Source organism: Onychostoma macrolepis, chromosome 04 (genome assembly GCF_012432095.1).
Source record: "Onychostoma macrolepis isolate SWU-2019 chromosome 04, ASM1243209v1, whole genome shotgun sequence".
NCBI lineage: Eukaryota > Metazoa > Chordata > Actinopteri > Cypriniformes > Cyprinidae > Onychostoma > Onychostoma macrolepis.
In genome coordinates this window covers 4,103,914-4,225,809 of record NC_081158.1, presented here as the reverse complement: position 1 = coordinate 4,225,809, position 121,896 = coordinate 4,103,914, and the positions used below count along the sequence as shown (strand labels likewise).

The 121,896-nt window shown below is 38.5% G+C and overlaps 7 protein-coding genes across 10 annotated transcripts in view; all 7 read right to left on the bottom strand.

Annotated features, from left to right (window-relative positions):
* Window positions 1-8,573: 8,573 nt before the first annotated feature.
* Window positions 8,574-18,497, bottom strand: LOC131539240 (52 kDa repressor of the inhibitor of the protein kinase-like). The gene is made up of 3 exons (XM_058773650.1): window positions 18,267-18,497; window positions 16,089-17,774; window positions 8,574-8,759 (listed from the first exon to the last, which is right to left on the bottom strand). The coding sequence occupies exons 1-3, from the start codon at window positions 18,495-18,497 to the stop codon at window positions 8,574-8,576; spliced, it is 2,103 nt and encodes a 700-aa protein (XP_058629633.1).
* Window positions 18,498-22,731: 4,234 nt separating this feature from the next.
* On the bottom strand, window positions 22,732-38,133 carry LOC131538378 (zinc finger protein OZF-like). The gene is made up of 3 exons (XM_058772240.1): window positions 38,008-38,133; window positions 37,126-37,320; window positions 22,732-23,974 (listed from the first exon to the last, which is right to left on the bottom strand). The coding sequence occupies exons 2-3, from the start codon at window positions 37,286-37,288 to the stop codon at window positions 22,869-22,871; spliced, it is 1,269 nt and encodes a 422-aa protein (XP_058628223.1). The 5' UTR covers window positions 37,289-37,320; window positions 38,008-38,133; the 3' UTR covers window positions 22,732-22,868.
* Window positions 34,890-37,119, bottom strand: LOC131538400 (piggyBac transposable element-derived protein 3-like). Its single transcript, XM_058772267.1, has 2 exons — window positions 36,741-37,119; window positions 34,890-36,174 (listed from the first exon to the last, which is right to left on the bottom strand). The coding sequence occupies exon 2, from the start codon at window positions 35,687-35,689 to the stop codon at window positions 34,901-34,903; it is 789 nt and encodes a 262-aa protein (XP_058628250.1). The 5' UTR covers window positions 35,690-36,174; window positions 36,741-37,119; the 3' UTR covers window positions 34,890-34,900.
* A 14,836-nt stretch (window positions 38,134-52,969) lies between the features above and the next one.
* On the bottom strand, window positions 52,970-61,643 carry LOC131538376 (gastrula zinc finger protein XlCGF57.1-like). The gene is made up of 3 exons (XM_058772236.1): window positions 61,542-61,643; window positions 60,802-60,993; window positions 52,970-54,923 (listed from the first exon to the last, which is right to left on the bottom strand). The coding sequence occupies exons 2-3, from the start codon at window positions 60,959-60,961 to the stop codon at window positions 53,740-53,742; spliced, it is 1,344 nt and encodes a 447-aa protein (XP_058628219.1). The 5' UTR covers window positions 60,962-60,993; window positions 61,542-61,643; the 3' UTR covers window positions 52,970-53,739.
* Window positions 61,644-72,060: 10,417 nt separating this feature from the next.
* LOC131538380 (gastrula zinc finger protein XlCGF57.1-like) lies at window positions 72,061-97,889 on the bottom strand. 2 transcript variants are annotated; one of them, XM_058772242.1, is made up of 8 exons: window positions 94,774-97,889; window positions 92,650-92,696; window positions 92,086-92,120; window positions 85,916-86,003; window positions 85,036-85,199; window positions 84,800-84,933; window positions 82,270-82,389; window positions 72,061-74,840 (listed from the first exon to the last, which is right to left on the bottom strand). In XM_058772242.1, exons 7-8 carry the CDS (start codon window positions 82,355-82,357, stop codon window positions 73,723-73,725), a joined length of 1,206 nt encoding a protein of 401 aa, XP_058628225.1. In that variant the 5' UTR covers window positions 82,358-82,389; window positions 84,800-84,933; window positions 85,036-85,199; window positions 85,916-86,003; window positions 92,086-92,120; window positions 92,650-92,696; window positions 94,774-97,889; the 3' UTR covers window positions 72,061-73,722. The 2 variants fall into 2 exon arrangements, with proteins under 2 accessions (XP_058628225.1, XP_058628226.1); XM_058772243.1 differs by lacking the exons at window positions 84,800-84,933; window positions 85,036-85,199.
* A 154-nt stretch (window positions 97,890-98,043) lies between these two features.
* Window positions 98,044-104,906, bottom strand: LOC131538372 (gastrula zinc finger protein XlCGF26.1-like). 3 transcript variants are annotated; one of them, XM_058772225.1, is made up of 3 exons: window positions 104,625-104,906; window positions 103,896-104,090; window positions 98,044-100,288 (listed from the first exon to the last, which is right to left on the bottom strand). In XM_058772225.1, the coding sequence occupies exons 1-3, from the start codon at window positions 104,734-104,736 to the stop codon at window positions 99,093-99,095; spliced, it is 1,503 nt and encodes a 500-aa protein (XP_058628208.1). In that variant the 5' UTR covers window positions 104,737-104,906; the 3' UTR covers window positions 98,044-99,092. The 3 variants fall into 3 exon arrangements, with proteins under 3 accessions (XP_058628208.1, XP_058628210.1, XP_058628209.1); XM_058772227.1 differs by having other exon boundaries at window positions 98,045-100,288; window positions 104,517-104,635; XM_058772226.1 differs by lacking the exon at window positions 104,625-104,906 and adding an exon at window positions 104,308-104,505 and having other exon boundaries at window positions 98,045-100,288.
* Window positions 104,907-119,625: 14,719 nt separating this feature from the next.
* LOC131538406 (uncharacterized) overlaps window positions 119,626-121,896 on the bottom strand; it is a 2,535-nt gene continuing 264 nt past the window's right edge. The window contains exons 2-5 of the mRNA XM_058772277.1: window positions 121,124-121,224; window positions 120,660-121,037; window positions 120,479-120,523; window positions 119,626-120,339 (exon numbers count right to left, since the gene is read on the bottom strand). Of these exons, the coding sequence (XP_058628260.1) occupies window positions 120,206-120,339; window positions 120,479-120,523; window positions 120,660-121,037; window positions 121,124-121,172 (606 nt within the window). The 5' untranslated portion in view covers window positions 121,173-121,224 and the 3' untranslated portion in view covers window positions 119,626-120,205. The remainder of the gene's footprint in view (window positions 120,340-120,478; window positions 120,524-120,659; window positions 121,038-121,123; window positions 121,225-121,896) is intronic.

Sequence of the window (121,896 nt, the reverse complement as noted above, 5' to 3'; positions counted from 1 at the left end):
CGCAGGTTAGTCTCTGCTCTGTCTGAGAGCATTCGTGTGCAGTCTTGCCAAGGTTGCTAAAGGAAGGTTGATTGGTTGCTAAAAGTTGCTAAATGACGTGATGTCACTGCGCGATGACATCATTATGTAATCACGACGCAAAATTGTGTCTCTACATCAAATCTCAGCAAAAAATACATTTTATATAAGTTAATTTAGATTTATTTGTAAAATAATATAAATGCATAATATTAAAATGTAAATAACTGTTATTAAATACGTTACATTTTTGAAAACGTACACATTTTTTGAACAATTACAGCTTAAGTTTTTTTTTTATCAGCTAGTAAACTGTTTAAAATTAAAACTGTTCAGAATGTGTAGTTTTACTAGTGTATTAGTAGTTAGTTAGTGTGTTACACTCTAAGAGAAGTCTGTAAAATAGCGCACAGTCTACTGCGTTAATATGAAGGAATTCTCTGTATTGATTTTTCTACAGGTTTTTTTAATCTGCATTTTTAATTATGTTGCATTGTATCTCGTGTTTTCGGGTTACAGCAGATAATGTCCTTGAAAATTACTACCTATTCCATTTTTCTAGATAGGTTTCTTACAGTGTACCAACTGATCAACAATCACAAGTACAAGCTACCAACAAAGTGCATCATAATTGAATGAATATTACTAAATTATTGTTTTACTATTATTATTATTAAATTAAACAATTGAGAATAGCAGCTAACTTAATCCATGTGATGTGTGCACTACTAGGCATCTTTGGTTTTCTCTTTTTGTGTTATTTAAAAGGTAAATGTTCCTGTTTATAATTTGAGTCACTTATCAAACCTTGCTAAAAGTTGCCAAAAAAAAAAAAGTTACATTTGTTGCTAGGTGCTTTTGGAAGAAAAAGTTGCTAGGGTATCATTTCAAAATAGGTTTACAGAAAATGCATGTTTCAAGGTTACAATTTAAAAATACCATTCTCAACCATTCTCAAAATAATGTCCATATGACAGCAGCTCATAAACAAGTCATGTGTTCAGTGCTGTCAGCATCAAAGGCTTCTTCATGGCAAAAACTGAGTTACAATAATACAAGATTTACATAAACACAAAATAGAAACCAGGCAAACAATAATTAAGCAGTTGAAATGTTTTAAATTGCATGATAATAAATTCTAAAATCTTTTCTAATAAAATCTTACTAAACAAGTCTCTAGTCATGTGTTCAGTTAAACACTATTCTTCAACATTATTAAAGGGTAAGTTCAACAATTTTCAATCCATTTTGTATCGTTACAATGTTGGTAACATATGTAAAAGAACAATGTTTATTCTTTCTCTGAGGTACCCAGTTTATTTGTCAGCAAAACTGATGCAAAACAGCATTTTTTCATTTTGAAGCTGTGTTTTTCGGTCATTTTGTCAAAACCCGTCATTTCATTTTGCATCATCCTGCAGAGTGTTACTTACAAATGAAAGGGGACATATAGGTACACATAACTCAGAGAAAGAGTAAATATTGTTCACTTACCGACATTAGAGACATTGCAACAATACAAAGCGGGGTTGAAAATCGTCAAACATACCCTAATAGGCAATATAAGGATAATACTGTATGTGTTTTGTGTGTCCATGTACAGTTGCCGTCATCTGAAGTCTTCACAAGTGAGTTTGGATCCAGTCTGGAGCTGGTGTAATCTCAAAATCAAAAGAAGAAAGTTTAGCATAGCTGCTGTTCATATTATTTCAGACAAAAGATGATTTATTTCATCACATATAACTGGAGTGCAAGGTTATCAGATGTGGTGTGTGAACACTTGGCTACAATATCTATTTTAATCTAATTTAAACTAAAAGAGTGTGTCTGAGCCCCGAATATTATCAGGAAAGCTATTTCAAAGTAAAATAACAAAAATCTCTACTTCCTTTAGTGGACTTTGATAAATCCTTGGTATTAGAATGTGTGACCTCACTACAAGCCAAGCACCATAGCTGCTGCTGCTGCCCCTATCTCTGCTTATTTAGCTTTATATATCTGATTTAATCACAAGAAGGTGTAATATGCGCACATCCAAAAACGTTAGGCAGGTGCTCAATCACATGATGCACTTCACCTATCGATAAACAAAAATCAGCACACTGCCACTAATGCTCTCAAAAATCAATTTATTGATGAAGTGTTTCATGTGATCCCTTGGTAAATGTATTATTTGTGGAACAGGCGGTCTCTTTAGAATGGACTACACATGCCACAGTATACTGTAATTTAAGTGGGTGGAACATCATATTTGTAATTTACACTACTGTTAAATGTTTGGGGTCAGTAAGATTTTTATACGTCTTTGAAAGAAGTCCCTTCCGCTCACCAAGGATGCATTTGTTTGATCAAAATGAAGAATAACACAACAGTTTTCTATGTGAATATATTCACACAGCACAGCTGTTTTCAACACCGATAATAATCAGAAATGTTTCTTCAGAAGCAAATCAGAATATTAGAATGATTTCTGAAGACCACGTGAAACAAAATTCAGCTTTATCATCACAGGAATAAATGACTTCTTTAAATATATTCAAATAGAAAACAGTTATTTTAAATTGTAGTAAATTGTATTCATTTCATACATTAAACTGTGGTTTGCCATAAGAGACTTTCAAAAACATCTCTGGACATTAGTAATATTAGTATAATATAATATTAGTATAATAATAATATATTATTTATTAATTTGTTTTAATATTACATTATAATATAATATAACAGTTACATCAGCTAATTAGTGCAAATAGTGCAGTGCAATAGATTTAGTCGTCTTTTTTTTTTTTTGCTTAGTCTGTTTATTAAACTTTTATAATAATGGAAGAATGACGATACAAGAGAATAGAAACAATTTTGTTTTCCCCGCCACCCCAATACCAAATTTTACAAACCAAACAGACAAAAAAAAAAAAAAATAAAAAAAAATAAAAACTCATTACATAATTATGAAGTGTATAAATTGTGTACAAAATAAGTTTAGAAGCAAGATAAATAACAATCACCCAAGTACATTGTACACATTTGCATCAGCAAACAAAACATAAATAAAGTATGTATATATGGTGCACGTTCGTATACTCAATATGTTTTTTTTTTTAATCAAAATCAAGCCCCAATCATAAGGACATCCTAATGATTAGATTAACCAACTACAAAAGAAGGATTCACATTACCAGACATTTTTTTATAAAAGGGTCCCAGGTTTCAGAAAATATGCCAGTGTTGCCCTTTATTGTGTACCTAATTTTTTCCAAAAGAATGAAACTCATAACATCTCTCAGCCAGTCATCAAAGGATGGGGGAAGATTTTGTTTCCATAACAGAAGAATACGCCGTCTAGCCAATAATGTTAGAAAAGCAAATGCGTTTGCAGAACATCCAGGCAAACCTCTGACATTTGGAGGGAGTCCAAAAAGTGCAACCAAAGGACAAGGCTCGATCTGTTTTTTTGTTACAGAAGAAAAACATTTAAAAATTGACAGCCAAAAAGAGGTTATGGATGGACATAGCCAAAACATACAGTATGTATGAAGTCTACGGGGGTCTGACGACAACAATCACATATAGGATCCACATCAGGCCAAATTTTTGCCAACTTCACTTTTGTCCAATAAATTCGATGAATAAATTTTAATTGAATAAGACTATGTCGTGCACAAATAGAAGAGGTATGGACACGGGACAATATCTGACTCCAAATCTCATCTTCAAATGTGAGGCCAAGGTCTGACTCCCACTGTTGCTTAACAAAAGAGAGCGAGGGAGTAGAGATAGAGGAGATCAGCCTGTATAGAGCAGACAATACACCCTTTTTATTTAAGGGTACTTCGAGAATTTGATCTAGATGTGATTTAGGTGGAAGATTTGGAAAGTTGGGAAATGAGTTTTTGACAAAATTTCGAAACTGCAAGTATCTAAAAAAATGATCACTAGAAAGGGTAAATTTTTGTGTTAACTGAGAAAAGCTGGGAAAAATATTATCAATGTAGATATCATTAACTACTGAGATGCCTGTTCTCTGCCAACTATTAAATGCTTTATCATTAAGAGAGGGGGGGGGGGGTAATATAGGATTATGATTAATCGGTGAGACCAATGGCAATCATTGAATGCCGAAATGGGTTCGAAATTGGGACCAAATGCGTAATGATTGTCGGACAATGGAATTCCCGTATGGAAGACGTGTGACGGCAGTAAGAGGACCACACAATAGTGCAGCTGGTGAGGCTGGGGAGCAAGAACCCTCTTCAATGCTGACCCAAGCTGGAACCCAATACAGAGCCCAAAGTGGCTCTGAAACCAGAATAGTGTAGAGTGTATATTTGCGGCCCAGTAGTAAAATAAGACATTAGGAAGGGCGATCCCACCCTCAACCCTTGGTTTCTGAAGTATTTCCCTCCGAATTCTGGCTGGTCTTTTGTTCCAGATAAAAGATGAGATGTGTTTATTTAAAGACTTGAAGAAAGATTTAGATATAAAAATAGGAACACACTGAAATAAGTACAGAAATCTAGGCAACACGTTCATCTTCACTGAATTCACACGTCCAGCCAGAGAAATGGGGAGAGCTGACCAGCGGGCAAAATCATTCTCAACTCTTTGAAGGAGCGGAGTGCAATTAGTTGTAAAGAGATCTAAACACTTACGAGTAATTGTTATTCCTAAGTATTTAAAACTATGAGAAGCAACTTTAAACATTGAAACGCTCATTGGTAAAATAGAAACTGGAAATTTTATTGGGTATATCTTACTTTTACTTGTATTTAATTTACAACCGGAAAAGAGGCTAAAGGAATTTATAATTCTCAAGACTTCGGGTAAAGAAACAGACGGATCAGAGATATAGAGCAACACATCATCGGCTTATAGTGAGATTTTGTGAACTGTGCCAGCTCTCTCAATTCCATGTATGGACTGTTCAGTACGAATGGCAATTGCCAATGGTTCAATTACCAATGCAAAAAGCAAAGGTGACAGTGGGCAGCCCTGTCTTGTGCCGCGTTTCAAGGGGAAATTAGAGGAGGATACGTCATTGGTTCAAACTGAGCAGACTGGCAAGGAATATAAAGGTTTAATCCAAGAAATTAACGTGCTGCCAAAGCCGAATTTCTTTAAGACATAAAAAAGGTAGTTCCATTCTACGCGATCGAAGGCCTTCTCTGCATCAAGCAGAAGAAGAGCCTCCGATGGATGAGAATTAGAAGAGTAAGTTATATTCAATGCTCTTCTTATATTATGAGACAATAATCTGTTTTTAATTAAACCTGTTTGGTCATCATGTATGATTTCAGGTAGGAGAGACTCAAGACGCCTTGCAAGCATTTTAGCCAGAATCTTCACGTCAACATTCAAGAGACTGATTGGCCTGTAAGAGCCACATTCGAGTGGATCTTTGTCTTTTTTTTAAATCAAAGAAATACAAGATTCACGAAGGGTCGAGGGCAGGTAGCCATTATTAAAGGAGTCCTCTAACATGTTTAGAAGCGGTGTTTTAAGAGTTTGAGAAAACTTTTTAAAACATTCAACAGGGAACCCATCTAGTCCAAGGGTTTTGCCATTTTGCATATTCTGGATAGCCTGAACTATTATTTATCAGAAGCAGAGAATTAAATCTCCACCCTCCAGATTCAAGCTTCTTATCTTGAAACAAAATAGAAAGTGTAAGTGGAGCATGATCTGATATAACAATATTGTTATATAAACAATCCTTCACTTTAGACAACAATTTCTTGTCTAAGAAAAAGTAATCAATACGGGAGTAATTGTGGTGGACATAGGAGAAAAATGAATATTGTCGTGCTGAGGGGTTGAAAAAACGCCATACATCAGCTTGACCGCAAATATTCAGAAGTGACTGAAGTGGAATTGCAGATTTAGAGGGTTGGGTAGGTTTGTTGGATGAGCGGTCCATAAAAGGGTTCAATACACAGTTAAAATCACCTCCCATAATAAGATAATGTGTGTTCAGGTCAGGGAGTAAAGAAAATATTTTTTGAATAACGTTTTCATCATCATAATTCGTAGCATATATATTAGCCAGTGTTACTGTTAAACCATATAAAAGACCTGAGACAATCACATATCTACCACCAGAATCAACCGTTTGTGAAGGAGAAAACTGAATACGCTTATTGATAATAATTGCCACCCCTCTAGATTTACTGGTAAATTTAGAGTGATATACCTGTCCAATCCATTTCTTACAAAGTCTGGGATGATCTGAGTTTTTTAAATGTGTTTAAGTATTCTAAATGTGACAAAACTTTGCTGCACTTAATTGCACTGTTTAAACCTTTAACATTCCAACTAGTAAAATTAATGCAGGAACCCCCTGACTTAACATTACACAAATTATCGGTCATTGGTTACAATAGCTAAAAAAGGAAATGTACATGGAATACCTTTCTTCTGTCTTGGCATATTTGAGACTGAGGGAAAGGAGAAACATAAAAATATATAAAAAAAAGAAGAAAATAAAATAAAAAAAACCCTCCCCTATACATTGGTATGAACATTAACACACAACCAAAAACCTTCCCTCCATAGAACTTTCGGAGAGCTCCGTAACAATTATAACAGCATGAAAATAGGAAACAACGGAATTTAAAGACCACGTGTAAATTCAAGAAAGTCAGCGATGTACAGTCAGTGAATGTTTGTAGAGCAGAGAGTTAAGACAGTTCTTTAGTACCATGGCCAACCAGTTCATGTAAAAAGTTTATTACCTAGACAACCCAGCTCACGTACTGCCGCGAATGGAAAGCCTTTCCAAATCAGTCGGCTACTGTATCTGCAGCGGGCATCTCACTGGACTGTTTGGGCTTAATCACGGTGGTAAAGAACTTTGAAGCAGTATCAGGGGTTTCAAAGCTGCGCGATTCGCCGTTGAAGGAGAGGAGAAGTCTGCAGGGAGACAGCATTCTAAATTTGACACCTGCTCCGTGCAAGTCGGCCTTAACTGACTTAAACTGATCGCGTCATTTCTTGAGCTCTGCGGAGAAATACGGAAAAATCAAAATCTTAGATTCCTTATAGTGCAACTCTCCATGCTCCCGTGACAAACGTAGGATTTCCTCTCTCATTTGGAAGCGAAGAAAGCGTACAAGCGTACTTGGAGGCGCGCCGGAACGCGGTTTCGGCGCGTCAATCTCCGGCGTCTGAGATAGTTTGTCCCCGAAAAGTCTGCGAAGAACGATACCATGAAATGAGAGGGCCTAGCCGTTTCCACATTCTCAGGGATACCCAATATACGAAGATTGTTCCGCCGCGAACGGTTTTCCAGGTCATCTTTAGCTCTAAAGGTCATCTTTAGACTTTAGCTCCTCGTTATCCCTTTCCAGGGACTGACATTTGCGCTCCAGAATGCCAAGCCTTTCATCCACGCTGTTCAAAGAAGTTTCAATATCTTTAATCTTGGATCCTTGACTAGAAATGGTGGCTTGAAGAGCAGCTGTAGAGGCACGTATTTCAGCAAGGAATTCAGACCTCAGCGAAGCAATTTCCTCACGAATTGTTGCAGTGAGAATTTCTTTTAGAAGAGCTGGAGTTAAGGCTGAAGCAGCCGCGGCCATGTTGTCAGCGTCGTCAGCTTCATCGCGAGCAGGGGAAACATACTTGGGTTTAGGCATAATAGCGATCAAAACAAGCACCAATTGGGATCAAAAAGTTGTTTAGCATTGTAGACGTCGTCCTAGATCATTAAAAGCACTAAACGTTCCCATTAATTATTACAAAAAATTCGATTTACGGAGTAGCTCCCGGACGCGCCTCACTCACTCAACTGCATACTGGAAGTCTCATTGATTTAGTCTTCTGTGTTAAAGGTCTTCGTCCTCTCAATTCCCCCCCACTAAGTGGTCTCTTTTTTCCATATCCTCGTGTTTGCAGTGCTGTCCTCCACTCTATGAATGGTTCAGTGGAACTGCAGACTTGTAGACTTTGCAACCTCACCAGTCTGCTGGTAAAGATATTCTACTCCAATCAGTTCACCTAACACACAACAACGACAAAAAATGTATTGTCAGCAGTAAACCACAAGTTCACAATTTTTCATAATACAGTATAATAAAGACTAATGCTCAACTGCAATGAATGTACCAGTATATTGATGTGGAGTAGTAAATGGCACCTAGAACATCTTCTCCCAGCACATTAGTAGCATGACGAAGGAGGCCACTGTATGAATGGTACCCCTGCTTGCCCTGAGAGGCTGCAGCATCCGCTCTGTCTTCTTTCCACCTGGCCAATCCATCCAACAGGTATCACTGGCCAGCGTCCCTAGAATTTAAATGACAGAACACTTACGTTACAAACATAATACATTTAATTTAAGACTTACAGGACAGTTACTTTACCTGGAATGAAGCTGTTTAGATGTAGGTGGAACGATTGTAAACAAGCTGAAACTCTTGCACACCTATATGTTTTTCAGGGTTCCTGTCTGCACGTAGAGCTGTACACCAGAGGGATCCTGAATGCAGGCTACATGCTTCCTCTGAGACTTCCACATCTCAGCCATTCCAGCAGAACTGATGAGAGGCGCACCCAAAGCATCACGTCCTCTCCCCTTCAAAGCACTCGATCAGCTGGGAGATACGATCTACGGCCTCCCTTGTGCCACGTGTTGTTCTTTTACAGTGTAGGGCCAGTTCACTCTTACTAAGGCGATGCAAAACATCAGCATCTGAAGGTTGCATCAACTCTGCACGCTTTGCCTTCATAAGCCTGTCCACATCCTCCTGATCCCAGGAGAAAATACAGCGGCTGAGGTGGGCCGTGAACGTTGAATAGAGCTGATGAGAATCTGTTGTGCATCCTACAGAAATCCTTCTTATGAAATGCCAGATGTCCAGTCTGATTTCCATGTCCTTCCATTTCTCAAATATTTTTTCGAGGTAAGTACCCCTAGCGGGGTCGCGATATACCGGTATTGACGATAACCATGATATTCAAAGCAACAATTATCAATATCGTGTTAACTAAAGTTAGCAGATAAAATCAAAATGAACTTAACTTAAAAATGTATTTGTAAATGTAGAAATTAACATACAAACTATAAATCAATAACTGAAGTTGATAAATGCTTTAGAAGTAATGTTATTAATTGAATCTTACTGTAAAACGATAACCATTTCACATAAATCCAAAGTCATGCTTAAAGTGGCCATCTTTAGATGTCTCCACAAAGGCCAGAGTATTAATTACGTAAATGTATATGTATAGTCTCGCACTTTATTTGCTTCTATTTTAGGACACTCAATTATTACTTAATCAAAATAGCAAAATTTGTGTGACGATAAAATGAATTTATGTTTCTGTCGGCTGCATGAACAGCATGCAATTTGCTCTCTCTAGTCAAGTCTAGTCTCTCTGGCTTTAAATATGCAACTGCGCTGGCTATAAAATGTTGGATATGAACTGAATAATATGAACTAATGCAAATTAAAGGTAACAATCATGACATTAAAAATTTGGGTATTTTAACTTCTTGAGGTACTGCTAATGCTATTGTTCTCTCAGCCTTGTCTGCAAACATACTGCTGTTCTTTCTCCACTAATGCAGCATCTAATCAGCAAATGAATTACTTTATATTGACATGAAAACTTGTACTGTAGTGTGCTGTATACATACAGTTTGTCTGTTGGCGTTTTAAATGTTCATCTGAAATGTCAGCGCTGTCTGTGCACCATGTCTCTCCAGGCAGCGTGCAGGGTCACGTGTCAAAACAAATGCATGTGCTGTCAGTGATTTCTGCCTCTAGACGCAGCTCTTGCACTGTATAATGACAACGGACCCTTTGCAGCCGCTCCAGCAACGGACACAACCCAGAAAAACTACTGGCGTGGATTTTTGCTGATAACCAATAGTTCTGGGAATCAACTAACAGTGCCGATTAATCTGCAAAACCGATACATCGGTCGAGCTCTAATACAGATAAAACTAAAATCAATCAAATCTAAAAAGGGTCTACTTTTGTTTGAGTACACTGAAAATAACAAAACATTGTGCTGCTGAAGATGCAGTGGATTATGCTTGTTTTTGAAGGGAATGCACCCCCGATCTGCCTAAATTCGTCTATGTTCACGCGAATCATTCGTGATCCAGCTTAACCTCCAGAAGAAGTGAGTATAAGGGTTTTTTATGAATCTTTGAAAAATCACCTTTCCTAATAACGTGCTAGTTAGCAAGTTTCATGATGAATGCAGCAGTCTCTCAAAAGAGCGGCTCAGAAGAGAGGGGCAGGGTCAGCAGAGCTCATTAGCATTTAAAGGAACTTGCAACAAAACAGCTTGCTGCAGAGAGCTGTTTTTGACTGGTTAAAATTTTTCAATGGTAGAGTAAAACAACACCCTTTTTACCCTAAGTATGTTATAGACTTTTCATTAAGACTCTAAAGAATCATATCAACTTCCGATAACCCCTTTAAGCTTTTTTGTTATTCAGATATTTTGCAGAGTAATTCTATTTGTTAACGGAAGGTGGTTACATTTTTTATTAAAATGTTTAAGTATTATAGTTGTTTTAAAACTAAAAGGCTACACTATTCCATGTTTGACTCAAGTTGAAAGAATAAAAAGTTTAATTTCTATTGTCAATGCTTTAAGGTTAATAGGGATTTTAAGATGTATTTAATGATTTGAATAATTGTTACTTATTGAGTAACTAAATTACTTTTCAGACAGAGTAATTTGAAAAGTAATTTAAATACAATATTGATGATGTAATTAGTAATTACTTTTAACACTGAACGTTTTTGCTCATATCTCCACAACTATACAGTCAAGTCAAGTCAAGTCACCTTTATTTATATAGCGCTTTTAACAATACAGATTGTGTCAAAGCAACTTTCCAATATCAGAATAGGAAAATAGTTTCAATAATGTAAAATGACAAGATTAAACACTCAATTTTCAGTTAAAGGCACTTCATTATTGAATTCAATGATGTCATCGTCCAGCTCAGCTCAGTTTAAATAGTATCTGTGCAATCATGTAGACGATATCGCTGGAAAATAGGTGTCCCCAACTAAGCAAGCCAGAGGCGACAGCGGCAAGGAACCAAAACTCCCTCTGTGACAGAATGGAGAAAACAACCTTGGGAGAAACCAGGCTCAGTCGGGGGCCAGTTCTCCTCCGACCAGACGAACCAGCAGTTCAATTCCAACTGCAGCAAAGTCAGATTGTGTAAAGGACTCATTTGGTTACCATGGTCTTGTCCTGATGGCTGCCTAGGTGACGAGGTCCTCACTGGGGATCAGTCTCTGGGTTCATCTAGGTGTCCTGATCTCCGCTGACGTTCAGGGCTGTAGAGGTCGTCTCTAGGTGCTGATCCACCATCTGATCTGGATACGGACTGGATCGGGTGGCAACGGTGATCTCGGAATAAGAAAGAAACAGACTAATATTAGTGTAGATGCCATTCTTCTTACGATGTAACGAGTACATCGTGTGTTATGGGAAGTGTTCCCGGTTCCGGTTGATCTAATTAATGCAGCCTAACAATCCTTTAACGGATTTGAATAATAGAAGCATATTAGTGTGTTATGTGTAAGCCAGGCTAAAGAGATGGGTCTTTAATCTAGATTTAAACTGACAGAGTGTGTCTGCCTCCCGAACAGTGTTAGGTAGATTGTTCCAGAGTTTGGGTGATAAATAGGAAAAGGATCTGCCACCCGGCAGTTGATTTTGATATTCTAGGTATTATCAAATGGCCAGAGTTTTGAGAACGCAGCGGACGTGGAGGACTATAATGTGATAAGAGCTCACTCAAGTGCTGAGGAGCTAAACCATTCAGGGCTTTATAAGTAATTAACAAGATTTTAAAATCTATACGATGTTTAGTAGGGAGCCAGTGCAATGTTGACAGAACCAGGCTAATGTGGTCATATTTCCTGGTTCTAGTAAGGACTCTAGCTGCTGCATTTTGAACCAGCTGTAGTTTGTTTATTAAGCGTGCAGAACAACCACCCAATAAAGCATTACAATAATCTAACCTTGAGGTCACAAATGCATGAATTAACATTTCTGCATTTGACTTTGAGAGCATAGGTCTCAATTTAGATATATTTTTAAGATGAAAAAATGCAGTTTTACAAATGCTAGAAACGTGGCTGTCAAAGGAAAGTTGCCATCAAATAGCACACCTAGGTTCCTGACTGATGAAGAAGAATTTACAGAGCAGACATCAAGTGTTAGACAGTGTTCTAAGTTATTACATGTGGGGGTTTTAGGTCCGATAATTAACATCTCTGTTTTTTCAGAATTTATCAGTAAGAAATTACTCATCATCCAGTTTTTTATATCGACTATGCATTCCGTTAGTTTCTCAATTTGGTGTGTTTCACCGGGGCACAAAGAAATATAGAGATGAGTATCATCAGCATAACAGTGAAAGCTAACACCGTGTTTCCTGATAATATCTCCCAAGGATAACATGTAAAGCATGAAAAGTAACGGCCCTAGTACTGAGCCTTGAGGTACTTGATACTGCACTTGTGATCGATATGATGCCTCTTCATTCATTACTAAAAATTGATGGCGGTCAGATAAGTACGATTTGAAGGGAGATTCGAGATCGGTCTGTAATTAACTAGATCTTTGGGGTTAAGTTGTGTTTTTTTAATAAGAGGCTTAATAACAGCCAATTTGAAGGTTTTGGGAACATATCCTAATGACAATGACGAATTAATAATAGCCAAAAGAGGATCTTTGACTTCTGGAAGCAGCTCTTTTAGTAGTTTAGATGATTTAACAAGTTTATACAATTCTTCCTCTCCTATAGTAGAGAATGAGTGGAATTGTTCCTCAGGGGATCTATAGTGCACTATCTGATGCAATACTGTAGCTGACGGCTGTATGGTTACACTGGACTTCAAGCAACTTGGGATATGAGCTTCTCCACCCTTCCTCCAAACTCTAGGACCTTGGTTTCCAAATGAAATACAAAACTTGCTCTCATCTGAAAAGAGGACTTTGGACCACTGGGCAACAGTCCAGTTCTTCTTCTCCTTAGCCCAGGTAAGACGCCTCTGACATTGTCTGTGGTTCAGGAGTGGCTTAACAAGAGGAATACGACAACTGTAGCCAAATTCCTCGACACGTCTGTGTGTGGTGGCTCTTGATGCCTTGACCCCAGCCTCAGTCCATTCCTTGTGAAGTTCACCCAAATTCTTGAATGGATTTTACTTGACAATCCTCATAAGGCTGCGGTTCTCTCGGTTGGTTGTGCATCTTTTTCTTCCACACTTTTTCCTTCCACTCAACTTTCTGTTAACATGCTTGGATACAGCACTCTGTGAACAGCCAGCTTCTTTGGCAATGAATGTTTGTGGCTTACCCTCCTTGTGAAGGGTGTCAATGATTGTCTTCTGGACAACTGTCAGATCAGCAGTCTTCCCCATGATTGTGTAGCCTAGTGAACCAAACTGAGAGACCATTTTGAAGGCTCAGGAAACCTTTGCAGGTGTTTTGAGTTGATTAGCTGATTGGCATGTCACCATATTCTAATTTGTTGAGAGTGAATTGTTAACGTTTTTGTTAAATGTGAGCCAAAATCATCACAATTAAAAGAACCAAAGACTTAAACTATTTTAGTCTGTGTGCATTGAATTTATTTAATACATGAGTTTCACAATTTGAGTTGAATTACTGAAATAAATGAACTTTTCCACGACATTCTAATTTATTGAGATGCACCTGTATATCTTGGATTTTTGCCATGCATTAAATGATTTCACCATTTTGAGCTTTTTTTATAAACCTACTTTTTCAAACTTGTGTGATGTATTGTATTGACTGTTTCTATTAATTGTTTGAATAAAGTGATTCTTGTTGATATTGTTTATATTCTTATGCTCACCCTGTCTTTGGCAATGAACCTGTGTGCCCTTATATGGGGCTGTTCTGTCCTGGTGTATTCCAGGTGGTGTAGTCGAGTATAGGATTCTTTTTATTATTGGTAACTTCCCCTACCTGACCACTTATCGCCACATATGCATGCAACATGCAAATTTACACAGGCAAGCCACCAGGTGGAACACCTGAGAGAGATGTGGGTTGTTCTCCAAATGAGTGAAGGGCTGCAAGGTCACTGCATAACTTGTGACAACTTCTTTACATCCTACAAACTTGGTGAAGAGCTACTCAAGCGAAAGCTGACTATGATTGGAACAATAAAAAAAAACAAGCCTGAGCTTCCCAGAGAGATTCTGGATATGAAGGACAGAATGCTGTATTCGTCAAAGTTAGCTTTCTCAGAAAGCACATGCTTGCTTTGTGCACATCCTGTCAAGGGTGACTGTTTTATATTGTTCCGTGAGCCTAAAGAACAAAAGAGCCTGTTTATGGGGAAAAAAAGTTTTAATTTCATTTCACAGCAATATTAAATTGTTTATTTAGGATGTTTTGAACATAAATGTGGAAGAAAAAAAAATTGAATGTTGAATAAATATTTAAAATGTTAAAAGTTACAGTAGTTTATTTTCAACATTTGTTAAAACGAACGTTTAAAAAGTGGTTAAACATTTTTGAAAATCATACTTTTTGTTATTAATTGTTTGCAATGTCTGGCAAATTGCTCATATTAAAATTGTTCGGTTCATACCTGATTCCTTCTTGTTTTTCATGATGTGATATTTAAGGAATTGCATTGAATTCAGTTAGGGTAAATTTGACCCGCTCCATCAAAATCGTACCCAGAAATCTAACATAATACAAGGGTTAAGAGGAGATAGAAAAATAAGTTTTTCCCCACTCAAAATGACTGATGTTCTACAACATGTACTAATGTTGACCACTAGAGGGAAACACGGGATAAAAAATATTTTTCTATCAGGTTCCATCACTCTGAATAACAAATGAATAATTCTTACAGGGGTAAATGTTTACGGAGGTGAAAGCTGTGCGTTTCATATACTTAGGTATATTTTTGCCGTCCTTTACTTTACATTTAAATGTACCAATTGATGTCTGTAGTTCACACTGATAATACTCAGAAGGTATCAGATAACTGACATTGTGTACGCAGATTTATTACTAGGTGAAATTAGGAAGGTAATCCTACAATGAAATTGGTTTAATGTTTAAGTATGCCAATTTGTTTGACGTTAAATTTATATCAAATCAATGTCGTTTCAAGTTTTTGACATCAGGTGTATTTGCATATCTGACCTGTTTTTTTTCTGATGTCTTTTCAACATCAATTGCCCAATGGGTTGTGCTTGGACCCGATGATAGCCGCTTGTATGAATGAATGAAATTTATTTCGGACTATTAAAAAAAAAAAAGGAGGAAAACGCATAAATATACAAATGAATAACAATTAAAAGCTATTAAAATCAATTAAATAAAATGTTAACATCATAGTCAACCCGTTCGAAAAGGGATAGGTAGAAGCCCTAGGCTTATCAGATCCTACCCTCAGTATTTACCAATACCAAAATCACAATCAGACAAGATAAATCAGACTGAATAATACAAAACTACTGCTCCAATTTACATCCTACTTTATTTATCTATTAAGATAAGGGAGAACAAACAGAAACAAAATCTAGAAGCATTAACAATGTTAAATTATCACTCTCACCCCCCACTTCTGTGCTTACCAAAAATAAATCTTTTGTACCTTTTTTTTTTTTTTAATTGCAACATATTTACAATTTCTTCAATAGATTTGTTTAAACGAAACTGCAACTATTTATACTACAGTAAATACAGCTGGATAAAACAGCTACAACCAAGGCCGTAACCAGGGTTTGAAAATTAGTGAGGTCCAAAGTAAGGTGTTAAGAATTGTGCTATAATAACACCCACAAATGCACTCCTAAACTTCAAAATAGACAGACATGTTGATGATTGTGAAAGTTTTTTTATTCAAAATAATGTTTTACATTTCACAGACGTGTGTGTGTGTGTGTGTGCGCGTGCGTGTGCGTGTACTACTCTTCATTCCTTGGCTCACTGAAATTACAAAATAAAAAAAGACAGATTCAGACTTCAGACATAGAGTTTATAATCAATGCAAATGCAAATGACTGTTGGATGACTATACTCTTTACAACATGCATTACCTTTCCATTGAAAGCTAGCTGTATCCTCCTGTGGCCAGAGGCATCCCACCGTCTAAGGACTCTCTCCTTGTCCAGCTTAACTTTTTGATGAACATGCATTAACTCCAGTCCTGTGAGCCTTTCACTAGACATAGAAGATCTGAGCCATGTTTTGAGCCTTCGCATTGCAGAGAATGACCGTTCACATTCACATGTTGTCACTGGAAGTGTAAGAAAAATTTTCAGCATACACTGGATGTTGGGGAAGAAGGACATCTGTGTTGTTTTCAGAGTTTCCAATGCTGATGCAGGCAGCACCCCATCTTCAGAGTGAAACTTGTGCCTCCAGCATTCTATTTCCTGCTCTACTGTGTTTGGATAAGGTAGGTCCTCATGGTACCACTTTACCATTCTTTGCTCTCTTTCTTCTGTGAGTTTCTTCAAAGATTTTGGTACCAGGTAAGCTGCTAGTAATGCAGGCTCATTACTTTCAGAGAATCTCTCATCCAGCTCACTAGTTATGTGATCGATGAAGGGATAGAAAAGATTCACCCGGTAGTGGTCTTCCACTGACTCTGTAGATATGTTTGCTCTGTAATTCTGTTTTACTGTTATTCTACGCTTTGTTGGGACCACATCAACTGAGTTGGCCAATGCTGTGGCTTTTTGAAAACATGGACTGAATCCTTGCTCATTTCTTTGTTTGGCTATGACTTGCCGTACATTTCTTGCCTCCTCGTATGCTGTGATGATGTCCAAGTTGGTAGACTGCAGCTGTTTGGTTAGAGGTAGCATATAACCCAGCACTTTGTTGGCTATTACAGCAGTAATGATGGTCTTAAATGTTCCAATACTATGCCGAAGAGTACTGGCCTTTCCAGAGGTGGTAGTTACTTCTGCCTCCATGGTCTCCAAAACAGAATGTATAGCAGTGAACTGCTCCACAAAAGCACTCAGTGTGTTTGCTCTGCTACCCCATCTAGTGTCTGACATCAGTGGGATCCCTGCTGTTTTTGGTTGCCCTTCTCTTCTACTCTCTGCCCGCAGGGCATCTTTTCTGGCCCCTGTGGCTGAGAAGAACACTGCAATCTTTTCTACGATGGACATTGTGTTCCTCACCAAAGGAAGATCAGAACAACCATGCACCACAACCAAATTAAGTGCATGGCTCCTACAATGGGTGTACATTGCCCTGGGGTACAGTTCCTTGACTCTCTTTTGTACCCCACTCACTTTGCCACTCATTGTAGAGGCCCCATCATAACCCTGACCCCTTAGGAAAGTTGTTTGAAGACCCCACTTTGTCAGCTGATTGAGAATGGCTGAGGTTATTGTTGCCGCATCTTGTTTGGGCAAGGGACAGAACCCGAGAAAATCCTCCTTTATCTCTAGGTTTTCTTCCTCCTCATTGACGTAACGGACACATAAGGACATCTGTTCAGTCCCACTTATATCCATGGACTCATCAGCTAATACAGTGAAGTACTTGGCTGCCTGTATTCTATTGATTAGGGTCCCTCTGATTTCCTCTGCACAACATTCAATAAGCTCATTCTGAATTGCGGGTGAAAGGTATATTGCATTTTTGGGTGCAGTCTGCATGTGTTGCTTTAAGGCCACATCAAATTGTGCTTTCCAGTTAACGAAGTGGTTGAAGTTTCCATTCTCACTGTCCCCCTCCCAGCTCCCTCGGAATGCTACATTTCGCTGGCCAAGACACACAATTATGTCAATAATAGATAGAAGACTGTTACGATTCGCAATGACTTTTTCCTCATATTTCTGGCTGATTATTGAACTAATGTCCTTTCTTTTTTTTTGGACAACAGAAAGGAAGTTTTCTGCCTTTTCTGTGGATTTTCGGTGTCCTTCTGTTAAACTGTGTCTTGGGATGATACCTCTCTTTTCACCCACAGCATTCTTCCAGTCAGTGAAGCCCTTTGTAAGAAAACTAAAGTTTGAGCCCTTTAACTTATTAAAGCTGAGGCAATGAGCACAATATGCTGAATCCTCAAATGGTGAGTAACAAAGACATTCATATTTTTTCTCCCACTGGACATTGTATTTTAGTTGTTTTGTGCCAAATTTCCGATAGGGATAGCTATGCTGCTCTGGTGGTATCCATCTATTTTGGAGCAAACAGGTTTTATCTCCATCTGAGAGGCTCTCGCCCTTATTTATTTTTTTCTTCATTCTCACAGGGTCAAAGGGATGAAGAGTCCCTTCATCAGTGTTCTCGCTGCCCTGCTCATCACTGATGTCATCCTCATCTAAGTTCCTCTGCTCTCTGTCCTCCTCCTCTGTCTCCTGATCTCTATCATTCTCACTGTTGCTCTCCTCTTTGTTCTCATATCCATCTTCCTGATCTTTCAATTTAGGCTTTTTTTTAAGAAATACATCTAACGTATTTTGCCGGAACCTTTTTGCCATTCTACACTCTCTCTGTTCTGTCTGTTTTGGAGGATAAACATTGTTAAATTAGACCTTCTTTATTGCATCACAATGGTTTATGTAACAATACTGATTACTGTAATAGATTTCCATAATAAACATTGCTATATGGATAAGTAATAATAACCTTGTCTGTGCTCTAATGCAGTGATTGTCAACTGGTTAGGCCATTGAACCCACATTTTACCATGGACATTAAGCTGCGACCCTTTTTTGTGGAAATTGACTAATATATATAATATATATATATATATATATATATATATATATATATATATGTGCCATCTGAAAATTTCTTCTAGAGTGGTCATTTTTATCAAGCTCGTATATTTAAGTTCAGTCATTTATATATATATAAGTAGATAGATAGATACACTGTATGAATATGAGGTACCGTATAAGTAACGTTAGGTAAGGTAGCAGTTCCAAAATAGTTTTTGTTAATAGTTGGTATGTGTGACGAGACCACAGTCATTTAGAAATACATTACAAAAACACAGTGAAAATAAAGTAGCATTTTGAGGGTTAAGGTCTGTTACCATGGTAAATTTGCGCACAACGAGCACAGTAGCCTATAACTGACAGGACTGGAAAGTTCGGGTTTTTTTTAGGTGAGGGAATTTTTATTTTATAACAAGTTATAAAACCGTTAGAATAATGACACCTATATAAAACTTGACAACATCTCATTTGACCGTAAATACTGAATGAGGAAAAAGCGTTTTTGATAGAGTCAACCGCTTTCACGCACGTCTGTCAAAATAAAAGTCTAGCGTCAGAAAAAAACAGAATTACGTTTGTTGTTTCTTTGAATGCACACTCCGCAACCCACTCAAAACGTTTTTGCGAGCCACCAGTTGAAAACACTGCTTTAATTTATGTTTTTTGATGACTTAAGGTTAACTAAAGAGCATGAGACGTCATCCTGCTGGTCAGTAACGTTATTTGGCATAGCCTATTTCATTCTGTAACAAACATATTTGTATTATGCTATTGTTTTTGTTGGTGTTAATCATTTCTTTCAGATATTAACGATGATCACTGCGTTTGTCTTACCAATTGTGGTATCTTCCTGTCAGCAATTAAGTTACAGTTTGTCTGTAAGCTTTTTTTTATTAATGTACAATGTTGCCAGATATTGCTATGAAAAAAAAGCAATTTCAAAAAGAAAGAAAAAGATATCCGAAATAAGTTCAAAGCTTGTGTTTTGTGAATAAGATTAATATATCACTAACACTAACGTTCAACTTTACACTTTATAAACATCCCAAGACTCCCAAAGTGTCACAATAAATTGGAAAAACTAGTAAAAAAACACGTATAATAGGTGCATCTGGCAACAAACGGAGGCATACCCGCGCTCTCACTCAACGCGCTCTCAAGCCCCGTTCACTGCGCTAGCTTCTCGCAGCAACATGATGAATTGCAAACACTCATATGATATGGGGTGGTTTAAATGGCAAAATAATCATTCAGAGAGCTTGACATTTTATTTTTGAATATAAAAAAATGACCGAGGTCCGGACCTCGGTGACCTCATAGCTGGCTACGACGCTGGCTACAACAATGTAGCAACAAAATGTAATTATTTTAAAGCTGCAGTCCGTAACTTTTACCTCTTTGTCGCCCTCTATGTTTGAAAACCTGGAATTCCAGTTTCTTGCAGAATTATCTTCCGTGCGCGGGGTTGTGATCCGGTGTTCCGGCACGGCTCCAGTGTGGATGAAGCTAATGTTTTCAGGTGAATGTGTAGTTGTCAGTCACTGCACCGGTGTGGATATTTACTGTACTGTGCAATCACAGATTCTAGCCTATGTCTTGGAATACATGACCCAAATCAGAATTTTTCACCGTACATTGCCATCTGAACAAGTAAGTAACAAGTCTGCCACGTTTGTTCTGCCCAACTGAGGAAGAAAGCATTACAATAAATTGCGCTACCAATGGTTAGCTCATATCACATCAAACTGTGCAAAGTATTATCATTGTTATACTTTGTTCTCAATTTATTAATGTTAACAACATCAGCATTGTGTGACGTGTAGATTTCAATTTTTGTAGATTTCAATTTCATACAGTCTAATATCTAATTGTCACCATTCAAATTTCATATTAAGAAATTCTTTTAATCCAAAAAGCAAATTAATCTTCCTTCAAACTGGTTCTATTTAAAATACAAAAACTTGCGCAATCCCACATTGGCTATCTGTAATCAGAAGCACATTTAACACTGGAATATAATTTAATTTCATTCACATGTATTTCATAAACACATAATCCTTTCTGGATTACAATCTGCCATCAAAATGATGAATTTAAATTATTCTAGCTGCTGTGAGAAAAGGCTATAAATGAGCCGTCACCTGCAGGATCCTCACGTGCGATAGCCTACTAGTGTAGCAAATTAGCTTAAAAGGGAATTGTAAATAAATAATTACAATTAATTATGATTAATTACAATTATTTATATCGGCTGACAGTAATAACTGTAGCATAATTAAATTGCCATCAACTGATCTGTTCGTTCAGCGAGCATTCAGTGTAAGTTCATATCAACTCTATGAAAGGATATTTTCTTGGCCACAGAAAATACTTTCCTAAGTATTAATACATTAGAGCATGTAGTAAGGATCAAAATCGTAAAGGGACATTACATGGGTTTCTGGTTCTGCCTTGCAAATTAATTTGTGCACACAGCTTTTATTAACTAAACACTAACGAAAACTAGTGTAACAGACAAACATACAATCACTCAATGAGAGCAAATGAGAGTTGATGGATGAAACCATCACGAAACCAGAGAATGAAGCTATGAAAAGAGTCAGTTAACCACCTGAATAAAACCATCAGCGCAGTTTATAACAGGGTCTATAACTTTTACTAAACCTCTGTTTTGTTTAGTTAAATGTATGATACTTGCATTTCCTTTGTGTACGGATGCAGCCTCGGATGAAAGTTCTGATTGTTTAAAGGTTTGGTGGTGTTGGAGTTCTTCCGGGTTTGAAGGGTGATGAACTCCAAAAGATGTTATTCTGGCTCGGTGGTGATTGGGAGTTTCTTCCCAGGTAGAAAGGGAAAAAGAGCTAAGAAAGAGATCTGCTGAGATCAGAGGATCCTTGGTTGGATGGAAAGTCAAGGCCGCAAGGCCTGGCACAAAAACTTAAGGGTCCAGAAGAGTTCTAGCTCACATCCTCATCTTCTCAGAATCTAAAAGATCCACAGACTGGGAGGCGTCACTGATGTGATAGCTTTATCTGATATAGAGGTCACACCTCTGGGGTGTCAAAGAGCCAATGGGAGTCCTGAACTTTTGGAGGGAAAGTTTTACGACTCTTTGTCTCTGAACATGGTAATCTGCATAGGTAATTCACCTGGGTTAATGCACAAACTACTAAAGATTCTTAGGACACTAATATGTTGCATAGGTATCAACATGTAATATTCACTCTCAATTAGATCATCCGAAGACGAAATGATAGAGACCAAACATGTTACAGTTAAAGTGATATTAACTAGTGATCTCTCGTAAGAATGCATAAAACAGTGTACAATACACAAGAACATATACAAGAACAGTAATAATATACACAATGACCTGAAGATATGCGTGTTCATTTAAAGAAAGGTTTTTCTATGAATTAATTAGAGAAGAGTCCATTTTTATGGCATAATGTCTCTTTCCTAAGGGGATATGAAGTGAGTTGCTCTACCCGCATTCCTTTGAGCAATAAACTAGTGTTATCAGATGGGTTGCCATGGAACCGGGGGCCTGAAGTCATTGACAGACATACAGGCACCGGGTATGTGTATTGGGTGAGGGGTCTGTGATTATTTGTTAATCTAATAACTAATTGATTTGTTAAATCAAATGCAAAATTGTGTGTCTGATTGGTCCAAATGCTACACTAGCTTCTTTATGTTTACAAAAGTGGCGTAATGACGCAGTGCCATGCTCGAATTTCCCGCGAAAACCTACCCGTACCACTCAAATTAGAAAACATTATTATAAGCTAACCATTGTGAATCGGGCTCAAGTAAGGTGATAGTTTTGAACACTGGCTGGTTATGTACTTTCTCAAATATTGATTTCGGATCATTTTTAACCAAAAAAAAGTTGTATGAGATTGCAGCTTTAAAGGGAGGCTATTACTTTCTATTCTTATTTTTAATCAAAAAGAAGTAGTGGTCTTGAACAAACTTTTTGTAAGGGTACTTTATTAAAAATAAAGAACACAAACAAGGTCACAATTGAATGACTTTTCACATATTTGTAAGTCTGCTGTTTTTATTACACCAATCACAATTGAACTGTCTTTCTCCAGAGTGAATGCATTATTTCTAAAGCTTTTGTCACATGGGAAACGAGGAATTCTTTCCAGAATGAGTTTTTAAGTGCCGTTTCAGGCTTATGTGATATGGGAAACTCATGTCACACTGAACACACTTGTAAGGCTTCTCTCCAGTGTGAACTCTAATGTGAGTCCTAAGGCTTCCTTTAACCGTGAAGCTCTTTCCACACTGAGGGCAGGTGTAAGGCCTCTCTGCAGTGTGAACTCTCATGTGAGACATTAGATGAGCATTTTCTGTGAAACCCTTCCCGCACAGTTTGCAGGTGTGAGGCTTCTCTCCAGTGTGAACTATCATGTGAGTCATCAGATGAGTATTTGATGTGCAACTCTTCCCACACAGTTTGCAGGTGTGAGGATTGCCTCCGGTGTGAATCTTCAAGTGGGCTGTAAGTTTCTTTTTCAGTGTGAAACTCTTTCCACAGAGAGGGCATATGAACGGCTTCTCTCCAGAGTGAACTCTCATGTGGCCATCAAAGTTTGCCTTTTGACTGAAACATTTTCCACACAGTTTGCAGGTGAAAGGGCCTTCTACAGTGTGAACTCTCATGTGGCCATTAAGACTCTCTTTTTGACTGAAACTCTTTCCACACTGAAAGCATATGAACGGCTTTTCACCAGAGTGAACTCTCATGTGAGTCTTAAGACTTCCTTTTAGTTTGAAACACTTCCCACACCGTTTGCATGTATAAGGTTTGCGTTTATGGATATTAAAGTGGCTTGTAAGGTTTAGTTTTCCACTGAAACTCTTCCCACACCGTTTGCATGTATAAGGTTTGCGTTTATGGATATTAAAGTGGCTTGTAAGGTTTAGTTTTCCACTGAAACTCTTCCCACACCGTTTGCATGTATAAGGTTTGCGTTTGTGGACATTCAAGTGGCTTGTAAGGTTGTGTTTTCCACTGAAACTCTTTCCACAGTGTTGACAGGTGAAAGGTCTCTCTTCAGTGTGAACTCTCATCTGGACTTCAGGCTTTCTAGTTTCTCTTTTATGAGTCTGAGAGTAACTAAAAGATGTTTCCCCAGCCATGACATCATAACATTTCTCAGTCAGATTTTTTTCTTCCGTTTCATTCAGTTCCCGACTCTTCTCTTTCAGCGCCATCAGATCTAGGGTGAAAAGAAACAAAAACAAGTTAAGACCAGTTTATTGACACAAAGCAAGACATGAAAACATTTAGACATTTAAAACATCAAATCCAACAACACGTATTCTAGATCCCATACCCACTGAAAAAAAAAAAAAAGTGTAACCTGTAATCTCAGAACCTTGTGTCCTCAACTCTGTGCTTTCTCTAGGACACGTCCCGAATACCAACAAATACGAAATAAAGCGATTTGCCAGCGGACACGACAAAAGCAAGTGTTTTGCTTAATACCAGTTTTCTGTTTCTGTCATTTATCTGCTAGTTAGGAGGATTCAATATGTTTAACTCATTTTATTTAAAAGTTTATGCTGATTGTGTATGTTGTTTGCCATTAGTTGTAATTAGAATTTACAAAAATACTTTTTGCTAACTGAAAATGTGTGCTTAAGTAGCAAACTACACACTATAGGCTTTGCTGTGCTAATTAGAAAGGTGTGGACAGCTGTTTTCACTCAAGTGAGAGCTTTGTATTTAGGCGGAGTTTGTTCACTGGCGCAGAAGCATCAGCCCTTCTTGTGTGAAGACCTACGAGTGTAAAGACCAGTTTGGGAGAGGTAGGGGTACTGGTCTCCTCATTTCCAAAAGCTGGAAATACCTCCCATGCTCTTATAACTTAAAACTTCCTTTGAATTTTATGCCGTTAGGGCTGCACGATTAATCGAATGCGATTGTCATGCACATCTAAAAAGCTGGTTCCGTGATTAGTGGTAAATCTCTATCACCTGCTTTCAGATGGAGCAGCATTTACTACACAGAGCCATAGTTCTCTGACAAGCTATGCAAAAACAAAAAAAATCAAGTCGCAGCTTGGATCAAGTACAAGTTCAAGTGGTGCTTACTTACAGAACAGCCATGGGCTTCTCACACCCCTACCTCCGCTCTCTCCTAAGCATCTACATCCCCTCCAGAAACCTGCGGTCGATTAACAAGCGGTGGTTCCAGGTCCCATTACAGAGAGGCACAAAATCACTCTCCAGGACGTTCTCTTTCACTGTACCCTGTTGGTGGAATGACCTACCTGACTCCATCAGGACAGCCAAATCCCTCTCAGTCCTTCACATTTTCTGCTCTCTTTTATCCTTATCCCTTCCTGTCCTAGCTTTTACTTTTACTTACTACTGAAACGTTGCATAACGGACACTGTTCTTGTGTTTATTGCAAACTTAAGGGAAATCGCTTAATGTATTCCTCAATTGTAAGTCGCTTTGGATAAAAGCATCTGCCAAACGAATAAATGTTAAAATAAAATACTACCCATTATAAAAACCCGCAGTAGAGCACTGCACTGAACAGATTTGTGTTGGGATCCTGTGGGTGGTTACAAATATACAGCTGGTCCCTGGATTTAACAAGAAGAATGGAATCTACAAATGAAGTTCACAAAATAACCAAGTAGGTTTTTAGTAGGTGTTGGTGTTTTGTTTTAACAAAAAAACAAAAAACAAAAAACCAAGGCCTGATATTCAGACAGATTTCCCGGCTGTTAATGAAAAAAATAAATAAATGGAAAGACCTAGACTTTGTAAGTTGCAACAAATATTAAAAGTGATCTCATCTACATCTCAGGTAGGTCCTTCAGGGTGTTTTGTAGGGGTGAGGTTTCTAAGTCACAACTTCTTGCTACTGGGGCTCCTCAAGGCTCAGTGCTTGGACCACTTCTCTTCTCCATCTACATGTCATCATTAGGATCTGTTATTCAGAATCATGGCTTTTCTTATCACTGCTATGCTAAAGACAATCAACTCCACTTCTCATTCCAACCAGATGATCCAACAGTAGCTGTTCGCATTGCAGCCTGTCTGACAGACATTTCTGACTGGATGCAGGACCATCACCTTCAACTCAACCTTGCTAAGACAGAACTGCTCGTTGTCTCAGCCAACCCCGTACTTCATTACAACTACTTTATACAGCTAGGTTTGTCCACCATTGCTCTTTCCAGGACAGCCAGGAACCATGGAATTGTGATTGATGATCAGTTAAGCTTCAAATACCATATTGCTACTACGGCCTGGTCTTGCAGATTTGCCTTTTACAACGTTAGAAAGATAAGACCCTTCCTATCAGTGAAGGCCACACAACTACTTGTCCAAACTCTTATTCTCTCCAGACTGGACTATTGTTATGCTCTCTTGGCGGGTCTTTCAGCATGTAATATCAAACCTCCTGATCCAGAATGCGGCAGCTACAGTTGTATTCAACGAGTCGAAGAAAGCTCACATTACACTTGTCATCAGTTTACTCTGACTGCTAATATTCAAGCTACTGATGTTTGCCTACAGAATAACCACTGGCTCAAAGCAGCTTTACAGGAAATTATGTTTCTACAATATATTTATATTGTTGTGTAGTGGCTACAAGGTCCCTCTGCTCAAGAGGGCACATGTCTGAAGTTTGACAACGAACATCTAAATCACTGGTCTCAAACTCAATTCCTGGAGGGCCACAGCTCTGGACAGTTTAGCTCAAACCCTAATCAAATACACCTGATCCAGCTAATCAAGGTCTTTAGGATCACTAGAAACTTCCAAGCAGGTGTGGGTTGGAGCTGGTTGGACCTAAACTCTGCAGAGCTGTGGCCCTCTGGGAATTGAGTTTGCGACCTCTGATCTAAATGATTCAGAGAAAGCTTGGGAGAAATTGCTGTGGCCAGATGAGACCAAAACTGAGCTTTATGGCATGAACTCAACTTGTCGTGTTTGAAGGGGTCGTGGATTAGTCTTCCAGTATGACAATGACCCAAAACATACCGCTAAGGCAACAAAGGAGTGGCTCAGGAATAGGGATGGGCGATATCTTATCGTTTGCGATATACCGTTGAAAATTCTCCACATGATAAAAATTTGTCTCCTCGCGATAATAACGATAAGTCTAGTTGATGACGTAGTTTTGCGCGCGACCGATCCACTGTTCACGTGCGGAGTGAAAACAAGCATGGCGGAAAGCGGACGTGAGGCTGAGGAGGAGCTTGTTGTTAAGCAAGGAGCTACCTCCACAATTTGGAACTGGTTTGGTTATAGAAAATCAGATGCGGAGTAGAGGCTGACATTTTTTCGGGAATCCCGCGGGATGGGAAACAAAATCGCTACGAATCACGTGATTGGGACGGGACAGGAAAAAATGTCATCGGGAGTGGGCGGGACCGGGAATAGTAATGATACCCAACTTTATACACAAATATACCTTTTATATAAATAAACTATAAACTGTATATTTTAAATCGGAACTAGTTGCCCTGTCTCGCTCTCCTCCTGTTTGCTTTGGTGTGGCTGGTTAAGTGAATGACGCAGTCCGTGACGGACAGATCGTTAACGGCTGGTCTGTGTGGTAATACACACTATCGTTCATCGACCTCAAATATGGCTTTTCATCTGAAAGATGTATGTAGTAGCAACTTTACATGGCCACTCAATATGATGTTAACCTAGAGAAATGTGCATTATTGAAGTGTTTGTGTGGAGAGTGGAGCTGAATAGCGGCTCGCTGCAGGACAGGCGCTGGAGCGCTCACTTGCTCTTAAAATCTCTGTAGTTTTTGATCATACAGATAAAAGTAGCCTAATATATCTTTCGAATCTGTAAAGACTCTACGTTTATTTATATACACTCAGAATAACAACAAAACGCTTCTGTAATGTAATTAAAGCAAACAGGATGCGCTTTCTGCCGTCTAGGTCTCTGTGAACTCGAGCGAGAAACTTCGAAACTCTGTCTATGAAAAATATATCTATAGAGAGTGAAATGTCTACTTTCAAATAAAAAAAAATTCAAATAGCCTAGAAAACGTGTGTGTGTTAGCATGGATGATTTACATAAAATTTAATGTGTGTGCAATGCACACTGTGCATTGTTTAAGCTGGCTTTCAGGTTCAATATAAAAAAAAAAAAACACAACACGGGAGTGGGAGAGATTGGGAGTCATTTTTCCGGGATTGGAACGGGACGGGACGGGACTTTCCCCCAGTTTCCTCTGTTTGACTACACAGAAATGCATTTCCCTACAACACAGTTGCACGTTTTGGTGCAGGTGGTTGGTTTGCTGTGTTAGCAGTGTTAATTTCGTCATCGTCTTCGTCAAGGAACCTTTTTTCTGTGACTAAGACGAGACGTTGACGAGCTAAAACTAATATCTGATGATTAAAAACTATGACGAAATTTATGCCGTGTCTTCGTTGACCAGACGAAACGGGACAAAATTTCATTATTAATATTTATCATAATTTTATTTGAGGACTAATGGACATTCAAAATACATCCTATAGACCAAGTTAACTGTCTTGTCTTTCAAAATGTGCGTCTCTGTCATTGGATTACAATCAGATGAGGGGCGTTTGCATATCTAGTCTCAGTATGGCAGCCGCGGACAGATTGGCTACCAAAACGCGAACTAGCGATCTGAAAAAATGGCCTCAGCACCTGAAGGGTTAGGGATAGGGTGACCAGACGTCCCCTTTTTCCCAGGAGTCACAATTCGTTGTCGATTAACAAAGTTAATGAAGGTGGGATAGGCGGAATCGCGCTGATAGAAGTGCTCTCTCTCGCGCACGCTCCACTTCTTCAGTTCTCATACAGCGCACGATCAGTGCTCAGCGCTCAAATACACACACAGCAGTCCACATGTCTATCGTGTAATCTCGCATAAATATAGTCAGTTATGGCTTAAGTGAGCGTAAACAGGTGGGTGAAAACTGAATGTGTGTCAGTATTACATGCATCCGTCTTAAATGGACAGTATTCCTAATTAAATATTTATGTCAATGTTAACCAACAAAATATGTTAAATAAATGTATACTTAAGTAAACCTACTGTATATGAAAAATGACTTTAATTTGTATCTCTACCAAAAAATGAAAATTTATTCCAGTTTTTCGAAATTCAATCCTTGATTCACATTTCTCATAAGCTTAATTGAATTGGTCTAAAGAGAGAATAATTAATTACTATTTTTGTTTGAATACTACATATAAAATAGCTACCTAAATAAATGTTGGTAACTGCAGTTTGACAAAGTAATGACTAAAAGTTGACAAAAATGCAATGACTTTGTTGACTAAAACTAGAGGTCTATGAAAGACTCAAATGACTAAAATGTGACTAAGACTATTAAGCATTTTCATCTCAAAATAAAGACTAAGACTAAATAAAAAATGCCTGCCAACACTGACCAGTAGTAATGATATAAGATATCGCATTACAGCTGAGGATTTAAATGGCACAAAAGTGCTGTTCATGCACGTCTGCCTGTTCGCTGGGCAATTTCTCCGATTCTATTGATTAATTTGAATTTAATGTAGGGCTGCACGATAAATCGAAATGAAAGTAATGCAAAAGCTGTGATTGTCATGCGCATCTTGTCAGTGAAGCATGGTTCTGTGATCAGTAGTAAATCTCCATCCAAAGGCCAGATGGCGCTCTCCCCGCAGAAGAAATCTAGTGGGAAATCCTGGTGGGAAAATGTAACTGCTTTCATTGATTCAGTGTGACTAATAAACACAAGACGACAATATATAATTTATCCGAGTTCTTATTGTAATTATTAAAGGGTTACTCCACCCCAAAATTGTGTCATCACTTGCCCATCACTCATGTCATTCCAAACCCGTAAAAGCTTAAACACAATGAGATATTTTGGATGAAAACCAGGAGGCTTGTGACTGTCCCAGTGACTGCCAAGTAATTAACTCTGTCAAGATCCAGAAAAGTATGAAAGTCATCCACGGAACACAATTTAAGATATTTGATGGACTATTCTGACGATGTAAGACGCTTTTTACGGGTTTGGACCACATCATCTCACAGAAGGATTTATTTCAAACACCTGACTGATGTTATGAAGTGAGTTTGGAATATCGTATGTCTTCAACCATCTCATGACAATCACATTAAATTAGGGTTGCACGATTAATCTAATGTTTTGCCATTGTTTTATTTTTTATAAATCGATGGAATCGCGATTTTGAATAGAAATATTACCAAATGTTTGACAACATGCCAATGATATCACAAAGCCTTCCAAGACGACAGTAAAGGCTTATGTCATGCTTGAGCTTTAGTTAGCTGAAACTTGAAAGTTAAGTTGCACAACATAAATGCAATGTTTAGGTATTATTATTATTTTATACTATAATTTAGATTTTTGGTTTAGTTTTAGTTTGTACTGTTTACCTTTTTTAAAGTAGTGCAAAATTTATTTTTATATTTCTTGATTCATGCCATTAATTTTAGATAGTAATGTTTACTTTTTTAAAGTAATATTAAACAGATTTTTGCAAAATCATTTTATTTTATTTAGATTTTTATGTTCTTTGATACATTTGTATTTGCATTTTGAATGTAATTTGGCAATTAAGTGCATTAAATGAGTTTAGCTTTCACGGTTATTAATGCAGTGGTTCCCAATTCCAGTCCAATTTTCTAAAAAGGAAATAAATTAGTTTGAGACCTCTTATTTTCTCTTCTATATTTAGTATTGCTCTTTAATAAAGAATTTTTTTTTTTTAAATCCGATTACTCGATTAATCAATGGAATAATTGGTAGAATACTCGCTAGCTACAGCCCTAGTATTTGTCCTCATATTATTTCTGAACATATATGTATAAGACAAGCTTGTACAAGATGCAGTTCATGCATCTTTTCTGCAAAGATATTTAACAAGCGATTTGTTTAACATTTACATCATGTTGACGGCTTCATGTGTGCTGCACTTGGAATAGAATTTTCTTTAACTAGAGGGTTAATAAAGAACAAGTTACTTGAATCATGTTGTAGTTACATTTTCAAGTTGACTAGTTAAAAATTGTGAACAAAAGAAAAAAATTTTTTTGCCATATCGCCCAGCCCTATTATAGACAGTGCTTGTAGTGGGAAAACTTACTCTGCCCCATTCTATTTATTTATTTTTTACATTAAATAAATAAGTACTTTTTCAAACTTCACAACGCATGTATAGCGCCACAATCAATCAATCAATCAAATAAACGTTTTCAATACAAATAAGCATAAGTCAAGCTGTGATACCAAACAGGACCACATGTAGATGCCTACACCTCCTGCCTTGACCTGACTGTACTACTATACGGATCCATTCAGAATCACTAAACCACTGACCATAGCACAATCTAAAACTCCTTCAGCCAGCGTCCATTATAAAACACTCTTACTTTTAAGCCAAATACACGCTGAAAAGATTAATTTACTGACATCTGGATGCAAGTCACTCATTATTAACACTGTTTTGAACTTACTGTATGAATTCGCTTACTGGATCCTTGGACTTTCCAGAAGTTAACCGGTTTAAAATGATGTGATCACAAAAACAGTATTTTTCGTTATAAATGTACTGATTCAAATTAGTAATCAATTTTTTATTATTCTACTACTCTGTGTGCCTCCCCGGATATGCTCTCGCACCCCACACATGAAAATGTTTCTCCGTGCATATGATATGCATCTACCCCACACCCCTAATCCTACCCATTGTGTATCATATGTACACCAAAGTCAATTTCTGCGTATAAATAGTAAGCGAAACAGAAAATAGAGAATAGTATCATTTCTAATCACCCAGACACTGATGCTTTGACTGAGAACCGGCCACATGTCAGAAGCTGGGTACCAGCCCACTTCAAGCACTGATTATATACATATTTAACACCCTCTGCTCCAAACATGAATCTGCCATTCATCTATAACATATTAGAAAGATTTTGAATATTGAATTTTAAATATTGTCTGCTTCCATGTGCATCAAACAAAAAGATGACAAAGATAAAAACAGCATTAATTACTTTTCTTTCTCAAAAGGAGAAAGAATTTTTCAGTTTTATTTCCTCCTTATTTCCAGGAGTAAATGTGTTTTGATCAGTATGCACGGAAAGAAAGTAATATTTACAAGACTCCATTATGACCAAAAAAAAAAGGAATCTTGCATAATTAAGCGATAGAAATGAAAGAATTTCATTAGATTTAATTCAGCAGAAAATATTGGGTTTAACCCTTTATAGGGCATCTGGGCTGGGTAGTAACGAAATACATGTAACGTCGCTACGCATTTAAAATACAAAATATGAGTAACTGCATTTCGTTATAGTTAAATTTTAAATGGGTGGTAATCAAATTACAGTTACATCCGAAAAGTATTTTGGATTAACAAAGTGATTACTTTGATTTTTAATGTCATTTATTTATTTGAATATTAATGTAAAATGATTTTAATCATTGAGGCAACTGGTGATCCTCAGACTCGTGTGCAGCCTGTCCATACAGCAGCCTGCTGCAGAGTGCAGACTATAGTGATGACTCACTAAAATGCAAGAGAAAATCAGAAAGCCTAGCGCGTAATTGTCATGGAAATAAAAAGAGGATTTTACTTATGAATGTGAAAAGGACGGAACATTACAGTAGGCTATATAATTTTTGCTTACCTGCAACAAAACGTCTCTCGGCTTCAAAAGGAACATCTAACCTTGAAAAAGCATCTTAAAGTAAGTTATTTTCAGTCTCAGGTTTGTACGAGTTCTAGTTTTTCTATATTTATGTATAATTAAGCAATATCAATCGAGGAAGAAGAGTGCCGTTTAGCCGAATATTAGCGCGATTGCAAATGTGATGCTGATTTTATGCAATTCATAACAAAAAGTTAATATTTAGTGACTTATTAAAAGAACAGTGTTGTCTGATTTGCTCTATAGCGCAAACAAAAATGGTTCCATACAACCGCTGGTCTATTTACACTTAAGCCCAAATCTGTTTGGGATTAACATCATTAGAAAAGACGTCTATTTGAGACACGTGCTGATAAGATTTGAGTTTGAATCCGTTTGAACTCATTCAACTCCCGTTCTTCTCCCTTTTCCCATCACATATCTGCCAATGTTTGCAATAAGTATTAATAGCATCTAAGTACTATCACTTGTTGCAAAGAAAATTTTTCCTACATGGTGTAAATATAATTTATTGCTATTTGCACTTAATGCAAATAACCACTGCCTTCAAAATAAATCCACGAGAATAGTTGCGCGCAAGTTAATATGCCCCTTACCTTAAGTATTCCAAAGTATTTAGATTAAGTTACTAAAATTAAGTAATCTAACGAAATATGTTACAAAATACTTTTTAAAGCATGTATTTTGTAATCTGTAACGAAATACATTTTAAAAGTAACCTTCCCAGCCCTGTAGGGCATTCATTGAAATACTAAATTTCAACCCTGGAGTGCAGAGGCATGGCCACAAGTCAAGTCAAGTCGCCTTTATTTATATAGCGCTTTTACAATACAGATTGTGTCAAAGCACTTAACAGTATCAAATTAGAGGATAGAGTGTCAGTAATGTATAATGATAAGATTAAACACTCAATTTTCAGTTAAAGGCATTTCATTATTGAATTCAGAGATGTCATTGTCTAGCTCAGTTTAGTTTAAATAGTATCTGTGCAATCAAATCGGCGATAATCGCTAGAAATTAAGTGTCCCCAACTGAGCAAGCCAGAGGCGACAGCGGCAAGGAACCAAAACTCCCTCCGAGACAGAATGGAGAAAAAAACCTTGGGAGAAACCAGACTCAGTCGGGGGTCAGTTCTCCTCTGACCAGAGGACAAGGGGGCCTGGGGGCTAGGCCCCCTCAATTACATGTCCGGCCCCCTCAGATTTCTGATTGCTCAGAAAAAACTTTATCACACTTCCGCATTCAAAAAGAGGAAAGAATCAAATAGTAGCACGGGGCCGTTCATGTCGCGCGAGGAAACGCTAGGCGCGTCGCTTTCTCCTTCTTTCAAAGCGCTCTCCCGTGGTGTCTGCCGTTGCTAAGCAACCTAGACCCATGCTCTCCATGAAGACTTGGAAGTTTCAGCAAAGGATAAACAGATTTCCAGCACTAAAAGTCACTTGCGCTCTGCTACTAAATTTATTTAAAATGGCTCCCTGTGCAGCTATGATCAGCTGTTCCTCCGTCTCGGCTGAGCTTTCAATGTTGTTACGGGAAAAGATGAAGCTGATTGGTTGGTTCTTGGCACATGACCCGCAGTGCACTTGCGGCATTCTGAAAAGTTGAAATGTTTAATCTCGATGCGGTGCGGATGAAAGATGAAAATGTAAATTCTGGCTACGCCACTGCTAGAGTGTTATTGCAGTGATTAAGTGACTTTTAAACTTGTGTGACTTAAAAAAAAAATTAATTTTAAAAAAAAATTCCTCGCTAGTCTATGGTCTTTTTTTTCCAAAAAGCATATATTTAAAATAAGAAACATTTATGAAACCTATATAAATGTCATAGAATTTTTATTTTGGAGTATTTCTTTTTTTCTTCGTGAACTTTTTTTTCACGCATCATAACTCCAGTCCGGTCACTTCATGGTACTTGATGAAGCAGTTGCGTTCAGCATTGAGGCACAGGTGGACCTTGCAGACCCTGCAGACCACATTTGACCTCAAGACGTTCCCCTTCCTGCTGCAGTACTTGCAGGTCTGGCGCTGGGTGTAGACAGGGGCGTGGAAAAGGGACGTGTCAAACCGCACAGAAGCATCTGCGGTGTGGCTGCGGTGTCCCCGGACAGGCACGGGGACATCAACAGAGGTGCTGGGGGCACATGGAAATGATGAGCTCCTTTGGGGGCAAGACATAACTGGCCTCTGGCTGCTGCAGCTCCTAAACACCTGGATCCGGAAGTTCTTCAACGACAGGCCATCATCCACAGCAAGAGCCTTGATGTCCCGCCTGTACATGACCCAGGCATTCGTGAGGCTGACATCTACTGCATACGCAAACATCCGCATGTACCACCTCTTGGATTTCATGGGGGTGCGGTAGAGGTGGACCAGCATGTCACTCTTGTCAATGCCCCCATGTTGGCATTGTAGCTCTTGATGACAGCAGGGCAGCTTACCGGTTCCTACCTCCTGGTGTCACTGCAGTACCGGTAGACTGAGGATATGGGCTCCACACCCATGTCTGTTGACAGCAGAGAGACGACCCTGTTGTCCTTCCACCTGAGGGCCAGGATCCCATCGTCACTGGTGACGTAGTCATGTACACCACGAGGGACGGCCTTTTTCTCCATGTCCTTGATGGACTTCAATGGAGGTTTGCCTATTCTGGTGTCCCTGGCTGTCCCCGTGTACCTGCAGTGCTTATCTTTGAGGTACCGCACTATCTCCAGGCTGGTGAAGAGGTTGTCTGCAAAGATGGCTGTGGTGGTGGACGAGGACATGGTGCTGGCCAGGACGGAGACTATCTGGCTGGTGACCCCCAAGGCTTGTTGTTCAGACGTCATGGGGACACCGTGGGCCTGCAGCGTAGTTTTGCCCTGGTATAGCACCAGGTCATGAATAAAGCCATCCTCAGAAGCCCTGGCAAACAACTTAAATCCACATTTGTCCGGCTTGCTCTTGATGCACTGCCTCAGGTTGCCAGCTGTCTTGCCTTTGTAGGCAACCACAACCTCATCCACAGACTGCTTGGGGGTCTGTGGCTCACTCCTGAAGACAGTAACCAGGAGGTTGAACAGTGGCCGGACTTTGAAGAATCTGTCGATGGTGCCAGGGATCTGGGTGTTGTCATTAAAGTGGACAAGCCTTCTCATCAGCCTGAACCTCTTAGACGACATGAGGTTTGCAACTTGAGGGACCCTGGTCTCCATTGTCCAGTAGTCATCCATGGAGGGCAGCTCAGAAATCCCCATGTAGAGCAGGATGGCCACAAAGTTCCTCACCTCATCTTCAGTGGTGGTGAAGGTGGTGTTCACGTCCTTCTGGGTTGCATACAAGTTGGTTTGGGATGCTATGTGCTTGATGACACGGGGGCTGAAGTACTTGCTGAAGTAAGCATATGGAGTCTCGATGAAGTCAGGGGGAACGTGCTGGTACTCAGGCAGGGCTTGGTTCTCCAGGTCAACCTTCTTCCAGCTGGTTAGCCTGGACGCTGGCTTGCCCTTCTTTGTGGGGCCCTTGGCTTGTGGTGCTGGCTGGTCTTCATCCTCGTCGTCTTCGTCCTCAAGCTCCTGCACTGCGGTCCGCACACACCTCCTCTTGGCAGAGGGCCCATGTCACTCGGGCACTCGTGGGTAAGTGGGATGAAGTCGGGGTCTGCCACCTCGTCGTCACTGATGGCGGGGTCAGCCGGCACAACAGCAGTCACCCGCTTTCCACAAAAGAGCCGAGTAGACAGCTGCAAAAAAAAAGTATGTTTTTGAGTCAATATCAAGCCCGCTTTGAGTTACTTGTGAAGGAAAAGAGTAACAGTGAAGTGCAGATCTACTTAAAACAAAGTGCTATTTTTAATTTCTTATTATACATTTACAATTTACATGTCTATATTCTAAGTACTGGTGGTACCACTTATTTTAGCAGTAATGAGGCTCACAGTAAAAATAAACACCAATATAAAAACTGTTATAAGGTCATAAAACTGAACAAAATTAGATATGTTTCGCATTGGATCACTGCATAATGTTTTACAAACCTGTGGCAACATTCAGTGCGCTGTTAAATACTATCGTCCTACGTTATAATGCATTATTAAAAAAAACAAATAAAAACCAAACATAAGTATAGCTTACTAGACGCATCGGGCACATGTCTATAAATGGACACACTGTAGCTTGCGCTAGTTTTACCTGAACACACCATTATTCATGTCCAACGTTCACTAGTTTCTAGACATCCTACACAACACCGATCTCAGCATTTAACACAACTACTCAACCACATGATGTGTGAGCTTCATTAACTTACCATTGTTGGTTTGGCTGGTAATAATGTTTGTGTCTGAGTAGATCTGTCTCTGAACTTCCGGAATAACGCTGAAGTTTGTAGCGGCCCGGGCAGCTCCTGATTGGTCAGATGCCATGGTGTTACCATCGGTGACGCAGACTGACATCCGCTGATTGGCTGGGAGAAATCCATGCGCTTTACGAGCTCACGGAGAGGCGTGTAAACGCCATTATGAATGGTCCATTAAGTTATGGTTCCTCGCCCGATAAAGAGTTAATGTTACACACAATAGTTGTTTTGTTTGGCTATTTCCTTATAATTTTATTAAATTAATTACATGTCATTAACAGATAAAGAGATGCATGACACACAATGACTGAAGAAAGACTTTGAGAATGAAACTGACCTGTTTGTTCCTCAGTATCTTCATGTTTGACTTCAATCTTCACGTCTTCTCTCTCCTCTTTAATAAACATCATCTCTGTTTGTTGTGTCTCAGTATCTTCATGTTTGACTCTGAAATCTTCTTCAATCTTCAGGTCTTCACTCTCCTCTTTAATAAACGCCATCTTTATAACAGTGTGCTTCAGCAGGAGTTTCTCTGTGTGTTTAAGAGGAGAATAATTAACAGACAGATCTCTGTGTGTCTCAATCAGCTCTAGTTCAGCAGCACACTAGTAAGAGTCAGAGAGAGAGTAGAGGTGCAAAAAAAAAATGTTAAAATGTGATTAAATTTTTAAAATATATATATTTTTTAAGTCAAATAGGGAAAAAACAGAGACCAACAAGAATTTTTGGGAATACAAAATATTCTTAACTTTTCCTTAAGTTAAAAAATAAGAAGAAAATGGCAGTTCAGAAGAGATTTCTTAAGAAAGCCCCGTGAACCCGGCCCCAGGTTTGTTGTGCTTCTTTGTAGAGCTGCACAATTTGGCCAAACATTTTCTGCTTTTATATTTTTATACAAACATATTAAGCAAAATAACTTGCTATGTAACAAAATTTTCATTACTAAAACCTAAAATAGAATTTTTAAGAATAAATATGACTATACAATAATTACAAAATAACATTCATTTCACGGAAAACTTATTTTACAAAAACTGGGGACATCTGCTAACATACAATCAGCCTTTAATTATAAATCATTAGAGAGGTCTAAGCATTTATTATGAAATCAGCCTTACAAACAAGAAACATTTCTGACTATTATCAGTGTTTCAGGTTTCCTTGATAAATGGAAAATTCAAAAGAACAAAATATATCTGAAATAGAAAATGAGACGCACCTTTTCTGTTGTTCTGTTTGTTGTAAAACAAACCTTTCTTCAGCAGAATCTCAGCAGAGACGCTGCAGCGCGGAGCGGCGCAGCCTTATGACGTCACGTAGCCACACCAAAATAAAAGTCCCGTTCAGACGGCAAAAAAAAAATAAGAAAATTCACATGCAAAAATAAAACCTTCAAATGATAAGATAAAGGATTGATTCAAATGATAAATTACAGATTCCCAGACATATCAGTACCACTGATAGATATATATATATATATATATATATATATATATATATATTTTTTTTTTTTTTTTTTTTTTTTTTTAAGCTTCTGGCTTATGTCTAAATGTAAGCAGGTGTGAAGTGATTTCTGAGTGAGTTTCTTCTGAGCGTCCTTCACAGAAGCTCAGCCCTCAGAGAGACCGCTAGATACAAAGATACAGTTTACATAAATAAACAGCATTTTAGTGCTTATGAAAACTGTATTGTATGAAGTAAACAGACACAATTACAAGTTACAGAGGTTACTTAAAGTCCCCCTGTAGTGAAAATCTAGTTTTTTTTATGTTGTTTATTTGTCTATGTGGTGTTTTTAATATACTTTTAAACAAACCATGTGCCAATCCATTTATGAACACCATTGCTGAGTATTTTCTCCTTAAAACTGTAGTTTCCCAACGACAGTCACAGAAACACGGTTTGACACAGACCTTTTTCTGCTACGTCACAAAATTGAGTAACCAATCACATCAAGGGATTGATTCCTATCATTAGCATATAATTTGCTGCAAAGCTGAGGGTCTAGTGAGAAGGCAGCCAGGTTAATCCGGTATATTATTTATATATATATATATATAAGTGTTCGAATTGTGTCAAAGCTCTTGGGGGTTAGGAGAAGACCTAATTCTAAGATAAAAGCGTATTTTACGATGATCAGTGAATTATGTGCAAACAATCAGCAAAGAACAATGAAATATCTATCTTAGGGGTGTGCAATATAGACAAAAAATAATATATTTTGTGTATATATAGATATATATAGATATTTTCTGGGATTTTATCGATAACAGACGACATTTTACTGAGTGTGTTGCGCTGCAGGACTGCAGTGGGCAGCTGACTCCTAAAGTTTTTGATATTCTTCATATTCTGCGTGCTCATTTCACAGCAGTGATAGAAATTTATATTTTAAAAACAAGTTTAAAGTTATTTTTACCCTTTATGGGCATTTTTACCTTTTTAAAGTCTTTTTTTCCCTAGAATATCATTATTATTAAAATCATTATCAACAAAATTCATCTTTGCAATGCAGAGGAAACACAGAAGCTGCATCTGAAGTGGCATTCAGATGTATTTAAATGGTTGATTCATTCAGGAACGAAACACGGTCATTTTGCTCAGAGACACAAAACAGTGCTGAGGCTGTGTTTGGAAACATCTTTTGTTGGCGAAATAGAGCAAAATAGGCAATATGGTGTCTAAAACGTAAGTCTATTAATAACTTATTGTTTATTGAACTGTTGTATAAACTCAATATCACATTTGTGATTTTTGCGGGGGAAAAAAATGGCACTCTTCGTGTGATATTGATTAACTATATGAAATTATATAAATATACATATTTTCTGCCCCATCTTGAATTTTGGGAGCATTCTGCATTTTATTACATGCCGTGAAAGAATGCACTCAGTCAGTCTAGCTAGTGTTTAAGCACTCATAGCTCCTCTTATAATCTGTATGATAAATGAATCTCTTACTTTTATCGTACGTACGTCTGCACTTTTATTGCTTAAGATGAGGGAATTCGCAAGTTTCAGTCTGAACAAAATTCAGCGATGACTAATCGACCGCCTCTGATTGGCCACTGCATTCCTAAGCTCAACAGAAACGTGTGTGGTTGGTTATGATGAGTAACGCTATACAAACGCTTAAAAATAAAATACGATGTAACATGAGCAGGTCTAAATTTAATACAGCCATCGAATCTTTTCATTTAATTCTTTCATTCTTTCATTTTCACTAGTTCAGTGTTTCAAGTATTATAGTTTTATTGAAAAACCAGGGGACCCCCCAAGTATATATTTTTGGGTGTTATGGGGGGTCCCTTAATGCTTATGGGAGGTCTGGGACCCCCCCAGCCCCCCCTCAATTCGAACACATATATATATATAGCTATTTTCACGATGTCATGTGCTGTTTATGGAGGCAAGTCCCAGAAAGGACAAGCGGTGAGCTTTCACATACTACCAAATGATCAGAAACTCCGACCTAAATGGGTGCAGTGTCTTGGGAAAGACTCTGACAAACTTACATTTGTATGCAGCAGGCATTTTCCAGAGAGTTCTTTTCAAAATATTACAATGAACAAGTTTGGCTTCGCTCTAAAAACATTATATTGAAGGCCAACACGGATTCATTCATTTACAATGAAGACACATCCAGCAAGAAACAACATTCATATCAACCAGTAAGTTTCTTTTTCTTGTGTTTTATCAGTACAGTGTGTTTAATTTGATATTTGCGCAATTATTTAGTCAGTGTTATCATGATAATGTATAAATGATGTATGTATTAGGCCTCTCTCTCCATTTGTACAAACGCAACGCGCGTTTCCCCCGCTGTCTCAAGGTAAAAAATGGCATAGAGGTCGTATGCAAAATATACAAATAGTATTACCAGCACAAAACCAAAAATAGAATATAGCAATAAAACCCGTGAAACCATGGTTTAACGTGAATTTAGAACCACTAACTTGACTAATAGCCCGTGGCAGCAGTCCTCGCTCACTTTGGCGTTCGTACGTCACACGCATTGCTCACGGGCGCGAATTAGAATCACAAACTAAAAACATAGTTTTGTCAGTCATTATCCGTGTACAAACCAGCGCTGAGGTGGGCTGCAATAACTACCTATACTGTACATCCTTCGGTATAAATGACTAGCTTTTATAAAAATGTATATATCTTTATATGCAGGTTGTGCCCTACCATCACCATTTTTATCTATACAACCAAAAAAAACCAAGTAGTTTATTTACACAAAATTGTTTACAATAGCTCATTGATTTAGTCACATAATTTTGTTCTGAAATTGCACCAGATATATTATATTTAGGGGAACCAACGTCCAACCACCACAATCTCACAAAATTCTGTGGGAAAAACTGAGATCACAAGTGTTTCTTGATCAATGACAACAGCTTCAGACGCTGATCAACCAATCACAATTCATAACAAAACTTGTGTGTATATATAGGGGTGGCACGGTATGCGTACCGAACCGTACGGTTCACGGGGCAAATTCCAAATGGAAGTGATCATCCCTATCCCCTTGGAGTGGGGACTTTGGAGTGAACAGGGCACGTGCGAGCCATTATTTAGTCGTTTGAAATGCACTTGGTGAAGGGAGCGATCTAATTTCCTCATAATCTTCAGCTGGGATGTGTGCGTCAGTAGATGTCGCTGTTTTAATGTCATATGTCTTTTTATTGTTGTTAGCATAACTGTTGCAAATGAATATACATTAAAACGTTTTTCAAGTTTTTTGCTATAACTTTTTAAAATATAAATTTTATTTATTTATTTTTTTTATGCCGGTGTCCATCAGCGAATCTGCTGTGCTGCGTTGTCACAGGAACATCCCAGCTGAAGATTATGAGGAAATTAGATCGCTCCCTTCACCAAGTGCATTTCAAACGACTAAATAATGGCTCGCACATGACATGTTCACTCCAAAGTCCCCACTCCAAGGGGATAGGGATGATCACTTCCATTTGGAATTTGCCCCGTGAACCGTACGGATCGGTACGCGTACCGTGCCACCCCTAGTGTATATACTGTATATATACAGTTATGGCCAACAATATCGCCACCCTTGGTAAATATGATCAAAGGAGGCTGTGAAAATTAATCTGCATTGTTAATCCTTTTGATCTTTTATTTTAAAAATGCACAAAAATCTAACCTTTCATTGGATAATAAGAATTTAAAATGGGGGGAAATATCATTATCACAGCGCGGATTTAGAACGTTGTTGCCTAGCATCCATCTGGCGAATCTCCGCTCTCTACCCAACAAAACGGATGAACTCCTTCTGCTCTCCCGGATAAACAGGGTTTTTTCAAACTCTGCTGCTCTGTGTTTCACGGAAACCTGGCTGAACGACGCCATTCCAGACAGCGCGCTTCATCTGATCAGATCACAGACACAGAACAAAAACACCCGGACTCTGTTTTAATCATTCTCGGGGACCAAAGAAGATGCTTACAGGAATGGGTACAGAGTCTTGTATAAAGAGGCCAAATACACACTGGAAAAGGAGATCAGAGCGGCAAAGAGGAATTATTCTGGCAAGCTAAGGAACAAATTCTCTTCCAGTGATTCTGCTTCAGTGTGGAAAGGTCTGAAAGACATCACCAACTACAAGACACCATCCCCAGCACTGTGGAGAATCAACAACTGGCAGAAGATCTGAATGAGTTCTGCTGGTTTGAAAAAACACCCCACACCCACCCTGAACACCTCTCCACACAACCATTAACACCTCCAGCTACCCCCCTCTCCCCCACACCTGCACTGCAGATCAGTGAAGATGATGTGCGTCAGGTCTTCAGAAAGAACAAGAGAAGGAAGGCACCAGGCCCAGACGGTGTGACACCAGCCTGTCTGAAATCCTGCGCTGACCAGCTGGCCCCCATCTTCACACAGATCTTCAACAGATCACTGGAGCTGTGCGAAGTCCCTTCATGCTTCAAACGCTCCACCATCATCCCCGTCCCAAAGAAACCCAAAATTACTGGACTTAATGACTACAGACCTGTGGCTCTAACGTCTGTGGTCATGAAATCATTTGAAAGACTGGTTTTGGCTTATCTGAAGGCCTCCACTGGACCCTTACTAGACCCCCTGCAGTTTGCCTACAGAGTAAACAGGTCTGTGGATGACGCAGTCAATATGGGACTGCACTTCATCCTGCAGCATCTGGACAGACCAGGGACTTATGTGAGGATCCTGTTTGTACACCATTTTAACACCATCATCCCGGACACCCTTCGGAATAAACTAACTCAGCTCTCTGTCCCCAAATTCTGTCTATGAGTTTAAAACTAAATTGAAATCTTATTTTCTTACCTTGGCTTTTTAAACTTTGTATGTTAAATTATATTTTGAGTTTACTGATGTTATCCTTTTTACTGGTTTTTATTTTATTTGTACAGCACTATGGTCAACTGCTGTTGTGTTTCGGTGTTTAATAAATAGCCTATACAAATACCTGAGGGATGTCTTTCACTATTGTAAGTTAATGTTGTTAAATAGAGAAACAAAATTATACATTTTTAAAATGTCTAACTTCTAGCGCATTAGGCTATAAAAAGAGTATGAAAAAGCCCTTTTAGTGGTGAGTGATATTTAATTTTATTTGCTGGGCTGTTGCTGATTTGTAAGATTATACTCGATAATATTGTTTAGCTAATTTATGTACATACGTTTTGGTGGTAGGGGGCCCCCAATGCTGCATTTAGCCCAGGGCCCCGCAAAGGCTTAACGCAGCACTGCCCGTGTGAATGGAGCGTAATATCAATAGCGCGAGCAGCTCGTGGGCGTGACCTAATTAGAGATAATGAGATCAGACGGAAAAACTGGACCTGTCATTGGTTTCATACGGATTACTTTATCACAGAATATTTGTTTTTGGTAAGAAAACTTCATTTAAGAGTAGACATGTCAAGCTCTCTATAGATATATTTCTCATGTCTCTGTGTGAAGTATTTGCTGAGTTACAGTTCATTTTAGTGACGTGTTTCAAAAAGCAGTTTGCAGGAGAGAGTGAAGACTGAGAGTGCACCCTGTTTGTTTTCTTTATTTTTCAAAAGTACAAATTTTGTTGTTATTATGAGTGTATACAAATAAAAGTAGACCCCTTACAGATTCAAATGGTGTATTGCTCTTATCTGTACGATCAAAAATGGCAGAGTAATTCAAGCTCTTTTCGGCCTTATCAGGAAAATTTGCTACAAAACGTGTCGCCGCGGGCGTCGACCGCAGAGGGTTAAATATGCAACTGCGCTGGCTAACGAATGTTACCAGCTGGATATGAACTAATGCAAATTGAAGGTAACGATCATGACATTACAAATTTGGGTCAGACTTAGGCGTATTTTTGTCACATTATTTTAACTGCTTGAGGTACTGCTAATGTTATTGTCTTCTCAGTCTTGTCTGCAAAAATACAGCAGTTCTTTTTCCACTAATGCAGCATCTAATCAACAAATTCCTCAATACAATTCCTCTGATTCTCTGTGTCAAGCTGAACACAATGTATATCTTGGATTTTTGCCATGCATTAAATGATTCCACAATTTGAGCTTTTTTATAAACCTACTTTTTCATACTCGTCCTAAACCATTTGTCCAATTAATGCCAAATGTTGTATGTATCATCTAGAGACCCTGATAACAAAAAAAAAAAATTATCAAAAGAACTTGGATTCATCAAATGGTTTAGAAGATATAGTTTGATAAGTGCATGGAGCAATGGCTACATGTTGGCACATATTTTCTCTAAATGGTTTGACTAAAATTATTTTGATAACTGTGTCATTAATGTCTATAGATGATACATGCAAAATTTTGTGTGAATTAATCACGTGGTTTAAGAGGAGATAGAAAAGAAGTTTTTGCCCATTAAAAATGGCCGACGGTCTACAACATGTTGTACTAATGTTGACCACTAGAGGGAAACACAGGATGAGAATTTGAATAGAATAGAATATAATTTTTTTTTCTATCAGGTTCATCACTCTGAATAACAAATAAATTATTACAGGGGTAAATGTTTATGTAGGTGAAAGCTGTGCGTTTCATATACTGAGGTATATTTTTGTCGTCCTTTAGATTTAAATGTACCAATTGATGTCTGTAATTCACACTGATAATACTGAGAAGGTATCAGATAACAGACATTGTGTACGCAGATTTTTTGTGTGTTTCAGCAATTTCAACTATTAAAGGGTCATGAAACCCCCTGTTTCAGCACTGGTTAGTTCTCACCACAGTTTTAAAAAACGCTAAAAAAAGTGGGCGTGGTGCACTGCGGAGGGGGAAGAAGGGAGACAGAAAACACAAACAGCTTCGGGTTCAGACAGTTTCTTTTCGATCCCATCGAGTTAAAAACACAAATAAATGCACAGCCATTTGCACTCTGTATCGAAATTGAACGCGCTGCAGCACATCCGATAACTTTTTACTCACTAAGTGAATGAATCACGTTTGTACCGAACTCTTATTCCAAAGCAAAAACAAACACTCTCCTTCGATCCATGAACGTTTCTCTCAGTAAATGTGCGTGATCTCACAGTCTAAAGCGTCTGTCAGCACATGCTGTTGTGAATAATTAAGCGAAGAGTCTTCTCATAGGATAAGAACACGCCGACTCATGAATAATTAAATAGACACCAACGCGTCATCGATGTACTGTAGTCCATTGCCATGTCACAAATTGTGACGTCAACACAATGTAGATTTTAAGAAGACCCGGAAGATGAAAATAGCGCAAAAAAGCTTAAAATTAACCAGGTTTCTCCAACAGTTAAAATGATCGGATGCTAACATTGTCTTCTATGATGTGCAACACAAACACCTCTGCTAAAATCTCAGAAAAAGTAGTCTGGGGTTTCATGACCCTTTAATATCAATGTGAATGACACATAAATCCACATGAACTGAAATCAGTGTAAATGGTTCAGAATAATGAGGTTTCTGGTGCTGCTCAGGGAACGCTGGTGCGTTTGGCTGCCGCTCCTCTTACCGTCCCTGTTTTATTTATCTATTTTTTTCCTCCACTCTTGCGGCTGCGATGTGGTTGTGCCATTTTATATATTTTGGATTGTTGCTTTTATTTCTGCTCTCCACTTGGATTAACTTGTAGCGTGCTAAGGAGAATCGACTCTGTGGACCGGCTGTGCATGTAGAGCTTGTGATATTGAGCTCACGGTGTGCTTCAGGGATTCAATCTGGACTGGCCGTTTACATGGACTTAAAGACTATGGCCCTAAGGTACACTGCACGCCAACTTTTGAGCTTAAAACGGTTTTCTTATCGTTTACCTAAAGACTCTTATAAACTTTGTCAAGATGCTGCTTTGCTGCGTCCTAAACGATACATACATCGGGGCTCGAGGCGCAGCCTTTTTGTCTCATATTCTCCTAATATATTTAATTTTGTCACTTCATGCCGGCGTAAGATTAACTGTTTGCCTTCCACTGGCATCGATCATAGAAATTTTATATCTGTCCCCTGCGTGGAGGATAAACCACAGCCGTCTTCATCAAGTCAAGTCAAGTCACCTTTATTTATATAGCGCTTTTACAATACAGATTGTGTCAAAGCACTTAACAGTATCAAATTGGAGGATAGAGTGTCAGTAATGTATAATGATAAGATTAAACACTCAATTTTCAGTTAAAGGCATTTCATTATTGAATTCAGAGATGTCATTGTCTAGCTCAGTTTAGTTTAAATAGTATCTGTGCAATCAAATCGGCGATAATCGCTAGAAATTAAGTGTCTCCAACTGAGCAAGCCAGAGGCGACAGCGGCAAGGAACCAAAACTCCCTCTGAGACAGAATGGAGAAAAAAACCTTGGGAGAAACCAGACTCAGTCGGGGGTCAGTTCTCCTCTGACCAGACGAAACCCGCAGTTCAAAAGTTTATATTTCTTAATAGGAATAGGATCTGCCGCCCGCAGTCGATTTTGATATTCTAGGTATTATCAAACGGCCAGAGTTTTGAGAACGCAGCGGACGTGGAGGACTATAATGCGATAAGAGCTCGCTCAAGTACTGAGGAGCAAAACCATTCAGGGCTTTATAAGTAATTAACAAGATTTTAAAATCTATCCGATGCTTGATAGGGAGCCAGTGCAGTGTTGACAGAACCGGGCTAATATGGTCATATTTCCTGGTTCTAGTAAGGACTCTAGCTGCTGCATTTTGGACTAACTGTAGTTTGTTGATCAAGCGTGCAGAACAACCACCCAATAAAGCATTACAATAGTCTAACCTTGAGGTCATAAACGCATGAATTAACATTTCTGCATTTGACGTTGAGAGCATTGGTCGCAATTTAGATATGCTTTTGAGATGAAAAATGCAGTTTTACAGATGCTAGAAACATGGCTTTCAAATGACAGATTGCTATCGAACAGCACACCTAGGTTCCTGACTGATGAAGAAGAATTGACAGAGCAGCCGTCAAGTGTTAGATAATGTTCTAGGTTATTACATGTGGGGTTTTAGGTCCGATAATTAACACCTCTGTTTTTCAGAATTTAGCAGTAAAAATTACTCGTCTTCCAGTTTTTATATCGACTATGCATTCCGTTAGTTTCTCAATTTGGTGTGTTTCACCGGGCCGTGAAGAAATATAGAGCTGAGTATCATCAGCATAACAGTGAAAGCTAACACCATGTCTCCTGATAATATCTCCCAAGGGTAACATATAGAGCGTGAAAAGTAACGGCCCTAGTACTGAGCCTTGAGGTACTCCATACTGCACTTGTGATCGATATGATACCTCTTCATTCACTGCTACGAACTGATGGCGGTCAGATAAGTACGATTTGAACCATGCTAAGGCGCTTCCACTAATGCCAACAAAGTTTTGTAGTCTATTCAAAAGAACGGTGTGGTCGATAGTGTCGAGCATGGCGCTAAGATCCAGTAGAACTAATAAAGAGATACAACCACGATCAGATGATAGAAGCAGGTCATTTGTAACTCTAATGAGAGCAGTCTCAGTACTATGATACGATCTAAATCCTGACTGGAATTCCTCACAGATATCATTTTTCTCTAGGAAGGAATATAATTGTGAGGATACTACCTTTTCTAGTATCTTTGACAGAAAAGGGAGATTTGAGATCGGTCTGTAATTAACTAGATCTTTGGGGTCAAGTTGTGTTTTTTTAATGAGAGGCTTAATAACAGCCAATTTGAAGGTTTTGGGGACATATCCTAATGACAATGATGAATTAATAATAGCCAAAAGAGGATCTATGACTTCTGGAAGCAGCTCTTTTAGTAGTTTAGATGGAATCGGGTCTAACATACATGTTGTTGGTTTAGATGATTTAACAAGTTTATACAATTCTTCCTCTCCCACAGTAGAGAATGAATGGAATTGTTCCTCAGGGGTCTATAGTGCGCTATCTGATGCGATACTGTAGCTGACGGCTGCAGGGATACAATTTTATCTCTGATAGTATCGATCTTGGAAGTGAAGTAGTTCATAAAGTCATTACTGCTATGCTCTTGGGAAATGCCAACACCTGTTGATGCTTGATTTTTCGTTAATTTAGTTACTGTATTGAATAAATACCGGGGGTTATGTTTGTTTTCTTCTAGAAGAGACGAAAAGTAATCAGATCTAGCAGTTTTTAATGCTTTTCTGTAGGATAGGGTACTTTCCCGCCAAGCTAAACGAAATACCTCTAATTTAGTTTTCCTCCAGCTGCGCTCCATTTTCCGGCTGCTCTCTTTAGGGCGCGAGTGTGCTCATTATACCACGGTGTTGGACTCTTATCCTTAATCTTCCTTAAGCGTAAAGGAGCAAACGCATCTAAAGTGCTAGAAAAGAGAGAGTCCATAGTTCCTGTTACATCATCAAGTTGTTCTGAGCTATTGGATATGCTGAGGAACTGAGATAAGTCAGGAAGATTATTTATAAAGCAGTCTTTTGTGGTAGAGGTAATGGTTCTACCATATTTGTAACAAGAAGTTGGCTTTACAGCTTTAGCTATATGGAATATACAGGAGACTAGATAATGATCTGAGATATCATCGCTCTGCTGCAAAATTTCAACGCCACTGACATCAATTCCATGTGACAGTATTAAATCTAGAGTATGATTTCGACAATGAGTAGGTCCTGACACGTGTTGTTTAACACCAATTGAGTTTAGAATGTCTATAAATGCTGATCCCAACGAATCTCTGTCATTATCAACATGGATATTAAAATCACCAACGATTAGGACTTTATCTGCAGTCAGCACTAACTCCGATAGAAGATCAGAAAATTCTTTAATAAAGTCTGTATGGTGCCCTGGTGGCCTGTATACAGTAGCCAGTACAAACATCACAGGGATTTATCATTAACACTTGTTTCTTTGGATAACGTTATATGAAGCACCATTACTTGAGCGAATTATACTTGAAACCCAACCTCTGAGAAATACTGAAAATATTGCTATAAATTGTAGCAACACCTCCCCCTTTACCTTTTGGACGTGGTTCATGTTTGTAACAGTAATCTTGGGGTGTAGACTCGTTTAAAGTAATGTAATCATCTTGTTTTAGCCAGGTTTCAGTCAGACAAAGCACATCTAGTTTATGGTCAGTGAACATATCATTTACAAAAAGTGCTTTTGAAGAAAGGGATCTAATATTTAATAAGCCAAGCTTTATCATGTGTTTATCTGTATTATATCGTTTTTTTATTTGTTGAACATCAATTCAATTGTTACTATTACTTTGGTTTGGATGTTTTATGTATTTTCTAGTTCGGGGAACAGACACAGTCTCTATAGAGTGATATCTAGGTGAAAAAGTTTCTATGTGCTGAGAGTTAACTGACTTTGGTGACGTGAGGCGGCTAGCAGACGATCGGTTTAGCCAGTCTGTCTGCTTCCTGACCTGGGCTCCAGTTAGTCAAGTACAAACTCTAAGACTATGTGCCATATTTCTAGAGAGAAAAGCGGCACCACCCCAGGAGGGATGAACACCATCTCTTTTCAACAGGTCAGGTCTGCCCCAAAAATTCTTCCAATTGTCTATAAAGCCTATGTTATTTTGCGGGCACCACTTAGACATCCAGCCATTAAGTGACGACAGTCTGCTATGAATCTCATCGCCCCGGTAAGCAGGGAGCGGACCAGAGCATATTACAGTGTCTGACATCGTACTTGCAAGTTCACACACCTCTTTAACATTATTTTTGGTGATCTCCGACTGGCGAAGTCGAACATCATTAGCGCCGACGTGGATAACAATCTTACTGAATTTACGTTTAGCATTAGTCAGCACTTTTAAATTTGCCAAGATGTCAGGTGCTCTGGCTCCTGGTAAACAATGGACTATGGTGGCTGGTGTCTCTTTTTTCACGTTCCGTACAATAGAATCGCCAATAACTAGAGCACTTTCATCAGGTTTCTCAGTGGGTGCGTGACTGAGTGGGGAGAACCTGTTTGATGTTCTAATCGGAACGGAAGAACGGTGTTTTGACCCGCGACTAGGCCGCCTCACAGTCACCCAGTTGCCCTGCTGCACGGGCTCAACCGAAACCGAACAATGTACAGGACTCTCTGAGCTAGTCGCATCCAAAGCAGTATCTACAGCCCTCACATTCTTACTGTCCTCAACTAAAGTTTGGATGCGTGTCTCTAGTTCTAAAACCTTCTCTGTCAGCCTAACTATTTCCCTGCATTTATCACATGTGAATCCCTCGCTGCTGACAGAGACAGATAAACTATACATGTGGCAAACAGTGCAAACAACAATAGCAGGAGAAGAAGCCATTACTCACCGTGATTGATGAATGATACCAACTTAACTTACCACTTACCACTGTTGTTTGATGAGCTCGTGAAAAACGGAGCGAGGAAAAAATAAAATAATAATAGGCGCGAATAGAAATGCAAATGGAACCGTGAGTGACAAGCTAACGGGCTAACAAGCTGCACTCGCGGTTTTTAAAGGAGAACGATCAAATTAGTTAGATTAGTTTGAAAGATAACACCAGAAATATGGTGGGAATTAAGTTATATATTATCACTTTATCACATAGCCCGAATCATGCTGCATTGTTTAATGCCCGCTTTTGGACTTTCTGTTTTTAACTGAATCGTGGCATAAAGGAGACGATGGAGTACTGTTTAATCAGATCACTCCTCCTGGATTTGGAACTTTAAACCTCCCGAGGTCATCTGGCAGAGGTGGTGGTATTATTGCGGTCTACAATTGGCAGTTCAACGTCAGTGCTGTGACCATTCCTCAATATTCAACATTTGAGTGCTTGGTCTTAAGTGTCTCTGGCTCTACTTCTACCATCATTGCTACTGTCTACAAACCACCTAAAATTAAGTATCATGCACCCGAAGTTCCATAGAATCCTTATTGTGGAGGACTTCAATATTCATGTGGATCAAAGTGACTCTGCAATGGCAAAGGAATTTCTATCATTACTGGACTGTTTTAACTTTTCGCAGTTGGTAACAAGTCCGACACATTGCAAAGGTCATACACTGGACCTTGTGCTTACAAATGGCTCATTTGCGTCTCAGTTATCATCTGTTGACATTGGTCTTGTCGGACCACTCAGCGGTCTTCTTTGATTTGAAATTACACTGATCAAAATTATAAACTCAACACTTTTGTTTTTGCCCCCATTTTTCATGAGCTGAACTCAAAAATCTAAGACTTTTTCTATGTACACAAAAGGCCTATTTCTCTCAAATATTGTTCACAAATCTGTCTAAATCTGTGTTAGTGAGCACTTCTCCTTTGCCGAGATACTCCATCCACCTCACAGGTGTGGCATATCAAGATGGTGATTAGACAGCATGTATTGCACAGGTGTGCCTTAGGCTGGCCACAATAAAAGGCCACTCTAAAATGTGCAGTTTTATCACACAGCACAATGCCACAGATGTCGCAAGTTTTGAGAGAGAGTGCAATTGGCATGGTTACTGCAGGAATGTCCACCAGAGCTGTTGCCCGTGAATTGAATGTTCATTTCTCTACCATAAGCCGTTTCCAGGCGTTTAAGAGAATTTGGCAGTACATCCAACCGGCCTCACAACCGCAGACCACGTGTAACCACACCAGCCCAGGACCTCCACATCCAGCATCTTCACCTCCAAGATCGTCTGAGACCAGCCAGTGGGTCGAGTGGCCCATGGTGGTGGCGGTGGGGTTATGGTATGGGCAGGCATATGTTATGGACTACGAACACAGGTGCATTTTATTGATGGCATTTTAAATGCACAGAGATACCGTGATGAGATCCTGAGGCCCATTGTTGTGCCATTCATCCACGACCATCACCTCATGTTGCAGCATGATAATGCACGGCCCCATGTTGCAAGGATCTGTACACAATTCCTGTAAGCTGAAAACATCCCAGTTCTTGCATGGCCAGCATACTCACCGGACATGTCACCCATTGAGCATGTTTGGGATGCTCTGGATCTGCGTATACGACAGCGTGTTCCAGTTCCTGCCAATATCCAGCAACTTCACACAGCCATTGAAGAGGAGTGGACCAACAATCCACAGGCCACAATCAACAACCTGATCAACTCTATGCGAAGGAGATGTGTTGCACTGCGTGAGGCAAATGGTGGTCACACCAGATACTGACTGGTTTTCGGACCCCCCCAGACCCCCCAATACAGTAAAACTGCACATTTTAGAGTGGCCTTTTATTGTGGCCAGCCTAAGGCACACCTGTGCAATAATCATGCTGTCTAATCAGCATCTTGATATGCCACACCTGTGAGGTGGATGGAGTATCTCAGCAAAGGAGAAGTGCTCACTAACACAGATTTAGACAGATTTGTGAACAATATTTGAGAGAAATAGGCCTTTTGTGTACATAGAAAAAGTCTTAGATCTTTGAGTTCAGCTCATGAAAAATGGGGGCAAAAACAAGTGTTGCATTTTTATAATTTTGTTCAGTGTATATCAATGGAAATGAGAGATGAAGGACGTAACACTAACGTTGTCCACCTGAGGAAGGCACAAGACAACAAATTATTTTAGATTGTGTAATTTCAAATCGGTGTAAATGGTTCAACAGGTCAGTTTTCAAAGAAATCAGAGATCTCCAAAATACCTTCATATTTATACATCATAATTTCAGAAAACATTTGTCAAGTTGTCAGACATGACTGGATATATTGTGGTCCAGTTAAAATGAAGAGACAATATTATTTATCTATTGTGATATGGTACATAAAATAATACTTCCATAGAAAGACACTTAAATAGGCCTACTAGTATTATGTTTGAAAAGAGACATGGCTATTGTAAATTAACTCTATCCTCTACACAAGGTGTTTCCCAGTGGGCAACTTGATATCAATTTGATGTCAAACATTAGTCACCGATGACGATGCTGTAACATCATTTTAAATTAACTGTGGACAGCAAATTCTTCCAGTGGTAACTAGGTGAAATTAGGAAGGTAATCCTACAATGAAATTGGATTAATGTTTAAGTAGGCCAATTTGTTTGACGTTCAATTTACATCAAATCAATGTCGTTTCAGGTTTTTGACATCAGTTGGATTTGCATATTTGACCTGTTTTTTCTAATGTCTTTTCAACATCTATTGCCCAATGGGTTGTGCTTGGACCCCGATGATTGCCGCTTATGGCTATTTATACTACAGTAAATACAGCTGGCTAAAACAAAAACTGTCCTTCATTTTAGCAACAAAAATAAATTATTTAAAAGGGAGGTGATTACTTTCTATTCTTATTTTTAGTCAAAAAGAAGTGTACTAACAGTGGTCTTGAACAAACCATTTGTAAGGGTACTTTAAAAAAATAAAATAAAGAACACAAACAGGGTCACAATTAAACAACTTTTCATATTTGTAAGTCTGCTGTTTTTATTACACCAATCACAATTGAACTGTCTTTCTCCAGAGTGAATGCATTATTTCTAAACCTTTTGTCACATGGTAAACTAGGAATTCTTTCCAGAATGAGTTTGCAAATGCTGTTTCAGGCTTATGTGATATGGGAAACTCATGCCACACTGAACACACTTGTAAGTCTTCTCTCCAGTGTGAAGTCGCATATGAGTCTTAAGGTTTCCTTTAACTGAGAAACACTTTCCACACTGAGGGCAGGTGTAAGGCTTCTCTCCAGTGTGAACTCTCATGTGCAGCTTAAGGTTTCCTTTAACCATGAAACTCTTTCCACACTGAGGGCACATGAAAGGCCTCTCCCCAATGTGATTTTGTACATGATTCTTAAGTTGATTGCTGTCAGCAAAACTTGTTTTGCACACATCACATCTAAAACATTTCACTCTTGAGTGAATACTCATGTGATACTTAAGGCTTCTTTTATGTTTGAAACACTTTCCACACAGTTCGCAGGTGTAAGGCTTCTCTCCAGTGTGAACTCTCATGTGAGTCATCACATGGCCATTTTCTGTGAAACCCTTCCCACACAGTTTGCAGGTGTAAGGCTTCTCTCCAGTGTGAACTCTCATGTGAGACATTAGATGAGCATTTGATGTCCAACTCTTCCCACACAGTTTGCAGGTGTGAGGATTGCCTCTGGTGTGAATCTTCAAGTGGGCTGTAAGTTTCTTTTTCAGTGTAAAACTCTTTCCACAGTGAGGGCATTTGAATGGCTTCTCTCCAGAGTGAACTCTCATGTGGCCATCAAAGTTTGCCTTTTGACCGAAACATTTTCCACACAGTTTGCAGGTGAAAGGGCCTTCTACAGTGTGAACTCTCATGTGGCCATTAAGACTCTCTTTTTGACTGAAACTCTTTCCACACTGAAAGCATATGAACAGCTTTTCACCAAAGTGAACTCTCATGTGAGTCTTAAGACTTCCTTTTTGTGAGAAACTCTTCCCACATAGTTTGCATGTATAAGGTTTGGGTTTGTGGACATTCAAGTGGCTTGAAAGGTTATGTTTTCCACTGAAACTCTTTCCACAGTGTTGACAGGTGAAAGGTCTCTCTTCAGTGTGAACTCTCATCTGGACTTCAGGCTTTCTAGTTTCTCTTTTACGAGTCTGAGAGTAACTAAAAGATGTTTTCCCAGCCATGACATTATAACATTTCTCAGTCAGATTTTTTTCTTCCGTTTCATTCAGTTCCCGACTCTTCTCTTTCAGCGCCATCAGATCTAGGGTGAAAAGAAACGAGAACAAGTTAAGACCAGTTTATTGACACAAAGCAAAAGATATGAAAACATTTAAAACATCAAATCCAACAACATGTATGCTAGATCCCATACCCTCAGATCCAAGTAATCTCAGAACCTCGTGTCCTTAACTCTTTGCCTTCTCTAGGACACGTCCCAAATACGAAATAAAGCGATTTGTCAGCGGACACGACAAGAGCATGTAAGTGTTTTGCTTAATACCAGTTTTCTGTTTCTATAATTTAGAACAAATATCTGCTAGTTGGGAGAACTAATACGTTTACAGCTAATTTTATTTAAAAGTTTATTCTGATTGTGCATGTTTGCCATTAGCTGTAATTAGAATTTATAAAAAGACATTTTGCTAACTGTTAATTTGTGCTTAAGTGGGCAGTTGTGGCCTAATGGTTAGAGTCATACTTGTAACCCGAAGGTTGGGGGTTCGAGTCTCAGGTCCGGCAGGGATTGTAGGTGGGGCAGTGAATGTCCAGCGCTCTCTCTCCACCCTCAATACCACGACTGAGGTTAGACCCTTGAGCAAGGGTCCCTGGACGCTGCAGCATTGGCTGCCCACTGCTCCGGGTGTGTGTTCACAGTGTGTGTTTTTTTCACTTCTCACTGCTGCGTGTGTGTGCACTTGGATGGGTTATATGCAGAGCACAAATTCCAAGTATGGGACACCATACTGTTCCACGTTTATTTTCAATTTTGTTGAGATAAAGTCTCTTAACTTATCCTATCCAGCCACCCTAGAACCTACCCTCTAGACCCAAACCCTTCACACCTCCTGCAAGCTATTTCCCCTGCACTTATGTTTCTATTCACACACATCAGCTCTTCTCACAGGCATTTTTTCCCTATCGCATTCAAGCAGGCTCGGGTAACCCAACTGATAAAAAAAACGACACTAGACACCTCACTTTTTGAGAGCTACAGACCCGTCTCTCTCCTCTCATTCATCGCTGGGCATCACCGGAACTGCACTCCACTGGTTTGAGTCTTACCTCACAGGTAGGTCCTTCAGGGTGTCTTGGGGAGAAGAGGTATCCAAATCACATCAAATGGTAACTGGGGTTCCTCAGGGATCAGTTCTTGGGCCCCTCCCCTTCTCTATATACACCACATCACTAGCACCCATAATTCAGGCACATGATTTTTGCTACCATTGCTATGCTGATGACTGTGATGACACAGTTCTACCTCTCATTTTGACCAGATGATCCAACGGTACCTGCTCGGATATCAGGCTGCCTGACGGACATCTCAGCATGGATGAAAGAACATCACCTGCAGATCAACCTGGCAAAGACAGAGCTTCTCATCTTCCCAGTCACCCCATCAGTACAACACCAGTTTACCATCCAACTGAACTCATCAATGATAACCCCCATGGAGTTTGGCCAAGAATCTTGGGGTGATCCGTGATGATCAGCTGACCTTTAAAGATCATACTGCAAAAACAGCACTATCTTGCAAGTTTGCACTTCACAACATCAGGAAGATCAGACCCTTCCGAACAGAGCATGCAACACAGCTTCTCATCCAAGCCTGTGTCATTTATAGGCTGGACTATTGCAATGATCTTTTGGATGGACTTCCAACATGTGCAATCAGATCTCTACAAAGGATTAAAAATGTCGTAATATGTCATGTTTTCAATGAGCCCAAGAGAGCCCATGTCACACTGCTTCTCATCTCCCTGCACTGGCTACAAGTCGCAGCTCGCATCAAGTTCAAGTCGTTGGTGCTTATGTACAGAACAGCCACGGGCTCCTCACCCCCCTACCTCCGTGTCTACATCCCCTCCAGAAACTTGCGGTCGATTAACAAGCGGTGGCTCCAGGACCTATTACAGAGAGGCACAAAATCACTCTACAGGACGTTCTCTTTCACTGTACCCTGTTGGTGGAGTGATCTAATGGTTAGAGAGTCAGACTCGTAATCCAAAGGTTGCGAGTTCGAGTCTCGGGCCGGCAGGGATTGTAGGTGGGGGGAGTGAATGTACAGCGCTCTCCACCTCAATACCACGACTGAGGTGCCCTTGAGCAAGGCACCGAACCCACAACTGCTCCCCGGGCGCCGCAGCATAAATGGCTGCCCACTGCTCCGGGTGTGTGTTCACGATGTGCGTTCACTGCTGTGTGTGTGCACTTTGGATGGGTTAATTGCAGAGCACAAATTCCAAGTATGGGTCACCATGGGTTTTTCTAGTCTCTGATGCAGCAAAACAGTTGTGATTTTTTTTTGTAGCCCATCAAAAGCTGAGAGTTTTATTGTGCCAATAAAAAAATAGGCCCAAGTGTGGTGCAAGGAGTGAATTTAATTCCTTATATAATTAATTCTGAGGCCAAAACTCAGGAACTCTCGCAAAGAGATGCCATGCAATAAAACAAATCTGGAGAAGAGATCTTCAGAGAGAGCAAACAACACCACTCCCTTGTTCATTTACGACCCTCTTCATCCCCCTCCCCTGCCCTCTCTGCCTCTAACTTTGAGTGGAGCCTTTTGGGGGAAAAGAGTCAATTAAGAATAGGTACCACATATCACATATATTGTGAACCTGTTGTTTTTCCCCTTCATGTTTGGTATCATTTTAAAGGTCTCTGTGCGATGGGTAAATTTGTCTCAATTTCACAGTAATCATTTGTATTTTGTAGAATTGTGTTCTGCTGAGGGGGTGTGTCTGTGGGAGTGTTTATCCATCTTCATCCAGGTGCGACCCTGGAGCACTAGAACCAAAAACACCAAAAGGTCTTTTATGTTTTTACAACTGATCTGAAGATTTTTTTATTTGGGTATATAAGGTAAGTGACAAAACACTACTTAGGAATTTCTGTAGTCAGAAACCCCATGCAGTGTGTGAGGGTCTCTGGAGCTCCGCTGCTGTCAGGTATGATTCAAAACTGTAATTGTGTTAAACACATTATGCCCACAGAGCACACTGTATAGTTGTTTGTGCTACTACATGTGCACATAGGCTAGTTAAGTTTATTCTCTAAAACATCTGAGTGCTTTGCTATGCATTTTAGACCGTGTGTCTTGTGTTAAATTAGGATAACTGTTACATGTGTGACTATGTTAAATTAGTTTGTCTCCTGCATAGGTCACTTGGCTATTTCCCATATAGCCACAGTATCCATGTACAGGAGCAGGGTTGCCACGCGGCTACAATGTGATTCACAATTGCATTATCCTTTCTAAATTGGCTTCTAATTGTTTCATTATGTAATTGGCATGATACAACTTTGCCTGACTAATAATAAATTGTTCTATTTGATTTATTCTGATCTCTTCTGAAATCATTATGACTTAGACTGTGAGGAGGCTTTTGTTACCGCTAATCTACGGCCAGGATAGATCAAACTGAAGGCTCATGAATGAACTTAGCAGTAGGCACGTCATTGGAGACCTCAGATTTCTGGTTATCGCTGGTGATATCAAGTTGTACGGGAAAAAACTAAGTAAACTACACTTTTTGTCATAAGCAAGCAGTTGGCGGCAGACAATTAGGTATTAGTCTACCTACAACCTCTGACTAACATCGGACTGGTGAGTTTGTGTCCATGAGATCTATGCAAAAACCCGGGGGCGTGAGACTCTATGCGACATTAGGTCCCCAGTGAACGGATAATTGAAAGTATGGGATGTCTAGAATAATCAAATATCTAAATGAATATACAATCGATATATGTGATCAGTTTTTAATTAGAAGTACAGTCTAAATTTAATGATCACTTGAAATTGGAGTCAGATCAAGCACGGAGTTAGAATAAAATTGAAACTAAATGCAGATAAATTCAGAGGCGCAAGTAAAAGACCAAACATGCATTAAACCAAACTTAATTGTTTGGGCCGGCGGGTGGATCCTTACAGTGGTTCTTTAATTTAGCTTTGTATGAATATTAGGGTGGCACGGTTCATGTATTCGGACATCTCGTTTCAGTGCACGAGGTCTTACGACGAATACAGGCAATTCACCCCCAATCCAGAAGGGGGCGCCCGCAGTAATGCAACACTGTTTGATAACCACCAGCAGAAGAACAGCGAAAGCCATGAGATGCGCACATGAAAACAAAGCCCCCAGACAGTGACCATGTGCTGATTCTGAACACGTCTCTCACATAGACTGACAAGGGAGTATACTTTAAAGGCTTGCGCACTCAACTGTTTGTACAGTAGGATACAGTAGCTTTGTGCTCGTGTATCCTACCTCTCTCATTCATCACAAATCCAAATATTCCATATTTGCGATGTGACGCATCTAAATGCTAAACTATTATTTATTATGTAAATAATAGGCTTTGTACTTCAGTCACGTTCCAATGGCGGGCGCGCTGATGTTTGGCTCACTGTATTTTATTTTGATAAAGTACTAACTGCGCTGTCAAGTTAGCAATGCTGGAACTGATGTGTGTGTGTGTGTGTGCGTGCGTGTGTGCGCGCGCGCTCACTTCAACTGTTTCCTTATACTAGCATAATCAACTGTAAACACTTATTGTCTTAATAATTACTGTATAAATGTCTGCATTTATTTGTGTACACTCACAATGAAAACAAAACAGATTTTATATAACGTAATAATATTTAGTATTTTCACATCTAGATGGAAAAAAAAATTGTAATTTGCACTACTGTCTGTTCAAAATAAATGAAAAGAAACTGAGCATAGTAGATTTGTTTTTTTTCCCCCTGTTGTACCGAAATCGTATCGAACCGTGACCCCCGAACCGTGACATCTGTGTACCGTGCCACCCCTAATGAACATGGTCCATTTCATTGAGTGTAATGTTGGGTGGTATGAGGAAAAATTCTGTATCACAGTATATTGAAAGATTCTGGTGGATTCACAGTATATTAGGGGTAGGGCTGTGCAATTAATCACATGCGATTCTCATGCGCATCTCGTCAGTAAAGCCAGTTCCGTGATTAGCGATAAATCTCCATCACCTGTTTTCAAGTGGAGCGGCAGTTAATACACAGAGCCGTAGTTCACTGACAAGCTACGCGATATCGTGTTCATAATCGAATGCGATTCATCTGCGATATCGCGTAGCCCTAATTAGGGGTGTCCCCAACCAGTGTTGGGCAAGTTACTCTGAAAATGTAATTAAATTACTGATTACTCCTTTTAAAAGTATTCACATTACTGTACCGATTACTTTATTTCAAAAGTAATTAGTTACGTTACTTTTTTATGTGGCTACATTCATGAAATCCCAGCATAAACGCTCCCGAAAAATATTTGTTATTAAAGCATCAACATTCACAGAACACTGTTATTTTTGAAACCAGATTGAAAATTGTCCAGGTATCCATTTGAGTTTAAGTAGTTGTTCAGCTGATTAAAAACTACCTTTTCAATAATCTTACCTATGAACGGAAGATTTGATATTGGTCTATAGTTGTTCAACATTGTGTTATCAAGATTGTGCTTTTTCAGAAGGGGCTTAACAACTGCAGTTTTCAGGGAGTTTGGAAAAGTCCCAGAAAGAAGTGAGGCGTTCACCACTTCTAAGAGATCTGCTTCTAAACAGTTAAGCACACTTTTGAAAAAAGATGTGGGAAGTGTGTCAAGATAGCAGGTTGATGATTTAAAGTGCTGTACTATTTATTTACAGTGTGTGTGCTACACCCTTTTTACAATCTAGATTATAAAACACAGCATTCTGTCAGCAATGTAACGCAGCAGTAACGTATAGAGACCTCGGCTTGTAACTATACTCTATACCTCGCAGGAGCTCGCCGCCGGCTCACATTGAAAATGAATGACTTCCGGCCACTTTGACGCTCTCGCCGGAGGCTGTATGAACGCACAGTGACACACAATGACTGGAGAAAGACTTTGAGAATGAAAACCAACCTGTCTGTTCCTCAGTATCTTCATGTTTGACTTCAATCTTCACTTCTTCTCTCTCCTCTTTAATAAACATCATCTCTGTTTGTTCCTCAGGATCTTCTTGTTTAACTGTGAAAGCTTCTTCAATCTTCAGGTCTTCACTCTCGACTTTAATAAACGCCATCTTTATAACAGTGTGCTTCAGCAGGAGTTTCTCTGTGTGTTTAAGAGGAGAATAATTAACAGACAGATATCTGTGTGTCTCAATCAGCTCTAGTTCAGCAGCACACTAGTAAGAGTCAGTCAAGAGTAAGAGCTGATTTAGGGAGGGGGAAAAAAATCTTAATTGTGATTTTCTGGTTAAATATTATTTTTTAAAACCAATAGGGGAAAAAACACCAGGTTTGTTGTGCTTCTTTGTAGGGCTGCACAATTTGGCACATTTTCTGCTTTTGTATTATTATACAAAATAAACTTTGCTATGTAAGAAAATTCTCATTACTAAAAACCTAAAATAGAATGAATATGACAATATAAAAATAACAAAATAACTTATTTTACAAAAACTGGGGATATCTGTTAACATGCAAGCAGCCTTTGATTATACATCACTAGACAGGTCTATTTATTATGAAATTAAAGCTAAACCTTCCCCAGCCACACAAACAAGAAACATTACTGATTATTGTCAATGTTTCAGGTTTCCTTGATAAACAGAAAATTCAAAAGAACAAAATATATCTGAAATGGAAAATGAGACGCACCTTTTCTGTTGTTCTGTTTGTTGTAAAACAAACCTTTCTTCAGCAGAATCTCAGATGCAGGAGTGCGGCGCAGCCTTATGACGTCACGTAGCCACACCAAAATAAAAGTCCCGCTCGCACGCTAAAAAATAAGAGAAATTCACATGCAAAAATAAAACCTTCAAATGATAAGATAAAGGACTGATTCAAATGATAAATCACAGATTCCCTGAGTTATTAATACCACTGATTTTTTTTTCTTTCAAAAGCTTCTGGCTTATATCTAAATGTAAGCAAGTGTGAAGTGATTTGTGATATTCTCAATAGAGCAGAAATTCCAGTTTCTTGATCTTCATATTATAAATGATTTAAAAGAACTAAATACTTACACCTGGGTGAAAACTATATTGTATGAAGTAAACATAATTACCTATTAAAGTTACAGAAGTTACTTAAGAGCAGTAAGTGATTCTCTGTTTTCTTTTGTTGTTTGATTAACATTATAAGCCAAGTATAAGAAAGGCATGGATCTGTTATACTGATACGCATCTAATATTTTCTTAAAGGGGTCCTCTGTTATGCTCTTTTACAAATCTTGATTTTGTTTGGGGGTGTACTAGAACATGCTCTCATGCTTGGGGGTTCCAAAAAATGCATTATTTTTCACATAATTTACATTATTACAACACCTCTCTCCCCTGCCTGGCACAAACAGCTCGATTAGTTCCAGGTTTGATGACGGCCCGCCTTCCGAAAACGAAATGTGTTGTGATTGGTTAGCTGTCCCAGTGCGTTGTGATTGGCGAACAGCTTAAGACGGTGTTTCAGTACTGCCCCGCCCCTTGCCAAAACAGCAAGTTGATGGCGTCAATGAAATACTTGCACTGAGCCTCGTGACGCACTTCCATTTTGAAATATTACAATATTACATATTACATTATCTGTATTAAACATGTTAGTCACTATTCTGTGTCATCATTTCACTGTAGCCTAATGCCAAAATATGAATATTCAAAGTAGTCACACTGTCAAAGTGTTACTGTTAAAAATGATTTAAATGTTTAACATCGTTAAATAAGGCACATTCATTCAGCCATTTTAAACACTGGAATAAGCAGTAGGGGCTCGGAATAAGAGCACCAATGCACACAAACAATACAAATTAGCCATGGTTTTACTACAAATAAAACCAAAAATTGCAATCGAAGTTAAACCATATAACCACAAATTAACTCGTGTTTTACTACACTGACCATAGTTTAACTATGGTAGGCTATTTGTAGTAAAAGTGTTGTTATACAAATGGTAAAAACTGAAAAAATATGGCACTTTTACTATAGTAAAATCATGGTTAATTTTCGTAAGGGTGTTTATCAGTCAAATTAATTTAAAACTGTTCATTCAACAGGTATAAAATATGATCAGTAAAAGAAAAATACTGTTCATGAGAAGACAAGCACTGATGCGGCAGGTTAGTGGGGAAATATATTTATTATTCAGAATGCACATTTGGAAGGGAAGTATATTTATAAGAACATTTCAGCAGGTTGAAGATAATTCATGTTAACACAGAGAATATGATCAATTGTTTTTTTAAAGAAATGCCAGTCCTAAAATGTAGTAATAATCTGCATTCTCATGAGAAACTATCTGTATATACAGTAGGTGTGCTGAACGCTAACCGGAAACTCCTGAGCCGTAATAAGTAGAAAGCGGAAGTAGTTGTGCAAGTAGTCCATATTGCCATAATAAATTTGAGCTGGATTCAGACCCTGAGAATATTGAACAAGAGGATTGCACGCACGGATACTGCAATACATATTAGAGTGGTAACGTTATTGTTGTTGTTTTTTTGGCTAAATCTCATTTTAGATAGGATGTCAACAACAGCTTAAAAATAACTGCATTTACTATGTACAGATAAGTGCAACGGTAATATGTATTATGTTTATTGTTCTTTAATTCTATTAATAATTAAAGAATTTCTTTATACCATAGTCCAGTCAATGTTTCACAGACACACTATTTGTGGCGGCATATATATATGCAAATTCATTCTCAGCCAGTGGGAGGCGCAGTTGGAGTGGGAGAGATCGAGGTTTCCCCGGTAACGCTGTACACAAAGCAGCACTCCAAAAATTCAAAAAGTAAAAAAGCATAATAGGACCCCTTTAATTGTTTATGTTTATTTAAGACGTAACCGACTGTGTTTACGTGGATACTCATCAAGACAGCCGTTGTGACATAATCATGGCTGGACTTACCATTGGGCTTGACTGGGCTACTGCCCATGGGCCCCGCCTTGTAGGGGGCCCCGCCTTTGCCCGTTTACATTTGTTTGATTTGTTCAGTTATATGTCAGTCAGAAATTATTATTAGCCACAATTCCACTGCACACACAAGGGCTAAACGGTCCAGCTGGGGCTAATGGTTTCCAACTACGACCTTCGAGGGCATAATCAAACAACAAACTGATATTTATGATTATATAACAACATGTATGTTAGATCCTATTCCATCTAAGCTCCTAAAAGAGGTGATTCCAGAAGTCATAGATCCTCTTCTGACTATTAGGATATGTCCCCAAAACCTTCAAACTGGCTGTTATTAAGCCTCTCATTAAAAAAAACACAACTTGACCCCAAAGATCTAGTTAATTACAGACCGATCTCAAATCTCCCTTTTCTGTCAAAGATACTAGAAAAGGTAGTATCCTCACAATTATATTCCCTCTTAGAGAAAAATGGTATCTGTGAGGAATTCCAGTCAGGATTTAGATCGTATCATAGTACTGAGACTGCTCTCATTAGAGTTACAAATGACCTGCTTCTATCATCTGATCGTGGTTGTATCTCTTTATTAGTTCTACTGGATCTTAGCGCTGCGTTCGACACTATCGACCACAACATTCTTTTGAATAGACTAGAAAACTTTGTTGGCATTAGTGGAAGTGCCTTAGCATGGTTCAAATCATACTTATCTGACCGTGATCAGTTCGTAGCAGTGAATGAAGAGGTATCATATCGATCACAAGTGCAGTATGGAGTACCTCAAGGCTCAGTACTAGGGCCGTTACTTTTCACGCTTTACATGTTACCCTTGGGAGATATTATCAGGAAACATGGTGTTAGCTTTCACTGTTATGCTGATGATACTCAGCTCTATATTTCTTTGCGCCCCGGTGAAACACACCAAATTGACAAACTAATGGAATGCATAGTCGATATAAAAAACTGGATGACGAGTAATTTCTTACTGCTAAATTCTGAAAAGGGTGTTAAAGGGATAGTTCACCCAAAAATGAAAATTCTGTCATTAATTACTCACCTTCATGTCGTACCAAACCCGTAAGACTTTCGTTCATCTTCGGAACACAAATTAAGATGTTTTGGATTTAATCCGAGAGCTTCCCTTTAATTATCGGACCTAAAACCTCTGCATGTAATAACCTAGAATGCTGTCTAAAACTTGACGGCTGCTCTGTCAATTCTTCTTCATCAGTCAGGAACCTAGGTGTGCTGTTTGATAGCAATCTTTCATTTGAAAGCCATGTTTCTAGCATTTGTAAAACTGCATTTTTCCATCTCAAAAATATATCTAAATTGCGACCTATGCTCTCAATGTCAAATGCAGAAATATTAATTCATGCATTTATGACCTCAAGGTTAGACTATTGTAATGCTTTATTGGGTGGTTGTTCTGCACGCTTGATCAACAAACTACAGTTGGTCCAAAATGCAGCAGCTAGAGTCCTTACTAGAACCAGGAAATATGACCATATTAGCCCGGTTCTGTCAACACTGCACTGGCTCCCTATCAAACATCGGATAGATTTTAAAATCTTGCTAATTACTTATAAAGCCCTGAATGGTTTAGCTCAGGGGTTCTCAACCTTTTGCAAGCTGGGCCCCCCCCAAAGCTGGTTCATTGCAGTTGGGGCCCCAGTGCCCCCCCACCCACACCACCTTGCATAGATAGATAGATAGATAGATAGATAGCCCTAGGCTATTATTTTTAGGCACACATTATTATTGTTATTATTATTATTATTATCATCATCAGTAGCGGTAGGTAGGCCTATTATCATTACTAGGCTATTGCTATATAATTATATGAGGTTAAGTTAAGTTAAGTCGTGACGTATTGTCAAGTATGGTAACCCATACTCGAAATGGTGCTCTGCATTTAACCCATCCAAGTGCACACACACAGCAGTGAGTAGTGAACAAGTGCACACACACACACACACACACACACACACACAGTGAACACACACCCAGAGCAGTGGGCAGCCTTGCTCCAGCGCCCGGGGAGCAATTAGTTACATGCTTTATTGTTTTTGTTGTTGTTATTATTATTATTATCATCAGTATAGGCCTATTATCATTACTGGGCTATTGCTATAATTGGGAATTGGCACCAGACCTCTGATATTAATTTATGCTTTATTATTGTTATTATTACTAGGCCTAATAGTAGGCATCATCTGCATTTTTTACAGAAGCTTGCAGGTAGGTGATGTTAATGTGAGACCTGAGCCTGCTTTGCCTTGCAAAGATCCTCAATTCTTGGCTCAATGTTTGATAAACATAGCCTCAAATCATCTTCGATTTGTGCACGATTGCGGTATTTCGTTTTGAGTGCAGTCATTTTTGAGAATCCTGCCTCACACAAATATGTCGACGCGAAAGGAAGGACAATCTTCAAGGCGACGTCACAGAGTTCAGGATATTCCTGCATCAATGCTGCCCAGAATGACGAAAGAGGGCAGGAGCTAAAGACTTCCTTCAGTCCATGTCACTCTTCAGCTCAATAAGCTGTTCCTGCATATCAACTGATAGCTCGTTTGCTGTGCACACAAACGGATCTCGAACCCATGCAAAAGAGCGATAATCCTCTTTAAAGTACGTCGCAAATTGTTTTCTCATTGCTGACAGGTGCTCAGACGCTGATTGAAAAAGGGAGGAGAAATCGTGTGACGTGCCTGCATCAGTGATAAAGTCTGCAAGGCTGGGGAACATGTCGCAGTTCCCTCGACTGATGCAGCCATGCCAGAGGTCTTGTGTGTGTCTTGTGAGGTTTTTGTGTGAAGGCGTGCACTTTGTCTGCAAGGAGCAAAATATGAGTTTCGTGGCCTTGCAAAGACAGGTTGAGGCCGTTCCAGCGGTCAAATATATCGACCAAATAGGACAGAGACGCAAGCCACATAGTGTCATCCAGATCTGATCTGATTTCTGTCAACAACCACTTCACCTCCTCTCGCAGCTCATACAACCGCTGTAACACCCACCCCCTGCAGAGCCAGCGAACTTCAGTGTGCAGAAGCAGCTGTTCGTGCCCTGACCCCATCTCCTGGCAGAGGACCCCAAACAAGCGAGAGTTTAGCGGCCGTGATTTGATGAGATTTATAATTTTCACGGATTGGTTCAGCACGGAGTCAAAAAGAACCGGCATTTTTTTAGCAGCTAGTGCTTCGCGATGGTGTGTCCATTTCACAAGTGGAGCTACTTGTTGAACGCGAGCAGCTAGGCCACGCTCACGCCCCGTCATTGCCTGTGCACCATCCGTGTATCGCAAGTTTCGGACTCAGGGTGCAAGGACCTTAAACTTTTGAGCCTTGCGCAGCTTCTCGAGGAGAAATTAAACAAATGAGTGCCGTTTTCTAAAGTCTGTGAGCGCAGCACACACAAATAAACTAAATTGACATACTGCAGTTAAATTTCAAAATGCGGTGTTTTTATATTTATAACATTTGAATACAGTTCAGCAACATACATCACACGACCTGACGACCAAGAGAGCTGACAATTGACCATCACTTAATTTACCATCACCTCACGATTGAAAATGTGACACTGATTTCATATGACAGTTCAACAAACAAGTTAATAATATTAAGTCACTTACATTTTAGACGAAATAATGACTGTTTTGGTCTATTTTAGCAGCGAAAATAGATCCGATGAATCCAAACAAAGATCACAGCATAGCGCATCTCACAGCAACACTGACTCGTGTTTTGAATGATTCAGTGTTTTGAACGAATCGGTTGAGTCAAAGATTCAATGACCCATGCACAAACATCTGTCTCATTCGGCCGTTTGAACGAATTGTTTGAATGAACAACTCAATGACTCGCTTAATAAAACCGCTTATCACCTGCATTTGCGCTCACTATCGACAAACCAATCAAATTTGTTCAAAACTCTTTTTTAAATCAGTCCAAACACATTTTAATTTTTATTCAGGAGTTATGTATATACAAAACTATAACTTTTTATAACAGTAGTTTAGTGATAAAAATTTTTTTTCCTCTCATCCTGTACCCTACTCGCGCCCCCCCGGGGGGCTCGCCCCACCGGTTGAGAACCACTGGTTTAGCTCCTCAGTACTTGAGCGAGCTCTTATCGCATTGTAGTCCTCCACGTCCACTGCATTCTCAAAACTCTGGCCGTTTGATAATACCTAGAATATCAAAATCAACAGCGGGCTCCAGATCCTTTTCCTATTTAGAGGAACAAACTCTGGAACAATCTACCCAACACTGTTCGGGAGGCAAACACACTCTGTCAGTTTAAATCTAGATTAAAGACACATCTCTTTAACCTGGCTTACACATTGTTACGAGCCCCTTTTAGCAGTCTAGGGGTAACAGGGGTGTAACAAAATAGTGGGGAGAAGCTGAGAGAACTGCCGTCTCCAAGTCCCAGGGCAGGTACACAAGAATGATCAATAACACCAGTTTGAAGGAAATAGCCCAAAGGCATTTTATTTAAATGAATGTGGAAACAATACTTAAGGCTTCAGGAGGGGAAAAGGCCAAAACAACAAACAAAAAGTTCTTCTAAGGTTTTAAGAAATAACTTACCTATCAAAAGAAAAGTGAAATAAAATACAGAGATACTTCCCTGTCTTCCTCTCTAACTCAAACACAGGAGAAAAAAAAGGTAACTTCTAAAGTAAATGGCATCCACCTCCCTACAAATGTTTTCCACTTAAACAGTTACAAAAGAAACAACTGAAAACACTCAAGTATCGGCAATCACATTTTCAGAGCCTTTCATATGACGAATGTCAAGGTTATATTCTTGAACAATTAATGCCCATCGCATCAAGCGTTGATTTGAGTTAGACATCTGGGCGAGGAAAGTTAAGGGGTTGTGATCGGTGTACACAAGAAGAGGAGTTGCGCTACCTCCAACGTAAACATCAAAGTGTTGAAGCGCAAGTAAGAGAGCAAGAGCCTCTTTCTCGATGGTACTATATTGCTTCTGATAGGATGTAAACTTCTTTGAAAAATAGGACACTGGATGATCAATACCATGTTCATCTTCTGTAATAACACTGCACCTGCCCCCGTGGCACTGGCATCCACTTGTAATTTGAAGGACCTATCAAAGTTAGGGGCTAAGAGCACAGGTGCATTACACAACAGGTCTTTCACTGCATTAAAAGCTAGGGAACATTCACAATCCCAAATGAACTTTTGGCTACTGCTTAAGAGATCAGTGAGTGGGGAAACTACTGCAGAGAAGTTTCTGCAAAACCCTTGGTAGTAGCCTGCCATACCGAGAAATCGGCGCAACTCACGCTTATTGCTGGGGGTAGGGAACTGTAAGATAGCCTCCACTTTGGCAACAACAGGTCTCACACATCCCTGACCTACTTGTTTCCCCAGATAAGTAACTACTGCTTTTCCAAATTCACATTTGGCAGCATTTAAAGTTAGTAACGCTGCAGCCAACTTACTGAACACACTCTCAAGTGTTTTAACATGCTTCTCCCACGTACTTGAATAGATAACAACATTGTCGATGTAGACCTCACAATCTGTGACACCTGCTAGGACCCTTTGCATAAGGCGTTGAAAGGTAGCTGGGGCATTTCGCATCCCAAACGCTAGAACCTTGCACTGCATGAAATGACCTGGTGTCACAAATGTGGAAATTTCAGAGGCACGAGGAGTGAGAGGGACTTACCAGTAACCCTTTGCTTCTATTGTGAAAGTAGAAGTGAAAGCGATGTGATGTTTAGCTGTATACGCATGCATTTCCGATATTTTTTTAAACCGGGTCCCAGAGTGGACAAATCTGAAAACGCCACCCTTGCCTTTTCGTGTGGACCACGAATCCGTGTATTTTCTGAAACGATGATGTCATCAGCCCACGTCTTGCCCCTGGTCAGACACCCCTACGTCACGTAACAGCAACAAAAACATGAACAAACACTGAACGATTGTCTTTTTATTAACTGACATTAACACAGATTAATAAATGTATTGGTCCATGTTTGTTTGAATACTGGGCGCAAGGTTTATGCGCATAGTACAAGTCTTCTTCTCCCTTCTTAGTGTATCTCTGTGGCAGAATTACAGCACCACATACTGGTCTGGCATATAAACTACATCGTTTTGTCGGTTTTGTGGTTTTGTGTGGACGCAGATATTTCTTGAGACGAGTGGGAAAAAAAAGATAGGGAAAGCTCTGGTTTCGTGTGGACGTACCCTTAGTCAAAGAACCAGTTAGAACATAAAACACATGACTAGAACAACCAATCAGGATATGACCCAATCACAAGGGGTGCAAATGGCAGAATAACATGAGGAGCAAGGGAAGCACATGACAAATGGAGTGAGAAATTAAACATAACCCAAAAACATGTGACAGAAGCACGGGAATAGAATTACATGAGGTAATTTTCCTTTTTACTGAACGTAAAAGTCACCTTAATATTTTCTGATATTATCCCACTGATATTAACCCACTGAAGCTAAGCAGGGTTGAGCTGGTCAGTATCTGGATGGGAGACCTCCTGGGAAAACTAGGTAGCTGTTGGAAGAGGTGTTAGTGAGACCAGCAGGGGGCGCTCACCTGTGGTCTGTGTGGGTCCTAACACCCCAGTATAGTGACGGGGACACTATACTGGCAAAAAGCACTGTCTTTTGGATGAGACGTTAAACTGAGGTCCAGACTCTCTGTGGTCATTAAAAATCCCATGGCACTTATCGTAAAGAGTAGGGGTATAACCCCGGTGTCCTGGCCAGATTCCCTCCACTGGCCCTTATCAATCATGGCCAGTGATCAATCAAAGCGCTATATACAGGTGCATCTCAATAAATTAGAATGTCGTGGGAAAGTTCATTTATTTCAGTAATTCAACTCAAATTGTGAAACTCGTGTATTAACCCTTTAGGCGCCAGGGTTTTTTTGCAAAAATGCTGGATTTTGACATCAAGATTTCAAAAGCTTGTGGCTTGAAAGGGCTTAAAGATAGAGATCTACTGTAAATTAGAAAAATGTTGGGCATGGCCTAAAGTTTATGTGGGGTGTAAATATGCTCATCTAATTTGCATATTATGATGTCATCAGGGGCGGCCCTCTTGAATTTCATAATATTCAGGAAATAGTAGATATTGAATTGATATTTGTACTTATTTGCATGTTTTTTTTTTTTGTTTTTTTTGTGATCAGAAAAGAGGAAACCAACAATAAAACAAGAGAAAGTACTAAATTATTACTATATTACTATACTATATAGTAGTAAAACGCATGTGAACAGTAGCCTACTTTTTGATCAGTTCATCAGTAATATTCAGGAAATAATAGATATTGAATGGATGTTTGAACTTATTTGCATGTTTTTTTTGTTTGTTTGTTTGTTTTGTCTTTTTATCCTCATTCCAAATGATCAGGAAAAGAGGAAATCAACAGTAAAACAGGAGAAAGTAGTAAATTATTACTATATTACTGTGCCATAGTAAAATACATGTGCCTATTTTTTGATCAGTTGACCAGCTATCTGCCCAATCAGGTATCTAGGTGACAGTTTATAGTTCTTGAGAGCATGGTACCTCTCATTGCATGGCACAGCGCACAGACCTACCCCTCACTGACTGCACCTGCACTGTCTGCCGGCGGCCCTTTGAGCGCGCGCAATCAGAAAAAAAGACGCAGTCTGGCCGATCATCAGCAACGTGATGCCTCTCCTATGGACACTAAGACCACGTCCACCCCTGCCACCCCCATCCCCGTTGGGCAAAGGCTCGAAATGATCACTTGATGGTGCTTCGTGAACACTCTCGCCTTTTACGGCGGCGCCATTGCGCATGCAAAGATGCACCGGGAGATGCGCGATCATTAGACGGCCGATCGTCATTTCCAAAAGGAAAATATTCCCCTACAAAGTCAGAATAGGCGAATAACATTTGCAACACATCCTCACTGTACAACTTTTTATTAGCCATTTGGTGATTTTCTCTCACAAATCTCACAATTTACTCAGATGCTATGAACTGAACTGCTTCCGCATCAATGACACGATAGCGCACTTGCTCTGCTATTTCCTCGAACAACTTTGGTCTAGAATCGAAGTACTACATGTCTGCCATCTAGTGGTAGGGAGTACAAATGAGATATTGCACTATATTAGGAACTACAGTCTATTTAATGAAGTATGACGTCTTGTCGCAATTTTGCGACTTTGGCGCTTAGAGGGTTAAATAAATCCAATGCACACAGACTGAAGTAGTTTAAGTCTTTGGTTCTTTTAATTGTGATGATTTTGGCTCACATTTAACAAAAACCCACCAATTCACTATCTCAACAAATTAGAATACTTCATAAGACATTTTTAGTGAATTGTTGGCATTCTGGAAAGTATGTTCATTTACTGTATATGTACTCAATACTTAGTAGGGGCTCCTTTTGCTTTAATTACTGCCTCAATTCGGCGTGGCATGGAGGTGATCAGTTTGTAGCACTGCTGAGGTGGTATGGAAGCCCAGGTTGCTTTGACTGTGGCCTTCAGCTCATCTGCATTGTTGGGTCTGGTGTCTCTCATTTTCCTCTTGACATAGATTCTCTATGGGGTTCAGGTCAGGCGAGTTTGCTGGCCAGTCAAGCACACCAACACCATGGTCATTGAACCAGTTTTTGGTACCTTTGGCAGTGAGGGCAGGTGCCAAGTCCTGCTGGAAAATGAAATCAGCATCTCCATAAAGCTTGTCAGCAGAAGGAAGCATGAAGTGCTCTAAAATCTCCTGGTAGATGGCTGCGTTGACTGTGGACATCAGAAAACACAGTGGACCAACACCAGCAGATGACATGGCAGCCCAAATCATCACTGACTGTGGAAACTTCACACTGGACTTCAAGCAACATGGATTTTGTGCCTCTCCACTCTTCCTTCAGACTCTGGGACCTTGATTTCCAAATGAAATGCAAAATTTACTTTCATCTGAAGAGAGGACTTTGGACCACTGAGCAACAGTCCAGATCTTTTTCTCCACAGCCCAGGTAAGATGCTTCTGACGTTGTCTCTGGTTCAGAAGTGGCTTGGTTGCCCTTTTCCTGAAGACGTCTGAGCGTGGTGACTCTTGATGCACTGACTCCAGCTTCAGTTCTCTCCTTGTGAAGCTCTCCCAAGTGTTTGAATCGGCTTTGCTTGACTGTATTCTCAAGCTTGCAGTCATCCCTGTTGCTTGTGCACCTTTTCCTACCCAAAATATTCCTTCCAGTCAACTTTGCATTTAATATGCTTTGATACAGCACTCTGTAAACAGCCACACCTTTCAGTAATGACCCTCTGTGACTTACCCTCTTTGTGGAGGGCGTCAATGTTCGTCTTCTGGATCATTGCCCAGTCAGCAGTCGTCTCCATTATTGTGGTTTCAAAGAACAAGAGATACCCAGAATTTATACTGTATGGATGGTCATTTTTTGAAACTCAAAATGTAAATATTCTAATATTTTGAGATACTGATTTTTGACTTTCATGAGCTGTAAGCTCTAATCATCAAAATTAAAACAAAAAAAAACTTTTGAAATGTTTTACTTTACATGCAATTCACTTTTTGAAATAACTTACAAGAAAAAATGAACTTTTTCACGACATTCTAATTTATTGAGATGCACCTGTAAATGCATAATTCATTAATTCATTCATCCACAATGATTAGTGAGATGGCACATTCAGATGGAACTAAAATCACTGAGAAGCTCTGGTAATATTTACTCTATCCCACCACTCTATGTATAACTAATCCCGTCCAAATAGGGTTTAACAAAGAACTCAATCAGGGTCTCACATTTACACAACTTTTACATTTTTATCTGTAAGTGTGATGTTTTAATTAGACTGATCACAACTGAATTGTCTTTCTTCAGAATGAATGTGCGGATTATTGTTGAAATTGCCATTTTCATCAGTGTGACAAGGTTTGGATTTTCTTTCCAGAATGAGTTTGCAAGTGCCGGTTCAAGTTTGTGTGATATCTGAAACTCTTTTCACACTGAAGACACTTGTAAGGCCTCTCTCCAGTGTGAACTCTCATGTGAATCTTAAGGTTTCCTTTATTTGTGAAGCTCTTTTCACACTGAGGACACTTGTAAGGCCTCTCTCCAGTGTGAACTCTCATGTGATCCTCAAAGTTTGCTCTCTGTGAGAAACTCTTTCCACACTGCTGACATATAAAACAGTTCTCTCCTGTGTGAATCCTCATGTGAAGATCCAGCTGTGCTTTATACCTGAAACTCTTTTCACACTGATCACAAACAAACAGCTTCTCTCCAGTGTGAACACTCATGTGGGCATTAAGGTACTTTTTCTGATTAAAACGGTTTCCACAGTGACAGCATATGAATGGCTTCTCTCCAGAGTGAACTCTCATGTGAATTTTAAGATTTTCTTTTCGTGTGAAGCTTTTCCCACACTGTTTGCAGTTGTAAGGCTTCTCTCCGGTGTGAACTCTCATGTGAATTTCAAGATTTTCTTTTTGCGTGAAGCTTTTCCCACACTGTTTGCAGGTGTATGGCTTCTCTCCGGTGTGAACTCTCATGTGAATTTTAAGATTTTCTTTTCGCGTGAAGCTTTTCCCACACCGTTTGCAGGTGTAAGGCTTCTCTCCGGTATGATTTCTCATGTGAATTTTAAGATTTTCATTTCGTGTGAAACTCTTTCCACACAGTTTGCAGGAGTAAGGTTTCTCTCCGGTGTGAACTCTCATGTGGGCATTAAGGGTATTATTCTGTGTAAATCTCTTTCCACCCTGAGAGCATATGACAGCCTTCTCCTCAGCATGGATTTTCATGTGAATGTTAAGATTTCCTTTTAGTGAGAAACCCTTCCCACACTGCTGGCAGGTAAAATTGCTCTCTCCAGTGTGAAATTTCATCTGGACTTCAAAGTTTCTAGTTTCTGTTTTAAGAGTCTTTGAGTAACTAAAAGATTTCACCCCAACCATGAAATCATGACATTTCTCATACTGATCTTTCTCTTCCATTTCATTCAGTTCGTGACTCTCTTCTTTCAGCGCCATCAGGTCTAGAGTAAACAGAAACAAAAACAAGTTAACAACAGTTTTATGACACAAACAACAGACATGAAATCAACAGACATAAATTCCTACAAGTATGCTAGATCCTATACACAACAAACAACTGAAATAGGTGTAACCTGTAATCTCAAAACCTCTTAGGGTGACCATACGTGACATTTTTCCCTGACACGTCCTTGCCAGGATTTGTTTTGGCATTGTTTTCCTGTTTTCATGCTTTCTGAAGGTAATGATCGAAAAATTAGTTTGACCAATAACATGCAGGCATTGTAAATAATGGACCAATCATGGTGTGTGTGAGAAGGTGGGATCTACGGTCAAAGCCATGCAATTACGCGTGCATATTAGGTGTGTTCGACTTAAAGCGGCGCGGCGCGGCTCAGACTGATCAGTGTTTGACATCAAAGTACCTCGAGAGCGTTTTGAAATCATAAGGAACCGTCTGTGTGGTACTTTGATGTCATACACTGATCGGTCTGCACACGCAAACAAAGCCAAAACCTAGATATTTTAGGCAATATAGAAATCCTGGCCAGGACGCTTCTTTAGGAAACGCCCAAAATACTCTCAAGCTGACATTTATCAAAGCCCTTATAGCCCCTCATTTACACTTCACACGTCTGCTATGATGGAAAAGGTGGATTACGTTGAATTATATACTGTAATCAAAGTATTTAAAATATACTACATAGGAAAACTACATGTAATAGGCCAATTCAATGATGTATTTCAACAGCTCTCACACAAGAGTCCTGCATGTTGTCACGTTTATGTTCTGTTTTGGTTTAGTTTTCCCTGTGTTTCTGTTATTCCCTCCTTGACCTAGTTTCCATTAGTTGCCCTTATTGTCATTCGGTTCACCTGTGTATGATTAATTAACTCATCAGTTCCTTTGTTTTCTCCACTACTTAAACCCTCAGTTCTCCCGTAGTCTTCATCCGTTCTCTGTCGTGTTTGGTTGTGTTTCCCTTCACTATTTTGCCTGTGTTTGAAGTTTGTTCATTAAATTAAGAGAGTTATGAACTGCATCTCCTGTCTCCTTCTGCCTTCCCTACTACACACCGTGACAGAAGAACGGACCCTAACAAAAAATTAAGATGAACTGGGCTGAGGACTTCATCCTTAATTTCCAACAGGAGGAGTGATCATTGGAGCAGATCATTGAAGGGAGTTTGTGAGCGTGTTACATCTGGTGAGGTGGAGCGATCATACTGTTAATGCTTGCTTCCAGATGGGACTTAAGGATGATAATTTGTTTTTATTCCTGACTCCTGATGATTGTTATAGACCTGTAGCAAACTTTCTCAATTTAAATGGCTCTAATTTCTTTGTCGATGTGGAGGATAATCATCATTTTCCCATCCGGAGGCATGTGGACGCTCCAGCACACCACAAGCCAGCTCCCTCCACATACAGTTCCAATGAGCCCGCTCCCTCAGTTCCACCTGCATGTCCCCGAGTTCTCTGAAGCTCCTTCTCTGTCCTCAGCTCAGAAACACCAGCTGCTCCACTGTCAAGCCCTAGGAAGACAGCAGCTAACTCCTTCACCTCTACCCAAAAGAGGTGTATGAGGAGAAAAAGGGCTCCAGCCCCTGACTAGAGTCAAGAGAGAGCTGCTGTTCCCACATTCTGCCCAGAAAGGGCTACAGTTCCCCCGTTTGGCCCAGGGAGGGCCACAGATCCCAAGTCCAACCCTCCTTAGTCTCAGCTGGTCCCAGCTTTCTCTGCTCCTCCAGAGTGCCCCCCAGAGCCCGCTCCTCCAGAGCCCCCCAAAGAGCCCATCCTGTCCTGTAGGCCCCTGATTTCACCCAGGAAAATTTTTGGGGGGCCATATGCCGTGGCCGAGTTGGGAAATCCGCCATGGCCCCTTGAACTCCTTGATCCGCCATGGCTCCCTGAACTGTCTGCTATACCATGGCCCCTTGAACTCCTTGATCCACCCTGGAGGCCCTCCTTGTCTCCACCCTGTTCCTGCCCTCCCCGGTGGAACTGTTACGGCACGGGACGCGCCTTCCGGGAGGGGGGGGGAACTTTGGTTTAGTTTTCCCTGTGTTTCTGTTCTTCCCTCCTTGACCTAGTTTCCCTTAGTTGCCCTGATTGTCATTCAGTATGATTAACTCATCAGTTCCTTTGTTTTCTCCACTACTTAAACCCTCAGTTCTCCCATAGTCTTCGTCCGTTCTCTGTTGTGTTTCCCTTCACTATTTTGCCTTTGTTTGATGTTAAACGAAGAGCATTATGAACTGCATCTCCGGTCTCCTTCTGCCTTCCTACTACACACCGTGACACATGTAACAAAAATATAGTGTCCATGAATTAAGAATTTGTTGATCACTATTTATTAAATCATTCCTTTGTAGCCTATTGTAAAATATATGTTCCATCTATGTATTGTTTGATTTTTGTTTTTAGCGCCTTGCTTGACCTAGGTTCCCAGTGCTTGCATGATCATTGTATTCAGTTCACCTGTTGTTTATTAATTAGCCTCATTTGGTAAAGTATTTAGTGCCATGTTTCTTGAGGTCAGTGTCCTGTCTTAACATTATGAGTGAGTGTTGCTACCTGTTTCTCAGTATTATTATTCTCAGAATTAATAGATTGTTCTCTTTGTTAATTTGTCTTTGTGAGCTCTTATTGTCAACCATTCCATAATAATTATAATAATTCGTTACATTTATATAGCGCTTTTGTGGTTATTCAAACTGCTTTACATCGAAGGGGGGAATTTCCTCAACCACCTTTCCTCCATGTCACCTGTAAGTTAAAACATTTATTAATTAATTCCTATTAAATCTATTCATTCATTCTATGATTTTAACAAATAAACTAATTGTTAGGCTAATTTTTTAGCCACAATTTAACTGAAAAGGAATTAAAATGCAGAAACAAATAAAATAATAATTTACCTAATATAACGTCCTCATGTTTCAAATATAGCTTTCATTACTTTCTAAAACATCGTCAGTTGATTTCCCCCCCGGCATATTTCACACAGTGCTTTGTTGTATACACATTTTCAACATGAGGACAGTTAAACTTATTAATTATTCCAGGTTTACATGGACTTCAGGGTGGGTTGCACCAACAAGGATTAAATTAAGTTAAGAGCTAATCAAGGATTTGTTGATCTGGGTTTTATTTTAAATCGAGTTGTGTTGCACCACTTAATTTTAAATTTAGACGAACAAATTGGGGATTAGAATTCTAACCTGCAATTAAAACCTCCATCTACGATTAATTTTCTCCACCATGATGGATTCGTCATGTAATTAAACAGCTACAATGTTAATATTCCTTATCCTGTCTCTGACAAGTTGCTTTCGTCGATAAAGGAAATAAACTTGTAAAAGGTCCGCCATCTTTATAAACCGCTGTCGTTACGTAGAGACCGTTGATCAAACGACTGATCAAGCAAGCAATGAAAACTTTGAAGCAGTGCATATGGATTAATAATCATAATCTTGGAAATATATTTAAAGTATCAATTAATGGAGAAGGCTATAGCTTATGACAAACAACCGAGATAAGAGAAAGCAACTGCCATGATTTGCGGAGTACCTCTGCCGTCCAGCATGTGTATGGAGCGGGCGTGAGAAACGAGAGGAGCGGCCGCGATCCTATCTTCTTTGCTTTGTCGTACGCCGAGATGCACCAAAACAAGTGATGGATTCACATCCCGGACTCGATAGCAGACGCAAATTTACTACAATCTGCCACGACCCTCACAATCTGCCGGCTCAGTGCGCTTTAATTTTAATTTATAATAAACACCTCTCTGAGACCTGATGACACACCCACTGTTTCTGTCTTTGTTCATTCAGCCACATATTGTAACTGTAAGTGAGCTTTATTTTATTTAAACCTCCTCACCTGTAAATTTAAAATTAATCCCTAATCGAGATTTAAATCTGAGTTTAAAGTTATGGAGCAACAGGATTAAAGTTAATCTATCTTAAATATAAAATAAATCCAGGATCAAAATGATGGTTTAAATATAAACCTACTTATTTTTAAACAAGGTTTAAAGTTTGGTGCAACAGAATTATTAGATAAAACTTGATTTAATCTAGATTTAAGCTTAATCCTTGTTGGTGCAACCCACCCTCAGTGTGTATTCCTTGCTGATTTTATGTAAAATTATGAATACATATTTAGTTTCTAAGTGAAAATGTGTAATTAATGTGATTTATGACATCAATCACATGGGGGCTCGAGTATCCACAGAAAAACACAAAAACAAGATATTTTCCATTCATTTTAACCAATATCAATAGTAGCTTTTAGCCATAACTTTCTTCTCATTCTTCTCCCATCATTTTTCCTCAAAAAAATTCAATAATACAAATTCACCTTCCAGAGTTTACTTCCGAAATATTCAATCTGTTTAAAAATAGAATGTATAATATTTGACAGATAGTTTTCGTTCCATTTTATTTCACTTTACAAATTCGCTTCCAAAAATTCAGTCGTTAAAATTCGGCTGAATATTCAACATTGCACATCTGGGAACTGCAGGAAAAGCAGATGAGTACAGATGTGTATGCTCCATCTGCGGTTAGTTACTCACCAGCAGGTGGTGCAATCGGGTGTTTGACTCGTGTACACGTAAGCTGCCTTTCCAACTTGACACATGTGATGACGTTATGTATTATTAACGTACTCTCCATCTTCCATTAATATCATTCTTGTATCACAAGGGAGACAATGAAGTGCTTGGGTCAGCAAGGCACCTTTTGCCACTGTTGACACGTTAAGAAAATAGTCCTTCTAAAAGTTGGGATATATGACAAATATATGATTAAATCATTTTGTACTTTGTCAGATCAACTCATGTTAGCACACAAGGAGAACAAGACCATCCTCTGTTCATTCAGAAATGACCAGGTCAGTACAAAATTGTATATTGCACTCCTGTGGCCATTTGCATAAACTGCTTAGACTTGTCTTAAACAGTTGGCAGGTTTTTTCCCCAAGACTGGTCTGATTGGTCTAATTTGAATCTAAACAGTGAAACTGACCACTTGGCTCACTGCTAGTTGGTCAAACTAGTTTTTAAGACACACTTAACATTATGTTTAGGCAACTGGGATGCATTTCCCAAAAGTATCGTAAGCCTAAATTAATCATAGCGCCACTGGTTTCAATGGGTTTATGATGTACTTAAGCTTATGATGCTTTTGGGAAACGCAGCCCTGGCCTCTGGTTATGAATAGTAGGTCTGTTCTGATAGTTACAAATTTTTCTTAACAGGTCCTTTCCTGGATTGTTTGCAAATTGTAGAGGCAAATAGTGCTTCACAGGAACATGCCCTGTGCGTGTTAAAAAACCTTTTCAGGTCAATTTCCACCTATTGCTGGCCCAATGCGAGAGATCCCCTAGTGGTTCAGAGCAACTCCTTCATACACAGGCTGGATTGGGATGCAGGACCGCCATTTTAGAGGATAACATGACTCACAGACAGGTTGAATCAAAATGTAAATCCACTCTCTGTCAGTAGGTGGCGCTTCAGGAACAGCAGAAATAGAGCTGTTTCCCCGGTAACCTGTGCTACCTGTCTAGTGCTGCTCTTAGAAACACTGTGTTAAGGCCCTTTCACACGGGACACGGCAGTCACGAGTGTCCATGTAACGGGGCGAATGAGGTGTGAGACGTGCGGATCCATTTGCAGGCTTTTATTAGACAGAGACGTGGTCATAACAGGCATGGTTCAAACAGGTATAACACAGGCAAGACCAAGAGTAAATCCTAAGGAAAGCGTGGGTCTACGATCGGCGAACAATATCCAGAGAGCTTGAGAAGAGGGGTAGTCCAATAACATGAGCAATAGTCCAAACGAGGTACAAACAGAGTCCGAACGGCGAGACAAGGGTTAATCCAAGATACACAGGCAGGAATAAGGGAACAGGAAACAAGGCAACACGAAATGACAAGACTAGCTAGAACAGGAGACTAGACTCAGTAAAGCAGCTATCACTAGGTGAGTGCTGAACGCAGAACAATACTGGAGATTAAACAGAAACACAGAATGGCTCAGTAAGGCAGCTAACACTAGGGGAGTGCTAAACGCTAGAACAATACTCGGCCACGTGACTGAGGAAGTCCATGGCTGTTTCTCAATATACGTTCTTCAGTGATCTTGCGTCCTTGTGTTCTCGTTCTACGTCATCATCAACCATCGAAGTTCAGCTCCAATTCTCAAGAACGCAAGTACAGAGGACGCGTGAAAGTTCCCGGATGCGTTCTTGATATTGAGGATGCATCGAGTGCAGACTTGAGAGAATCGAGCCGTTAGAAATCCCAGAAGACACTGCGGGCGGCCACTGTAAGCTTTAAACTCGCTCTCGCAAATACTTGACGGCTCTTGAAAGTAAACATTTATCGTTTTGTTTTGCTTAATTTTAATTAAGTGGTAAGACCCGGAGAAAGTCTGCAGTATTTTTATTGGCATATTACAATGAATCTTAACATAGTCATAGTTAAACATATAATGCTGTAAAATAAAACGATATACAATTAATTGAAAATAATATCTATAATAATATGAAATGTGTTATGAGTATGACATTTGTTTGTAATGTTAAGTTATATTTATTGTTCATTGGCCGCTGCTTATTCTGAGACTATGCGGTGAGTTAAGCAAGAACGCAGTACATCTCAATTCTCACAAGGATGTGTTCTGTGTTCTCGCGTCCTTCCAAGTTCGTTCTTCCGAGGAAGCTTGGCAAGACCGGTTTCCACGAGAACACAAGTCCGTTCTTTGTGTTCTTGGAATTGAGAAACAGCCCATGGCTTCAGTAATGCGTGTGATGGGAATCAGCTGTGTGATCAGTGCAATCAGCTGCGTGTGTGTCGTCAGTGCAATGGATGATGGGAATCGTAGTCTGGGGGTGACGTGCAACAGTAGTGTAGTGCAAGAGTCAATGTGGTAAGCGAGTGACCTCTGGTGGTGAGTGAACGGAAGTTCATAGACCAGATTCGTGACAGTATAGTTCATTTTCAGTAGGAGACGTGTGGAAATCGGCAAAACGCAGCAAGAGGTGGAATCTTCTCTTTTTGTGGTTTTTGTGCAGTTGAGGTGGTCCTCGCATCACACTTTTGGACTAATGTTCAGTTTTGAAGAAATGTTTTTATGAAAAAATTTAATATTGTCAGCAAAAGTTGATGGCATTTCATGGTTTGACTTTTGCAAAATAAACTTAATTCTTAGATAATGTTGCATAACTAAGTGATAAATTATTTTTTATTGTTTTTTAATTCAGAAACAGACAAAATAGTTGTTTTGTTTTGTCTATTTCTTTATTGCTTATCCTAATTTAGTATGTGACATTTAATTCATTATGTCAAGAGTTGCATGTAGTAAATACAATAAAGATGATGCAGAATGACTGGAGAAAGACCTTGAGAATGAAGACCAACCTGTTTGTTGTGTCTCAGTATCTTCATGTTTGACTCTGAAATCTTCTTCAATCTTCAGGTCTTCGCTCTCCTCTTTAATAAACGCCATCTTTATAACAGTGTGCTTCAGCAGGAGTTTCTCTGTGTGTTTAAGATGAGAATAATTAACAGACAGATCTCTGTGTGCGTCTCAATCAGCTCTAGTTCAGCAGCACACTAGTAAGAGAGTCAGTCAGAGAGAGAGTTAATGGATTTAAATCACCTGATTGGACAAAAACACTCAAAACTAGCACTACAAATTATTAAAAGGACACCGATTATACAGACATTTCATAGGCATTTACATTTGGTATGTATTGATTTGTAGATTATATTTAATAGATTACATTTTCATGAAAACAGTCAGTTGATTTGTAGAAGCTGTCATTACACACAGATCTAGAAAATTATTTATAGGGCGTCAAAGGGGTGGCAACACCAAAGCAAGTACCCATGCATAGTTTTGGGGAATTTATGGCCTGATATACACAATTGTGTTCACAAATATTGCATTACCACACACTAATCTATACTGTTTAAAATTAAAAATAAAGATCAAACTTTCAATCTCCACGGCAGCAAGTCAAGACAACAGATTCTAAATGTGTATCACTAAAGAACATGATTAATATTAAATAGGCTGCTTGTATGGTTTAAATCACATTTTAGAGCAAGTTTATGAGCAACAAAAACTTTTGAATTTCCTAACATTAGAGAGAAATACAGTATATCAAAGCACAAAGTTACCCGGTTACCCAGAACACCCTATCAACCAAATAATCTAGCAACACCTCAGCAACACTTTAGAAACACCCAGAACATTTATTCTGACCTATCTGACCAAACTATTTGTCTTCAAGACAAGCCAGCATAAAACTTTCTTTCAAAACCTGAACTTGGTACACAAAAATAAGATGTAGGCTACTCAATACTGGTCTGTCGTATCCGACATGAAGGATCAGCAAATGAAACTTTGACCACAGATATAACCAGTGTTGGGCAAGTTACTTCCCAAATGTAATACATTATATATCACTAGTTACTGTCTTTTGAAAGTAATTAGTTACATTACAATATTACTGTCTCTGAATTGTAATGCGTTACACTACTTTTAGTTACTTTTGAGTTACTTTCACCAAAATATCCACAGAAGTATGACTAGGCATTCTAAAATGCCAAAATGTAGCTTATTGCTGCTCATTATACATCCGGTGGCGGGTGATGTGGTAGGTCTACTATAGCATAAATTTATAAAATCATATTTAGATACCAGTATGTAGGTCTACATTAATGTTACGTTGTAGTTTAGGTTAAATAAGCACAAACCGCATTATTACATTCAGAAATAAGGCAGAATGTTATTATGTGCAAACATTAAAGACAATAGCTAGCCAGGCTATTTTGAACAGTATTCAGAACAAAACAAGAATGAAAAATCTAAGTTGCTAATCATGCTTCACACACAGCTCTCATTAGGCACGAATCCAGTTAAATGTTTCCATATTCGCAATGTATTTGAATGCAAAATAATTATTTATTATGTAAACCAGGCTTTGTACTTAATGAGCTTTCTGCAAAATCAATAAATAAATTAATTAATTCATTTTTTTTTTTTTTTACTAAAATCATCCTCTTCACATGAGCAAATATGCATTTGGCCCGAGCTCAGGTTGAACGGCACGGTTAATTTAAATAGTTGTACTACAAACCATTTAAATGAACCAGTGTATCTATAAGAATATATTTGATTTGATAATGAACAGCTGCGACGTTTGCTATGCTGAATGTGTGCGTGTGGTGCGCCGGCGCGATCGAACAGCGGAAACTTCATACTTTTTGGTCATAGATCATTTGAAGCAATGCGTTTACTTTTATTTTAGGATGCGCTTTTTGTCATCTCAGTTTCCTTTCCGTGAACTTGTTTGTAGAGCGCTGCGCCAAACAAAACTGAACCAAACTCAGCTGTAACTTTTTCTTTCGTTTTCTTAATCTGTTAATTATGGAAGTCAGATATATTTCGCATATTCATTCGTTTTTATATATATAGACTATGATTTAATACAAACAGATTTTGTTCGGTTTAGCTTAATTTAATTATCTTGCTTGTCTGCGCTCGTCCGCCTTTCTCTCGCTCAGGAACAGCTTAAACCAGCTGCCATGCTTCAAAACATACCTAACCATATGCTGGTTTTTCAACAGGGTAGAGATATTATTGCGTGGACCGATGAATTGGGTTTTTGAACCGGTTCAATGTGCCGAACTGTCCTAAACAAACGGTTTGCCAAAATTAATCGGACTTTGCATCACTAGTAGATCTCTCTCTCCAGTGTTAGGATGCAGAGATTCAGACTGATGTGCCATCACAGTTTTGCTATCTAATGTTTACTCATCGTTAAACGTTTTGTAAAATGTGTCTTTGAGAACTGAATGGATGGTTTTGGAAATCGGGCCAACTGAATCAGTTACATTGTGTTAGCAAATGAGAAAAACTGCAATATGATTAGATTCTTACCTAACACTTCTATGAGTTTCCATGATCAGGATCTTCTTATTGATTTCATGTTATTGTTTCGTCAGAGGGCAAAAGGCCTATATCGATGATGAAAGTGGAGCGGGCATCACGCTCGCTTATGACTGCAGAAATTGCTAAATGCAGGAAATATTCAAAAAAACATTGGTTTCGCAACTTTAAGATCTTTAACAATAAGATGAATCTAAATAGGTGGGCTGCATTTGAAATAATCTTACCAGCTATCTTGTAAAAGCTCTCTTTAATAGCCAGTGTGTCCAAGTGGGCAGGAAAAATGATGAATACATCAATGTATTCTTGCAGTGCCGTGACCAGTTTCTGTATTGCTCTGCAGGCAGTACGCTTGCTTATGTTTTCAGCATCACCCACTGCATGCAAAAAACTGCAAAGCAATACATAAAATTTGCGGTACATTAAGCGCATGGATTCGATGTGTCATAATTTTAATGTGTGGCTTGAGAAGCTGGCATTGATAAACTACACCATCTGCCAAAAATCGATACCTTTTGTACAGATGCTTATCTGAAAGAGCTAGGGTTTTATGCTGGTCCCTAAATGTTCTTACCCAACGAAGTGTCCTTCTTATCATCTGCGCTCCGATCTCCACTGGGTTTTCCAAAAATGTTCAAGCCATCACTACAAACTCTAAAGGGTTAACTGTGATGTGTCAGATTCATGTGACTTTACTCACAGTTGATTGGTGAGTAAACCAAACCACCTTCTTGAGCCTGAAAAATTTGCTCAAACTAAGCGCAAACTTATCTGGCTAAAAACCAAATCCAGCTTTGTGCAACAGGCCTCAGGTGTCGTCGACGCGCTGCGAGTCCAGCGCTTACAAACAGTGATGCATTCTGACCGTCATTTGATTCAATTGAATCTCAACTGGTTTTTGAAAAGTTCTGTTCTCTATCATTACTTGAAATGAAATGAGATTCATCTTTTCTGTTACTCATGCTTTACTCATTAAAAACTGTTCATTAATGTTATTAGATTATAACATTACATTAAAACACATTTAATTCATTTCAGAGTTCTCTATAAAACTGTCTTAATGGGTTGTATTGATTTAATCTCTTTAAAAGATTTAAAAAAACAAACCTTTCTTCAGCAGAATCACAGATGCAGGAGCGCGGCGCAGGCTTATGACATCACATTGCTACACCAAAATAAAAGTCCTGTTCACATCCTATAAATAATAGAAATTCACACACAGAAACCACATTTAAATGATTGTTTCAAAGGATAAATCACAGATTCCTAATTCTATCAATAACAATTAGATTTTTACTAAAAGTGTGAAGTGATCGCAATTATAATACCAACTACAGAGCAGTTGTGATTTACTGTTGTGATATTCACAAATAAAATCAAGTATCTTGATCTCCATATTACAGTTTAATTGAAATAATTTATAATGTAAAGTTAAATATTAAGTTTGTGGTTGCAGAGAGGTCTACTGTGTAGTTGGTTAAATAAATTTTTATTATGATATAACCATCTGATTTCTCAGTTTCTCCACAGAATATAAGGGAAACAAATGAAATCAAGCTTAAACTTTCTGTTCAAATGCATTATATTAAAGAATGGTGACTGAAAAGGATTACGTTGATGGTGGATTTAAAGCAGTTGATTTTGACTGTCAGCAACACGAAATGAAATATGAAATATTGACAGGCTATCATACAAAGAGATTATGAACACATACACAAACAAGAGGACCAATGAAAAATTTAAAACATTCTTCCGGTTGCCAAAAAATGTAATTGCTACTTTCATTTCTGCAGTTAGGGCATTGATTTGTAGATTGCAAAAATAATTGACAATCAAGTTTGTATTGTTTTATCAGCTCCATTTCATCATAACTTTAATATGTTAGGCTATATCTTTGTTGAAAGTGTGTGTCTCCTCTTCTCCTCTACCATCTTGTTACTCCTAACTAGGTTAGGAGATCTCTCAGCTCTCTTACATAATTTTAAAAGCTGAGACCTAGTCTTAACACTTACAGTATCTCACAGAAGTGAGTACACCCCTCATATTTTTGTAAATATTTTATTATATCTTTTCATGTGACCACACTGAAGAAATGACACTTTGCTACAATGTAAAGTAGTGAGTGTACAGCTTGTATAACAGTGTAAATTTGCTGTCCTCTCAAAATAACTCAACACACAGCCATTAATGTCTAAACCGCTGGACACAAAAGTGAGTACACCCCTAAGTGAAAATGTCCAAATTGGGCCCCAATTAGCCATTTTCTCTCCCCGGTGTCATGTGACTCGTTAGTGTTACAAGGTCTCAGGTGTGAATGGGGAGCAGGTGTGTTAAATTTGGTGTTACAGGGTCAGCCTGTCAGTGCTCAGACCATACGCTGCATCAAATTGGTCTGCATGGCTGTCGTCCCAGAAGGAAGCCTCTTCTAAAGATGATGCACAAGAAAGCCCACAAACAGTTTGCTGAAGACAAGCAGACTAAGGACATGGATTACTGGAACCATGTCCTGTGGTCTGATGAGACCAAGATAAACTTATTTGGTTCAGATGGTGTCAAGCGTGTGTGGCGGCAACCAGGTGAGGAGTAAGTGTGTTGCCTACAGTCAAGCATGGTGGTGGGAGTGTCATGGTCTGGGGCTGCATGAGTGCTGCCGGCGCTGGGGAGCTACAGTTCATTGAGGGAACCATGAATGCCAACATGTACTGTGACATACTGAAGCAGAGCATGATCCCCTCCCTTCAGAGACTGGGCCGCAGGGCAGTATTCCAACATGATAACGACCCCAAACACACCTCCAAGACGACCACTGCCTTGCTAAAGAAGCTGAGGGTAAAGGTGATGGACTGGCCAAGCATGTCTCCAGACCCAAACCCTATTGAGCATCTGTGGGCATCCTCAAACGGAAGGTGGAGGAGCACAAGGTCTCTAACATCCACCAGCTCCGTGATGTCATCATGGAGGAGTGGAAGAGGACTCCAGTGGCAACCTGTGAAGCTCTGCTGAACTCCATGCCCAAGAGGGTTAAGGCAGTGCTGAAAAATAATGGTGGGTACACAAAATATTGACACTTTGCGCCCAATTTGGACATTTTCACTTAGGGGTGTACTCACTTTTGTGTCCAGCGGTTTAGACATTAATGGCTGTGTGTTTAGTTACTTTGAGAGGACAGCAAATTTACACTGTTATACAAGCTGTACACTCACTACTTTACATTGTAGCAAAGTGTCATTTCTTCAGTGTTGTCACATGAAAAGATATAATAAAATATTTACAAAAATGTGAGGGGTGTACTCACTTCTGTGAGATACTGTAGGTACTTTAAAAAAAAAAAAAAGCTGTTAAAGCAACTCAATTTAAGTAAGTTTTTTTTAGTTTTGAATGTCAAAATTGACAATGACATAATTTTACTCTTATTCCTAGACTTAAGAAAAAGTGTTATTTATAAAGGTTCCTAAGTGTTGATAACTAAGGACTAAGGGTGCTTTCAAACTAGCACTTTTGGTGAGCACCCGGGTTCGATTGACATCAGAGTTCGGTTCGTTTGGTTGATGTGAATGCTGTCTTCCGACCTCAGGTGCGCACTGTACCTGGGGTACAGTTCATGTGAACTCTGGTACGGTTCACTGCTGATGTCAACGCAATCATACCAAATCGCGGAAGTGAACCGTTATTAATGACATTATTTGATAAAAATGTGTGTTTGTGTGTGTTTCACTCACTTTCCTGACGAGCGTGACTGTCGCACTGCAAACAGAGAGCTGTATGTCTCATTTCTGTTCGCTTTCAGCGTTCTTTAGAGCATTTACATTTGTAAGACAGACGTAAGTTAGGCTGACTACGTCAGACTTCGTACTTTCGCTCAATTTCAGTTCGCTTCTGTACTCAGTCTGATATAGCAAACCAGCTACCAGTTTATCTCTGGCTCCACAGTAGCCGGGCCAACCAACGAACAGAGGGCGGGCTGAGAGCCGAATTTCAGATTGTAGTTTAGGTGAGGGAAATCTAAAACGACAGCGGACATGGAGACACGGGACGCTCTGTTGTGGAGAATATTCCTGCATTTGCCAACTGAAGCCCGAACAAGAAGAGTGTTTGGTTCACATTTTGAATGGAGGTGATGTTGTGGCCCTACTCCCGACAGTTTTTGGGAAAAAAAAGTTTAATTTACCAACTGTTACCGATCGTCAGCGAGAAAAGTCCGGCAAGGCAATAATTGTGATTGTGTGTGTGTGATACGATTACTTCACATAATCTGCAAAAGTCGTTCGCAGCCATCTTCTCTCCGGTATTTCGCTCGATGGTTTTGTTTTCGCCGCATACCTGTGTTTACAGCGGAAGTTTGAGGAGGCTGAGTTGGCGAATAACATACGTCATAACCAACCGTTATGTGATTGGCTTACAGGTACACCAATGATTTTAAACTTCAGACAAGCGCCCATCCACGAGAAAGTAAACGCTTGTCAATTGTGCCCTTCCAAAAACTCCTTAAAAACTCTGAAAGTGAGTTGTATCAAAATTAAGGCCATAAAAAGTTTTAAATACGTTAAATGGTAAAAGAAATGTATTAATTATAATTTCAAGAGGTCTTACAGTTGGGGACGGAAAGACAAGAGTCGCGATACACCAGGATTAAACTTCAAAAGGCAATGATGTCATTGAATAAATATGAGCGCTGCACGTTTCAAGTCAAAACGCGGCGCGGATGTCTTTATGTGAATGTATCTGAAGGGAAACGACTGTCCTCAGAAACGTGTCGTTGGCATTTTAATTTAATTTTAACTATAATTCCTGATAAAGCAGCGTTTATGAGCGCGGAGCTGCTTTGTGTACAACGTTTCCGGGGTAACCGCAATATTTCAGAGCTCCTAAAGCGCCACCTCGTGGCAGAAAATGAATTTGCATTTCCAATAAGCCTTTCTTGCTGTTTATGCTCAGATCAATGCAGATATCAACTCATGTTTTACGCAGCAAACACATAGAGTTGTAAATGAGAAAGAAGTTGATGTGCCTTCTAAAAATCTAAACAATTAAGACAGTAATATTTATACGTTTTAAATTAACATAATTTATATGCTTGATTGATCTCTTTTCATAAAACGGTCTATAGCCTGAAACGCTGTTGTATAAGATTTTAGTTTTTGTGAAAACCTGTATCTGAACTGTAAATCATGTAAGTTTATGGCTCAATACTGTATGTTACCATAGACATTGTCCAACCCTCATTATTCTGTGTTCATTTTACTGCAGCTCTTAAAATGGGTCATAAATTGCCTTAAATATATTTTAAAAATTCTGCAGATACCCTGTAAATAGTGAAATAAAATTCCTTCCTTCATATTTGTTGATATTTGTGTATTGAAAATATTTTTGATTGACATTTAAACTCCTATCTGATTTTCTATATTAAAATAATAATAATAATAATAAAATAAAATAGTAATTTATTAATTCGGCTAGTTAAATTAATTTTCGGCTACCAAAATCTGAAGAGTACCTGCCGAAGGGCTACCAGGGATTTTGAAATTTTGCAGCCCTGCATTAGAATTAATTTAACAACATTAGCGACAAAACAGGAAATTAAGATCAACACTGCAGTCAGAAATTTCAAGGGAAGATACACACATACAGACAGGCATATCAGGTATACAGTGTTGGGTGTAATGCGTTACTAAGTAACGCGTTACTGTAATTAAATAACTTATCCACTGAAAAAGTAAAGTAAGGGATTACTGTTCATTTTTAGGGAATTTAATTAGTTACTTATAAAGTACTTGCGTTACATACACTAAATAATTTCAACAGTTCTAAAATCAATATTGAATTTGAAATCTAAATTTACCATCTGATAAAATTGAATGCAGCGGCGTTAACCCTCCGCGCGCCGGTTCGTTCACTTTCAGATTTCCCTGATTCACAGAGAAACCTTAAATACTCAGATACATATAAGTAGGGTTGCCGTATTAGCCGAGACCGCGCTGCCGCGACTGAGAGCGGCTCGACGGTGTTTAGTGTCCCGCAGCAGCAGCGAGAGCAAGTGACTTCAGCGCAGCTGAAGAGTTCTGCGTTCAAATGCTTGCCGCAAAGCCCCAGCAAACATGATCATGAATGTGTCCGCGGGAAATAGTAAGGACATATTTGAATTATTTAATAAACTATGTTTTCTGAGTCCGTGTCGCAAGGATGAAGTTGCTGATCCTGACTCGCCGTCTCCTCATTAGACGCGCCTTTAGAGAGAAATGCATCTTCATCGATTATGACTAAGATTATAATAAAACTTTGTTTTCGATTTTTTTTTCGTTACGTGATAATTTAAAGCTTTCTATAGATATATTGATCATGTCTGTGAGGCATGTATCGCTCAGCTTCGGTTCGTTTTTGTGAAGCGCTCCTGTTCAAGACGAGACGCCAGAAAACTCATCATGTTCGTTTTCTTTGTTTAATAAAAGCACAACCTTTTGTTGATATTGTGAGTGCACACAAATAAAAGTAGACCCTTTACAGTTCCGAATGATGTATTACTCTTACCTTTATCAGAAAAAAAAGAAATGACGGCGTAGGCTATTTTAAGTTGTTTCCACTGAAAAAATGCAAGTGATGTCCCTGGTGCCTCCGTGTCCTGCAGAGCGCGCTTTAGCTTCCACTCTCCGCACAAACTTGGATATAGGCTAGCGCACATTATTATTATAGTGCAGGTTTAACGTTTAAACATTATTATATGCTTGAACTGTTTTAGTATATCTATAGATTTTATTTTAGGCAAGTCGAGATGATTTGAGAAGGCTAAATTGATCAAACATAGGCTATGATCAGCTCACTGTATGCCGCTGGCCGCTTGGTCGTTATACATTATATAAAACTTATATTTAACGAACAAAAATACTCCAAACATAACAAACCAAAGAAGGTTAACATTTTTTATAAAAATGTTTAAGTATTAAAGTTGTGTTAAATCTAAAAGGCTAAACTATTCTATGTTCGACTCAAATTGAAAGAATAAACAGTATAATTTCTATTAAGGTTTATAGGGATTTTAAGATGTAGCCTAATTAACGATTTGAATAATTAAGTTACTTATTGAGTAACTAAGTTACTTTTCAGACAGAGTAATCAGTAAAGTAATTTAAATACAATATTGATGATGTAATTAGTAACTGTAATTAATTACTTTTTGAAAGTAACTTACTCAACACTGGGTATACATTTGAACATTTGTGCAATTCCACACACACACACACACACACACACACACACACATATGAACATAATACTTTTCATACCTGTTACACTCACCCCCCTAGAATTACACAAAATTCTGAGAACACAGGAAAAATTGTACATCAGTCATAAGAGTTACATGATTCACACACCAAACAATCAGTGAAGACAGTCAGCATTGAAAGCTACCCAATTAAAGGATAAAAACATTTTGAATTTGGCCAAATATCAACACATTCTATAGACATTATCAAGGTACCTATTACACCTTGTACACCACATATTCAGTTAAGGCAGGGGTCACCAAACTTGATCCTGGAGGGCCGGTGTCCTGCAGAGTTTAGCTCCAACTTGCCTCAACACACCTGCCTGGAAGTTTGAAGTATACCTAGTAAGACCTTGATTAGCTGCTTCAGGTGTGTTTGATTAGGGTTGGAGCTAAACTCTGCAGGACACTGGCCCTCCAGGACCGTGTCTGGTGACAACAGAGTTAAGGGAAGTACTACAAAAACTTTTTTTTTCACTACGAAAAAAACTAAAACAAAACAACAACAACAAAAAAAAAATGAACAAAGTTTAAAAAACTGCATGTCAAACTTGAATAAATGAAGACCCAGAATCCAAACCTCAAACAGCAGTCATCTTTGCCTCGCCGATGTGTTACATTTGAAGGCTGCAGTCGGTGGAAAATGAAAGAAAAACACTGTAGTTAAAATAATTCATATTCACAGAAGCAAATTTAGTACATATGAAGTTATGTGCGTGTAGCGCCCTCTTCAGGTATTAGGTGAATCCACCTGTTTGAACCGTTGACGCTATAACCCGGATTCTTTTTGATTGTGTCTCTCGACGTGATTTTACTTAAAATCAAACGGTGATTCTGCTTGTTATACTACCACTTACAAAGTGCAACTCTGATCTCGGTAAACTGCTTTCCACGAATATTAACTACCTCTCAATACATTGGAGTGACCACACTATGTAGCAGAAATACACAGATTTATTCTGAAGAAGACAAACAGAAGGAATCAAAGATGAATCAAAACCTGTTCTCTCAGTTTATAAATAAACTTTTACCTTCAAACACAGTGCTTGATTGACTCTTCTCACCCCCTCAACAACCCACTTCAAGGGTTAAACTTTTACACAAATATCAAAATAGAGGTTTTCACTGAAACACTCTTCCAAATGAAACTTCAGCTCTTTCCCTTGAGAAGTACAAATTTGTCTCCAACCAGCATGAACCAATATATCAGTATCCTTTGGAAAACTAAAATATAAATACAGTATGTAAAGAACTTTAGATTTAGTTAGAAATACAAATGTAACCCTGAGTACTGATGTACTCTCCAGCAATCACAGAGTATCGAACCACAATGTGGGCCCACCACACGAACACACGCACACTCAAACACACGCACACAGCACAAACCCCTGTTGCAGGCCTGAAACGTCGCTTGAGTGCGTTGAGGCCGAGAGAAACGTAAAATGGCCGCTTCACTCTTCAGGAGCACGAATAAACCAAACAAAATGTACCTGAATGCACTTCAAGGATCCCGTCACCCGTCGGATCAGTCCACGTGAGGCTGTGGTCAGTCGCCGAGCTCCGTGACGCTCCCGCGATGCCAGAGGAACCCCTAACTCCTTGGCGATTAGGAGCGCTATCTGGATTTCCTCTATGCACCTAACTCTTTCACAGGCGCTAATTTTGATGATAAACCTGATTTAAGTTTATAAACCTCACCAGCAATCCACGTTAGTCCCGTTTACTGCAATGGCGATCAAGCGTTAAAACAGCATTTCTTCCGAATCGCGTCGAGTTGACTTCTTAGTGATGTCGTGTTGACTTCACAACAGAATAATATACTGATTAGCACTCAAACGATACAGTTCTGACTACGTTATTCACAAATAAAGTGACACATTTTCTGTTCTCATGCCGACAACATCACTTACGCACCCTTTTTTTTCGTCTCCCCCTCTCTTGACTGACAACCTGGCTAACCAATCACAGTTGCCTGTCTTGACATTAGGCGGGATTAAGTCTACTCTTTAAACAATAACCTTAAATCAAACACAACTTGTTGACACAGACATGTCTGAACAGGTACATTTCTTTAAACAGAAACACTTTAGCCACAAGGGAAAATAGTAAATAAATGTCAATATTAACAAATTAACCCAGGGTTACATGCGTTTCTCATTTAGAACAAATTCAAGCAGGATAAACATCAAGCCTATGAGTCTGTGCTTATATTTCAGCTAAGCTACTGTCACATGTATGGTCTGTCTCCTGTGTTTCAGTGTGTTTTTGGTTCGTTTCCACAGTCTGGTTAATTAGTCATGTCATTCACCTGTGCCGTTTATCATTTATCTCATTTAGCTTCCTTTTGTTCTAATGTATGTATGTGTATATATATATATATATATATATATATATACACACTTCTTGTGTTTCTCAGTTCACATGCATTATTTTATGCTATGGGCCTTCGACTTCAGCGCTTTCCAATACACACACACACACACACACACACACACACACACACACACGAATGTAAATAGTAAAAGGCAGCACAAATACAAAACACAAGCAGCCAAGCACACAAAAAATGCACTGAACATCTTTAATGCATGAATTCTATGTGCTGTCAAAAGAAAACAAAACTGGACATTGGACTGCCTGTTGCAGACGGTTGTGAGCCGAGTCCCAGACCAGTGGTCTACAGATGGGACCTCCGATGACTCACCTGACCAGTGAAACATAGCAGCTGATAGCTGAGCACACACTGGAATGGAGTGAGGGGTTGGCGGGTTATCTGAGGGCATTCCCACGGTGCTGATGGCTGTGGTCATCTTGGATCTTCTGTTCCATTTACCCATTCAACTGTAGATGATAGCCAAATGTTAAACTCACTGAGATGTTTGAAGAACAACATCCACAATCTTAAGATAAACTGGGGGTCTTAATCAGGAACAATATCTTCAGATAGCCCATAGTTTCTGAAGACTTAGCGGAAAAGTGCCTCAGCCGCCTCAAATGCGGTGTCCGTCTTATTCTCTCTTAGAGGGCTCCTGACCATGGTGGCACTCAGTGTAAAGAAGTGCATCCACATATATTTAAGAGACCACTTGGGAAGCTGAAGACAACTGCGGAAGCAGTTCTTGCTCCAGGCCAAAACCTCACTAGTGGTCCAAGATATTTGGGGAGAGAAAATTGGAAGCCATGGGTGTCCCAGGATTGTGTCTAGGGTTGTGCCCTCCAGAACCAGCAGCTGAGATTTCCTCTACATGGGTATATACAGTGCAAAGCGTGAGGGTGGGTTTTTGTTAGTGATGATGCACTGACCCAGAGGTTTACCCAGAACTGAATGGATGTTCAAGGTTTTTGGCAGGGGATTTTCAGGAAGTTGCCTGTGGAGCCAGAATCCACACGGGCTTCGACTGTAAAGGACAAGTAAGCATTGGTCACTGTAGTATGTGGCAGTGATAATTGGTACTCACTGGATAACACTCACCGCTGGACGAGGGGGTCGCATGAGACAGTCAGATAGGAAATGGCCTCCAGCTCCACAGTATAGACAAATTTTGTTGGATGCGACGAATTGGTTCAGATAATGGCAGGGATAATGGCTGATACTTGTTGATGGCAGGATGAAATGCATTGAGACACACGAATGAAATGCTCAATGAGGTTCTTTAATGCCATGGCATCATTGTATGTGGTGAGCTGCAGGTGTAAAGATGGTACTCATCTCTTATAAAATGATAAAAAAAATCTGGTGATTGTGAATGGAGAGGAGCTGAGGGATCTGATGAGCACATATAGCAAAAGAAAGAATAGAGCCATTGCATTCAAACATAAAAACTTTACTATAGCTTCAAAGTGTAAGTTTCCATAAAAAATGAAAAAAAATCTGAAAACAATAATGTTTTACTCTGAATGATGGTCAGGACACAGATGGAGTAGATAGAGTCCATTAACACCCCCAAAGCTTCACAGCCTTTACCTCTTCATGGGTTTAACATTTCAATGGGTAATGTTAGGCAGCTTTGATTTAAATGCTGTTTAGTGTCCAATGATCACATTATTTTATATGCGTGTAAACAATGCTTCCTTTGCTTGCTTCCGCTTCTTCAGCTGTGTTTTTGGATCTGGAGATTCGGTACTCTTTCAGAACATGGATTGCTGGTCATTTTTAGTCAATGGCGGGGAAAGTGTTAAGTAGATTTTAAGTAAATTCATTTGTACATTTTAAGTGCACTAAAAAAAATTAAAATTCATAAAATTCTTCAAAACTCAGAATTAGGAAAATGTTTTGTTTATAAATCAGTTTTCAAACAATGTAAGTTTATAAATCTATAAAATGCTCCATCAAAAGAGTGTAAACAACTACAAGCAAAGTATACTTAAAATTATAATTTTCAGTATATCTTAGTCAAAAGATTGAGTATAAGCCAAATATACTTGGACTTTTCTGTCAGTATAAATCACTTGTAAGTGTAATTTTATTTATATTTCTGTGAAGCACATAAAAAGTCATCTAAAAGTATACTTTCTAATTTTTAGTTTAAAAGAGTATACCAACAGCACACTTGAATAGAGTGGTGGAACTGTGAAGTCACTTCGTAGGCAAAAACCCCGAAGCGAGTGCATTTTAGCACTTCCGGTTCCATCGTCCCAGAGTCAATGGGTTTTTTGAATGTGAGTTTGATTAAATCCCCTAAAATAAGGTCCGTGGTTCACACAAGCTCAAGATACTTTCACGTTTTACTCTACGACATAAAACACACCAGTTACACCACACTCATGATTTTTTAAAACTGTTACGATTCTTAAAGAAGACGGTTGCTAAGAAGTTGCTAAATGGGACTACAGGCGCTGTCGGAGACATTCAACGTCATCACGCCGAACAGTTTATCAATTTACAGTATTTTTCAATCATAGTATAATTTATAGTACAATTAAATTGTAGAATAACCAATTAATAGTTTTCCGCATTTTATATTGTTGTTCGACAATGTTTTTTTTGCTTTGCCCCCCGAAATGCGACACGTCTTCGGAGGGAAGAAGCTCGTTTTATCTCTTTCCTACTGATGCGGAGACTAGGGCTGTCGCGATAACCGCAATATCGCAATACCGCGCTATTGATGAGCATAACCGCAGAGGAATGCAACAACCGCAGCAACCGCGATATTTCAGTGTTTTCTTTTTCGTAAGGTTACGCCCTTCTTGTTTTACACTTCGTGCATGTGTACTGAATATTAGTAATGATAACAATGTGTATCATGCTGATTTGCACAGAGGCTCAGTAAATTTGCACTTAACAAGCCTAAACAGACAGCGAGTGAGAGAGATCGACTGATCGCGTGCGATTACCTGCGTCTGTCCTTCAGGCCGAGTCATATGTGAAAACAGGTTGTCATGTCCAAGGAAAGCGCAATCTGTCTTAGCATCGACGCTCTGCTGGTCAGCTGAGCCTTTAAAAGTGGCGCTCAAAGTTAAAATGATTTAAACAGCGTGTTTCATTACAAATCACTGAATGAATCAGCGCTTTTGAACGTGTAGTTGAATGAAGACTCACTCAAAGACAGTCTCTTGCCGCCACCTTGAGGCGTAACAATGAAACTGCACTGACAGCCGTCTAGAACACGCAGGTGAGATATTAACAGAAAAAGTATCGTCAGTCAGATTTGAGGATCAGAACTAACTGTTATATATATAGGCTAACAACATACTAATGATCTTATTGTCAGGTAAGTTTTATGTGGACCGTTATTTTGTCACTCTCTTCTGTTTACTTCACTTCCTGTTTCAACGCGATTTAGTTTCGGTTTGATTGGTTTCTGAATATGACCTCCTTACATCGTGACACATACACACACAGATTTTATATATATTATATGTATTATATATATATATATATATATATATATATATATATATATATATATGCGGTAATACCGCATACCGCGCTATTGAGCCACTCAAAATTATCGCAAGGGAAATTCCTTAACCGCGACAGCCCTAGCGGAGACTCTGGGTTCGGACCACAAGGTAAACTCATATTACAATTATTCCATGTAAACACCACATTTACCGGCTTAGACACGTTGAAAGTGAAACTTTAACAATGCATAATGCTTAAAGCCACGTTAAAATTAAATGTTTACGGCCACATGAAGCTGTTAGAAAGCATATAGATTGAGGATTTCCTAGAAGCAAGGATAAAATAACATTTTGTGTACCATTCCTAACAAAACGATAGCTGAGATATAGTACTTTATTCACTAAAATAAATGTAATCTTACCACATCCAAAAAAATCGCTCACTCATTTAATAGATTAAATGCACTAGACTTTTATTGAATAGAGCGTGGAGACACGTGTTTAAATAAAATATTAATATTTATCAAGTTGTATCGACTTTTAATGCACCTTATTTCGAAATGTACAGAAAACGCGCTTACATACGTCATTTAGTTATGATTTTTTCATTTACTCATTATCGTATTTAGTACTAATGTCTCATTTCAGTTTGGCTCTAGTTTTGCATTTACTCCAGTTTATATGAAAAGGTTCATGTAGCGTGGATTAAAATTCATATACAGAGTAAATCCTTTTCACTGAACAGTTAAAAATAAGTTTAACTGACACCGTGGCGCTGTATCCACACGGATACGTCTTCTGTTCTTTACGCTTTGATTTGAATGAAAACAGCGTATCTGTGTGAGCGGATGACACAGAACAGCATACGCACTTTGCTACGCTGACGCAGATGAGACGAATTGTTAAAAAATAATTGTTATTTTTATTTTCTTTGCGTACAAAAAGTATTCTCGTCGCTTCATAAAATACAGATTGAACCACTGATGGCAGATGGACTATTTTGACGATGTCTTTCATACTTTTCTGGACCTTGACAGTGTCATTTCCTATGCAGTCAATCCCAGTTTTCATCCAAAATGAAATGACAAAATTTTCATTTTGGGGTGGAGTAACCCTTTAATTGTCTTTCTCCAGAGTGAATGCAACAATGTTGAAATTGATTGTTTTCCTAAACCTCTGTCACACCGAGGAAATCAGCAATTTCTCTCCAGAATGAGTTTGCAAGTGCCGTTTCAGTTCTGTGTGATATGTGAAACTATTTTCACACTGAAGACACTTGTAAGGCTTCTCTCCAGTGTGAACTCTTATGTGGGTATTAAGGTTTCCTTTATTTGTGAAGCTCTTTCCACAATTAGGGCAGGTGTAAGGCTTCTCTCCAGTGTGAACTCTCATGTGATACTCAAGGTGTCCTTTACCTGTGAAGCTCCTTCCACACTGAGTGCAGGAGAAAGGCTTCTCTCCAGTATGAACTCTCATGTGATTCACAAAGTTCATTCTTTGTTTGAAACTCTTTCCACAGTGATGGCACATGAAAAGCTTAACTCCGGCGTGAATTTTTACATGATTCTCAAGGTGATTCCTGTCTGGGAAACTCATTCCACACAGATGACAAATAAAACCTTTCTCTCCTGAGTGAATCCTCATGTGATGATTAAGGCTTTCTTTATATCTGAAACTCTTTCCACAGTGATCACAAACAAAAGGCTTCTCTCCAGTGTGAACTCTCATGTGAATATTGAGGACTGCTTTGATTTTGTAGCTCTTCCCACACAGTTCACAGGAGTAAGGCTTCTCTCCAGTGTGAATTCTCATGTGGGCATCAAGTTCTTTTTTCTGCTTAAAACTCTTCGCACACTGAGAGCAGATGAACAACCTCTCGCCGGTGTGATCTTGCATGTGAACTTCAAGATGTCTGTTTAGTGAGAAACTCTTTCCACACTGAGAGCATATAAACGGCCTCTCCCCGGTGTGAATTCTCATGTGAATTTTAAGATTTCCTTTTACTGAGAAGCTCTTCCCACACTGCTGGCAGGGGTAAGGCTTCTCTCCGGTGTGAATCCTCATGTGAATTGTAAGACTTTCTTTTCGAGAGAAAACCTTCCCACACAGTTCGCAGGAGTAAGGTTTCTCTCCAGTGTGAATCCTCATGTGGGCACTAAGTGTTTTATTCAGTGTAAATCCCTTTCCGCACTGAGGGCATATGAATGGCTTCTCTCCACTGTGGATTTTTAAGTGCATTTTAAGGCTTTGTTTTCGACTGAAATTCTTTCCGCACTGTTGGCATCTAAAATGACTCTCTTCAGTGTGGACTTTAAGGTTCCAAGTTTCTGTTTTTTTATTCAGTTCTTGTCTCTCCTCTTGCAGTGGCATCAGGTCTAAGGTGAACAGAAACAAATAAGTTAACACCAGTTTTGTGGTACAAAGACATGAAAACCTTTAGAAAGTAAAACATCAAATCCAACAACACGCATGTTAGATCTTGTACCCAGCAACAACTGAAAAGGTGTAATGTGATCTCAGAACCTCATCAATATTGTCAATTCATGGCTTTCTATAGGACACATCCCAAATACTTTCAAGCTGGCAGTTATCAAACCCTTTATAAAAACCTACAGTAAAGCACTGGATTGGGATCCCGCGGGTCCCTACACAAATCTAGCAGGAGCAGGAGGTTTTGTCTTTGCTGTGGGTGGAACTGGGAGATCAAAAATATACCGCAGGTCCCCGGATTTAAGAATGGAGTCAACATATATATTAATTCCTTCAATTGACATGACAAAAAGGCAGGCAAAAACAGAGCTAAGGGCAAGAAAACTGTACTATAAAGAAAAGGAAAATCATAGTACTCTTACTGTGTTTATTTCAGTATATAAAAAGAGTGAAATTACTCAAATAATTGCAAAAATACATAAGAGTCTACAATACAGTAAATTAGAAAATACCCAGTATATTAAATATAAATGGGAAATGGAGGGAAATTTTGAAATCCTAGAAGACATTTTGAAAAGTATTCTTAAGTCACAGCGGAAGACAAGATACTCCTCGATCTTGATGGAGAGAATTTGGTTGAAAAATATCACCAGATTTCCTTCACCCTTGAGCAAAATAGATACCGAAGCAAAAATGCAATCTCACCCTGACGAAGGCCTGCTTGGGCTGATATGCCTTGGTGTTTTTTTTTAAATATGTAGCCCTGTCTAATAATAAAAGTTTTTTGTACTTTGCTTGCTATGTGAGTGCCTGGGTATGGATTTTTTCTTTTGCAATGGAATCCACTTTTCGTTTTTGATAAAAATGCAACCTGTTGGAGAATGTTTGGCTCAAATGAAGCCAATCATAACCATATATTCAGATATACAGGCAACAGTTTGTACAAATTGGTGAACATGAATCTATGCACATGAACATAACTTGTAAGTGTACCACAAGGATCGGTCTTAGGTCCAATACTATGTATAGCCTATATCAATGACATGTGCAGAGTATCAGATAAACTAAAATTTATTTTATTTGCAGATGACACAAATATTTTTAAATAAACAGGGTAAGAGTACTATGATTTTCCTTTTCTTTATAGTACAGTTTTCCTGCACTTAGCTCTGTTTTTGCCTACCTTTTGTCATGTCAATTGAAGAAATTAATATCAAAGTCTACTCATGTTGTCTTTGGTGTTCCACAGGGCTCTGTCTTGGGACCTCCTCTGTTTCTTATCTACCTTTTACCAATTGGCACCATTTTTAGGAAAATGCCGCTGCTCGAGTTATTACCAAAACTTAAATCTCTGAACACATCTCTCTTGTTTTACAAAATTTGCACTGGCTCCCAGTTAAATTCTGTGTAAATTTTAAAATTTTACTTTTAACCTACAAAGCACACAACAACTTGGCTCCTTCATATCTCTTGGATCTTCTTCATATACACACTCCTTCTCACATTTTAAGATGTGCTTCTGCATTTACTCTTGTTCTCCCACGCACTCGGACAACACACTCACTTCCTGTAGAAGTTTGCAATAGTTCAAGTCTTCCGGTCTTTAAATCTCATCTTAAATCTTATTTGTTTAGGCAGGCTTTTATGTGATTTTAAGTCTGTTTGTTGTATTGGTTTTTATTGTTTAATGTTATTGTTTAATCCTGTTTTATGGACTTTGTAAGGTGTCATTGAGTGCCATGAAAGGCGCACATCAATAAAATGTATAATAATAATAATAATATTTTCTGTTCCGGAGATAATTTACAGCAGCTTTTGGAGGCGATATAATAACATAAATTAATAAATCAAAACATTGGTTTGATGTAATTAAACTGTCATTAAATAAGCAAAACAAAGATTGTTATTTGGAAAAAATAAAACAAACCCTCAAGTAGAACTGAAAATTGATCATGCAAGTATAGAAAGAGTATATGAAAATAAGTTTCACAAAATATGCTGGAAACAGCAAATAAAATGTTAAATGCAAAACTGGCAAATACTATAGACATACTGAATAAAGCAAGACATATTTTGGACAATAAATCAATGCATATTTTGTATAATACATTTATATTACCGTACTCGAGTTGCTGTGTGGAAATCTGGGGAAATACCAACAAAAATAATTTACAATCGATATGTATATTAAAAAATTTGGTTGGTGTTTAATTTACTGTGGATTTGTTATCTTGTAAAGAATATATAAAAATATAAAGATACAGATGCAATATAATAAACAATATACTGGAACGTTGTATATGGGTGGGAAAAATAATAAGCTTTTGCGTCATCCCACTCCTTTTTGGACATTTTGTAATGTGTAACGTCTTATTGATGTGGTTTTTCTTTGGTGTTGCAACACATTTGTTGTGTTTTAATATTTTTTTTTATATTGTGCTTTGTTCAAAATATATTTAAGGTGCCCATCCAATTCAGTTTTTATCGCCATACTCTTGTCTCACAAATCTTAAACTAGAAAAACCTGACAAATATGTGATGAGGATTTTGCTGATAGCTTGCAAAAAAGCTATGACCAGAAAATGGTTACAGCCTGGAATACCGGACATTAATGATTGATTTGGAATAGTGTACTGCAGAAATAAATTTAATGAAAACAAAAATCACCTATAGGGAGTCAGTCTTGTCATTAGGAATGCTATAGGAACTACAGTCTTTTAAAATAAATAAATAAGAGTCAAAAGAAGTATTCTCAGGTCACTGATTCTGGAGACATGGGACAAAACATGTCCAGCAAATGTACCTGCTATTAGGTTTAAAAATTAAAATATTTTCCATTCTAAATGTAATGAGGGATTAATAGCTGAACGTATTTAACACAATTATCCCCTTCAATTTAATTGTATCATTATTATGTGAAATCTATGACACTTGTTGTCTTCTCACTGCATCTAAAACAGTGTGTCCACAGAGAAGGGTCCAATCATTCATATGCTATAACATGGACAAAAATGATTTTTAATGATGAAAAAGACTTAATAATATCTCGTATCAAAGCAAGGCTGTTCTTCAGTGATGCATGCATGTTTCATAAGGTTTCAAAGTTGTGTCCTCATTTTTTGTCAACACCGTCAGACATTCATTAAAATGTATAAAACATATCTATACAATATACCGTTTGTTTGCATTCTGAACATAAGTGTTCTGATCACATTTGGATCATTTAAGATGTTTAAATCTGAATCTAAAGATCCTGGTGAACGTAGATGGATTGAAGTTACAACTAATTGTTTTATTTGTTTTTATAAGTTACAATCTAAAACTAACTTTACCGTGCTTCTTTTGCTTATTCACATTCTGCCACTGCGACTCGACTCAAATAATCATTATTAATTCAGAAGTAAATATTGCATTTAAAGTTAAACAAAATAACTGGAAATTTCTTTATTATTTTTCCTCTTTGATGACGTCATTCATTTTGTCACGAGCTGCATGTATTAAATACAATAAAGAGATTCATGACTGAAGAAAGACTTTGAGAATGAAACGGACCTGTTTGTTCCTCAGTATCTTCATGTTTGACTTCAATCTTCAGGTCTTCTCTCTCCTCTTTAATAAACATCATCTCTGTTTGTTGTGTCTCAGTATCTTCATGTTTGACTCTGAAATCTTCTTCAATCTTCAGGTCTTCTCTCTCCTCTTTAATAAACGCCATCTTTATAACAGTGTGCTTCAGCAGGAGTTTCTCTGTGTGTTTAAGAGGAGAATAATTAACAGACAGATCTCTGTGTGTCTCAATCAGCTCTAGTTCAGCAGCACACTAGTAAGAGTCAGAGTTAATGACCTGATTACACTAAAACACTCAAAACTAGCACTGCAAATTAATAAAAGAACACAGATATAATATTTAGATATGTATTGTGTGGTCTGTATTGAGTGTGTGTGTTGTTCTTGTTGTATTTACACTGATGTACTGCAGCATGTCTTCAGTCTGCTGTGATTCCAGCGATTAAACAGATAATTATTTCGAGAAGTATGTGATTTAATTAATCCGAATTGGTTTCAAAAAGCTGAGTTTCTCCATCACTTCTTGCCAAACAGTGTTTATGATGAGCTGCTTCACTGTAGAGAGCGACATGAGACGCTGGACTCATAAAAACTATGTTCACTAACCTCATTAAATACATCACAATGTTCGACACGAAAATAATTCATTAAAACCTTCACTATAAAACAAACGGGCTGCGTTGATGTAAACGCTTCACATGATTAAAAACACACCTTTCTTCAGCAGAGTCACAGATGCAGGAGCGCGGCGCGGGCCTGTGACGTCACGACACCCCGTCACAATAAAAGTCCCGCGCGAAATAATGCGTTTACACACCGAGAACATGTTCAAGTGATACGATTAAGGATTGATTCAAAGAAGAAACTGCAGATTTACAAACATGATTTTACCCCTCATAATAACTCTCTATGGAATAACAGATACATTGTGAAAATAACAAATTCATCTTCTATAAGGGACGTCTTTGATCTTACTGAATTCAGCTCTTTTACAGGAACAATTTTGTTTATAATAAAAAGGAATAGTTCACTGATTAAAGCCATACCTGTTGATTTTCTTTCAAAAATATGATGTGATATTCAGTCATTATCTACTCTTATTAAGAGTGAATGTGTTATTTGTATTTTATATGATTTTGATTTGAGTTATTTGACACGTGGGAATATGTACTGAATGTGTTGTTTTATTCTGCAGCTGTCAGATCTTTAGATATGTATATGTAGATCAGAGAATGTGTTTCCACTGGTAACTGAAGGGTTACGGTTAGGATCCAGTGTAGGGTTGGGTTTTGTAGCTGTGATCACCATTCAGTGGGTCTGTATTTGACGGTTTAATTTACTGTGTTTCACAGATAGCTGTTGTTGTGAGTGCTTATAAAAGCGGGTGATTGTGTCAAACAATGGCAGCTGTTTTTAGCCACTGGAGACACAAAAAGAAATAAAGTTTATTTTGAGATGTGAACATTCTTGTTTGGTTTTTCATCATAATTTTTCTACATCCCATACACTTAAACATGATTATATGATGAACTCACACACAGGATTTCAACTGTTTACTTTTTTTGGTAGGGATTCAGAGAGGTGTGTGTGTGTGTGTGTGTGTGTGTGCGTGTGTGTGTGTGTGCGTGTGTGTGTGTGTGTGTGTGTGTGTGTTGGCAGCCCTGCTAAAAAAAAACAATAGAAGCCCAATAGAAACCATCACAGAAATTCCAATGGTTTCCATTAAAATACCATTATGAACCATTAGCTTTTTCCAGTAAAACCATTACAAAATTCCTTTTTGTAGTGTGTTTTGGGCATTTTTCCAATAGAATCCATCACATACCAGTACACACCATTATAGTTTCCATTAACACAATACAATTACTATTATAACCATTACATTTTCTATTGTGTTTTGGGCAGGGTTCTGTTGGTTTTTCAGCAGGGAGTGCACTACTTGCATTTGTTGTGGCACATAATATTTAGTTTAAATTAATATCGACAGCTCAAACATTTTGAAGTATCAAAGCTGTATTTTTCCTGTCAAGATCGCTTAAAGGAGGTAAGCTACTGTTTGCGTTTTAAGTAAAAGCTCTGTTCATTGTAAAGTTGTTGATAAAATAATACTAAAATAGTTATCTATTCTATGTTTCCCCGCCGGGTTTGCTTGTTATATGACGTTGGTTACTAGAGCGATGCGGAGCTTGTGAAGCATATAACGCTGAAATGGCAGTCCCTTAAAACAGCACTGAAATTAAGTTAAACCACCTGAAGTTTTGTGAAATGTTATTTTGTAAGATTAAGTTGATAGCAAGTTACATGTGTAATGATACAGTGCTTTACGCATACTGAAACTTGTTTAATTTGCTTCATACATCTGACGCTAACCTGTGAGGTAAGTGTGAGGGCTTTCTCTGCTTTCAGTCATGATGTTATTTTAACTTAAGTTGGGCTGAAACGATTAGTCCACACTATCGACAACATTGACAATAAAAAATGTCGACACATTTTTTTTTTTTTTACTAGTGGCTGCAGGACACTATAGTTAATTTAAGTAAGTGAGGATTGCAAAATAAAGTAAACTGTAACATATTATACCCAAAAATTCTTCATACAGTGAAGAAACAGGAAAATTGATCAAATTTGGGACCAAAAATGATTCAGACACTTTGACCTGACCATGTTTTGCTGAAGTGTTTTTTCTTTAATTGCTAATGCAAACTTTTTACACACAGACTGAACAAAATTAAGCATTGCTTTCTTGTCATATTTTATTACCATTTTCTAAACTATATCGAATGAACTGTGATAATGTGAGAAATGTTGAAGGTGTCTGAATAAATGTTGGTTTGACTGTATACGCTATGCATATATGTCCAGCACTCCAGTAAAGTCTAGTCACGTTTATTTATTTAACACTTTATACAACAGACTGATTTAAAGCAAGCAGCTTTTTACAGTATTTAACATGAACATACAGTGTCAGTGTTGCTTTCCATCAGAATTACTACTTGATTTTCTGCTATAGCAGAAGCAGCTCTATGTTGTGTAACCAGCTAATAATAGAATTGTTTTAATAGTGAATGCAAAAAACAAACAAAATCAACAACAACAACAAAAATTATTACAATTGATAGATTGGTTTGCACAGATTGAACCTTGATCGAGCACACGATTGCTCTGATTATTATAACAATATAAGGTGTTTTACGAACTAATAATGTGACTGAAATCATTTATCCAACAATAAAATGTCTTATTACTTAACTTTATTTTGTTTTATTTCCACATAGTTTGATAGTTTGGTGTCTCATATTATGACACGCTCAGTTAAGAAGCTACTTCAGTTATTTCAAGCTCTCGACTGGCACTATAAAGTTTGAGCAAAAACATTGTATGAACTGTATGAATGTTTTGATGCTGTGCTAAGCATGAATGATTATGTACTGTAAGTGCAAATCTACTGAATGGTTATTCGAAAGTAAGAAAGTAATGTTGTCCATATAAAGTGATAACATTGCTTCCTGAACTCCCTGGTATTAATAATCCTTTCAATTCTGAACTCTGCCTAATAGCTTGGGCTAATGCTTCTATGGCTAGTACAAAGAGTAAAGGAGATAAACCACATCCCTGTCTCACTCCTGAACGAACACTCACATGTGGTGATAGATGGATGCATCAGGTGAGCTAAATGGACCAAATACAGTGCCCAAGATGTTCACAACTTACTCCAAACACTTAAAACATCTCCAGCTGTGCCATGAAAATGAGTCATTTTTTGTCACATGTGGAATTGATGGCTACAATGATGAGTTTGAGGTCGTGAACCCGCTAGGCGCCAAAAAGCTTTTGTGTAAGTTATTACCGTTTTATGTTACACTTGGAAATATTACGCCGAAGCACCGATCTATTGTAAAGCATATCCATCTACTGATTTTGGTCAAGTACAGACGTTTGAAACAGTATGGAGTAGATGAAGCCTTAAATCCCCTTCTTGAAGACGTTGTGAAATTGCAAAAAGATAAATAATGATTCGCTGAGTAACAGTATTTTGATTTCATCTGAGATACCCACAGTCCTGCGTATCACAAATGTTATTGATTGTATTACTTTAGTATTTTATAGATGGTGTGTTTGAGATAACACTAGATCAGCTGCTGGTGTTCGTCTTTGGAGCTGATAGAATTCCAGCACTTGGTTTTTCTCCGCAGCCAACGCTGAATTTTATTCCTGAGATGGGACGGAAGTACCCTGAGGCCAATACTTGCTCGTAAAACTAAAGCTTCCCATCCATAACACCTGCGAGATGTTCAGCAAGTACATGTGTGAGGGCATCATTCAAGCTCCCACTTTTAGACTGACTTAAAGCCACTGTTTAATCCATAACGGATGCTTGAATGGCCTTACAAAACAAAACAGAACCTGTTATATGTTTTTCTTATTTTATTTGATGTTTGTTATTACAAGTAACCCAAGAGTATAACGGGGAAGTTATCAAATGACAGTGTTCTTCAAAGTTTAAACTCGCTCTCGCAAATACTTGACCGCTCTGGAAAGTAAACATTTATCATTTTGTTTTGCTTCATTTTAATAAAGTGGTAAGACCCGGAGAAAGGCTGCAGTATATTTATTGGCATATTACAATGAATCTTAACAGTCGTAGTTGACTAAATGTAATTTGAAAATAAAACTATATATCTCTTGTTAATGGATTGTTGACTGATTTAATTTGGTACTCATTTTTAGGTAATTTTTTTTTTTTTTGGTGAAGACTTAAGCAATCACATTTGTGGAATATAAATTAGATAATGGATATAATTTATTCATCCCAGGGTGTAAATTGGGTCATGTTATCATAAGTCTAAGAATGGTTTCCTGTGGCTGTATTACAGAAACTACTTAAGTCAGAGTAATATCTTGTGTCTTTAGTAAGAGTGTGATTTCAGTTTGGAACCCATTTAAAACACTGAACTTGTCAGATCATAACAGGACTGAAAGGGATAGTTCACCCACAAATGAAAATTCTGCCATTTTTTCACCCTCATGTTGTTCTGAACTTCTATGAGTTTATTTCTTGTGTAGAACATAAAAGACAATATTTTGAAGAACGTTAGTAACCAAACAGTTGTTGGTCCCCATTGACTTCCATAGTATGAAGAAAAAAAAATACTTAATTGGTTTGGTTACCATCAATCTTCAATGGAAAAAAAGAAATAAGAAGAAATACTTCTGCTGTCCTGACCCGAGGATAGTTCTCATTCGAATCCTGAAAGTCTTAAATACAATATTTAAATACTTCAAGTCTTTAAATTCATTTAAATGGATAACATCACCTGTGTACCTAATTACTGTTTGTCTGATGAGTGCATAATCTCTGAACAAAAAGGATTCAATAAGCGCCACCTGCTGGCGATCGCTGTAAATGTAAGCACAATAAAAGCTGTTGATTACAAAGATATTGATTGCTTTCCAAAGACGGATATTGATCGCAATGGTCTGTATCTTAACCCTGCATTGATTGCTTACCTCCACTGTAACTGATTTCCCCACACAAATGTTAATGCTCTGATGCTAACTTAAGTTTGATCACTGTTAAAGCTAGAACGTCCACTAATGTGTTTATTTACAAAAAGGCATGAGTGAAGAAAAAGGAGGCAATTTTATTTTTATCACATTTTTCATAAAACTGCGATTTAAATATATTATTTCTATAGGCTATACAAAAGAAAAGAAAAAAAGACATTATAATTAGGCATATTAAATGGTGGTAGCGTAGTCTATGAATGGTACACCCCCCTAAGCTCACATAAATGGTTTGAGCCAAGTCCTCAGCAGCCAATGACACTGACCCGTTCAAACCGATTTTTAACGTGTATTTAACACGTATTTTACGTGTATTTTACGTGTATTTAACACGTTTCACGCGTTAAATACGTGTTGTTGACGAGTTGTTGACGCGTTAAAATTCACATGTATTTGGCCCTTTTGGCCTTCCATAAATCGCTGCACGGCTGCTGCTTTCTCTCGTAGTGGAAGTGTTTTGTGCAGTTGAGGCTGTTGGTGCGTTCAAGTCATGTCAGATACATCGTATTTACGAGTTGAACGCACATGAACGCCACCACAAAGTCGTTATTACGAGTGGGGAAACTCCGAATTTTCTTTAAGCCCCGAGTTTCCGAGTTGGGGGCGTGTCAGTGAAAAAACGTGTCGGATGCAATGGACGCAGCCAAAGACTAAAGCCCCGTTCACACTACAAGCGACAGATCATTGCTGCATTTCTTTATCTTTCTGTTCGAATAAAAGAGAATCGCGAAATAAGGGTTACTGGAAATTTAATTCTGACTTATTAAGGCACAGTAGCTTTTGCTCGCAAATGAAATCAATGATAAATAGAGCAAAGTTAGATAAAGACCATCCTTCGTTCACAAGTAAATGGGAGCACCTAAAACACAAGATTCGGGAATTATCTACACATTTCAGTAAAAATTTGAGTAAAACTAGAGCGCATTTGGAGGAGGAATTAACAAGAGAGTTAAGTGAGTTATGTAATAGAAGTGAAATGGATGATGAAACTAAACTAAAAATCTCATCTTTACAATCTTAACTTGATCATTTGTATATTCAAAAAGCCAAAGGAGCTTATGTGAGATCTGGAGCAAGACGGATAGAGAAAGGAGAAAAAAGCAATAGCTATTTTTGTAGACTCGAAAAAAGGCGACAGGAAAAAAATACTATAAATTCCCTTTATGTTAATGGAATTATACATAATTGCCCCAAAATTATGTCTTCTGAGATCTTTAAATTTTATAGTACTTTATATAGCTCAAATTTTTCTGCACAAGATTGTAAATTTCTTTTTGATAGAATACATACTGATATACCACAGATTGGCGAAGATTTTAGAGATTTATGTGAGGCGGACGTTAAAACTGAAGAACTTGATAAAGCCATAGATAAATGATCCTCAGGAAAATCTCCAGGCCCTGATGGCCTCACTCCTGAATTGTATAAATTCTTTCAGGAAGACTTGAGGGATTTATTGTTTCAAGTCCTTCTTGAATGTATTAACAGTAATGCACATTACTCTGATGCCCGAGCCAGGCACGCATGCGCGACACATAGATCATCTGCGGCCCATTACTCTTCTTAACGTGATTATAAGGCTTTAGCTCTCGTATTTGCAAACAGATTAAAGGAAGGACTAGACCAAATAATAAGTGAATCACATCTGGTTTTATGAAAGGCAGATCAATACATAATAATATTAGGCTAGTTTTAGATATTTTAGATTATCATGAATGGATTGAGGATGATGGTTATATTATGTTTTTGGATTTTAGAAAAGCATTTGACACCATTGAACACAATTTCATATTTGATTCTCTTAGTAAATACGGTTTTGGCAACAATTTCACATCTTTTGTTAAAATGTTATATAAAGACATTAATAGTTCTGTATCACTATTGCATGGGACGTCTCAGAGATTTAATATCACACGAGGCATTAGGCAAGGCTGTCCCATTTCCCCCTTCTTGTTCATCTTGGCTGTAGAAGTGCTCGCTATTTTGATCAATAATGACAATAGTTTTGACAAACTCAGGGTATGTGGAAGACACATTTCTATTAGTCAGTTGGCAGACGATACGACTCTTTTTTTAAAGGATAAACATCAAATTGATAGAGCTATTAAATTAGTTAATTTCTTCTCCAGTGCTTCTGGTTTGCACTTAAATATAAACAAATGTGAATTAATTGCAATTCATGACTTTTTATGTAATATCCCAGTTAAAACTTCTGTAAAATACCTGGGTATTACTGAAGATAATAATCATAACATTCAGGAAAATTTTGTAAACAAATTTCTAAAAGCAAAATTAATTCTCAACAGTTGGTTACAAAGAGATGTATCTATTTTTGGAAGAATCTTATGAACCAAAATTGAACTTCTCTAGATTGGTTTACCCAGCCTCTTCACTTGGTATCCCTCTTCATTTAATAAAGGAATATAACAGCACAATTTTTAATTTTATTTGGAAAAATAGGCATCACTATGTAAACAAAAATGATTTGACTCGCAGTTTTGAAGAAGGAGGTCTGAATGTTATTGACTTGGAAACATTGAACAATGTCTTAAACTCAATGGTTAAGATCATTTCTTCAGAAAACAAACAGTATATGGTTTACAAGATCTTCTTCAGTGTTTGGGAAGACAGGTGGTCTCCAAGTTTTAATCAAGTGTGATTTTGAATCGTCTAAGCTGCCTCTCTTTCATCAACAGGTTTTATTGTGTTGCAAACTAGCTTTTTCCCACAATTTCAGTCCTCACAAGACTTGTATTTGGAACAATCGTTTTATTTTACATCGCAATAAGTCTTTATTTTATGAAAGTTGGTTTAAATATAATATTCTTTCTTTATTGGATATGATGGATAACCATGGTGACATTCTCAGTTACAGTGATTTCTGCCTGAAACATGGATCAGATTGTGCTACCAATAATATATTTGCATTGTTTTTAGGGTAAGTTTAGGGTAAGGGTAGGTGTGAACGGGTAGGTTTAGGGTAGGGGTAGGTATGGACATTAAAAAAGCCTCAAACCACATGAATAAGATGCTGTTAGCACAATCTGATAGGTAGCATTTTTCGCTATCGATTTGTGCTACCTATCTTTTTAATGGGAGGTAGCACAATCCGAGCGGGTAGCACAAATCGTCAGAACACCGGCTCGCTTCCCCTGTCTGCGCGTCCTGAAGCGTCTAAACAGGGCCGCTGCTCCGCCGACTACTATGTTCAGCAAAACATCCGAATAATCGGAAACCGGTTGGAGATTTTGTGGTGTGTTCTGCCGAATGTTCAGCAGCTCATCCCTGGTGAAACTGATCGTGTTTGACAAACAAAAAACAGGAAAACTTAACAAAAACACTAAAACAACTGGAGAGCCAAGCACAATGACCATCTTGAGAAATTAATGACTACTAGAAATGAATATGCAAGTTGTGCAAGTGTATATTCTTCTTCCTTGATGTTTAACGGCGGTAATGCACCAACTTCAATGGTGCATTACCGCCACCTATTGTACTGGAGTGTGAAGCGGACCTAGACAGAGATAAACAATATGTAGAAGGGAGACTTTCCATCTCTCTCCTCCCCTTATAATAACTTCCAAAACTGTATTCCATATCCTATTTACTATACCAGTGTCCTTCAGAAAGCTAAATAAATGAGTACTTTTTTCCCAGAAGTTCCTTAAGTGAATTCCTTTGCACCCCCAAATGTGCTGAATACAAATAACATCTGGAATTTTCACCATTCCATCTATAAAAGATTTAAACTCTTGTCCATTTGCTATCAGGCTTCGGGCATTCCATTGTATTATTAACACCATAATTAATATTAACCAATCCATGTTTCCTGACTGGACTGTTGTTTGAGATCATCTCTCACTATTTCCCATGTCAGTCCTGTTATATCCAAATATCGTACTGCTGCCATAACTATCAACTGAATCCTCTCCGTCTTTGATTTTACATCTGCTGTTCCATTAATCACACCAGCAATAAATGTCACTAACTTCCTTACATTGACTTGCATCATTTTCCCTTCACTCTCCACACTACCCCCGCTGCTACCGCCTGTTGACTGGTTTCTGACCATTTTAACCGCTTCCGCATATGATACCTTCTGTCCCCCTCTTACTTGCTGCACCTGTACTGCTTCCTTCATCACTGCACATCCACCATAAGCCACATTATGCGCACCTCCACAGTTACAACAGATTGGTAATACACCTTCCCCACACTGGCCATAATTATGATTTCCTCCACATCTGGCACATCTTCTAGTTTCCTTGCACATTGCTGCTATATGTCCAAACCGCTGACAATTATAGCATCTAAGCGGTTTTGGCAAAGTAACTCATGTATCCAATTTTTACTTTATTTGGGAGCGCCTCTCCCTCAAATTGCAACAAAACTGACTGACTATCCACCTTATTTCCCTCTCTAGACGCTTGAAGTCTTTGTGCACTTAATAAAGTACCACCTCTTAAATTGGATTTCACCTCTTCCATCCCTACACACACCTGCAATCACCCCTTACTCCACTGTTCCCTTCCTTGATCAACTACAACCCTGTCCACCTGAAACTGCCCCAATCTTTCCAGCTTGAGTGCCCGATCCCTCTGATCCACATCTTTACAGGAAATCACCAACTGCTTTCTTTAACGCCAATGTCAGTCTAACCGGATTTACACCTGCCAACCCACCTTCATCCCGAAACTTAATAACTACTTTATATTCTTCATCATCTCGTTCTTCTAATGTACACATATCACTCTCCTCTCCACTCAAATCCGAGTTACTACTTATACCTAGTGTACTTGCCTTCCTTTTCTTCTGATTTTCATTTTTACTCCCTACCCTTTTTCCCTTTCCACTTTTCTCCTTATCTCGTCCTCTTCCATCTCCTTCGTCCTTGTCCAGTCCAGTCACAGTACAGCCGTGCCAAACCACCTTCTATTTCTGCTCCTTTGATTTGAAAGCTTCAGCTCGCGCCTGTTCCAAACACTGTCCAGCTCAACTGAGTTACTGTGGAGCTGAGAGTTCGCCAATGCTGCTCGTCAGATCCGCCAATCACCCACCTCCCCGACAACGAGCTCCCACAAGTGTATATGCATTCATTACTGACATAAGATGTATTGGTATGGATTTCATATTAGTGTGCACGTGTATTCATATATATATAGAACATCCAATGGTATATGTGAGTAATTTATAGGTGTATATGCACGTGTTTTATGTAGGTATTGAAAAGCGAAGTTTGATTTAAATCCTACGTGAGCTCCAGAGACCCTCACACACTGCAGGGTTTTCTGGCTACAGAATCCCAAAGTAATGTTTGTCACTTCCCTTATATACTCAGATCAAAAACAAAGAAATCTTCAGATCAGTTGTAAAAACATAAAAGACTTTTTGGTGTTTTTGGTTCTAGTGCTCCAGGATGAAGATGGATAAACATTCCCGCAGACCCCTGAAGGGGGACGCACCCCCTCCTCAGCAGAACTCCATTCTACAAAAGTTTTCAATATTTCTCATAATACAATGTCAATGTCAAGTTTATTTCTGTAGCACAACTAAACACAACAGCAGTTGACCAGAGTGCTTTACACCAATACAAAAGACAGTAGAATTATCAAATTATAAATCATAAAAACAAATGAACACACAGTGCACTACATTTCATCATTGACCATATACCAGTTCAAATAAGTACGTTTTTAACCTAGATTTAAAAACAGATACAGATGGAGCAAATCTAATACTGGAGGGTAGTGCATTCCACAATCTGGGAGCCGCTACTGAGAAAGCACGATCACCCCTACTTTTCAGCTTTGATTTCAGAATACGTAGCACTCTCTGATTAGACGACCGGAGAGACACAACTGGACAATGTTCAGACAGTAAATCCGAAAGGTAAGGAGGAGCCAAACCATTTAAAGATTTGAATACTAAGAAAAGAATTTCAAAATCAGCACTGTATCGTACAGGCAGCCAGTGTAAAGAGCGTAGCACTGGAGTAATATGGTCCCGGTTACCTGGCTAGCCAACTAAACCGGCTTCATGGTACAGGCCCCTGAAAATCAAGATTTTATAATCGTTTACTTCATACCAAAACAACACTTAGATAAAACAAACCTTAGCTCATATTTATTTTGTCTGAGTCAAAACACACCAAACCTTACGACATGATTGTTTGTATTTGATTGCATTCTTTGTCTTCCTTTGTTTGTTTTGGAACAGTTACATTTTGAACATAACTGAACTGAAACCAAACCACAGAAATGCTCGTTTAGCCTCAACTACTTCACACTTTTGCAAATTTGATTGAGTCTAGGATTCTCTTGGTGTACTACTAGTTTTAAAAGCACCATTAATGGTTCATAAATCCTTGTTTAGACCTTCAGGTTAGACTTACCTGATTCACAACATGACACCAGATGCTCATGGCACTTAAAACGGATCATGGATGGCCTACTGTTGTCTTGGTCGCTCTGAGGTGTATTTGAGTTAAAATTGTGGTTTGATGCCCTAATTTAGGACTATATAAGAAATCAGATGTTGTACCAGCATCAGGCAGATTTAGGACAGTGTGTTGAGTTTATATGTGCCTTCTCTTGGCTAAGACGACCCGGCCCTCTCTTATCTTGAACCAATAGAAATGTAAACAAAGTTACGGATGTTTTAACTGCTGCATTATTGCCTTTTCAATGCTGTGTTTTGAATGTAATTATATGTATTTTTTATTTAAACCAATATTAATTGGAGTTTGGGTCATTCGCTATAGATTTGGACTGTAAACGCTGAACGAGTCTCGTGCTTGAAAACTAAACTAATTAACTGAGAGCGCAACTGTATCCAGATTGACTCATTTGTGTCCTTTCATCAAAACTCTTTTTTCGTCTTGCTGAATTCATTAGTGAAGAATCAATAAAGCGAAGGTTATGATTGAAATGATCTAATGTGTTGAACATTAATAATTGGTTGCTTTGATGTAATTTGGTGAACCAGTGCTTTAAGGAACTTATCATTAATCTACTGAAACTAATGCAATTAAACGAGCCGATCTCGAACCATTTTGAATTTCACCAAAGACATGTTCTGGATACGATTGGAAGGCCTTAGCTTCTTTCATACCATCATGCACAACTAATTGCAGAGAATGTGCAAAACACGACAGCCTTTGCTGCCTTCTTGTCAAGACAGTCTCATCTTCCCAAAGGCTCTCATCATCCAGGTCTCTATCTTCTGCATCGCTGTCATCACTGTGCTGCTCGTCCTGTGGTAGCTCGACTTTCAACGCACTTTTCATATTTGGGCCTGGAGCTTTCTTTTAATTGAGTTCTTAACCTGATTAACCAACAGAGGAATGTGTTTCTCAGTGATTGTCCAATGGCAGTGTATTTGTTCTCCATTACTTTCAGGAAATGCCTGAAATGCTGATTTTCGACAGTTGACAGTGGTAAAGTGCAGATGATCAGATCTTTAATGATGGCGTCATGAATTTCTTGCTGTCGGGAGAATTAGCATCATAAAGTTGGACAGTTTTTTTGCAGAATCTGGTCTTGTGTATTCTGTTATGCTGGGTTGTGCAACATCTACTGGTTGCTGCTGTCTTTTGTACTCTTTTATCCTGGGACAAAAAGGAACATTTATTATTCCTACTAAAATAGAAGACAAAAAAGTATTTGCTTTTTAACAATTTTGTACCAAACTAGTCAGTGCAATTCAGAGCACAGTGAATGAAAATAATTACATTAGAACACATCACATTTTAAAAATTAAAAGCAATGTATTTATAATCACTGTATATCTGTCATGTCACGTTTAAAGATGGGCGATATGAGCAAATTCTTGTTTCATAACGAGTTTTTCAAAATCTACCATTTTCAAAATAGAAATTTAAAATGTTTGAAAATGCAATAATAGGTCAAAATATAAAAGTTAACTGCCAGTAGGTGGCAGGAAACCACTCGTCTTAATGATTCATTCAAGAACGAAGCAAGAGCCGGACTTTACGAATGGATCATCATTGACCCGATTCCTTCAAAAACACACAATCATTCAACAACGAAATGTTATGTTGCTCAGATCAGATGCACAACTGTTCTGGTCTTTCTGGCACTCTTGAATTAATGAATAAAAACAGCAAAAAGAGTCATCAGTATTTTGTGTCTAAAATGTAAGTCCCTTTAACGACTTGTTTATTTAACTCTTGTATAAAATCAGAATAAATTTGCAATCGTCCTCATTCGGATTGTGTTATTTTGTCGATATAATGTTAACTATATATATAAATTGAATTTTTACAGCAGTATGTTTCCTCTGTGGGTTTGTGTGTGTTGTTGTGCTCATTTCTCTCACACAGGCTGCACGAGCCTCAAAGCCGCTGCTGAAATCCACCCGCAGTTAGCGGGCATTAATGTCAAGCGCTGCATGCCGAGATATGTATATTAGCCTATATTCTGTTGACATTGTCAAATCACCCAGCTTTAGTAAGCTAATGTTATTGGGATTACGTTGGTATTTAAAGGTTGCAATAATCAACATACCTTTCTTTATGCTTTCTTTCAACATGTCGGTAGAAGTTTGAAGTTGTCCCCGACACCTCAGTAATTTTTGTTTTGCAAAATTTGCAGTCCGCCGAGTGCTTCTTTTTACTGGATGCCTTGCAAATAAATTCCTTGCGATTTTCATAAGCAAAACTAATTATTGCTGACTTCGATGACATGGACTTCGATGACATGGTCTGCTGCTGTGTGCAGATGTGTGGCGCCAAATTCGGGGATTTAAGTTTTGCGCAAGTCTAACGTTACTGCTGCCTGCTGGTGTGGTGCCGAGAAGGCAAGTAACATTGTCTATTTTTTTTTCTCAAAATGTCAGAGTCCGTGACAAGTTCGAGTTCATTCATAATTGCACTCGAGTCCGAGTACCCCAACTCTACTAATTACCCTCCTCCATCCCCAGCTCCTCCTCTGTCAGTCAGGATCCAGCTTCTGACTCTCTTTTGAATCAGACTAATTCTAAAATGTGTACATAAAATTACTGAACTTTAACAAATCTGCATACTTTCGTTGGTTCTGTTCTGGTTACTCTGGGGGTTATCGCTGCTCTTATCTATGCTAGGCTGCATGCATGCACAGGGAGTACTTGACCAGAACAGAACCATACCACCAATCCAAACTATATGCTAATTGTCAATCATCTTTGACGATAGTGATCCTGACAGAAATAATAGTAATAATTGAATACATTAATTGGAAATGCCGAATCCTCACGATATCACCGATAGTTTTTTTTTTTTAAAGTTATCTCTAGCTATCGTCCGTACGGTGTCATCGTCTGCACAAGCACAACCCCAGTATTTCACACGTATAGTGTGAGCACATAAATCGTGAGCTTTGACTTTACATCGCATGCAATCATCTACACTGCACACAAATAATAATACGCCGATGGCAACATGCTTGAGTAAACACTAAAATACCCTCTTTCTAAGGTTAACTCATCTTTTGATCAGAACCTTTAACACCATACAGCGAGAATGAGGCTGAGCAGCCTGAGGTTGGGGAAAGTACACATACAGGAAACACTCTTTAAATGTTACATCAGCACTGTCTGTTGTTGATATTATTCAAATGATGCTAATTATTTCAGTTTAAGACCAGGCCTGTCTATAGATATATCTATCTGTTTTACTATTATAGTAACCAGATTTGAGGGAGAAGCCCTTTGTCCAAAAAAAAGAAAAAAAAAATATTTAAAGTAATAGTAAGTCATGCATGAACTTTTCATGGATCAAGCTAACAAAAATGGAAAGTAGTTTTTTCCCTGTTTATGCATGTGTGTGGATAGGCCATAATTATAAAATGAGTCATAGTAGTAATAGTAGTTATATGCAGTAAATTATATTGTGCGTTTGTATTGTCAGCGAGTATGCAAACTTTCTGCAGTATGCTTGGATATTTTGGTCATGTTTGCAACAATTAGCTGAAACGGTTAGTAATGTTAATGGATTTAAGTATTGAAAATGCTTCCAGAAGAGATTATATATACTGTGATAACACTGGTTAATATTTTTTTTACAACTGCAGAAAATGAAGTCATCTTAAACATTTTACAATTTTCAACACTGTCAGACAAATAATTACGAGTGGGCCTTTTACCATTTTCAACAACACTGAGTAGAGCTTTCTTCACATTTAAACAATTTAATTTGAAATTGTATTTTAGCAATTCAACTTAAACCCATGAACTCCGTATCACACACTAAGAAAACAAGAGTTACACATCAGTTACTCAGTTTGCATATGGTTTGGACATAAATCTATACAAAGGGGGCAAAATCAGATTGAGTTTCTTTTAAAATATTCCTTGACACAAGTGCTAAACACAGGAGTTTACTCCAAAAACTACGCTGGTGTTTTTTCTTAAGATTGTTTTTTGCTTCTCAGACAACAAACAAGTCTAGTGAAAAAGTGGATTTATCCACATTTGTATATGCTGCTTATGATATGATTTTATATTATATACAAAAATAAAGCAGTCAGATTTACAGAATATTACATAATGGCTTACAAAAAAAATACACTCCTTTTTTGTCTGTCACAGGCCTTTATTTGAAAAAGGAAGTGGTTCAATGCTCTGCACATGCATACATATATTGTGTGTGTGTGTGTGTGTGTGTTCAAAGCCACAAGACAACATTAACATTAAGTACACTATTATGTAATGCTAAGCATCAGAGGCTTGCAAAATTAGTCCATCCATTTCGTTTTGAATTTTACTAGAGAAATACAGATGAAAGTGATTACAAGAAACACCACGATATTTATACTGATGAGCAGAATGTTGATCCACGACAGAGATGACTGCGATTCGTCAGATCCAGCTGAAACCATTAAAGAAACATCATTTTCTCCAAGAATCTGACATTTTTCTAAAATCAGATGAAAATGCACCGATAGCAGTGTCCTCAAAAGACCGAAACACTGCGTCTAACTGGTTTCAGACAGGAGGAGCGAGTATACCTGTTATCATTTCAGTGCTCACTGTCTGTGTGTTTTCTGTCATATCTGTAGTACAACAACAAAAATGTTATACTGATAGGATATTTGTATTGTAAATGTTGTGTATATAATAACTGTATCCATTAAAATAATAATGCAAATAATGTAAACCACTAAAATACAGGTCGAAATGAGAACTTACCCCATCCAAGTTTTTTGTCTGAAATTTGAAGAGAAGTTCCTTCACCACGTATGGCAGTAAAAGTTTCGTCCACATAGCAAAACGCAGTACATTTGATATTGTCATTGTCATTGATGGACAGGTTTCTCAGAGTCAGTGTTGTGATTGTGTCATTAAATGATTGCAGTCTGACACGCTGATCATATTTCTCAGCATACAGTATATCACTTGTGCCGTCTTCTTTTGGGTCTGGAATAGTCCACTTGAATGTGCACTTGCCAACTTTCTCCTGATCAGAATCTACTTTGCACTGTATAACTGCTGTATCCCCCACTTGATAGAGATCCTGGGAGGTGTTCTGAAGTACCCAAACTCTGCTGGAGCCGGGAAAGATGAGCGCTACACACAATACATGCAGTTAACACCAGCACAAGCAGAGAGAAGCAGAAACTGCTTAAACGAGATTTACTTCTATAACAACTCACCCAAAAGACAAAGCAGAGCGTAATCACGGACAGCCCTTTGTTTGTTCATGATTTTCTTTCTGGCAGTCTGTGCACAAATGCTCTCGTTTCCTGTGCTCAGCCTATGAGATGAAACTGACATGAGACCACACCAACCACTGTCACATTTCTGTGTCTGTTTGATAAGGTGACCGGAAAGGGAAACAGAGAACCATAGTTCAGTGGTTAAAATATCAAAGCACTCTTACTTATTATCTATGAATGAAAAAATGGAAACAATATTTTTTGCATGTTTTGGTTTTTTAATTGTTGTGGGTTGCATACATACTTATGATGTTTACTGTTTTAATATAACTAGTAAAAAATAAGTAGTAATCATGGCAAAAACAAACAGTATTATAACAAAAAATGTTGACTTTACAAAAATGCATTACAAAAAGAAAATAAATATGAGAACATTAAACTTGTACTTATATTTTGTATTTAATAATAATTATAAGCTCATTTTCACAAACTTGTTTGAATATACTGTAATTACAACTTTTCAAACTTTTGGAAATGGATTTTTACTACCCCAAATTAGGAATATTATTTTGCTTTTTAAGATAACCTTGAGCACAAAGTATGTGCTTTGCACATAATTATAGCAAGTGTAATTGTTTAGCTGATTATTATTTTTATATCTATTTTGTTTTTTTTATACCCACTTGGTATAGTTAAACTGTGTGTGTGGGGATTACTGCTTTGCAGTATCATGTAACATGAATAGTTAGTATGTGACTATCTCGAAACTG

What these genes read in the sequence shown, in the direction of transcription:
- LOC131539240 (XM_058773650.1), bottom strand. Translation starts at nt 18,497, where the DNA reads ATGGCAAAAAGGTTCCGGCAAAATACGTTAGATGTATTTCTTAAAAAA. An exon ending in CTCTTCATCCCTTTGACCCT is followed by an intron (nt 17,775 to 18,266) that starts GTGAGAATGAAG and finishes TGTCTTGGCCAG; the next exon opens with CGAAATGTAGCATTCCGAGG. An exon ending in AGCTAGCTTTCAATGGAAAG is followed by an intron (nt 8,760 to 16,088) that starts GTAATGCATGTT and finishes TCCTGGGATCAG; the next exon opens with GAGGATGTGGACAGGCTTAT.
- LOC131538400 (XM_058772267.1), bottom strand. Translation starts at nt 35,689, where the DNA reads ATGGGGATTTCTGAGCTGCCCTCCATGGATGACTACTGGACAATGGAG.
- LOC131538378 (XM_058772240.1), bottom strand. Translation starts at nt 37,288, where the DNA reads ATGGCGTTTATTAAAGAGGAGAGTGAAGACCTGAAGATTGAAGAAGAT. An exon ending in AGATACTGAGGAACAAACAG is followed by an intron (nt 23,975 to 37,125) that starts GTCAGTTTCATT and finishes TTTTCACCCTAG; the next exon opens with ATCTGATGGCGCTGAAAGAG.
- LOC131538376 (XM_058772236.1), bottom strand. Translation starts at nt 60,961, where the DNA reads ATGGCGTTTATTAAAGTCGAGAGTGAAGACCTGAAGATTGAAGAAGCT. An exon ending in AGATACTGAGGAACAGACAG is followed by an intron (nt 54,924 to 60,801) that starts GTTGGTTTTCAT and finishes TTTTCACCCTAG; the next exon opens with ATCTGATGGCGCTGAAAGAG.
- LOC131538380 (XM_058772242.1), bottom strand. Translation starts at nt 82,357, where the DNA reads ATGGCGTTTATTAAAGAGGAGAGCGAAGACCTGAAGATTGAAGAAGAT. An exon ending in TACTGAGACACAACAAACAG is followed by an intron (nt 74,841 to 82,269) that starts GTTGGTCTTCAT and finishes TGTTTACTCTAG; the next exon opens with ACCTGATGGCGCTGAAAGAA.
- LOC131538372 (XM_058772225.1), bottom strand. Translation starts at nt 104,736, where the DNA reads ATGTTCTCGGTGTGTAAACGCATTATTTCGCGCGGGACTTTTATTGTG. An exon ending in TGTGACTCTGCTGAAGAAAG is followed by an intron (nt 104,091 to 104,624) that starts GTGTGTTTTTAA and finishes TTAAACACACAG; the next exon opens with AGAAACTCCTGCTGAAGCAC. An exon ending in AGATACTGAGGAACAAACAG is followed by an intron (nt 100,289 to 103,895) that starts GTCCGTTTCATT and finishes TGTTCACCTTAG; the next exon opens with ACCTGATGCCACTGCAAGAG.